This window comes from Mustela putorius, unplaced genomic scaffold (assembly GCF_011764305.1).
Source record: "Mustela putorius furo isolate JIRA1106 unplaced genomic scaffold, ASM1176430v1.1 tig00003898_pilon_pilon_pilon, whole genome shotgun sequence".
Lineage (NCBI taxonomy): Eukaryota > Metazoa > Chordata > Mammalia > Carnivora > Mustelidae > Mustela > Mustela putorius.
Window position 1 is genome coordinate 21,746,409 of NW_025422047.1, and position 130,917 is coordinate 21,877,325.

Genomic DNA, 130,917 nt, shown 5'->3' on the forward strand with positions numbered 1-130,917 from the left:
ACGCTTTGATTGGACATCTCCACCTGGCCGAACACATCCTTGGCGGGTAGGGAGGTAATACGTGTGCTTTCACTGATTGGACGTTTCCACCTGGCCGAACACATCCTTGTATCTGGGCTCCGTTATTTTTGCCCAGCCTGACATGTCCTGGTATCTGTGCTCCGTTATTGGGGCTATTTGGCCGTATTTCTCCAGTTCTGTTTCTAAGCGTTTTCCTCTTGGGGGGAAGGGGCAGGTTCAATCTAAGTTTACTGCATAAACAACAAAATGGCTTGCTCTGGCTAAGTAGGCCCTTACAGTTGAAGCTAGACTCTTATTGTAAAGACTTGCAGCTTGGACAAGGACTTCAACTTTCCTGAGCCTCAGTTTTCAGAGCTGTAAGAGAGTACTTACCTCATGTGGCTGATGTGAAAAGATTAAGTAAGACCTCGGAGGACTGCTCAGGTCATTGCAGGTGCTCGATAGATGCTAATTCCCTCAGCTTTTACCATAATACAAGTCTCTGGCTGGCTCAGCTGTGTTCAAGTGATGGTCGAAGTCCAACGCCGAGTCACCTTTGTTCCCTCCTGTACGAGCCCCTCTGGGGATGCCAGGCATTGTCTGTTTGTGGAGTTCAGGCTTTGTTTATTTCTTCTGGAACCACCTCTGCAAGGAGTGGGGAGCCAAGATCTGCTTGCTGGAGAACAGGTGCATATGTGTCTGTATCTGCTAACAGAGATTACACCAAGCTGACCCTTTATCCTTCCTCTGCCTCTTTCCTAGCATATCTCACAGGCTCCTCTATTTCCAAGGGCCTAGAAAGGGGTTCTTTCCCCTCCTAGTTTCTCTTATTACCGAGTTAAGCACAAGCAGCTTCCAGTTCCTCTGGTCTTCCGGCACACAAGCCCAGGCAGGCCTTGGACCCCTTGAACTTGCTGCAAGCAAGCCAGCCCTCTTCTAAGCTCCCTGAGGCACCTCAGCACAGAGGGCTGTGGCATCCACCCTGAGAAGGTCCAGCCTGTGCCTGTCCTTCGCTCCTGCTCGGGGCCGGTTCTATCTCTGCAGCTCAGCGTGAGCTCAGCATGGGCCAGGTTGGCCTGGTTAAACGGGAAGCCCCAGGGCTCTGTGAATGGTCCCTGGGCAGGGGCACCCATGGTTGAGTGTGGGGTGGGGTGGCCGGCCAAGGCGTGTGTCAGGGAGGGATCAGGACAGACCGAGAAGAGCAAGAACTGGACCGAAGTGTGTAGATTCTAAATTTCAGGACAGGTCACCGAGGAGGAGTTCCTATAAGTTCCTGAAGTCCCCTTTGGGTGTTGTGAGTGGGGAGATCCAGGCAAAGGTAAAGAAAAGCCCACATGAGGGCCCCACATGAGCCCAAGCCCAGTGAGCAAATCAAGATGAGGTGGTTGAGCCCCGGCCTATCTTTTTTCCTTTCTCATTCTGGTTCCTACCCATCCACAGTCCTCAGAGGTCTTGACTTCCTCTGAGATCTTTTCGGAGGCCCCTCCTGCAACTTGATCTCCCCATCCCTGGGCACAGTCCCCATAGTGACCTCCGAAGTCACTTTGCTATCACCTCCCCCCATCCCATCTGTCCCCTGGTCTTCATCACCTCTGCTGGTCCACCTCTCCACAAAGCCCCTCTTTCTGGACCCCTCTGCCTGTGCCCTCTCAGGCCCCTCATCCTTCCACTGCTTCTCCTGGCCCCACAGCCCATCCTCCCCTGCCCTTTTCCTGGCCCCAGTGCTGAATATTCCCACTGCCCTTCTGTCTCCCAGTCAGCTGACATCGGTGGCAGCTTCCTCCGTGCCCAGCCCTGGGCAGAGAAAGGTGGACGGGTGAAGAAAGGCCTCGGGAAACAAACGTCTGGCTCTCGAAGTGCTTTCAGTTATCATCATGAGACAATTAGACAACCATGAGGAGATCCAGGGTGGGGACTCAAAGAAGCAGGAGGGGTCAGGGTAGCCAGGCTGCCTCCCGGGTTGCATACAACTCTTGCTCCTTTTGGGTTTCACTTTCCTGGGTGTGTCACAGTATTCTCATCCCTGCCTTTCCCCGCAAAACCTCATCTCCATCTCAGTTTCTACCTCCAGGCATCCAGGGGCACCCTTGCTCATCTTGGTCTGTCCTGATCCCTCCCTGACACACGCCTCAGCCGGCCACCCCAACCCCAAACTCAACCATGGGTGTCCCTGCCCGGGGACCATTCACAGAGCCCTGGGGCTTCCCGTTTGACCAGGCCAACCTGGCCCATGCTGAGCTTACGCTGAGCTGCAGAGACAGAACCGGCCCCGAGCAGGAGCGAAGGACAGGCACAGGCTGGACCTTCTCAGGGTGGATGCCACAGCCCTCTGTGCTGAGGTGCCTCAGGGAGCTTAGAAGAGGGCCGGCTTGCTTGCAGCAAGTTCAAGGGGTCCAGGGCCTGCCTGGGCTTGTGTGCGGGAAGACCAGAGGAACTGGAAGCTGTTTGTGCTTAACTTGGTAATGAGGAAAACTAGGAGGGAAAAGGACCCATTTTGTGCCTCAGGATGTGCCTTTTATTATTTTTTTAAGATTTTATTTATTTATTTGACAGAGAGTGAGAGATCACAAACAGGCAGAGAGGCAGGCAGAGAGAGAGAGTGGGGGGGAAGCAGGCTCCCCGCTGAGCAGAGAACCCACCACAGGGCTCGATCCCAGGACCCTGGGATCATGACCTGAGCCGAAAGTAGAGGCCTAACCCACTGAGCCACCCAGGTGCCCCTGCCCTTTATTTTCTTAATTAGAAATAATTAAACCTTCCCACTCTTCCTCTCTCCCTATTTTTTAAGTCTTTGACCAGTTCTCTAATGAAGCTAGTTGCTCCCACCTGTATTCTCAGAGTACTCTGTGTAAACTTGGCTATGGCACCCATCTCACAAACGTAACTAGTCTTCCTTGGGCCTGACATGGTGCTGTGTGTAGGCATAAACAAACATTTTTTGGGGATGAATTTTGGAATCGATCCCCTGGACCAAAGTCCTGTGACTCTGCTATTGGGCTTCTCAGATCTTGATTCTCTTCCACCTCCAATCAAAACCCACTGTCCATGTTTCATTCCCTCTGAGCTGTTACTCTATTACTTGTTCTGAAGAGTGACTGACACTTGTTTGAGGGAAGCAACGTGGGGTGCTGGGAAGAACATTGCCCCTCTGGTTTCTTGGGATACCAGTACTGAGGTCTCTCTCCATGTCCTGTAGACCCTGGGGGCCTCAGTTCACACCCTTCCTCATCAGCGGAAAGTCAAGATGGCTTCCAAGTTCTTCCAGGGCTGAAGTGGAAACCCTCTGTGGGCCAGGGCCTGGTTTGTCTTGTGCTTTGTGTTCCAAAAGCCGAGAATGGTGACTGGTACAGGGCATATTCTTAAATATTTGTCAGGAGAAGGAACTGACAGCTTTGAAGGCTGCATATCGCCTGGGGTTTTATACATGTTACTTCATTTCATTCTCAAAGTGTTTGAGCCAAAATTTTTATGTAGATTTGCATGAATCTGAAACCCACATTCTTCCAAATCTTCCTTGTGGCCTTTAGGCAGCAATGCCATCACGCAAGGATTTGTTCTAATGACGGCTGTGGAAGGCTGCAGGTCAAGAGGTCCTTATTGGTATTGTAGCATATAGGCAATGCTTCTGCCCCTCACCAACCTTAGGAAATAACAGGAACTGAGAGGGGGTGAGTGAGATGGGGCGAGACAGTGCTGAGGACATCTGATCACTGCGATCTACATGGGGAGCTTGGCCAAAAGGTGGATTTAGGTATATGGCTCTAATCACATGCTAAGCCCGCTCTAAATAAATAAATAAATAGAAGTCCTGATTAGTAGCTTTTCTTGGTTTTTGTGGCATGCATACCATCGCTGAGGCTAAAGTCAAGCCTCAGATGTTGAAGTCACCATGGACTGCAGAGGTAGAAGAGCACAGTCAGTGCTCATGAGACAGGGAGCTGCCCTCGCGCACATTGCTGGCACGAAAAGCGGTGGGTAAGCAGTGCTGTCCCCAGAAGCCACAGGAAGCCCAGTTTCTGCTCAGGCTATGGCAGCTTTGAGAAGCCTTAGCTCTCACTCTGCCTTTTGCAAAGAGGAGACATGGTCTTTGTGCCTCTGATGGACAGTGGCTGTCCCATTACGTTGATGGCCATCTAGGCTGTTGCTAGGCAGGCTCCCTCACAGTGGCCCTGGGCTCCCCTTGGCCACACACCCCAGGTGGCCTTGCCTCAGGCTGGGACAGCTCTCAGAGCAGGCCAGGCAGCGCTACAGGCCTCTTGCTGCCAATTCCTCGGGAAGCAATTCGGGTAGTATTGTCCCGAGAGGAAAGTGTCTGCAGCTCTTCCTTCGCCTCTCGCTACGATATGGACAGTACTTTCCCCCCAAATGCCAGGAAATCATAAAACCAAGGAATCTGCCCTTGGCGCCCTGAGATCAGACCCAGCTAGAAGGCAGCGGGCATCCCTGAGGAGATGGTGGACTGTGGGGGTGGGAAAGGACTGCAAGACAGGGATGTGCCTGCTTCAGGTTGCAAAGGGACCCTGTTCCCCAGGGAGGCGCGGAAACAGGCCTTGTGGCCTGAGATGGGCAGCTCCTCAGGAAAGAGCAGGAACACATCTGGAGGAAAGGGGCTTTGTCCTGGCAAAGGACCTTGGAGTTTTTCTCTCAAGCTCTTAACACTTTGCTGAGCACACAATCAATAGTCAAAACTTGCTGAAAGAGAAATGAGACTTTTTTTTTTTTAAGATTTTATTTATTTATTTGACAGAGAGAGAGATCAATCACAAGTAGGCAGAGAGGCAGGCAGAGAGAGACTGCTAGGCAGAGAGCCCTATGTGGGGCTTGATTCCAGGACCCTGAGATCATGACCTGAGCCGAAGGCAGAGGCTTAACCCATGAGCCATCCAGGCACCCCAAGAAATGAGACTTATTAGTCCCCAGAGTGTTTTCCAATACTAAGGCAAGAAGTAATATGTAGGAGCAGGTACAATTAAGGCATAAAGGAGGATCCATAAAGTCCCCAGGATTCACGCAAGACACACAGAGGAGGCCTTCTCTCCCTAGCAAGGGTATGAGGTAGGCAGGAGGGGCTGCCTTGTCACACCAAGAGGCCCTATCGCGTAGCCGAGGGAGAGCAGAGTTATGACGTCAGGCCAGGAGGTTTAGAACTTGCTAGCGTAGAGGGTCATAATCCACTTAGGCATACGGAGGAAGCCCGGCAAGTAGGAGGCCAGCCAGCCCAGGCTGGAGCCATGGGAGAGGACGGACCTCAAAGACAAATAGTCTTGTACGGGGCGGCCTGTGGACCACAGGAAGAGGAGGAGGGTTAGATCCTCATTTCCCACTCCTTAGACACCTCCGCCTTGGCTGAAACCCTGAGTGGGATGTGAGGGAAGAAGGAACTGGAAGAGAGTGTGGGAGGAGGAGTGAGCAGGCAACAGAGGATGGGAGGCCTGAGCTCTTACCATCCACATCCTGAAGGCTGTAGCGTTGTGCAAGGTCACAAGATGGCAGCACCTTCCCACTCAGGCTCAGGATATTCGGGTCTGTGAGCACAGATACAGCTGAGGAGGCATGGAAGTGACGCAGTGTGACAAGGTTTGGGCCCAATGGGACAGGGCACCACTGAAACAGGCTAAGGTGCCCAGAATTGTTTCGGTTCCTAGGAAGCTTCTTAGACCTCTGGCTCCTGGCTACACTTCCTATAAGCCAGTTCCTGAGGTTCCCAAAACCTCAGACTGGGCTGTTTTGGGTCTCCAGAAGCCAGAGAAAAGAAGGGCCTGTTCCTCTACCGCCTCCTGAGCCAGGACTCAGGACTGGATACCAGCTCCCTGCAGATTCTCCAGGCCTGCCCTCCCTCCCTTCCTTCCTTCCTTTCTTCTTCTTCTTTTTTTTAGGTTTATTTGAGAGAGAGAGAAAGAGAGAGAGAGCACACAGAAGGAGAGGGAGAAACAGTTTCCCCCTGAGCAGGGAGCCCGATGCTGGCTCAATCCCAGGACCCTGGGATCACAACCAGAGCTGAAGGCAGGCACTTAACCGACTGAGCCTCATGAGTGTCCCATCTCCAGCCCCCTCCTTGTTACCACCTGCCCCAACCTCTTTACCTGTTGCCAGAGCCACCACACATTTGCCACTCATTTCGGTGGTCTCCGCGGAGGAGAAATTAGATCTGAGCTGAAACACAGGGGCAGAGAAGGAGAGGGCTAATCTCCAAGAGAACTGCCCACATTTCTTCCCCACTTTCAGCTCCTATTCCAGGAGACACAGGCCCTCATCACTGCACCTGCAGGACTCAGAATCCCGGAAGGTGCTGGAGCAACTCTTCCCTACATCCAGGTGAAGCCTGGACCCACTGCCTCTCCTAAGTGGAAGCATCTTGGGATGCCAACTATGTCTGGACCACCTAGGCTAGTTCAGTGCAGGGGTCAAGAGCATGGGCTTCAGGGCACGAAGCCTTTCCACTTATGATATGCATGACCTTGAGCTAGTTTCTAACATTTTGGTTTTGCCATCTGGAAAATGGAGATAGTATCTCCCTTACAGGATGAAAGGGCATAACGTGTGTCCAGTGCTCAGCCCTGCTCCTGCCACAGTAGGCACCAGGGGATTGGCTGTTGGTGTTACTGTCTTATCACTGGGGATGGAGAGGCTGAGTCCTCTGCCTCCTCTGCCTCCCTCACCCTCCCCTTGCCTACCTCCTTCAACAGGGGGTCGTCAGTATCGTTGTTTTTCATCACCGCCTCCTTCACTAGTTCTGTCTGCACCAACCCTGGCCACAGAGACACGTAGCTGACCCCATGGCGCCGCAGCTCCCGGGCACAGTCCGTAGCCAGCCTGTCGCACTGTAGGACAGAAGGCAGGGTAAGAGCCAGGGCATGGGGCTACATCCCCTTCCTCCCCTGCCTTCCCTGCTTCTGCTGGGGACGCCCAGCCCCCTTACCCTTCCCAGAGCCCTGTCTCAGCTGTCTACCTCCCCAGTGTGCTGCCTATTCTGGCCATGTAGGAGGAGCCCGGGCAGAGGAGCTGTCTATGGAGGGGCATGGGGTGGAGGAGAGGGCCAGTCGGCCTTACTACTCTGACCACTGGGACTTGTAGCTCCTGAGCTAGAGGTACCGTCACAGTCTGAGGCTTCCCTAATCCCCGTGCTATTGGATCCTCACCGCAGCTTTGCCCACGCCATAGGGGACATTGAAGAGATACTGTAGCCCCCCAAGGGAGGAGATGACCACGATGAGCCCCCGGCCAGCTGGAACCATGAGCCGCGCTCCGTACACCGAGCACAAGTAGTGGCCTCTGGGGGGGGGGGCAAGGAAGGAGAAGGAATAAATGATGTCCACCCCTGGCCTGGCTGCAGTAGCCCTGGCAGCTTCCTCTGCCCTCTGGTGGCTATGACAGCTGACAGAAGGCCACATGGGGCAGCCACGGACCTGGGGAATCGGGGGCTAGGGGCCACTTTCTGAGACGAACACTGGTAAAATGAACCACCAATGGATGAGTGTAGAGAAAAAACTTAGTTTTCCACTTTTCTATGTAGGGAAAACCCAGTGTACACATACTTGGTAACCAGAAAAACATTTCATTTGCATGGAAAACAGGTCCCTCCAAGTGGAAACAAAAAGAGAGAATTATAGTTTCAAAAGGAAAGCCCAATGTAAGATAATACAGAGGAAAGGCACGATCAATGTGTACATGAATGTGTGTGTGGGGGTGGTGAAGACATGTTGCTGGGCTTCAAGAAGCTCACCAAATGGCCTTTATTTTGGAAAATTCATCAGGGCTCAGGGGCCAAGGTCTGGACCTCTCTGCCTTATAGGCTCATAACCCTGACTCAAAAAAGATGAGAGAGAGTGTGGAGGGCCTTTCCCTTTGGAGGGCTAAGCATGTGGGCATTGCCAGTACCAGTCTTTGGGTTTTCTTTTCTTGCCTCTTAGCTGACCACCCCTCCCTGTCCTCATCATCTTTCTTCTACCTTGGAAATCACAACTGGATTCTAATCCTGCTTCCCTGGGATTGCCACTAGTAGCTGTGAGTGTTCCTAAATGCCTTAGTCACAGATTTTCAGATAATCTCTTAGTTACTCCCACAGGTGGCTGATCACGCCCACGGAGAGCAGTTTCCAAAAGGGCACCATCGTTCCAATACTAAAAAAAGAGACACAACTGGTGTATCACGCTAGGGGAACTCTGCTTGCTGTGTTTCATCTCGCTCCCATGCCAGAAGTATGTGTAACTCTGACGTGGGAGTGTCCCTGCCTGTGGATCTGGAGTGAAGATATGGAGGCTAAAACAGCAGGCACTCACTCTCAATGACTGTCTCTTGATCTAAAACAAAAGAACTTCTTCCTATAAGCATTTTTGTCAAGATCAACTATAGGTTGTGTGCCTGACTGAGGAAAGGAGGCTCCCTTCTGGGCCATGCATTTGGATGTGCAGAATAAGGCAGGAGAGAGGCCAAGAGAAGTTCAGATGAAATTACTGACAGAAACAAGGTAAAACTCAATGTTCCCAGGTACAGAGCCACCTGGATGGAAATTCTCCAGGGGTATAAAATGAGTGGGACAAGGAGAAGAGATGGGGAGGTCAGAAGGACAAGGAGAGGGCACATAGGAAGAGGTCCAAGCATACCCAGCCCTTGTGGTGGGAGAAAGGGAACACTCACCTGAGTCCAACATTGTTGATATCATCCCAGATGGAGGCAGGGGCTTCCCAGAATGGCTTCTTAATGTTCTTCATAAGTGCCTGGAAGGCACAGGAGATGTGGTGAGTTGGACAATTTGAAGGCAGGAAAGCATGAGGGGCTGGATAATGAAAGGAACGGTGAGTGGGAATGAGCATTCCAGGGTCAGAGGGGGAGGTTAGGAATGTGGAGCTTGAATCTAAGTTTAAAGAGTACTGGGACTCCGGCATAGGCGTTGTTGACCAGCACATCCAGACGCCCTTGCTGTTCCCGATCGACTTGCTCAAACAAGCTTTGCACTTCACTCTCCTGGCTTGAATCACACACCACAGGAACACACTGGCCCCCTCGAGATTGTGCCTGGTGAGGGACAGAGGGGATATGAGTTTATAGTTGCACATGAATGTGTGACATGAGGCAACTCTCTTCAACTCCCAGCTTGGGGGACAGAGAGGGCAAGAGGAGGAATCAAAGCCAGCACTGAGGGAAGCCAATGAGCAATATCGCCCTCTGGTGTCTGTTTGAGGAGCTTCAGGAATGCTAGGTCCTTTTCCTACAGACCCCAAAGTACTGGGATTTCAGGTTTAAAATCTACATTTACTGAGGCCTACCACCGGCAAGGCATTGTACTCTGCTAGTGGAAGGCAAGGCACAAATAAGGCAGGGGGGCTGCTCCTGAGAAAGGAGTATTTCTCGCTCTCTTTTTAAAGATTTTATTTATTTATTTATTTGACAGAGAGAGATCACAAGTAGGCAGAGAAGCAGGGGGCGGGAAGCAGGTTCCCTGCTGAGCAGAGAGCCCAATGTGGGGCTCAATCCCAGGACCCTGGGATCACTACCTGAGCCAAAGGCAGAGGCTTAACCCACTGAGCCACTCAGGTGCCCCGGAGTATTTCTCTTTTTCCTTCTTCTCAGTCATTCCCATCTCTCCTGCTCTGAGCTCCCACCCTTCACCACTCACTTGCAACCCCTACTCAGTCCCCGCTCTCTGACAGTCACCTCACCAGTGCTCCCACCTAGCAACTGAAAAACCAAAACTCTCAGCTATGAACTATTTCTACCTTCCGTTCTATCTTACCTTCCATAAATGTGTCCCAATCCTCCAACTTCACAGGAAGAAAAACACTTTATTCAAGATCAATCCTATTCTCCTGATCCATGCTCTGGGTCCCACCCTCTTACCTCTTTGCTTCCTAACTGCTCGCCCAATCTCCCAGAGCATTCTGAGCCTCTGATTTCCTGCTAAGGCCCTATCTTTTAAAAGTAGAAGTGACATCTCACTAGTCTTGGTTAACCTCAGTGCTTCAGGCAATGTCTGGCAAACCAAATATTTACTTAACCGAAATCCAGTAGAAAAGTCAAGTGAAAGTGCACAGCTCAATAAAGTCTTGCCTAAAATAAAGGAAACCACAGGTCCACAACCCTTCAGTTGCAATTCCTAAAGGTCTTAAACAGAAAGTTTCTTCATAAAACTCAGTGGCAAACTTTGACCTGATCTGAAGTTATTTATCGGCTTTATTTATTCTAATTTGAATAAATATTGACACTGTGTTGAGGGATATTATGGCTTCAGTAAGGGATTAGTGGACAGAGTGATTAATGGGAAGGGCTTCCTCAGTGGTTTCTGCTCCTGTGGTCCCAGGGGAAGCACCCACCTCCTCAGCAGTGGCCCGTAGGGTGTCCATATGGCGGCCAGTGATGTAAACTGTGGCACCTGCTTGGCAGAGTTGCAAGGCGATGCCACGGCCAATACCCCTGGAAGCACCGGTCACCACGCACACTTGGCCTTTCATAGGCGCTGCCATGACTCAGAAGCAAAAGGGGGAAATCTGTGGAAGCGAAGACTTGCTCTAGGGAGGCCTGCAAACTGTGAATGAGCAAGGGTGATCCTGATAGTGGTAGGAGGGAGAGGTAAGATTAGAATCCTTTGAGCAGAGAGAAGTTTCAGAGCGGGATAACAGCGCAGGGTACAGGGCAAGACTGTTAGTCCTTTCTGGGAGGTGAACGAGTTGGCCTTTGCCGCTGGCTAGGAGCCGTCAAGGCACTATATGACCCCAAGGGCTGAGTAGGACTGTCCAGGGCTAGACACCTACCGGGACTCTGAAAGCGGCTGACAAAGTGGGGTTCTGGCGCAGCTGCCCCACACTGCGGGTCCACGCAGGCTGCTGGGCTATCAGGAGCTCTGGGCTCTGGCCTGGCCCTGTCAGGCCTAGCACGGAGGCGCGGCTTCCAGGTCCGGGGTAAGCGCAAACGAAGCCCAGGGACCCTGAGTCCTAAGTAGTGGGAGCTCGCACTCTACCTGCTACTGGTGCGGTCTTGGGAGTCTCGGCGCCGTCTGGCTCGCAGAGTCCTTGGTCTTCGAGAACTTCAGTTCCAGCCGCGGAGGTAGGAAGGGGTGACTGAAACCGAGTCACAGTATGAGGCTGCGGAGCCAGTTTGCGTTCCGGTCGAGGATCAGCTGGGGGCGTGGAGGAGAGGGTGGGTCTGGGCTGATTCTCAGGAGGGACAGGGCTGGACGAACGGAGGCGGGGCGACCTGGGAGCACGCCCACTGCCGCCGGGGAAGGGGCTGTCGCGGGACTATGACGTATACGCGGCTCCCTGAGCGCGACCGCGTTTCTAAACTCCGTGCGCTCCAGTCCCTGCACGCGCCTGGCTGCTTGAGGTCCCCTTTTCGCTGGGAAAGCTTTGGCGGACGGACACTGGCTTTAGCACCCATGGGGCTGGGTCCGCGCTCCCCCAACAAGGCGGGGCGCCGGTTCCCAGCAGGTGGCAAACGAGGGCGCGGGGCCAAGGGATCGGGGCGCCCCCGACCAGGCCGCCAGCGGCCATCCAGTTCGCCTCCGGACGGGAGCTCGGAGCCGGCACTCGATGCGCACTCTCACCTGAGTTCCGAAGCTCTCGGGTATTTCCGCCGGGCGCTGTCCGCGCTGAAAGAAGCTCCCGAGACCGGAGAAGAACGAGGTGGGGAGCAACTGCAGGGTGGGACTAGGAGGGTTTCGTTGGGCATAAATTCCAGGACAGGAAGGGAAATTTTCATGGGTCCCCAGGGCGAAGGGACTTAGTCTCACCTCCCATACCCTCTTTAGCGCCCCCCCCCCTCACTCGGTTAACTGATGGAACATAAACTCTTTTCCTCTCAGTCTCTAAAATATTTCTTTTCTTGTCTATCCAGAACTGATGGTGCACAATGTTTTGAAGGAAGTGGAGGCTCAGGCCCTAGCCTTGGCCACACACAGGACTGGCAGTGAGATTATGCAGGAACTGTTGGGATTCAGTCCCCTGAAACCGCTCTGTCGAGTCTGGGCTGCTTTGCGCTCCAGCTTGCGCTCTGTGGCTTGTCATCGATGCGGGGTGCATGTATTGCAGAGTGCTTTGCTGCAGCTGCCTCGATTGCTGGGGAGCCCGGCACAGGAGGAGGAGGAGGACTTGGAGGAGGAGGAGAATGGCAAGGATGGTCCCTTGGAGACCCTGGAGGAGCTGGTTTTGGGACTAGCCTCTGAAGTGTGTGATGATTTTCCTTTTTACTGTGGAGACATACATGCCAGCTTCGTGGTTAGAACTCTGCTGCAGGTGTTGGGAGGGACTCTTCTGGAGTCTGAGAGAACCAGACACCGTGGCTCTCAGTCACCTGGTAAGTATTACAAGAGAGGAAAGTGGACCTAGAGGAGAGTTTAGGAAGTCCAAAAGGAGAGAGTAAGCAGAGGAGTAATTCCTCATGACTTTGAAGAATTAGCAGAGAAATGAGAACAAAGCTTAACAAACCAAAAATTAGTGTGAACAAAGGCCCAGAGGTGAGGCTGCATCTGTGTGTTTGAGGGACAGCTAGTGGAATGGGGTAATTCATTCAGGCAATGGATGTCAATTTCTTTTTGACCACAACTTATGTAATTTTTTTTTTTTAAACATCACCGAACTGCCTATGTGTATGTATATAGATACTGGACTCAAACCAGAACTTTGAGAAACAATATTATTAATTGATATTTTTCCTCTGGTTTTATTTATTTATTTGATAGAGACGCAGCAAGAGAGGGAACACGAGCAGGGTCAGAGGGAGAGGGAGAAGCAGGCTTCCCGCCAACCAGGGAGCCCATTGCACGGCTCAGTCCTAGGAACCTGGGATCATGACCTGAGTTGAAGGCAGGCAGACACTTAATGACTGAACCACCCAGGCACCCCTTCTCTGTTTTATTTTATTCTGTTTTGTTCCATTGAAAAAGACCTGGTTAAGATCCACTAAAGTGATTTCATGATGCAGTCATAGGCAGTGCCCTACATTTTAAAAAACTCTGGGAAATAAGGTTAGAATTTAAAGGAGGCCTGATTTCTGAACAGCTTGAATTCCTGATTGAGAGTTTGGCCTATCTCTTGTGGACCACTGGAGAGCTGGTTGAAATTTAGAAAAATTAAAACAGAAACATGGTCTCAGTTCAGTCATCCAGATGAGAAGACAGATTCATACATATGCTGCATCTCCAAGCCAAATCTTTGATCACCTATGGACTCATTCTCCCTCCTGTTGGTCCTTTTTGATCCCAGAACTGCACAGGTTTTTGTTCTTCTTTCAGATGCACAAAGGGTCCCGGCTCGGGAATGTAAGCGAACTGATTTTGAGGTCCCTGAAACTTTCTTGAATTGCCTTCAGGACCTGAGCTCTTGCTTCCTGAAGGACATTGCTGGTAAGGAGGCTAAGAGAAGGAGGGTCTAGGACCCATTTTTCTGGAGGTGATTGTCATCATGCAAAGCCCTAACTTAGATCAGTCATATTTCTCTTCGAATCTGATCTGGTTTATATTGCAGACTTTGTATAGAGCCTTTATGTCTATAGTCCCTGGTACCTTACTGTTTGAGGTTTGAGATTGTACACGTTGTCTGGATTTTGGAAGAGCTGTTTTGATTATTTCTGCTCTCTCCATAGTATTTATCACTGACAAGATCTCCAGCTTCTGCCTTCAAGTGGCCTTACAAGTCTTACACCGCAAACTGCCCCAGTTTTGTGCTCATGTCTGCAGTGCTGTGATCAGCTATCTGAGTAGCCGCAACCCCTCAGCAGATGGCAGGTATGCTCAGACTGTGTGAAGTGAATGGAGTGACGCGGGTATTTTAGGTGAAGTAGAGTAAGGCTGCCTGATCACCTTCTCCTTGTCCCTAGCCCCTTGCTGCTATTTCTGCGGGATCAGACAAGCTCCAGACTCCTGGAGCAGGTCCTGCTGGTATTGGAGCCCCTGAGGCTCCAGAGCCTCTTTGAAGATCACTTCCAAGGGCAGCTACAGGCCCTGGCTGCACACCCAATTGCCAACTTCCCTTTGCAGCGTTTACTGGATGCTGTTACTACCCCTGAGCTGGTGAGTTGAGAATGGGGCTGGATCTCTTTCTGTACCCTGTTGTTTCTGCTAGTTCTTGTTCATTGGGCTTTATTTTATCGTGTGCCTACCTCGGTGTCTCTGACTGTGTGCTGGCCGTTCCCTTGGAAAGGTTATTCCTGGGGTTTTCTCAGAGCTTAGGACAAAAGTACCTTCTTCCCAGAAAGGATTTGCGTTAGCTTCTCAAGTGCCTGGCAGGAGACTGGCTTAATCCAGATTTGCAGCTTGAGGTTCCATGGTCCATTCAGACCCTGGCTACTTAGCGACAGATCTGTATGAGTGCTGGAGCTGTGGCCACAGCTTCTTTTTGCTTTTGCTGCTTAGCACCAATGCATGCTTGCCTGTGACCTCATGGGTTGGGGTTGGAATAAGAAGGGCATATTTAATTCCACTATTCTCTTATCTGAGAGGGTGGCTATTTAAAGTACCCTGCTCCCCCCAAGTGAGGGGGTACCTCGAAGACTGCATCCTGGTCCTGGACTTTGTGTGACCAAACCAAAATGCTGCTATTGGCAATGTTTATCTAATGTTTTTAGTTTTCAGTAGGATTTCTCTGAATAACTTAGTCCACTGGTACAAAATGCCAAATATTCTTCTTTCTGTGTCTCTCCTCAGCTGTCACCTGTGTTTGAGGAGCTGAGCCCTGCCCTGGAAGCTGTGCTGGCTCAAGGTCACCCAGGGGTGGTCATTGCCCTTGTGGGGGCCTGTCGCAGAGTTGGGGCCCACCAAGCCCAGGTCCTGCAGCTGTTGCTGGAGGTGATGTTACTCCCCACCTGTTTATGCCCTCCATTCAAATTCTTATCTTTGGTGGTTGTATCGCTGGTCTCAGAAGGTCTCATTCCTGAGGAGTTCACAGATATGGAGCAAAATGAAGCCAAACCCATCTCATAGCCATGGCATGAAAATTGTCTCCTAGGACTAAGCAACTTAAAGACTAAATGTTTGTTCAGCCTTGTCATGTGCATAGAGGCTGGGGATACAGCAAGGCAGATGAGATCCTGCCCTTTCCCACAGTTTATACTCCTACGTCTCTTGAATGCTTTCCCCTGTCTACAGAGTCGGGGTTAGGGATGGAGTTGTTCTCAGATTCATCATGTTTTGTCTTCCCCTCTAGGCCTTCCACTGTGCAGAGCCCTCTTCCCGGCAAGTGGCCTGTGTGCCTCTCTTCGCCACTCTGATGGCTTATGAGGTGTACTATGGACTGCTGGAGGAGGAGGGGGCGGTGCCTGCAGAGCACCAGGTGAGGTAGGAGCGGGGCCAAGCCAGTGACTAACTGGGGGCCAGGGTTTAAAAAGTCCTTCACCCTTGTGGTGAGGGTGTTGAGGTCTCTGGCTTCATCCAGGCAGAGATGGCAGTTCAGTGGCTGTCTCCTAATGCCCTCTCTCTGTCCTTCCAGGTGGACGTGGCCACAGCCAGGGCCCTGGGGGACGTGACAGTCCTGGGGTCCCTCCTGCTCCAGCATCTGTTGCATTTCTCTAGTCCTGGTATCATACTTCAAAGTCTGTGTGCCTTGACGGGACCACAGCTTCTGACTCTAGCCCAGAGCCCTGCTGGCTCACACGTGCTTGATGCTGTCTTGAGCAGCCCCTCTGTGACACGCAAGCAGCGCCGCCGTGTGCTGAAGACCCTAAAGGTTCTGTGCCCCCACCAGCATCCATTTATGAGAACATGAGCTTGCCCCAGTACTGCCCTTCAGAGTCAGAGAGAGAATATGTAGTTCTCAGATTCTCTTGACTCTACCTGTAGACTTCGGAAACTTCACTTCCCCCTTGCCCTCCCCAGCACACCTTTGTGGACTGCCCTAAGGGGACCTACCTTGCTTGTCTCACTGCAGGGACAATATGTGGCTCTGGCCTGTAGTCGCCATGGCAGCCGTGTACTAGATGCCATCTGGAGTGGAGCAGCTTTGGGAGCCCGGAAGGAAATTGCTACTGAGCTGGGTGAGTACTGGCCCCTTTCTCTGACCTTTCCAAACTTTCTTACTTCAGATGGCTGGGTAGCTAGAGAAGGGACTTAAATTTAGCAAAGACTTTATTTCTAAAGGGTGATGATGGCCATGAGTTCTTAGCAGTTTGCTCTCCTCCCCTTCTCCTCTGTTGATTATGCAGCCCTGTGCACCCATGCCTCCCCTGGCTTCTCTTTAGAGAGTGAGATATTAGTTATCCTGAGACCATCCCAGGGCCTAGGAAACGTGGAGGGGCCTTCACTCAGGGAGAGTCCCTTTGAGCATGGTGGGTGATGGCATGACGATACTGAACACGAGTGGTTCCATTTGCAGGTGAGCGGAACCAGGAGCTGATGAGAGACCCTTTTGGCCACCATGTGGCTCGAAATGTAGCCCTGACTACTTTCCTGAAGCGCCGAGAGGCTTGGGAACAGCAGCAGGGGGCAGTGGCCAAGCGGAGGCGGGCTTTGAACTCAATACTTGAAGACTGAGGCCTTTGGATATCGGACTGAGTGGTAATGGGGGAGTGGTAAAGGGCATATCTGTCCTGTCCCCTTTGTAGTTTAAGTTGGAGTCAAAAGCCTTTATAATAAATACTTTTTTATATTTTTATTGGAACTGTTTTGTTATTTGGGAAAGAAGGGTATAAAGAAATCAAGGCCTCAGAGGCAGAGAGAGCTGAATTCAGTGCATTGGGAAGCTGAGGGGCAGGAGGAGGTGCAAAGAATCGAGATGTAGCAATGATCAAGGTGGAATCGAAATGCATGCCGATGGGCCTTTGGTCCTTCAGGGTAAGTGGGAGGCCTGAAAGATGGCTAGGAAGGAAAGAGCATTCTTCAGGACAGGGTATAGGCTAGGACTAGAAGGCCTTAACAATGGTATGCCATAACAATGGGCTTAGAAGACAGCGGGGAAATCAGGTGAGTCATCTCATCTGCACTGTCCTCACATCTCCAAAGCCAATGCTGTCACAGTCCTCACAGTGTGTCTCTTGGAACGAGTCTAGGGGTAGAAAGCTCAGAGCCTCTTCTCAATAGGGATGGAGGCGACCCTGCCGCTGCCAGTGCCACTGCTCTGTCCCTTCTACTACATGGCGGAGGCTGGAGGCAATTCCCAGCAGCATATGGCCTAGGCCTTGCAGCAGTGCAGAGGTCCAACGGAGGAGCTCCCTGAAGGGCAGAGACAAGATGGAGTCAGATGGGTGGGAGGAGGCCATCGAGGGGGTTTTCCACGAGGGAGAGCTAATGGGGTAGGTGAGTGCAGAAGGAATTAGGGGGCTGCAACTGTAGGGGGATGGGGAGACATGACCTGTTGGTCTCTGACCTGAGTACTTTCTTTGGGCCGAGTCCTTGAAAGTCACAGCTCATGGAGTAGAGCCCATAGAATGTAGCTTTGATATTGAGGCTGCCAAAGAGGTCTCGAGGGTTTTGCTTGTATACGTCGAAGGTGATGCGGGCGATGTCCTTGCTGTGCTTGGGCTTCTCCCGGCCCAGGCCATATGACCGCATCCCACTCTGTAGGGCACCTCCATCAGTGCAATGCACCCCCCACACAGGGAGCCACCACTATGCCCCAGCAGCACTGGGTCAGACCCACCCTTGCCTGGACTGTTTGTCCCCTATAAGGGGTCGTTGGCAAACTCCTTGCCTCTCCCAGTGCCTCTGCCCAAGATCATGGTTGGGCTAGAGAAGCTAGGAGAGAGCCAGAAAGGACTGGTGGCCAACAACAGCCCCACTGTGGGCTTCTCACCCTGCTGGGGCTCCAGTTCTGCCCACACTCCAGCACCATCAGGCATGTGTCATCCTCTAAAAGCTGGAAGAAGTCTTCACTCTCCACAGCGGTCCCATCCTCCTCCAGCACCAGTGTTAGCATCCCGCTCAGGAGCAGGGCCTCCAATGCCTGCCCGGCCACCGGAAGCAGGAGGGAAAGGGCAGAGCTTAGTCATGCCCTTCCCCCTCCAGCGACCCTGCATCCATTGGTTGGTCCTAGATACTGGCTGATATGCCAACTCTACTTCTGGGAAAACTGCTATCCCTTCAAATGTCTCCCACGCTCAGTGTTCTCGGTGTTGCTGGTGGGCCCTCACTAAGGGTTGACTTCTTTTCCTAATTGTTCCTATGTCATTCTCCACGCCATTGTCTTCTCCTGCTCCTCCCCTCTGAGCCACTCCTACTGGCTTGGAATTGAGAAAGCTCGCTTGCTTCTGTTGAGGTCCATCCTTCGGTCTTATCTCCAGTGTCCTACCTCACTGTCCCGAACCCCTCAGAGAGTCCTCCAGAGCTGTTTTCAATAATAATGACCTTTAACCTTTTTGAGTCTTAGTGTCACACATCTATGTAGCACTTTACATACATTGTCCTCTTTGACTCCTTTCAGTAACTCTCTAGAAGGAAGGTGTATCCTTATTTCCTTTTTGTAGATGAAGAAACTGAAGTTTTGATAGATTGAACAACTTCCTACAGTTTGACATTAGCAAACCAGCCAGTCCTGATGGAATCACAAATCAGTGATTTGGCATACAAATCACTCCACACTGACTTCTGAATGCCCTCCCTTTCTACTCCTTCCTCTACCCCCTGGAAAAGAAATGAATTGATCCAAGTACAGCATTGGTCATTGGGCTGACCCTCTCCCCCCACCCCCTTTTAGTCCTCAGAGGGAGGGGCAGCCTTTCTGCTCACTCCAAGTTCTTACTCTTCTCTAGCCCTCTGGCTGCCGCTGCAATACAAACTTCGCGATTTGGCTCACTTACCTTGTCTAGCAGCTCCTGGCGGGTGGCAGCTGTTAGACCTTTCCGCGTGGTCCGCTTGTGATCACAGACTCGGAAAGGTCGCTGGGGTGGTGAAGCTGAAGTCCAGACTTTCCGGCCAAACTCAGAGCCCATACTGGATACCGACCTGGTAGTTGGGAAGAAAGGTCTAGAACGAGGAGTTGGGTGACTGCAGTGGGGATGATTGAGGGTGGGAGAGAGCCAGAAAGGACTGGTGGCCAACACCAGTTAGGGAGGGATCTAGGTTTGGAGATCAGAGCAGCCTAGGGAGAGAGGGAGAGACCATGGAGTGGGGGTGGTGAGTGGTGGTTCCATAGCTGGACAAGCCCGCTGTGGAAAGTGGTGGGGAGGGGAGACGGGAAGGGGTACATGAGTCTCTGAGTCTCCTAGGGGCTGAATGGAATTTGGTTGCCAAGCACTATCCTCAGAATTGGAGGGTAGAGAGGAGGGTTAGAAATCACCTGAGCAGGCCACTGGGGTTCAGGGCTGAGAGGTACTCCATGGTGGAGGGAAGGAGCAGGAGTGTTGCCTCTCCCAGTGACTTCTGGGCTCCGTGGTTCTTTGCTGTGCTGGGGCTGAAGTGGTGGTGTTTTCTGTTAGATCTCAGTCCCAGTGAGATGGAGGATGAGTCACCCCAGACTCTGGCCTCCCCCGCTAGGCCAGTAATAAGGGCAAAGTCTAAGGGGAGGGAAAGGGGAGGGAGAAAAGAAGGAGGTTCCTGGCGTTCCTCATGGAGGAGGGATTGAGGTCCAGAGTTCCCTGCAAAAGTCACTGAAGCTTGTGTGTGTGTGTGTGTGTGTGTGTGTGTGTGTGTGTGTGTGTTGGCAGCGTGTGCTGAGGATAAATGGGAATGATGTAAGAGGACAGGAAATGATCTCTGGTCTTTTTCTTTCTATGGAGAGAATTTCTAGGGATTGTCTGGCTCCCAGCCCTCAGTGGTGTTCTGTGATTTGTGCTGGACTTGCTGCCACCTACTGTGAGAGCCACAAACTGCAGCTTTGTTGGAAAAGGGAGGCCCGGCTGAGGGTGGGATGGTGGGCAGGGCTTGGGCACTGGTGTCCTGGCTCCTTGGGAGGCCCCAGTTCCAGCTGTTGACTGGGCAGGTATCTTCCCCCTTACTTCCATTTTTATCAGTGTACCAGGTCCGCCTGAATTTTCTGCATTTCCAGGCTTTGCCTGACCTCTTCACCCAGAGAAGTTTCTTGTCGGCATGGTTCTACCAATGCACCATTTCTTTTCTTCCTAGCTTGTATCCTGGTGGAACCTGGTAGCAGGGTGTCTTGGAGGTTGTATGTTGTGATTCCTCAAGGAGGTTATAAGCCCCTCCATGAGTCCTCCAGAACTCAGCACCATGACTGGAAGTTGTCACTGATAGCCCAGTGAGAGACCCTGGTGGGGGCTGGGGGAGGACAGGAGCAGGGCCTGAGGTTAGAGATGAGAGGAGTAGGTAGGAAACTGAGGAAAAACGAGGGCTCAGCAGGATCAGAAGTCTGGAAATGGGCCAAGACAGAGCAGCCAGGGGAATGAGTAATCTGGGTCACCTTTTCTGCTAAGTGCAGGCCCGGGAAGGCTGAGAGCATGTAACAGGCGGGCAGCAGGACTGGGACAACTGGGGCCAGAAGTGGGGGAGGAATGAATGCAGAGGCAGGACCCCAACTCAGGACTCAGCAGTGTCCCTACTCACCTACATGATCTGGGAACCTAATCTGTACCCTGCAGCTTATCCTGTTTCCTAGGGAGGCGGACTCTCACACGCCTGGACGTGTTAGTGATGGGAAAGAGGAGAGTGCCGGAGGGGCCCCAGTGAAAGGCCGGAGAAGAGCTCCACCTTGTCCCTCCCCATTCTCATCTCACAGGGCAAACCTGACAGGCGTCGGACAGGAGCAGGCACATCACCCACTGTGGCTGTGGCTTTCAGCTTCCCCAGGCTCCTCATGTGCCCAGGATCCTACTAGCTCCCGACTGGGTAAGTCGATCTGCTCATGCACTTGGGACTTCCCACCACTCACCTTCGCTGAGGTAGAAGGAATGGGGCTGGGCAAAGGAGGGCCCAGCTACAAGGGTGGAGGTGGAGGTAGTGAGAGCCCGGGAATCAGACTGGGAGGTGGGGGGTGGTCAGCAGACTGACAGCAGGGATTTGGGTCCCAAGAAGCAGTGTTTGAACTGGGCCTAGGGTCCACCTGGAAGTAAAGTCAAGGCTCCTAGACGGAAGACAGGGAGGGCGGGGGAGACACAGTCCCTTCTCCCCTGGCAGAAGGAGCCTTTGCCCCACCCCCTCAATGCCTTCTATGGCCCTTTCCGTGCCCACCCCCCCAGGCGTGGAAGAATGCTGGCCTGTTACCGACCCCCAGGGAACGAGACACTGCTGAGCTGGAAGGCCTCGAGGGTCACGGGCACGGCCCTCCTGCTGCTGGCGGCGCTGCTGGGGCTGCCCGGCAACGGCTTCGTCGTGTGGAGCTTGGTGGGCTGGCGGCCCGCACGGGGGCGACCGCTGGCGGCCACGCTCGTGCTGCACCTGGCGCTGGCCGACGGCGCGGTGCTGCTGCTCACGCCTCTCTTCGTGGCCTTCCTGGCGGGCCAGGCGTGGCCGCTGGGCCAGGCGGGCTGCAAGGCGGTGTACTACGCGTGCGCGCTCAGCATGTACGCCAGCGTGCTGCTCACCAGCCTGCTCAGCCTGCAACGCTGCCTGGCCGTCACCCGGCCGTTCCTGGCGCCCCGGCTGCGCAGCCCAGCCCTGGCCCGCCGCCTGCTCCTGGCCGTCTGGCTGGCCGCGCTGCTGCTCGCCGCGCCGGCCGCCGTCTACCGCCACCTGTGGGGAGACCGCGTGTGCCAGCTGTGCCACCCGTCGCCGGCCCATGCCGCCGCCCACCTGAGCCTGGAGACGCTCACAGCCTTCGTGCTCCCCTTCGGGCTGGTGCTCGGTTGCTACGGCCTGACGCTGGCGCGGCTGCGGGGCGCCCGCTGGGGCGCTGGGCAGCATGGGACTCGGGTGGGCCGGCTGGTCGGCGCCATAGTGCTCGCCTTCGGCTTGCTGTGGGCCCCTTACCATGCCGTCAACCTCCTGCAGGTGGCGGCCGCGCTGGCTCCGCCCGGCGGGGCCCTTGCGAGACTGGGCGGGGCGGGCCAGGCGGCGCGAGCCGGGACTACCGCTCTGGCCTTCTTCAGTTCCAGCATCAACCCTGTGCTCTACGTCTTCACCGCCGGGGATCTGCTGCCCCGGGCCGGCCCCCGCTTCCTCACGCGGCTCTTTGAGGGCTCGGGAGAGGCTCGAGGGGGCGGCCACTCTAGGGAGGGGACCATGGAGCTCCGAGCTACCCCTCGGCTTAAAGTGGTGGGGCAGGGCCGGGGCGATGGAGACCCCTGGGACAGAGTGGAAAGGGACAGTCAGGGATGGGATCCTTGACACCAAAGCCCATGACCTGGCCTGCCTCTTCCCTGTCCCCTTCCATCACCCCTCCCCCAGAACTCAAGGAACCACTCTGGAGGGTTTGGGGACCCTTCTCTGGCCACAGTTTGGATCTTTCTGGACAGGCCCAGCTCCCTCCAAACAGAGTGACTGCAAGTGGTGATGGTGTTGCCTGCTTGCAGGTTGTCCTGGGCCCCTGTGCCAAAGCTGCTGACTTGCTGTCAAAAGCTACTGTGAAATAAAGGGGGGGGGCATCACGTGATGGTGTAAGCATGCCCCCACTGGTGGTTCATCATGCCTGACTTGTACCCAAGCCACCTGGTTCTCTGCTGGGTCAGCCCAAGGCTGGGCACTGCCAGCCTTCAGTGGCATCTTGACTTGTCCTCCCCAGCCCAGGTGGCCTCGTTCCCCCAGGCCAACCCATTGAACCACTCTGGAAATAAAGGGAGAAAAAAAGGAAAGCTATGGGTAGTTGAATGACACATGGGGACGGCATCCATTCTCTGGGGTCTGAAAGAGTTGAGGGGAGAAAAACCTGGCTCTGGAAGAAGAAAGACCATCCGTGGGGCTTGGAAGGAAAGTTTTCCCGTCTTGTGGCTAATACAGTGGGGAAGGAGTCCTGGGTGTCATATTTGTCTTCCCCTCTGAATCTGACTCTTCCCCCAAAGGTCGCCTGACTCAAAAAGGACCCCAGGAGCCTACACATGCTCACCCTGGGGACGTTTGGGGCCTGGGGTTGAGCAGGTATGGGGAATGGTGTGGATGGCTGGAGGACAGGAAGAATTTTTCAAGGAGGCACCCCCCTCCTTTGTCTCCTTTTTCTCTCTGCTAAATCTTGACTCCCCCAAGAACTCAGCACTCTCCAATACTTCTTGGCCCCCATCTTTGGGAGTCTTTCCATCTCTAGGTCCTGAAGCTATTTTGGATCCAGACGCTTTGGGGTTTGGGGAGGTAGGATAGGATTCATTTTTAGAGGGTGTCCACGTGCACACACATGTGGTCACTAGATTGACCATCTCATCTGGTTAGCCCAAGACTTTCCCAGTTTTAGTGTTGAAAGCCTCTTGTCCCAGTCCCCTCAGTCCCTGGCAAACATCACTGGCCGGTTACCTAAGTGCTGCCTCGGACCGTCACCCCAGGTTCTGATTTAGTGACTGTTTGTTTACACCACCCAGGCAGAGGCCAAGAAATAGCTAAGGAAATTCAGTCCTCAGGGTCGTGCCAGGGCCACCCAAACTGGGGCAGGGTGGAGCTCTGGATTTGGGGGTCAGGAAGTACGCTTAGAAAAACTAGTCTGGGGTGGAGAAAGAAAGGCCATTGAGAGACATGGAGGTGGGGAGTAATGTGGGACAGGAAGCAAAGACAGCCCAGCTTCTATCAGATGGAGCCTCTGGTTGACCCTGGAGCCCTGAGTCAGAACCTCCCCAGACACGGATGGCAGGGGCTTCTTCTGGCTCTCATGTGCAGAGGCAGAGGCTCCCTAACTTCCTCTCTTCCAAAGTCCCCGTTTCACAACTGTGGTCAGAAGGCCCTTCCTCAACCCTGCCTTCCTGCTGCGGTTTCAGCCCATTTCTTTGCATCACATCCTCTGCCTCACAGCTACTGGGTCGGCTCTGCACTGGGCTTTCCTCAAAGCAGAGAAAGTGGGCATGCTGCGAAGGGTAAGGACCTCCATGACAACCATCACAGGCCGCATCTTTCCTGACAAGTGACAGAGTTGGCAGGGAAGCAGGAAGTCTCACAGTCAGATTGAAGGAAAGATGTTTCGGATATTAGCCCCTGCAGGAGAGGTCAAAGCGGGAGACTGCTTTCCCTCCAGGAAGGGAGAAGAGTGACCATTTGGGGGGGCTTTTCTTCCTTGCACATTCCTGGTTTCCCGTCCTGGCAGGGCAGGTATGAGGCATCACTGCCACTACCTCCTCTCCTTGTGCTCAGCCTCTACTTTTTCTGTGTGTCTAAGGTGGGACCTGACAGCCAACTATGGGAAGGTAGGAAAGAGGTGCTGCTGACCTCTTTGACCAGTGCCCAGATCTTAAATCCAGATTCATGTGGCAGGGAAGCCACATGGGCAAGTGCAAGGCAAGTGGCTGGGGAAGGGGGCAGAAACTGAAATTCTGTGGGATACTAAGGAGATACTTTGGACTTCAGCTTTTGCCAAAGGGAAGGGAGAACTGACTGACCTAGAGCTGAAGCAACCGCTTTAAATGAGGGAACAGATGCAGGTGCTGGAGGAGGGCCCTCCCCCTCCAACTTGAACCCAAGCCAAAGACAGGATGCCGTCCTCTTTAAGCCCTGATGTTACCTAAACCCTAACCTATAACTTAGCCAAAGGTCTAACCTACACTTCCTATTAATCTAAAAATCTACATTATTTACACAGTGGTATAAAGATACCCATAGGGGCACCTGGGTGGCTCAGTGGGTTAAAACCTCTGCCTTCAGCTCAGGTCATGGTCTCAGGGTCCTGGATAAAGCCCCACATCAGGCTCTCTGCTCAGCGGGGAGCCTGCTTCCTCCTGCCTGCCTCTCTTACTACTTGTAATCTCTACCAAATAAATAAATAAAATCTTTAATAAATAAATAAATAAATAAAGATAACCATATTCTGGCCTCTCAATCTGAGCCCATTTCCCTTCTTTGGCATCCCTCCCTCCTTCTCCTGTATGACAGTTTAGTACTCTATCCAACTCTCCAGTCTAGACCTGCATCTGAGGCCACACCCCAGCCTACTCACTCCCCTCACTCCTTTCCTCTCACTGCACCTTCCTGGGCTCTTCTCATCTGGTCCCACCCCTGAGGAGTCTTCCTCCCTGCTAGGCTCTTCTGGAACACAAAGACTATTCTCCCCCACCCCAGAGTGAAGGGAGGGCTAGGACTTTCAGCCCCACCCTCAGCATGATGTGTCTTCCCCCTCCTCTGCTTCTTGGTACTTCCTCTCTGGCGGACTTAGACGACAGCAACCAGACCTGGGGCTGGGGACCCTGGAACAGGGGCAGGTCTGGGAATAGACTACACCACTCTGCCCTGGTCTTCAGATTGGCACCAGCTTCCCACCGGTACCCGGCAAAGCCTGGAAGTAAGTATCCTAGGAGTAGGGGAGGTATGAGGCAGGATACAACCGTGAGAGAAGGTGCAAAGGAATTTCCAAAGAAGGCCTGAGCAGTGGTTAAAAGGACAGGGGAGGACTTGTTCTTGTCTTGTAGCCTCAGACTCCTCCCCATCGTTGTTCTTCCTGGTGGGCCCTGGGCAGCTCCGGAGAGAGCTGGTCAGTGACTGGAGGAAGTCAGTGGGACTGAGAGGGCCTGGCACGTGACAGAGAAATTGGGCTTTTGAGGGGTGCAGCTTTGGTAAGGAAGGTCCCCCTCCCCCATGTGGTTCTGGGTCTCGGAAAGGAAGGACGCAGAAAGGGTATGAAAGTACTGCCGCTGCTGTTGTTCCATATTTTGCAATTGGGTCTGTGGGCAGGAAGGAGCCCCATGATCCAGTTAGAAAACCAGTCTTTGTGCTCTGCCAGGTCCCCTGAAGACAGGTCCACTGATGAAGTGCTGAAGGCAATATATCGCAGAGGTGCATCTGCCAATGCTGATCTTGGAGATGGACTAGAGTACTCAGGCTAGGCGTCAGGAAACGTTGGTCCCCTACCCTCATGCCTGTGTTCACCCTCACCCTCCAGGTCCTTGCAGTGGCCACAGACCCTACATCTTGGGCAGTACCTCTTCATTAGGGGTCATGTTCATCGTTCCGTTGACTATCATCCTACTGTCAGTGGCGCTGGCTGTGGGGCTTCCCGGCAACAGCTTTGTGGTGTGGAGCATCCTGGTAAAGATGCGGAAGCGCTCTGTCACTGCCTTGTTGGTGCTGAACCTGGCCTTGGCAGACTTGGCTGTATTGCTTACCGCCCCCTTTTTCCTCTACTCTGTGGCCCAGGGCGCCTGGGGTTTTGGACTGTTTGGCTGCCGCCTGTTTCACTATACCTGTGGAGTCAGCATGTATGCCAGTGTCCTGCTGATCACCGCTATGAGTCTGGACCGCTCGCTGGCAGTCGCCCTCCCCTTCGTGTCCCAAAAGTTTCGTACCAAGGCCGTTGCCTGGTGGGTGCTAGCAAGCATCTGGGTGATGTCCTTTCTGCTGGCCATACCTGTCATCGTGTACCGCAACGTGGACTTGAGACAGGACAACCAGACCGGCTGCCTCCTAACGTACTCCAGCAAGCGAGCCAAAGCATTCCATCTGCTCTTTGAGGCCCTCACCGGCTTCCTGCTGCCCTTCCTGGTGGTGGTGGCCAGCTACTCGGACATCAGGCGCCGGCTGCAGGCCCGGCGCTTCCGCCGCAGCCGCCGCACTGGCCGCCTGGTGGTGCTCATCATCCTGGCCTTCGCCGCCTTCTGGCTGCCCTATCACCTGGTGAACCTAGTCGACGCGGGCAGGGTGCTGGCCGGCAGGGGCGCTGCGCCCATGGGAGACCCGCTGTTACTGGCGCGCCACGTGTTCATCGCGCTGGCTTTCCTGAGCAGTAGCGTGAACCCCGTGCTGTACGCGTGCGCCGGCGGCGGCCTTCTGCGCTCGGCCGGCGTGGGCTTCGTCGCCAAGCTGTTGGAGGGCACCGGCTCCGAGGCGTCCAGCACCCGCCGCGGGGGCACCCTCGGCCAGACGGTGAGGGGCGCCCCCGCGCCTTCCGAGGCTGGCCCCTCCGGGAGCCTCGCCGACTCCATCGACGCTCTCCAGTGAAACGAACTGAACTAGCCCTGGGGGTTGCTGGTGGTGGTGGTGCTACTGCTGGTAGAAGGACGCTGGCGGTCCTCGTGGCAGAATGTTCCCCACATTGGCCTGACCCAGTTTACCTCGTGGAGGAGGAGGAGGAGGAGGAGGAGTAGAACAGGAGTGGGGTGGAGCGGAAGAGGAGGGAGGGGCGGGGCGGGGCGGGGCAGGGCAGGTAAGGGCAAAGTGATAGCCTGGAGCAGCTTTGCGATTAAAACTGGTATCACGTTGGGTCAGCCCTGTGTGGGGCACGTGCATTAGGGGCAAGAGGGATGCTCCTGGCACTCTTAGCGGAGGGGGTCCTTCTCAACAGGTAAGAGGCACATCCTTTAGTTTCCCATGATTTTCAGTTTGGAAAGGGACACAAAGGTACAGAAACCAGAATCCCCTCTCCTCCCCCATTCTGAAGCGCTGCAGATCATACTTAGAACGAGACAGGGCTACAGACCCCTGAAGGAGCTGACCAAGGAAGACCACCCATGAGTGCCTATCACTCCAGACTCCTTGAATCAGCGGATGTTCTAAGTACACTTAGCACTGCTGTGGGACTTCTCCCCTGAAGCTTGTGATGGGTATCACTGTTACCATGACTCCAACTTCCTGCTACTCATCTTTGTCCTTTCAGTGTGCAATGTTCTAAGGGACTTTCCTCCATTTTCCAAAGAGGTTTCACTTGAAAACAAACTCATCAGATCTCAGTCCGTGGAATTCTGCACATCAGCTTTCTGCCAGTACCCAAAATACACTCTGATGCCCTCTGTAACCCTGGTCATTCTTAGGAAATTAAGATTCCTGTAAGTGAAAGAGTTAAGTCTTTCTTTCTGAGGGATGACTGTTGTTTTAGAGAGCCTGAGACTGGTTCTGGTCCAACTGCATTTTAGGAAGATGGTAGAAGAAGTGGCAGCAGTGTACTTTCGTAATCTCTCCTGTAAAGAGCAAGCAACTAGGAGAAAAACCAAGAATCCACGTGTAACAAACCTAGGGTGTCAAGATATTGCTCACAGACTCCAAATATGAGCAAGGAGCAATGAACCAGGGATGCTCCAGGACCCATCTAAATCAGCACCTGCTGAAGGAAGCAAGAGGGTATCTGAGGGACCTGAGAACAAGAGAAGCCCCGAACTGTCTACAGGTCTTGGCTGGAAAGCATGGGTCAATTTGACAACAGGGAGGGACCCAACAGATCATTTCCCAGGCCTCTAGTGCCCATGCTGCCTTGGAAGCACAGAATAGATGCTTATTTAGTGTTTATTGAATGAATAAAGGTCAAATGACATTTTCCTAGCCAATATTTGTGGATGGGAAACAGGAATAGTCAAATCCTTATTTTGAACCATGTGGCTAAAATTCTTTATGCTTCCGAGGTGTACAAAATTCTGGAATCAGGCTGGGAGGCTGAGGCAGTCCTCTTCCTGAGCTTGCGAAGAATTACTCCTTTCTAATACACTCATGATCATACTTGTGTATGGACACTCAGTTTAGCTTGGGAAGCAGCATCCTGCTGAGAGGCAAGGAGGTGTTCTGTAGCTATACCAGGAGCTGCTGCTGCTGCTGCTGCTGCTGCTGCTTTTTTAATAGATAGAGGAGAGAAAGAAGGGGCAGAGGGAGAGGGAGAGAGAATCTTAAACAGGATCCATACTCAGTGCTGAGCCCAATGTGGGGCTCAGTCTCACCACCTTGAGATAGACCTGAGCCGAGATCAAGAGTCGGGCACTCAACCCCCTGAGCCAGCCAGGTGCCCCCGGAGTCTTTTTATTGAAGATTTTAGAATAGAGAGGATGGGTGGGGGTCTTAGGCTAGGGTGGCTGAAGGAGGGCCAGTTCGTGTCAAATCTGTGTTCAGGAAGTAGGTGCAGAGCTGCCCTTTGCCTTTGACCTTGATGATGCCCCGGCTGTAGCAGGTATAGCCTAAGGACTGCAACACCCGGGCTGTCTCTTCAGTCACCTGTGATTGAAAGGGTGTGAGCCTGGAGTATGGGGGTGGCCCTATCCCCTTCCCCAACCCCGTGCCTCCTCACTTGGATCTTGCCCAGGACTCCTGTACTCTCCATTCGGCTCGCAACGTTCACCGTGTTGCCCCAGATGTCATACTGAGGCTTCTGGGCCCCAATCACTCCAGCAACTACAGGTCCATGGTTCAACCCTGACAAGAGGTATGGTAAAGAGGGGCCCTGGGAGGTGGTGGGGGGAAGATTTGAGGAGGGAGAGAGGAGGAGGAAGCTCCAGGACTTATGGTGAAGGACCTGGAGATCTTAGAAGAAAGAAAGAAAGGAGAATGGGTCTGGAGGGGTGTGGCTTAGGGAAGGGGTAGCTGAGCCCCAGAGATCCTGGCCCAGCAGCTTCATGCTCTGCCTCCAGGGATGAGGCTGGAGGGGGTCCAGGGAGGAGCTGGAGAGTAGCTAACAAACGACTTGGGGGAGGAAGAGCCTAAGAAGGTGAAGAGGAAGTTCCAGACTGGCCCAGCAAGAGAGGGCCCTCACCCACACGCAGGCGGAAGTTGTTGAATGAGTGCTTATTGATGACATCCAGCTTTGATCCAAGGGCCACTGCAAACTCCACCATGGTGCCCAGGTGGCTGCAGCTTCGCTCAGCATCCTAGCAATGGGCCGGTCCACCAGGATGGGGCAGTGAGGGCCCAGCAGTGCAAGCCCAGAGGGGGGCTGGTAGGCGAGGAAGGGAGGTTGTACCTGCTGTGTGTCCTGTCCAGAGGTGGCATTTAAGCCTGTGGCTGCCATGTAGGTGCTGCCGATGGTTTTGATCTTCTCCACCCCACTAAACTTGGGCTTTGAGAGCAGCTGTACAGAAAGGAGGTTGTCTTTCTTACTCCCTCCCTTCCATCTCAGAAGCCCAGCCCCAGGCCTTTAGAGACAAAGGACCAGGTTGTGGGGTTAGGGAGTGTGGCAGGAGGGAGACTGAATCATGGGAAGAGTTGCTGGAGAGCTGGGGATCAGAGGAGGAGCGGCAGAGCCAGGGAGAGGAGGAGCATGGGCCCCTGGCCGGAGAGCAAGTGAGCAGGAGGGACTGGTGGGAAATTCTAGCATCCAGGACAAAGGGCCTGGGGGACCCTTGGAGCTGTCACCTCATCAAAATCTGCAATGATCTCATTGAGCAGCCGCAGACACTCTAGACCCTCGTGGTTGATGTTGGATTCAGAGTAAAATTCCTTAAAGTCTGGAACGGAGGCGAACAGGACACAGACACACTCGTAGGATTGGTGGTAGAGGTCCTGGAGGGTGGGAGGCTGGGATGAGGGAGCAAGCCACGTTCTTTCCCCCGTGGGTCTGCATGGGCCACCTTCCCTGTGTCCATACTCTTACTCCTCTATTCAAGAAGGATTGGAAAGGAGGGAGAGGGTAGGGCCAGGTTACCTGGATGTGTGACTCGGTAGTCAAAGATTGGGTCTCATTATGATTCCAGGAGAGATAGGGGTTTGGAGCCAGGGTCACCTCATAGCAATGTGAGAGGCGTCTCTTCAAGAACTGGGATCATATTAGTGGGAACTGTCTTTCTGTCCTATCTTACTGCTAATGGGTGTTAAGCCAGTTAACTCAGTTTACAAAGATAGCTTCAATATGGAAGATAAAATAATAGGGGAAATGTGACAAAAGGAAAAATAAAAGTAAGACAGGAAAGATGGAATCCTATTTGAAGTTGGTTCATAAAAGGGGTGACACAAAGTCCTTGTCAGTCCTAGGTTCTGGCTCTGGGCTTTCTAGCAGCCCATGTGAAGACAGAAACAGGAAGAATTACAAGAGTCCCAGTATAAATAAGAGTAGAAACCAGCGGAAGTAGATCTACTGCCAACCTTGAGCGCAGAGAGCAACTGGTGGGGACATAAAGCTGTGAATAGACCCTGACCTGCTTCTTTTAACATTCCTCAAGACAGGCCAACAGTATCTCCATAGCAGACAGGGATAAGTTCAGGCAGTACAGACAAAATGGCACTAATATGTGGGTGACCTTCTCTGATGGTCTGACCAGAGAGCATTTGAGGATGAAGATTAACATCTACCAATGGAAAATCCTGTGGTTGGAAAGTTCTGAGTATGTGATGTCTGATATGGTTGCCACTGGGCATAAGCAGCTCTTAGACACTTGAAATGTGTCCAGTGAGACTGAGACCCTGAATGTTCCATTTTAATTAATTTAAATGTAAATGGCCCCACATGGCTACTGGCTACCATCCTGGATAGTGCAGGTCCAGAGGGCTGGGTGTATGTTCTCCATACATCTCCCATCAACACTCGAAGAAGCTTCTGGAAGGTATGGAGTGGCCATGAGTTGGAGAAGCACCCTTCTAAGTAAGTACTTGGAATGCAGAAGTTATGTGCTCAGCAGACTAAGCCTAAGAGCTTATGAAAACGGAGGCATCTACCTGATAGGGACAGGGACTGGGCGGCCACCCAACCCAATATGGAGGAGTCCAGAGATGATGGGCTGAGGGCCAAGATATTCATCCAAAATTAGTCCCTGTGGCATCTGGGGCTCAGGAGTCAGGGGTGGGAGTCACCTCATTGCGCCGGTTCTGGCCGATGAACTGGGGGGCCACGTGTGCGGGGAGCACATTCTCCAGCAGGAGCCGAGTCAGGTTCTCCATTGTCTCTGTCTCCTCCTGCTCCTGCCGCAGCTTCTTCTTCCACAGAAAGTCCAGGCGGCAGTAATACTCATTCTGGCAAGGTCACCAGGGGCCCAAGTGGAGAGACAGTGCAGGGGGAGCCTCAGCTCCTGAGTGTTCACCCCCCACCCACTCCATGATGCCTCAAACCATACCACTCCCCAGTCTAGAGAGAAGGCCTAAGGGCCAACTACCCTGGGGAGGCTACCTTGGAACTAGATTCAAACCAGACAGACTTGGCAGATTTTTTCTCATGGGTGGTTTTCCTGGACTTGGGGTGGGAGGGGCGAGGGAGGGAGAATTTGAGGGCACCTCCCTTGGGGAGTGAAGGAGAAAGAAAGGGAGCAGGAAGGTTCACTTAGAAGCTTCCGGTGGACACACTATTTGGGCTCAGCCCTGAAGATGTTAAGATTGAGGGCAAGGGTGAGAGAGACCAAGTCACAAATATGGGGACCCCGCTTCCCCCTTTAAAGGGAAGCTCTGGTGGGTTGAGCTGGGTGACTTACCTGCCGAGCCAGGACAAGGAGGGTGAAGAAGAAGATGAAGAAGGAGATAGCTCCCATGAGTTTGGGCTCCTTCAGCACCCCTGGCCTGAGGAGGCCATGGATCAGGGTTGCCCCTTGCCCTGCCCCTTCCCGATGGCCTCCTCCCTACCCCCAGTGCCCATGTAACCCTTAGCCACCCTCCCCCTTTCAGCTCAGTGAGGCGAGGACAGCTCTGGGCACCTCTGTCCCATGGCGATGCGCACCTGGAGTCCAAGGGATCTGGATAGAGGCAGGCGATAAGGCAGTCAGACAGCCAGGCATGGGAGTGCAGGAAGAGGGAGCAGGAGGCTCCCAGCCACAGCAGGAGCAGCAGCAACTTCAGCTCAAAGCTCATGTGCAGAAAGAGGGAGCAGGACAGGAACCCCAGCACGCAACAGTGCATAGAATACTGTGGGGTGGGGTGGGGCTGTCAAGGGGCGGGGCATATGCCACATGCCGGGGTGGGAGAATATCACAGGGCTCCTGTCCCACCCCTCCCAGGGCCCAGGTCCTATCTAGGGACAAGGAGTGTCATACACACAAACACACACATGTGTGTTTTATATCCATCCCAATTCACAGGATGGAATGTTTTTTAACTAAAGGGGTAGCAGACGGGCAAAGGCAGGCTCTGGATAAAGTGATTCAGGGCTGTGAGGAACACTCACCGGGACGCTGATGAGAGGCAGGGACCCAGGGAGCTCCCAGGAGAGGTTGAAAGCCACGGAGGACACATTGGGAGCCCGGGAAGGGCAGTTTGATGCTGCCGGTAAGAAGAACTGCAGAAGGAGGTGAAGAGCTGAGGTGGGCAGGCAGCTCCTGGGGCCCAGTGGTGGCTTGTGCTGGGTTTCGGCTGACCTAGGGATGAGGGCCAGACTCCTCCAAAGGGGTAGATCCTGCCATTTCTGGCTGGTGAGGGAGCCTTAGCGCTGGGGTCCTTGCTGGACAGTCAGGGATGGGAGGAGAGGGTGCCCTGAGTGCTAGTCTGCCAGTGGAGCCACTGTGTGATCTCTTGCCAGCCACTTAACCTCTCTGGGCCTCAGCTTCCTCTTCTGTGACTTGGCTAGGGCATGATTCCTAAGGTGTCTTTCAGGGATAGAATTCTAGGAGTGACTGTATGTTCTGAAAAATCCGCCAGACTCGGCTACAATAAATATCACAGTGAGTGAGCTAAACAACGAATATCTGCCTACACAGAAAAGATGGGAAGGAGGTCTACCAGAGAGTTATGAACAATTATACAGGTATCAGATTAATTTTTTTCTTTATACTGCATCCAACATTGCCAGAATCCCCTGGCCTCAGTGCAGCTGCTCTCCCAAATCCAGGGGTCCCCACTCAGCCTCTTATGGGTTCAAAAGGCCCTGATGGGGCTGCCTGGGGCCCCCTCTTGCCCTCACCAGACTGGTAATAGCCATGACAAAAACGAGGAGGATGGTGGCAGTGCCCAGGGCAACTCGCAGTCCGGGCCGTGTGGCCACCAAGCCAGACAGTGTGGGAAGCCAGTGTAGCATCTTGGGGCCTTTCAAGACACACTTCTGTGGAAGGAGCACAAGAACCTTAGCCATGTGGCTGGGGTACCCCACCTCAGGCCAGGTCATGGTAAGGGCCCAGCTCACCACTTCCACCCCCCAAGCCCACCTCACCGTCAGGTGCTCTGAGAAGCAGACGAAGAGGAGGAGGAGGAAGAGAAGGAAGGTGATGCTATAGGTGATGGCCAGAGCTGGGGGCCTAAAGGGAGACAAGAGTGAGTGAGGCCTTGAAGGGTCAGAAGATGCTCTGTGTGCTGGGAGGGTGCTGTGCACCCTGGTTGGGAGATGTGGGGAGGAACAGTCCTGGGGATCTGAACTGGCCCCCACTGGGGTCTGCGCTGATAAAAGGCATTGCATGCCAACGATCCAGGAAAGCCAGGAAAGCCGAGGGAGTGTAGGGCGGTGGTGGGGTGGGGGCAGGAACAGTACTGAAGGCGGCAGGGGGCTCACGAGGGGCTGAGGCTGCATTAAGCCAGTCTCTGAGCCTTCAGGCCAGAGCTCTTCCACCTGGCTGCGTTTCGGACGAGTCCTTGCAGACCCTCCCAGCCATGGGGTAAAAATGAGGACCTGCTTCCTAGGCTCATCTGCTATGAGATTTGGGCTTCTCAATGAAACAGAACCTGTTTCATGGAAAAGTGATCAGGACCCAGAGATAGGCATGTGAAAGTGCTCAGATTCCGTAGACAGTCCACAGGATGTGTGGTAGTCAAAATGAAGGCTGTGATTATCACTGCTTCCCCAGAACACATACTTCCTCTGTGGCTCAGCGTCTGAAGCCAAGGGGAAGTGGGTAAAGGAAGAAAGTGTGGGTCAAGGATCAGCAGGAGCCTGGCGGTCCGTGGCTGAGACTCAGGGCCACCCTTGCCTGGGGCTCTCACCTGTTGGTCACCAGCATCTGGATGATGAAATTGGAGAGGAAGACCAGGAAGGTGCAGGCTGCATAGTATTTGAAGGCGGGGAGGGCAGAGAGTCGATACTGGAAGGACAGGGGTCAGTGTGGCGGCAGGAGCGACCAGGGCTGCCGGTAACCTTGGCAGTGTCCACTGCAGGCAAGGAGCAGGTATCCCAGCCTCCCATTCAGTCTCAGGTAGTTGCTACGGCTCTCCCAGGAGCCGGCCTCCTCCCTCCCATCCCCACCTAGTAATCCAATCTATAGGGTTACCTCCATTTGGAGAGAGGCACAAGTCCCTCAACCTAGAATCACAAACTGAGCAGAGCTGAGGGGTGAGGTATGACCATGGGGCTTGCCAGCTCTCCAAGGCCACAAAGGCCTTGGAACTAAGGCTAGAAAATTCTCCCCTGCCACCCCCCACACCTACCTCTTTCTCCAACTCCTTCTCTCTGAAGTACAGTGTCAGTGGGCTGAAGTCCTTTGACTGCTTCCATTGTCTGGCGGGAGGTGGGGGGCAGTGAGCCCCAAAGAGGAAAGGGCAGGGCAAGGCAGGTGGGGGGCCGTGGTGGCCAGATGTGTGTTTTCCTGGGCTGGAGCAGAGAAGCTGCTCCCTTCCTGCTGGGTCATCAGGGGAACACACCCGTTTGCTACCTGGGGGCCCAGCCCCACACCCCTCCCAGCTGCCTTCTGTTCTCCATACTTCTGAGAGTTGAGCTGTTCGATGACTTGGAAGAACTTGGCATCCCCAGTATCCAGGTCTTCATCTAGTCCTCGGGGGGTACGGCTCCTGCACAGTGAGAGCCCAGTCTGTCACCACAGGAGACCTTCCACAGCATGTGGGCAAAGCAGGAGCAGCCCCCCTAGGGAGGATGGAGGCAGGTCACTCAGACAGAGATGCTGGGGCCTCCTCACCGGTCCAGGCTCCACTGGGGGCTGAAGGAGGCAAGGGCCTTCTCCTGTTGGGAGAACACAGGGAAGGGGGGAGACGAGGCAATGCTGAGCATCCCTGAAGCCTCTCTAGGGTGAGGCATTCCGTATCTATACACGTCCTTGGCCTTGAGCATCTGTTGTGTTTCCCCTGCTTCTGATGACTTCCTCTTTCCATCAAATCCCACCTGCCCTTAAGGGAAGGGTCAAACCACATTGATTCCTTAAAGGTTCTTCCGGACTCTTCAGACACCCAGGGTTCTTATGCTCTTATTTCCCCAGTTTCTACCACTTAATGAGACAACCCTGTAAGTTTGAGGAGTGGTCATCTTTCCTAGGGACTAACCAAATCCCAAAGGCGGAGACTTGCCTATCCCCTCAGCATGCCCAAAGATCCTTGTTGGTTTAAATTGAGGGACAATGCCAAACATTCTGACTCCCTTGTGGTCAGGCTGAGCTGGGGCGTGGTGGGAGCAGAAAACAAAAAACCTAGAAGGAAGGGAAGGAGGAAGGAAAAAACCAAACCTGGTCACAGTCATTTTTTTCTGCAGTAAAAGGAAGGCATGCTGTGTGCAAAGAATCAAAAGCAAGCAGACAAGTAAAGCCCCAAGAAAGAGAGTGAAGCACAGCGGCCGCTGCACAGGGCCAGGTGTCTGGGGACTATGCTTTCCTGCTCCCCTGGCTTAAGTGAAGGCAGCAGGGTCACAGGGGGCCACATCACATAGTCCCCACAGACCCAAACTTGGCATATAGGAGAGGGAGAGGGGAGGAGAAGGGAGATTAAAAGGGATGTTCTAGGTAGGAGCCCGTCTATGCATCTCGGTCTGAGCCTAACTTTTTCCAACTACCCACTTGCCTCTCTACCTTGCTCAATGCCTATATGTTATTCGAAGGCAGGGAAAACGTTTTATTCATTTCTGTCTTCTCAAGAACTAGCTTAGCGCCTGCCATATGGTAAGTGGTTTAAGACTGTGGAAGAATGGAAGGATGAATGGATGGATAGATGGTTGGATGGATGGATGGTATATACTAGTATCAACCATGCGCCAACACCCCAGAGGTCCCCATTGTAGGGGTAAGCTGATGTGATTCTCAGGTTTTCTAACATCTGACTGAGGGCTTGGCACTTCAGGGGGTGGGAAGTGAACTTCTGGGCTGGTGAAGCCCTGACTTGGGAGATACCCTTGAATTAGGGGTTCCTAACTCTCTACCCTGACACTTCCTAGCCTGCACACACTAGTGGGGTCTTGGGGAGATGTGGCGTGGGTTCCTGGGGGCATCTCACCACAGGTATTGCACCCAACACTGTCTCACAGTTCCTGGGCTCCCATCAAAGCCCGCCCTCTACTCTATCTCCCCCTGGGGGGCTTCATCCTACAGGGGTCAGAAGGGTCTTGGATTCTTTCTTCCTCTCCCTCCTGCCCACTAAGCCCTTCTGGCCCTTCCCCTACTCTATGTTAAGGCTCAGTATTAGGTATTCTCCTGAACCACTGCTGCCAAGGATCCCCTCGCCCTTGCCCCACTCTACAGTGCTCACTGATCTCTGGCCGGCTTTCCTGCTGGGTGGGTGGGGTGGAGAGATAGAACACAGAAAGTGTACTCTGAAGTCATCCCACATACTCAACTGGGTCTACCCAGTAGAGAAGATTCTGAGCAGAAGATCTGCAGAAAGGTGGCTGGGAAAGTTTGGGGAAGAGGTGAAGTGGAGGAGAGCAGGCTGAGGAAACTACTCCTGGGGCAAGCCTTTGGGGACACGGCCTCAGTCCCTGCAAGAGAGGGTTCTGGCACTTGTTACCAAGCACCAACCCTGAGAGCCAGCTAGTTGGGGAGATAAAGCTTCCTGCATCAGCTAGTGGGTCACCGATGAGCTGAGGGTCACTGATGAGTTGATCCTGATGACAAGCACAGGATCAACCAGGAATCTACCGTGCTCTGGTGTCCTCTCTTCCCTCTCTTCCTGACCCCTGCCTGCTCAGGATGACTTCCTTCAAGGCCATGTGAGATTTTCACTGTCACCTCATTTTATCCTCACACCAATGCTGGAGAGTGGGACAAGGACCGATTTGCCCCCACCTTCCTAGTCCTAGTGGGGATAAAAAGAGAGGGTCTAATCTCAGGAATGGAGTTGGACAGAGACATTTCCCAGTGGGAATGGCTGTAAGCCCTGGCTTCAGACCCAGGATGAGTGTGGGCTATACCTCTGTGGTACTGATGGAAGGGGGTTCCCGAGTGGAGGCTGGGGAACAATGGACATAGATAGTGTCTATAGGATTTTGTATCTCAGGTGAGCTCAGAGGGCAGTGATCTTTGCCCTTTCTTTGGAAGGAAGGGCAAGGAAAGGCCTGAACCAGGGACTGGGGCAACCAGACAGTTCAGGGCCTCGGGATGTCATCAAGTGACTCACTGGTGGTGAGGACAGGGAAGTCGGGAGGGGCGGTGAGGGTGGGGTTATTAAGTACTTGGGCTCAGATGGAGGTGCACTTACTGGGAGAGGGGTAGAGGTGGACACAGGGCTCTCTAGGTGGCTCAGGTGAGCAAAAGGCTTGGCTGCGCCCCAGGACTCCAGGTAGCGCGTCATTAGCAGTGATGGACGCATCTTGGGGCCCTCGAGAGAGGACAGCAGCCCTCCTGCAGTGCCCTTCTCATCCTCCTCCTCAGCCTGGGGCATATGAGAGCTGAGAGTCAAGATCACAAATGCATTCTACATTTTCCCCACACCCCTTAGAAGGTTGGCCCTCCACCCCCCTGATGCACACACTGGAATCCAGGAATTCAATGTTTGGCATAGGAGAAGAGATCAGGCCTGTCAGCTGTGGGTGGTTAGTACGGGCCAGCCCATGGGGTCCAGACTGGGCCTTTACCCGGGGATCGATGACGAGGTAGGTGGGCTCCCCTAGCTCCCGAAGGTATGGGTCCCGGTGTTCCATGGATACATCCTCCACAGCGTAGGCCCCTGCTAGCAAGGCCAGGGTAGCCCCTGTAATATGCACTCGTCTGGAAAGAGGGGTCAGTGAGAGTCAGGAGGGAGGGCCTGCAAACCTCTCATTTTTTCCCAGGGTCCTTCCTGGAGGTCTGACTTTAAACAAGGCCCTGTGCTCCCAGAGGTGTCTCCCAGCACTCCTCCCTGCACATCAGGATCTCCCTGAGCCCCAGGTAGGATTGTGCTCATTTTAGGGAACTATGAATAGGGTGGCAGCACGTGTGAGGCCCGGGTGGCTACTTCCCGTGGCCTCCTACAGCCCCACATCTCACCCTGGCACGCCACCCGCCTCCATGTGGTTGGCCAGTGTGACATCATGGGACCAGACGTCATACTGCCACTTCTGCAGCCCGATGACTCCGCAGAGCACGCTGCCCGAATGCACGCCCACACGCATGTTGATGTCCACGCCAGTGGCTGCGCGGAGTTTCCTGAGCAGGGTATTCAGGGGACAGTCTGAACGCTGCCATACACCTCCCTCTCTCCAAGAGGTCCTCCAGTACCCTGCCTGCTCCTCCCCCACATCCATCCTTGGGTAGCCCTCCTGCCCGCCCACCTGAGCTGACCTGATGGCCCGGCACATGTCCAGCCCCATGCGCACGCAGTTGATGGCATGGTCAGGCAGAGAAAGTGGGAGCCCAGAGACACAGTAGTAACAGTCTCCCAGAATCTTGATCCGCATGCATTCATGCTCCTGGAGTGTGTGTGTGTGCAGAGGGGGGGGGGCACCTGGTTAGAGGTCAGAGGAGGCACGAGGGGGCTGGGACAGGTGGGAGCAAATGGTATTCCTGAACAAATTCTGAGGTTGGAAGTCTCTGGGTCAGATCTAGGGATTCCCTTAACTTGATATGGGGCTGGCTGAGGTTGGTGGCTGTCCCCCAGCTTTGGCACGTGTAGGGTGTATTCAAATTTGAGCATATGAGTGTGGCCTCAAAACTGCAGTTTTCTGGGGGAGACCCAAGATTAGGTTTGTTGGGGGGCATCCCTGGGGTCTGAACAGGAGGCAGTATTGGCCTGGACTGATGTTGCATGAGGCAGAGACTTCCCTTGGAAAATCTAAGATTAAAACATCTGAAAACCTCTCTAGATTTGGTTGTAGTGTCCAGAGATCCCCTACACTGAGGACTTGAGCATGTTTGGGGGTGTTGTCATTGGGGCATTTGTGGGGCATTGTTGAGAAGTCTCTCCAGGTTTGAGGTGTGTGGTGAGCAGCTCCATACCTGGGGTTGTTTGAAAGGATTTCCTAGTTCCATTGGGATATCTTCCATTAGAATACATGGGCTCTGAAATGGGACTGGGATCATAGGTGGCAGGAGTTTCCCTTGTAAAGGGTTCTCCAGGGTGGGCATTTGAAGGTCCCTGGGTAGGGAGGAAGGTCCCCTCTGACCTTGGCAATCTGGTCGAACTTGCCAAAGAGCTCGTTGAGCATGAGCACCAACTCCTTAGGGGAGCATTCACTGGCCAGCCGTGTGAAGCCCACGATGTCAGCATACAGCACGCTGGGGAGGGCAGAAGGTGTCAGTGGGGCCAAGATCTTGGCCCATCCCCCCTTCCCCTCTGGCCATCCTCTCTCATACCTGACTCCCTGGTGCCTCTTGACATAGAGGCTGTGGAAGTTGTTGGTGCTTTCTGGCCGTGACCCCTGTCCAGCTTGAAGCCGTGCCATGATCTCTGCCTTCATCTCTCGGGCCAAGTAGGCAGGAAGGATGGATAAGAGTAGGTGTTCCTAGAGGAGATCACTATGAACAACCAGCTTCTTGCAACCTAAAGCCAGCCTCCCAACAATCTAGGAGCTCACCCACTTCCCCAGCCCCACTAGTGTGCCCCAGAGTACTCCCCCAGGTCCTCCCCATCACATAGAGCTGGGCTTCAGCACCCATCCTGCACTATACACCTTTAGGGACTGAACTCCCAGCACCAATGCCAGAATTAAAGTTTTTCATTTAGTATCATAAAAGTGCTTTTACAGGGTGCCTGGATGGCTCAGTGGGTTAAGCCTCTGCCTTCGGCTCAGGTCATGTTCTGAGGGTCCTGGGAACGAGACCCGGCATCCAGCTTTCTGCTCAGAAGGGAACCTGCTTCCCTGTCCCCTGCCTGCTCTCTGCCTACTTGTGATCTTTCTCTCTCTGTCAAATAAATAAAATCTTAAAAAAAAAAAAAGGAGTAATGTTAAAAAGAAAAACTGCTTTTACAAGCTTCAGGGTTTTTGAGACTTAACTCCCCAAGGTGGGTGGTAGCCACGTTTTACAAAGGAGGAGAGAAAAGGGCAAGTAGCTTGCCCAAAGTCATTCGCCTTGCAAAGGAGCCCCCTTGTGTGATATAAACAACTCCTTTCTCAAACCCTGGTCCCGCCTAGCCTCCCAGGCCCAGCATACCTGGTGCTTCTTCTCAGTGTCCAGCCTCCGGCGCGAGTGCAGGGACCGAAGGGCCTCCCGGAACGTGGCGCGCAGCGCACGCTCCATCAGTGCCTTGTGATAGGCTCCAGCCACGTTCCCGCACAAGAACAGCACGGCGTTTGCTGCCAGCTGCGGGAGAGGATCAGCCTTAGAGGGTGCTGGCCGCAGGTGGTGGGGCAGCGGTGACGCATGCAGCTGGAGTTTCTCCGAGAGGATTGAGTAGGACTCCACAGTTAGAGACCTAAGTATTTCCAGGCAATCGGTGCCACACTGCCGTGCCCGTAGGGGGCGCTTTCCCGGCCCCAGTATCCCTGCTCTAGACTCAGTTGTGCACCAAAGAGGCCTCCTAGGTCTAGAAACCCTTGCACTCACGTTTCCTCTGCCTGGAATACCACCCCACCATCTAAGCCCCTCCGCGGCCCGCGAGCCCAAAACCACTCAAGCTCCAATTTTTACATTCTCTGTGAAGGTTCTGTCATTCAAATCTGTCCCCACAACTCTGGTCCCCTGGTGAAGTCCCTTCCCCGTGGGCCCAGAGGCGTCTTCTAGTGTCTGCAGCTTCTGGCTGCAGTGATGTACCAGCTCCCTGAGGGCACCGTCTGGGGCTATGGGTCTGTATCCTGTGCTTAGTGTGGCGCCCTGCCGTGGAGTCGCAGCCGGGCGAGAGATCAGCACATGCTCAGAGTAACCAATAGCGGCCAGTAGAACCAGTCCTGCGCGCCGCCGGGCCCCTGGGCGCATCCTGTGCTACGCGCATTCTCACCTGTGGCAGCAGCGGTGGCCGGGAGTCAGGCTGAGGCCCAAGGTACAGCCCAAGGACCAGCAGGTGGGACAGTGATGAGGCAAGGCCCGCAGCTGCGGCATCCCACATGCCCAAGGGCAACATGGCATACACAGTGAAGATGATGAAGAGAAAAAAGGACACCTGGGGAAGCAGAGGCACCGGAAGCTGCTGGCTGCTCTTGGCCTGGGTGTGCTCCTGCTCCCCGCTCCACCTGCTGCTCCTCTTACCTGGTCCCAGGCGCTCACCAGGCCCCCAGTGAACAGGAAGCCATGGCCTAGCCCAAGTAGCGCTGCCCACACGAGGACCGACAGGGGACGTGTCCAGCGCTGCAGTCGTTGCTCACGGGAAGCCAAGCCCAGGAGAAGCGAGAAGCCACCCAGTGCACACAGCACAGTGGTCAGGAAGCCCGGATCTGAAACTAGATCCTGTGGGGACGGGGTGCTTGTGGCAAGACTGGAGTGTGGAGGTTGGGGAGCTCCTCCAAGCTGAAGAGCAGGGAGCCCCCCAGGCTGCTTCTGGAAAGTGTCTTTAACTCAAGACAGAAAAGGAGACAGGGCATTTGGGCCGGCCATTCAGATTAGGCTGAACCATAGGAAGTTGCCAAGAATCTGTTTTTAATCTACAGAGCCTGCTGTCTCATATGATTCAACCTAATATCTCACTGGCAGCCGGGATGGGGGAGGCTTGGGCCATCTACCCAGAGTCTACCCCTATGGCGCATTTGTGAATCCAGGACCTTTCTGAGCCTGCTTTCTTATCTGTCAGGTCGGAATTAGAATACTATCCTCGGGTCCCCATGCAAGTGAAAAATCCTACCTCATGGAACACTTAGGAATGAGTGTATCCAAATCTGGCCAATTTGCTTAAGGAGATTTCCTGCCCTGGGCACAGGTCTGGGAGCAGCCCCTCCCAGCCCCAAGAAGTGCTCTAGCAGCAAGGGGCACCTGGAACCTCCCTCCCGGCAAGGTGGGGAGTGGGGTGGGGGAGCCCTACACTTTCACCACCCACCTCTGGACGTGGACCTCCTGCCCCTGTCCCTGTCCTGTGTCTCCACCTCTTTCTGGACTTCCAGGTGGCCCAGCAAGAACTGGTCAGTTTAGTGGCTTCCCCAACTTGCCTCCGAAAAGTGAAAAGAAAACTTGGAGGAAGATATTTCCAGAAATGAAATTGAAGACCCCCTTTCTAAAAAAAAAAAAAAAAAAAAAAAAAAAAAAAGAAAAAAGAAAGAAAGAAAGAAAAAAGAAAAGAAAAGAAAAAAGAAAGAAACTGGAAATGGCTTTATTTGGGGACTAAATGTGAGTGGGATGTAGGATGCCTTCTGAGAGTCTATGGGTACAGCTGCCCCACAGCCCCTCTGAGAGAAAGAAAACCAGGAAACGGATTCCCACGGGGCCCAGTGTAATTTCCCTTCTGGAAAATGGGAAAACCCGGTGTTGAATTCACTCTAGAACCAGTAGATCACAGAAGCTCAAAAGGTCTGTCAGTACCCTGAGAAAAATTAAAAGCACCCAGGGCTCAGCTTTCTCCCAGCGGCCCAGCAACTACGGACCAGAGAGGTGCAGTGACTTGTCCAGGGTCACTACATTTCCTAGCAAGGCTCGGTCCTTCCCTCCTGGATTCCAGCAAAGACCCCGCCCTAAGTCCCTACCCAGAAAACGCCCTCTAGGCGGTGACCCTCCCACCACCGTGGGGAGGGAGCCCCGCACCACCAGAAGCAACCCCGCTCACCCTGCCGCTGGCTGACGCGACAGCCAGCATCGCCAGGAGCGCGCAGAGCACGATCACCAGCAGCAGCAGCAGCAGTGGGTACTGCTGGCTCAGGCTGTAGTAGGTCTCGTAGAAGAGATCTTCGCTGGGGGGCGGCCGGGGACTGAAGAGGCGAGCCATGGTCCTCCCTGCCCCGGTGCCTAGCCGGGGTAGAGGGCGGACTCCGGGGCTGAAGAGGGCCAGGTGTAGCGTTACTGCCTGTGGCCGGTCCGGACCCCAGTTGTGCCTCTCTCACTAGGTCCAAGCCACTTCCACCCCGTTTCCCCAGCCTCGCGGCAGTCCCATCCGCCAGGCACTCCTGTAGCCTCCCAGCCTTTTCTCAGTTGGCTGTGAGAAGACTGCCCCATCTTTCGCTCCTCCCCCCTCAAACCCAGACCGCAGAGATGCCCTAGCAAAAGCCTCGTCTCCGGGAGAAGCAGGATTTGGGATTGAAGAAAAGGAGCCTCGAGGTCCTCCCTCCGCCCCCCAAACTCACTGCCCGCGATTCTACCGCGGCTTGAATGGACCAGGCCCGAGGAGGGAGCCCAGGACAGCTGGTGGTGGAGTCCCGATCGACCGCCGAGAAGCTAGTGGAGTGGCTCAAAGCCCCGGGCAGCAGGCGCTTCCCGCCCGGCGCCGGGAGGGGGGCCCCCCTCCCACTTCCCCGACGGGACTGCCCGGCCCTTTCCCGTGCCGAGGCGGACTCCCCAGGCCTCCTCCCTCCCTCATTGTCTCCCCTAACACCGTCGTAGCCTTCGTCTTTCAGCTCCCTCCAGAAAGGCGACTGCAACCTTGGGAGAGGTGAGGGGTTGGGCCAGGCTGAGCAGCAAGTGTCAAAATGGGGGTGGAGCCCTTGGGCACCGGGAGAATGGAGTGCTAGAGTGAAGGCTAGCCAGAATGTAGGGAAGAATTTTGGGCAGAATGGGGCTAGGATTTAGGTTGGAATGGAGGGTTGGGGTGCGCCTGTTCCCCTCCCCTCCTGACTGGATGCAGCTGCTGTGGAACCTTAGCTTTACATTCCAGACCCCAGCTGAGAGTCAAAGGACTCCGCCTGGAAAACAAGGAGCCTGGGAGTGTAGGTAGTGAGTGCTTGTGGTGGAGGGAAATAAATATGCCGGCTGACCTCTGAGAGGCTGGGGGCACTGCGAGGCAAAGATGTGCCGCTGTCTTCCAATGCCCGGGGAGAGCCCCCTCCCCAGAACCCCACTGTGGCCTCTCTGTAGCCCAGAGGAAAAGCGTGGCAGTGAGGCTATCCCCAGGTTTTGGGTTTAGGGTGAGGTCTCACCCGATCCAGAGGAAGTGCTCCGCCCAGAGATTATAGTGGCCCCAGGAGCCAGGCCTCCCAGATTCCTTCCTGCCACCAGCTGGGCCCTGACCTGGTGTGCCACGCCTGCCCACCCCCAGCCCTGAGCATCCCGCTTCCGGCCTCAGCTAGACTGCAGGGCCTCTGCCTCCCTCCGTATCAGTTCTGCGGTCTCCCATACAGGTCTCCACCGCCCGCCCCTGGCCTAAGCCTTAGCCTCCCAAGAGTGGCGCTTTGGTTAAAAATCCATCAGGTTTGGGGCTCCTGGGTGGCTTAGTCGGTTAAGTGGGTTAAGTGGCTGCCTTCAGCTCAGGTCACGATCCCAGAGCCCTAGGATTGAGTCCGACATCAGGCTCCTTGCTCAGAGGGGGCTCTGCTTCTCCCCGGCCTACCATTCCCCCCACTTGTCCTTGCTCTCTCTCTCTCTCTCTCTGTGTGTCAAATAAATAAATAAAAACTTAAAAAAAAATCCATCATGTTTATTGACTTCTGTGTGCACAAATCAGTTGGCCTTCAAAGAAAGTCTCAGCTAATTACCTCACATCCAAGAGGTAGCTCAGAAGTTGCATCATACTGGCCCTGCCACCAGTCTGCTCCAGGCTTCTTGGTTCTTGTGGCTCTCCTTTCCAACCTACTTGTGTGGGGCACGCGGCCAGCCTCGACCCATGCCCCAGGGCTCCAGGCCTTGCGTTGGCAAAGCAGTTCCTTCTTGTATAACCAAGTAGTTGTTGTCTCCCACCTGCACCGCGTGGCTGTCATGTATGGTAACAGGGTTACCTTTAAGAGAAATTGTGGTGTTGGTGGGATGGTTAACTCAAAATTAGGAGGAGCAGCGGGGTGGAGAGGCAGCGGCACCTTGTGTCCACCCTGGGGAAATGCAAGTATTGGGTCTCTAGGGCAGCCTGTGCCTGCGTCAAATGTGCCTTGGGCATTCATTCACCTTTGTGCTGCCCCTTCGAAACCGCGTTTGCAGAAGCTCAGGAGTGGCAATACCTGAGACCCTGATATTTGGGTTTTTTCTTCTAGGAGCCTCTCTGGACCAACATAGCAATGGCAGAAATTAGGGATTCACAGAGCTGGTTCTGGGGAAAGTCGGAAGGCCCAGGGCAAATCCAGACTTTGTTGTGTGGCCCCAGCAGGACCCAGTCCCAGCGGGTGTCAGTTTCTTCATTTATGACATCAGAAGCTTGAGGTAGGTGGCCACTAGCCCTTTCTCCCTCCTGCTACCTAAGGTACCCCTGATCTATAGATGGTCTTGAGGAAGAAGACACTGGAAGAATTGAGCAGGAGAAAGGAGGAGTGAGGAGCAGGTACCTGGTATTGGATTGGGCTGTGGTGCCCTGGGAGACCAGTTGGTGCTACGTCTCTCAGCCCCCTGCGAACAACACAGCTCTCTTAGGTTCCCTGTCCTGGGACTAGTTCCCATGCTGCATTCCCCTCAGGCCCAAGTCTTCCCTGGCAAGGGGAACAGGATTCATGGGAGTCCTAGTGCATCCCCTAGTCCTGCCAGTGTCTCACCTGATTCCCTGCAGGTCCAGAACCTGGGGTCCAAGCCAACTTGGTGCTGGGTACCCAATTTCTTAAAGGTGAGGTCTCTGGAGTCTGGGGAGATGGGGCTGTTGAATCGAAAGGCATTCCTGCTATCTTGGCAGGCTGAACCTTGTCTCCCTGTGCCCTGATCCCCTTGGGAAGGTTTGTACATTTTTTAGGAACAGAGCTGGGGAACTCCTTCAGATTTAGTTTGTTTAGCATCTCCGTGGCTATGATGTCATGGCTTCCTGTGGTTCCCCTAGGGCCTTCCGTTTCTGTCCCTTCTGGGCCTGGCTTAGGCGAAGACGACATCCTGTTGCTGCCCTGGTTTTCATGCAGGAATTGCTTCACCTGTAAGGACATAAGAAGCTTTCTGGGCAGGGAGGTGGGAGAAGCAGCCTAAACCCAAGAGAGGAGTGTCTTGGTCCATAATCTATTACCTGGGAACTCAGTGCTGAGGTGGGGAGAGTGAGGACAAAGAATAAGGCACAAAGAACAGTGGCCAGTGAGGAGGCATCGTGTGGCCAAGGGAGCCATGTCACGCCATCCTTGCCCAGCTCCTGGGTTGGGGGGGGGCGGTGGCATTGGACACTCACTGTGGAGACTGCGGCATCTATCTCCTTGTTTACCAGGTTGAAAGCTTCCTCGGTGTTTGGTCGGCATTCTGGAGACAAGGCAGAGTGGGTGGCAGGCATATGAGCCAGACTTTCCCAAGGAGAAGCCCCCTGCTGACAGATCCAGGCCTACGCTGGCTGCCAGCTAACTGGCAGTTCACCTTGAAGTTCACTTGAACTGCCAGTTCACCTTGGAAGGAGGGCCTGTCCTTGGGCTCCTGGCTCCAACAGTGTTGCATTAGCTCCTTCAGTCCTGCCAAGCCAGGAGTCTCAGCGCTGGGTTGGGGTAGCTTGGTCAGCGGGGGCCGAATCTGCCTCTCACACCCTGCTTCCTGCTCAAGTGATGTCCCAGACACTGCTAGAGTAGGGGTGGGGGATGCAAAGAGAAGACATTCAGGGTAGGAGGGGCCACTTGCTCCAAGGTGGAAGCTGGAAAGGAATATAGTCCAAGGGGAGGTGAGGAGAAAGTCAGGCAGTCTGAGTGGGTAAGCTGGAAGAAGAGGGTTTTGGAGAGTTACAGGAGGAGGGCACCCAGAGTTAAGGATCCCAGTGTCTGCCTGGAGTCTTACTTTCAGCTTCTCTTCCAGCTAGCACTGCCCACATTAGGATCCCGAAGCTGCAGGAGACACAAAGCTGAGGCCTGGCCCAACTGCTGGCAGAGATTCCTTTCCAACACATGGCCCCCTAGAAGGGCCCAGAGTGGTACAGAAATGTGGAATGTGTGTTTGGAGTTGGTACCTTACCTGTAGACATCACTAGCCATGGAGGCCTTTCGGTTTACATCAGACAACAGTTCAGGGGCCAAGTAGGCTGGCTCTGGGGAGTCAGCCCCTGACCTTGAGCCTCTCTGAAATGTGGACAGGCCAAAATCTGCCAGCTGTAAAAAGAGGAAAGAGGGAGAAGGTTGGGGATGGACAGGGCCAGTCAGCTTCCATAATCCCTTCTCTGACCACAAGGTACAGGTCCAGCCTTATAAAGGGGGTTTTGAGGGTTAGGGGAATGGTAGGACCAGTGGGACCCTTGGGTTGGACGTCTGGGTCCCCTCTTCGGGGATTTAGGTCAAGGTCTAAGTCTCCCAGGCAAGGTCAGCCATGGGTCTTTGGATGGAATGGTGGATGGGCCTGTGGAACTGACCATATGGATCAGGGTTGCTCACACCTGGCAGGGTAGGGGCTAAAGCTCCTGGTTGGGCTTTGACCCTCAGCAGCCCTGTGTCCAGAGGGAGATGCTGGGGGTATGGAGTCGAGAAGTTCTGTGCCCAGAGGCTGTTCTGGTATATGGATAGGCTGACCTTGGCGTGCAGGTCTGAGTCCAGCAGGACGTTGGAGGGCTTGAGGTCCCGGTGTAGGAGCACGGGGTTCTGGCTGTGCAGATAACACATCCCCAGTACCAACTCCTGCAGCAGGCGGCAGAGGAAAGGCCAGGGCCGAGGAAAGTGGGGCTGCAGCAGCCCTGCCACGGAACCATTTTCCATGAACTGAGTCACCAGAGCTGGCCCACAGGTGGATTCCCACTGGAGCTCCTGGGTGACCCCCAGCAGGAGCAGTATGTGCTGGTTACGCAGACTTGCCATGGCTTTCATCTCCTTGGATATCGCCTTCCTACACTCCAGGAAAAGGGTTGGAGTCCCGCCCCTTATGCCTGGAAAATCCCTCCCCTCCCCATGCATGCATGCAGCGCCTCACCCCTCCTCCTTGGGCAGACCCTGGGAGGCCCACGGCTCAGGTCACTTACCCCTTCAAGATCTTGACAGCCACATCTAAACCCCACGTCCTGTGTCGCGCCCGGAACACCAGCCCGAACCTGCCTGCACCGATGAACTTTGGGTTCTCCAATTCTTCCACAGACACCAGAGAGGCTGGGGTACTGCTGGGCCTGAAAGAGGAGGCCTGGTCTTCCAGCTGCTCCCTATACTGGCCCCACCTCTGTGACCCCAGTGACTCCACCTGCTCAGTTCTGACATCCGTGACTCCATGTGGTCAGTTAAAGTCTAGTTCCCGCCCCCGCCCCCCCTCCTATCGCCCCACGGGGCAGGGTCCCCACTGTGCATATATCCCCGCCCTCCACTAACCATAACTTGCCGCTAGACATCGGGCTGGAAAGTGCAAGTCCACAGGGAAGGAGTGACTTCTGGGAGCGGGGTTTGTGGCGGAGAGGGGCAGGGGGTCTTCAGAGGGGTCAATCTCTATGTCACTGCAGGGCTTCTGACTTCCGACTGCCTAGTTGCTCTCCTACCCAGTCACTAAACCACTTCCTTCTTGGGCGGGTGCAGCTAGGTGCCGCCCCATCAGGGAGGGAGACAGAAGGGAAGCCTTGGCTCAGCCCAGAGCATCTGACAACACGGTGGACACTGGGGGCAGTCCGGAAGCGAGAGCTTTTCTGAGCATCTGCTACGGATCTCAGTCAGCTTAGCTGTCCCTGGACATTTAGAGGGCCACAGAAGGCAGAAGGAGTCCTCATCTTTCAGGAGCCCACAGTCCACTCCTGCAGCTGGAGGGATTCCTGGGCTCCACCACCTACCCAGCCTGGGGTGGGGAGGGAGTGGTGTTGAGGAGGGTTTTATGTTGCTTTTGCGCTCAGCAATCCCCTAAATGCCCCTACGATCATGGTTAACAATTCTGTAAAGTTCCAATGTGTTAGGTACCTGTATTAGCTTACCAGCTGCTCGCATCAACCCGAAGCGGATTGGTCCTACTTTTATTCTTTATGAATGAGGGAAAAAGTACTGAGGTACTTAAAGTAGCTTAAGTACCGTACTCAAGTCAGTGTGGAGCTGACTTTAAGCCTGCCTCAGAACCATCACGTGTTCCTATTTTCAGACAGGCTTCTGGGCTCTACCTCCCAGCAGGCTAAATGTGGCTAAAGAAGGTGTGAATAGTATTGTGAAGGATCCCTGACAGGTGTTCTTGCTGAAGCAAGACCTTGGCCTTGGTAGTAACTTGACTCCTAGGGCATGGTGGTCAGCTAGATGAACTGGCCTAGCCAAGGGCACTTGGCATTGTGGTGGACACGGGAGGGGAAATGCATCCCTGCCCTCTCCCCCCATACCAACTCTTCCATGCAAATTCCCTGCTTAACATGTGTTCCCAACAAGCATATACTCTGGACAAGGGGCTTTGGGAACTCAGGAGCTTGGGAATCCTTAAGGATTTAGGGTAGACAAAAAGTGTCTGTGTTTTACCCACTCCCTACTCTCCATCCTTGGGCTGGATATCCAAGCCTGACCGTGGCTAGACGTTGTGGAAACTCTTTGTGGCCAGTCCTAGGCGTTCAGTCCTTCATGGGGAGACCGGACTCTTACGTACTTTCCATTCCATCCAGTAGTCCATGGGCTCTGCTGGAAGGAGCGAGAGGGGCCAGCAGTTAACTGTGGTTTCTAGAGCGGTTGGGAACTCCAGTTTGGGGCATCAGTTTGTCCTATATTGGCACCCAGTAAATATTGGTTGAATTGAATTAACACATAAACAACTGAGACTGGGGGCTTCCTTACAACTTTGATCACTCCAGCTGAAGCTCCATACTTATAGGGAGGAAAAAAGGAGGTTGAGCTTCTCTACGGTTTGGGGGCTTTCTCTTGTATCTGCATGGTTGACAGAAGCCACCTGAAGTCAACTTTATTGCAGAGACACGGTGGTATCTTGACGAATCATCAAGGCAAGTGCAGAAGGTCCTCAAGTCTAGTCGGGAGTCAAGAGCCACCAGAGAGGGCAGCCATCTTTTTCAAGATTCTTTTTTGGGAGAAGACCCTGGGCTCCCCTTGAGGGGGAACAGGCAGAAAGGCATGAGAAGGGTGCTTACCAACCTTTTTATTGTTAAATAGCTTCCAATTGGGATAAGGCCCTGAGCAACAGGGGTCAGCAGCTATAAAGCGTGGGGCTGGGGAGAGTGTCAGAGCCTCTACTCCTTTTTGACTCAAAATAAACCAAACCCATTTACAAGAAAGAGGGGCAGCGAGAGGAGCCTGGAGTGAGTGCCTGAGGAGACCCTCAGCTTCTCGGCTTCTCAGTGGAGGGAACCTAGTGAAACAGAGTTGATCCCTAGGTTTGGGAACCATGGCCTTTCCTGAGGCCTTGTGCCACTGACCCCCTACCAGAGCCTCTGCCCCGTCCCTGTCCCAGGTTTTTGGAATCTTTTTAGGTGTCTCTCATCCCTTCAGTTCTTTGCTCCTGATTGTCTTTGGTTACCTTCGGCCCATCCTTTGTAACTGCTCTGGTTCCCTATCCTTAGTGGTGGGGGTGAGAGGGCAAAGGATGTATTTCTTTTCTTACATATTCTAGCCCTAACTAATTCTCCTCTGTCATTTGGTTAAGAGATTCCAATTATAGATCAAATGGTATAAACTGAGGTGATGGTAAAAACGATTATGGGGAATTTTCATTTTCCTTAGTGTTTGAATAGTTTCTATTAGCATATATTACTTTTATAAGCTGTTAAGGAAGGAAGAAGACCATATGTATGCAGTAATTTAGCTGTAAAGATATTCACTGAAGTGTTGTTTAGCACAGTGAAAAAAATAGAACCCTAAATATCCAATGATAGGAAAAGATTGTACATAAATAAATATATATAAAGATTATAAATAAATTATGCAGTGGATGACCATGTAGCCTTTAAAATGATGCTCTAAACCTATGTGGTTTTTTAAAAAAGATTTTATTTATTTATTGGACAGAGAGATCACAAGTAGGCAGAGAGGCAGGCAGAGAGAGAGGGGGAAGCAGGCTCCCTGATGAGCAGAGAGCCTGATGCGGGGGCTCGATTCCAGGACCCTGAGATCATGACCCGAACTGAAGGCAGAGGCTTAACCCACTGAGCCACCCAGGTGCCCCTAAACCTATGTTTATTAATATGACAGGTATTTATCATAAATCAAATGGGGAGAAAAAAGCAAGTTATAAAGCAGTATGTATCATATAATCACATTTTTGTTTGTTTGTTTCAAAAATTCTCTTCCAATACTATGTCAGAGCTCTCAAAAACCTATAGCAGGATACCTGAATACTACACTTTTTTTTTTTAAGATTTTATTTATTTATTTGACAGGCAGACATCACAAGTAGGCAGAGAGGCAGGCAGAGGGAGAGGGGGAAGCAGGCTCCCTGCTGAGCAGAGAGCTTGATCCCAGGACTCTGAGATCACGACCTGAGCCAAAAGCAGAGGCTTTAACCCACTGAGCCACCCAGGTGCCCCCTGAATACTACACAAAACATAACCAACAAAAAAATTCTTTAGTGAGCTCCCAAGATAAGAAAGGTAATCTAGGGACAGGGAAAGGGATATGGAAGGTTGGGGGAGAACCACTGAGGGACTCTGTCATAGGGCTTAGGAAGATGGAAGAACTAATTGTGAGACACCCTATTCCCCAAAGAGCTGGACCCTCAAAAGTGCTACATTCTCAGTGGAAAGGAAAAAGTCCAGCTGCTTACCAAGGGAACTTACAAGGAAGCCTGTCTAGGCTGCAGCATTAGATGTTAAAATTAATAAAAAATGTTCATTTCCGGGGTGCCTGGGTGGCTCAGTGGGTTAAGCCTCTGCCTTTAGCTCAGGTCATGATCTCAGGGTCCTGGGATCTAGCTCCCCTACCTCCATCGGGCTCTCTGCTCAGCAGGGAGCCTGCTTCCCCCTCTCTCTGCCTGCCTCTCTGCCTAATTGTGACCTCTCTCTGTCAAATTAAAAAAAAAAAAAAAAAAGTTGGTTTCCACATGAGATCTGCTCTCACAAGGATCTGTGGTTGGAATTTTTACTCTTCCTTTGATCAATAAATCATAAACTGAAAAATGTAAGTGACCCCGGATTATTAATGGCCTCTGGAATCTGGCAGAAGCAAACTGAATCCTCCTTAGAGGAAAGCATGCTCAACCCCAGCTCAATCCAAGCTTCTGGATTAAATTCTGCCATATATAGGCTCACACACAAAATATTCTAAATATGTAAGAAGCCCCATGAGGGAGTATCAGCAAGATAAAAAATCAACAGGTTTGGAAATTGAAGGACTTCAGAATTTGGAGTAATCAGATGAAGAATCTAAAGCTTCTGGGAAATGTTTAAAAAGATAAAAGATGGAATAGAAAAAAAAAATGAGGGGCGTCCAGTGGGCTCAGGTAGTGATCATAGGGTTCTGGGATGAAGCCCCACATCAGGCACTCTGCTCAGCAGGGAGCCTGCTTCCTCCTCTCTCTGCCTGCTCTCTGCCTCCTTATGGTCTCTCTCTCTGTCAAATAAATAAAATTTTTAAAAATGAGCAAGGAATAAGAGATAATAAAAAATGCCCCCCCCCAAATGCCCTGATAGATTTAGGGGGAAAAAAAAAAAAGAACATCAAGAAATTTTTAAAAAGTATGTAACACTAAAATTGAAGTTGCAATGCTTGGTTAAATCGAAAACCCAGCTGAAGAGAGAAAGAGCATACCAAAAGATAGATTTGAAGAAATTCCTCAAAATGCAGCAGAAAGAGACAATTAGATAGAAAAATTGAGGAACCAAGAATGAGGAGGCCTCACAGTAATCTGACTGGATTCCCATGAGGAGAGAAAGGGGAAAAAAAATGGGGGCAAGGCAGTATTTGAGGGGATAATGGCTGAGATTTTTCAAGATTTGATGAAAGACAAGAATCACAAATCTGGAAAGCACGGTTTATGTTAAGAAGGATTACTCTAAAGAAATCCACGTCTAGTGACGCCTGGGTGGCTCAACTGCCTTCTGCTCAGGTCATGATCCCGGAGTCCTGGATGGAGTCCCGCATCGGGCTCCCAGCTCCATGGGGAGTCTGTTTCTCCCTCTGACCTTCTCCTCGCTCATGCTCTCTCTCACTGTCTCTCTCTCTCAAATAAATAAATAAAATCTTAAAAAAAAAAAAGAAAGAAAGAAAGAAAAGAAATCCACATCTAGATACACTTCAGCAAAACTGCAGAATCATTAAGACCAGGGAACAATCTCACAGCTGGAGAGAAGACAGAGCTTCTATAAAAGAACACGACGGAACCAATAGCACACTTCGCAGGAGCCGCAGTGGAAGCCAGAAGACACTGGAATGACTGAAAGTGGTAAAAGAGAGGGGGGGGGGAAAGTCTGTCAACACAGAATTGGATACCCAGAAAAATGATTTCTTTCAAGAACAAAGGCTTAAAAAAAAGATATTTTCAAATAAATGAAAACTGAGTTTAACACCATCAGACCCAACCCTGAAGAAATTCTAATGGATGTGAACCAAGAAGGTAAGGAAAACTTATATGTCAGACAGAACCTGTGAAAGGCAAGAAAGCAGAGCAGTTTTCCCAAAAATTTAATCAGGAAACCAATCAGCATCCCATCAGACCCATCGAAATGGGAGAGGTCCGCTCATTGATTTAAAAAAAGACCTTCTGAGGTGCCTGGGTGGCTCAGTGGGTTAAAGCCTCTGCCTTCAGCTCAGGTCATGATCCCAGGGTCTTGGGATCGAGCCCCGCATAAGGCTCTCTGCTCAGCGGGGAGCCTGCTTCCCTTCCTCTCTCTCTGCCTGCCTCTCTGCCTACTTGTGATCTCTGTCTGTCAAATAAATAAATAAAATCTTAAAAATAAATAAATAAATAAATAAAAATTTTAAGAAATTAAAAAAGACCTTCTACCTGGGCCCCTGGCTGGCTCAGTGGGGGGAGCATGGGACTCTTGTTAGATCCCCATACTGGGTGCAGAGCTGACTTAAAAATCAATATCTTGGGGCACCTGGGTGGCTCAGTCATTGGGCGTCTCCCTTCAGCTTAGGTCATGCATGATCCCAGGGTCCTGGGATGGAGCACCGCATTAGGATCCCTGCTCCGTGGGAAGCCTGCTTCTCCCTCTCCTACTCCCCCTGCTTGTGTTCCCTCTCTTGCTGTGTTTCTCCCTGTCAAATAAATGAATAAAATCTTTTTAAAAATCTTTAAAAAAATAAAAATAAAGATTAAAATAAATAATAAAAACCTCCACCGACAACTCCACTTCAAGGTATATACCCAAAGGAACTGAAAGCAGGGACTCAGATATTTGTACACCAATGTCTATCACAGCATTATTCACAGCGGCCAAAAGGTAGAAACAACCCAAATGCTCATCAATGGATGAATGGGTATACAGATATTATATATATATATATATATATATATATATACACATATATATACATATCTATATATGTATGTATATATATATAAAGATGATATTATTCAGCCTTAGAAAGGAATACAATTCTTTTTATTTTTTTAAGATTTTATTTATTTGACAAAGAGAGAGAGAGAGATCACAAGTAGGCAGAGAGGCAGGCAGAGAGAGACGGGGAAGCAGGCTCCCCGCTGAACCGAGAGCCTGAGGGGGTTCCATCCCAGGACCCTGACTGAGACCATGGCCTGAGCCAAAGGCAGAGGCTCAACCCTCTGAGCCATATCCTAAAAGGAATACACTTCTAACATATGTACAATGTGGATGAACCTTGAAGCTATTATGCTAAGTAAAATAACCCAGTCACAGACTCCGCTTACAGGAGACACCTAGAATAATTAAATTCTAGTCATTAGAGACAGAGGAAGAACAGTGGTTGCCAGGGGTGAGGGTGGGGAGGAAATGAGGAGTTACTGTTTAATGAGTACAGAGTATTAGTTTGGAAAGAAAGATGAAAAGTGGGAAGATGAAAGGAGGGGAAATTTCTGGAAGTGGTGATGGTTTTGGAATAATGTAAACGTACTTAATGCCACTGGAATTATATTTAAACATCATTAAAGTGGTACATTTTATGTATGTTTTCATCAAGATTTTGTTTATTTATTTGAAAGGGAGAGAGAGAGAGAGAGTAAGAGCGGAGAGAGGAGTGGAGGTGCTGAATAGGGAGGCAGTCTCAGAGCTCAATCCCAGGACCCTGAGATCATGACCTGAGCTGCAGGCAGCACTTAACCGACTGAGCCACCCAGGTCTCCCAATTTTGTGTGGGTTTTACCAAAACAAACACCTCCTAAAATGATGGCTCCATGTTTTAGATAGTGAGATGTGAAGATTTATGTTAATAAACATTAAGTTATTTGACTTATTTAGTTATTTGATTTAAACATTAAATTTTACTGGGGAAAAAGCAAAAGTATGTATTTATATATAATATATGATGTAGGAAAGATGTTAGATTCAAAGCTGATGGTCAAGAAAGAATTCTTGAGACATCTTTGGTGATAAAGGTGGTTTTATTAAAGCACAAGGACAGGACCTGTGGGCAGAAATAGCTGCACTGGGGTCATCAAGAGTGGCCCATGATATACTTTCAAGTTGGGTGTTAGAGATAGCACAGGTCTCTAAGGAATTTTGGAAGCAAAGTTTCCAGGACCTTGAGGGGGCTAGCTAATGTTGGGAAAATGTCATTTATTACTGTCTAATAAACCCTTAGTCATGAGACCCCTCAGATGTATATCAGTGGGTCATATGCTTAGAGGATGACTGCCAACATGTATCTTGGGGGACAGAGTTAAGGAAGTGTCCAAAGGCATTTTTATATATTAAAGTAGACTTACAGGATCCTGGGGGTCTGGCTAAGATTGCCTTTTGCCTTTAGCAACATATTAACATCGAGGCAGCTGAGTTCCTAGAAGAATATCACTCTGCCTGTTTCAAGGACTTGTCAAAGGACTGTAAGTCAAAAGTAAGTTTAATTTTTCTTTTTCCTTTGTTACCCACATCAATTTATATATTTTGAAAAATATGATAATATGTATACATTTTTTATATTGTAATGTATAATACATATTTAGAAAAATATCTAAGTGGACAAATAGAGAAATTTTAAAGTTATGGTGGGTGAGTTTACAGGTGATCTTGATTTTATGTGTTACATTTGTATTTTTTTATTTGCATTTCCTAACTCTCCTAAAATGAATTCACAGATACTACTGTTATGCCCCAATAATGGGTCCGTGATTAAAGGAGCAAGACTGATACAAAGCGAAGTTCAAGCAAAGCTTTAATTCGCGCCAAGCATCAAGAATCTAACTGAACATTGGGGGCCGCACCTCTTAGAAGAGAGGTTGGCCCTTCTCTGTTTCACAGACTAGCTTTTAAGGGCAAAGGCCACGCGGTCGGGCCTGGCCACGCACAGGTGGCCAGTGAGATTGTAACACACACAGGAAACTCCACAGTGATGCTAGGTGACCAACTGAGTTACAATTTACCCTAGCAGACATTTGAACCAGCCTATTACACCTTGATTGGAATTGGTGCCCGAAAGGCGGGGCCCATACTCCTTGGTAACGAGGGAGACAGTATGCACCCCCCCCATTGGTTGTCTCCACCTGGCCTGACCCACCTTTGTATCTGGGCTTTGTTACCGGGAGCTGGTTTCCCGGACAGGTCTCCAAGTAAATCCCCTGGGGGAAGGGGAGCAGGGACAGTTTCTAAATAGGTCCTTACACTACATTTCAGCCTCTTCTTTCCCCTCAAGACACCTACCAGAGTTGTAGACGCTTTGCTTGCGGGGAGGGGGGGAGGGCCTGCCACCTGCCAAAACCTGGAAATGTGGGCTCTTGGTTTCCTGCAGCTGTTAAGGACTACTGGCATCATCTTGGATACTTAGTTGAATTTAGCCCTTGTTAGTCCAATGATGAGTAGCATTCTGACAGGCAAACCCCGGAGAGGTGATTACAGTCAGAGAGGATGTTGTGAGCAAAGGTGCAAAGTTCACATAAATAAAGTCTTTTTTAAAAAAGGTGTGTGTGTGGGCACCTGGGTGGCTCAGTGGGTTAAAGCCTCTGCTTTCATCTCAGGTCATGATCTCAGGGTCCTGGGATCAAGCCCCGAAACAGCCTCTCTGCTCAGCAAGGAGCCTGCATCTTCCTCTCTCTCTGCCTGCTTCTCTGCCTACTTGTGATCTCTGTCCTACTTGTGATCTCTGTCTGTCAAATAAATAAATAAAATCTTAAAAAAAAAAGTGTGGTGGTGGGGCTGCCTGGGCGGCTCAGTCACTGGGCGTCTGCCTTTAGCTCAGGTCATGATCCTGGGGTCCTGAGATCAAGCCTCCCCCCCACCCCAATCAGGCTCCCTGCTCAGTGGAGAGTCTGCTTCTCCCTCTGCTCCTCCCTCTCCCTACTCGTGTAACAAATAAATAAAATCTTTAAAAAAAACAAAAAACGTGCAAAGTTCACAACATGAACTTTGGAAAAGGCAGGAGTTCAGACTGGCTGAGTGACTTTTTTCTCCCCCAAGCACTGTTCTCTTCATCTCCGTCATTAAGGATGACAAAAGCTGGTCTTTTTTACACTTGATAGTTCTCAAAGCACTTAGGGAAAGTCACCTCAGTTCTTTGGGTTTGAACCTCCCATCAGGTTCTGTAGATAAGGAAGCACAGAGTCCTCCTTCTTTTGTCTGGATGTGAAAAACAAACAGAAAGTGATCAGGAAGCTATTTAGGGCTGCAGTGCAGACTGCTCCCCCCACCCCATGCAAAGCTGCTCCTGCTCCTTGGGGGGGCACCCTTATCTCTGCTCCCAGCTGCTGAAAAACAATCCCTCATCAGAGGGGCAAGGGCGAATGGTAGACAAATGAGCTGTCACTTTGGGGGACTGGACTGCACAAGACTTGGAAAAGTCACAAAACAAACGCCAGGGTTTGTTCCACTCAGAATGAGATCCGTGATATTGCGATTTACAATAAGAAATAGATATTTGACCCCCATTCCTGGAACAGTGTTCCGAAACCCTTGGAATTTCCTGTGAGGAAAGCGGAAAGAGGTGTCTTCTGTTATGTTAATGAGATGACCTTCGGAAAGCGGGGGAGATAACCTAAGGGAGGGGGCCGGTTGTCGGTTGTCGGGGTTGGTTGCCACTCCTGTAACTGGAGGGCTGAAACTTTCAGTTCCAGCCTGATCTCGGTGGGAAGGGACATGAGTTGGAGGTTGAATCCATCCCCAGGGGCTGATGATTTGGTCGTTCAAGACTGTGTGACCAAGCCCCATAAAACCCCAAAAGGATGACCTCTGGAGAGCTTCTGGGTTGGTGAACAGGAGGTGCTGGGACAGTGGGCTCTTATGGTGCAGGGAATCTCCGTGCCCTTTTCCACACACCGTGCTCCATGTGTCCCTTCCATCTGGCTGTTCTGGAGTTAAATCCTTTATAATAAACCAGGAGTTTGGGGTGCCTGGGTGGCTCAGGGGGTTAAGCTTCTGCCTTCAGCTCAGATCATGATCTCAGGGTCCTGGGATTGAGTCCCAAATCAGGCTCTCTGCTCAGCGGGGAGCCTGCTTCTCCCTCTTTCTCTGTTTGCCTGCCTACTTGTGATCTCTCTCTCTGTCAAATAAACAAATAAAATCTTAAAAAAACCAAACAAACAGAAATCTAAAATGTTTCTGCCCCAATGTGTGTGCAGCCTGCATGACTAGCCTCTAGATCATGCATCATGGCTCCTTCTCTCTTCACTGTCAAGAAGCAAGAAGAACACCCCCTGGACCTAACACACCCCCCACTCCAGATCCTCCCACCAGTGTCTCAGGTAAACATTGAAAGTGGAGGGGCACCTGGGTGGCTCAGTGGGTTAAGCTGCTGCCTTCGGCTCGGGTCATGATCTAAGGGTCCTGGGATCGAGTCCCACATCGGGCTCTCTGCTCAGCAGGGAACCTGCTTCCCTCTCTCTCTCTCTCTCTCTCTGCCTGCCTCTCTGCCTACTTGTGATCTCTCTCTGTCGAATAAATAAATAAAATCTTTAAAAAAAAAAAAAGTGGACTGGGCCCAGGTGGAACGTAAATCCGTATTTGAACTAAGTTAAGTTTGTTGGTTTAATTAAGATATACATGTCTTTTAAGTTATTAGCAGTAAATGTGAAACTTCAAAGTTTACTGAAAGTCAAATAAGCTCATGTTATTTGTTAACATCTGTTAGCAAAGAAATGACTAAACTGATGGTTAATTGTCTGTCTCAAAGTTTTAATGGGTAATTGTTGAGATAGCTTTCAAAGTCTTTGGTAACCTGAAAGTTTAAAGTTTTGCTTGGATGACAAATGGAATTAAATTTGTTGGACATTTAGGTCCTTTCCAAAGAGGATAAAATGTTAAGTCATTGATTACTGAACACAGGTTTGTGCTTTTGACTTCCTACAGCAAAGAAAATAAGAATATTTAAATCTGTTAGTAAGCATGGTTTGTGCTTAACTGATTCATAAATTGGCATCTAAAGAATTCTGTTATAACCATTCACAATTGATTAATAACTGGCTAGAGGTTAATAACTAAAGGTGTTTCTAAGAGTACAAAATTCTGCTAACTGTAAGACTGATGGAAATAAAGGAAGCAATTCTGTATGTAGGAAAGTAGAAGATATGTAAGAAAGATTTAAGGAATGGGAGTAGATTTTGTTGAAAGTAAAAGAAGGTAATTTTGTCCTAAATGAGATGGTTGTTTGGAAGGAAATGACTTGGGACAAAACCTGAATGCAAAGAAAGTTGTAGGTTTGAGAAGGGAAATCTTTGGAATGGAATTTAGAATGGTCAGGACGGACTAAGACTGAAATGAATGGGTTTTAAAGGTACATTGGTATAAGACTGAAATTCTCTTGCTGTTTATTTTTATTATTTTTTTTAAGATTTTTTATTTATTTATTTGACAGACAGAGATCACAAGTAGGCAGAGAGGCAGGCAGAGAGAGAGAGAGGGAAGCAGGCCCCCTGCGGAGCAGAGAGCCCAATGCGGGGCTCGATCCCAGATCCCTGGGATCATGACCGGAGCCAGCCTAAGGCAGTGGCTTAAGCCACTGAGCCACCCAGGCGCCCCTCTCTTGCTGTTTAAAAAGACAAAGTTTTCTTAGATTAATTGATCTGCTGTTAAGAAAATGTAAATGGTTTTCTCTTTGCCTGCCCAGAAAAACCAGTTTCTATGTTTTGTTTTATCAGATCTTTAACATCCCTAATCCTATCTAAGCAGGTGCTTTAAAAGGTTTTAACAAACTTCCCCAAGATTTAAATCTAGAACTAAGTCTTGATTCTCTTGTAAAAGTTTTATCTTCAAGGAGATTCATAAAAAGAATTTCAGGACAGACCAGGTATTCAATATCTTTAAGATCAGAACTGAAATGGGTAAGAATTTCCAGAAGTAAAGGCTACATTCAGACTAAACCAGAATTAGCAACATGAGACTAGATAAACTGAAGGAAATTGTAACGTCATGTCTCTTAATGTTTTGTCTTATTTTAAACATGACTGGTTCTGTAATGTTTGCTCTTCCAGACTAGGGAAACTTTTCTTAAGTTATCTGTAAACTTACAGAGCTGTAAAAGTATTCATTTATAAATGAATCAAGGCATTCAACTTTTCTCTATCTGAACCCTCTGAAACCAAAAGGTCTCAGCAAGTATTCTTTCTTCCATGGCAATCAGTCATTTGCATAAATTCAATAAGAATCTGTTCTCCTTGTAACAGGACACCATTGGAAACACTGGTTATTTTACCAAGGCTTTGACTGGAATGTCATATTTGAAAAGACTCAGATATGATCGGACAGCTTTAAGGAACTAAGGTTGACTTTATAAAACCTGGAGCCATAAAGCCCTTTGGAACTGTTGGCCTGATAACCTTGCTTGCAGAGTTCCCAGCAGCCTCCCCAGTCACTGCAGGTATCACAGTCTGTCTAGCCCACGCAGAGATCCTAACTGCCCACACTGAGACAGAGACGGAGCTGGAACCACAGCCTTATCAACCCGGGGACTTGGTTTGGATGCGCTGCCGCCAAGTGGAAAACTTGGAGCCTCTCTGGAAGGGACCCTACATCGTGATCCTGACCACTCCCACCACTCTCAAGGTCGACAGGATTACTCCCTGGATCCACTACACTCACGTCCGGCCAGCTGACCCACAAGCCGTTCTCAAGGACTTTGTTCCAGAATGAAAGAGCCAGCCAGGCAAGGACAATCCCTAAAGCTGAGACTGCACCGCTCTTACGTACCCCACTAATGTTACTTATACTATTCCCTCTTTTTACACCAGTGCGGGGAGTAAAAAGTAACCCTCATTATCCTCCTTCTCCTCCTTACCTTCGAGTCCTACATAGTCAATAGATTAGTATCTTTTGTCAAAGACAGAGACAGTACAGTTCAGCTCAGACAGTACTCAGACAGTAATACCAACCACTGAACCTTATTGCTGAGACCAGCCTAGACCCATGATTGGGTCCTTCCTTAGGTTCCTCTGAGAGGGGGTAATGTGGAGGCCGAGAAAAATTAAGACCATCCCACCTCAGGTTTAGCCTTAGCATAAGTACAGCCATTTTAGCTCCAGCAGCCATCTCAGACCCCTGTGCCCAAGGGCTGAACTTTCCCCTACTTTACTTTAGTAACAAGAACCCCCACCCTGCTTTAGTAACAGGAACCCATAAATACCCCTGCCTTAATTAAGCTCGGGGTTTAAGTCCCTACTCCGCTGTGTCGGATATACTTGTGCCCAAGCTTAAGCTTGTCAAATAAACCCTTGTGTGATTGCATCAGTGTTGGCTCCTTGGTGGTCTCTTGGATGCAAAAACTCGGATATAACATTCCCTGCTACTCTCGGCCCTTGGGGTTGATGTTTTGGGAGCCCTTTCTGGAGCCTAGGATCCTTTAGCAGTCCAAGCAGATCAAAGGCCCTTTTTAACTTGTCTTTCCTTAGCAAAGGTGAGAGAATGATGATTTCACAAAGAACCATGCTGCCCCTAGGGCCATCTGCCCCTGCAAAATGGAATCCCTGCTCATTTGTCATCTATTTCCTCACAGCAAATGTGGGCATGATGTCCTGTGGGCAGTTTGTAAATTGCCCATCAGGCATCCTCAAGGCAGGGGAGGCTGAAAAGGGTAATCTTTTTTTTTTTTTTTTTTAACTGTACCTTAGTGAGATGGGACTAAAAGGATTTTGAACAGCCATCAGTGATCCGCACACATATGACAATCAGAATGTACTTTCTATCTATATGGAGTCCTCCTCTCTTTGCTCACTGTGTCTAGTTAATGCTGAAGATCTAATTTTGATAATCTCCCAGGCCCTCTCATCACAGGATCTCATCCCTCTCATCCCTGCTGGGGATGAGGTGGAGGGCAGGTCACTGTTTCAAATTGATTTTCCAGCTGGAGTATGTATGTAAGTAAGTAGGTAGATAGGTAGGAACAAAGGGAATTGAATGCAGCCTGATGGTCAAAGGTCCAGGCTCTGAGGTCAGACTAGGTGGGATTGAATTGTGGCTTTGCAAGTTACTAGCTGTTTGACATTTCCTCTCTGAGCTTCAGTTAATTATAGTCCTTACTGGATTGGATTGTTGTGGGGCTGATGTGAAAGAAGGCATGGAAGAACGTGGGGCATTTCCAGGCACAAATTATGTGCTTCATTAGTGATAGGCACTCATGCAATAAACATTGTTGTGTTTTCAACCTGATGAACACTTCTAGTTCACAGAGTTATCTGTAGACCAGAGACCAGTGATTGAACTACTGCTCAGTGAAATAGCTCTTCCTTCTTCTGGTAAATTCCCAGCCCCACCCTTTCCGCCCAGGGCCCCTTCAGTGACTCACATCTCTTGTATTCTCTCCTCTCTCTCCCAGACAAATGTCCTGAGGGAGGGATTAAGGAAGTCACTTGTGTCCCTTCCTGGAGTCTTGGGGAGAGAGGACTTTAATCCCGGGTTTCTAGCTTCTCAGCTAAAAGGTACTTACTTGAGTTGTGTGCCTGGTGTGGAGGTACTCCATGTCGTTGACTGCAGCATGGGCTTTGGGCCTGAGGCAGCTACTTTTGGGGCCCCACACCACACGTCCTCTGGCCACCTTTGATTTGAGCTGAGGTTGTGTGGACGGTCCCATGACCCTGCCAGTGCCTCAGGCAGCAGGCCTGTCTCTGCCTCAGTTAACAGAAGTGTGGTGAGACATGAGGAGCTAATACTGAGGGCCACACTCATGCCATGGAGGACACGGGCCAATGCCCCAGCCTCCAGTCCTTCAAGGGTCCATTCTGAAGTGCGTTCTACAATTCCGCAGAGGGTCTCTGACTGCTGAGCTCCATATTAGTGGCTAGTTCAAGATGCACCTGTCAGTTGGCCTTTTCTCTTTTCCTGACTCACATTTTTCTGCAACCCCCCCCCCCCCCAACGCTGCCCCCTGTCCCTGGGACCACCCTCCAGGAAGTCTAGAGTTCTGGTCTCAGGCACTGTTTTCAGGGGAACACAATCCAAGCCCTTTGCCCTGTTTCCTCCTCATTGTTTCTCCTCTGATTGTCTTTGTGACTAGGATCCCTCCCTGTCTGGAAGGAGAGGGGAGAGGAAGGGAACAGAAAGGAGTCTAACTGCCTCAGAGATGGGACCTAATTGTATTCTGGAGTCTAGGATGTGCTAGGGATTCTCTGTTATTGCCCTCAAATTTTAGCAACAAACCTGTGAGGCATATTACTATTAACCCCATCTTATGGATGAGGAAGCTATTTGGAGGCTGTGAGAATTTAAGTAACCAGCTCAAGGTCATACAACGGCATTATGGCAGAGCGGGTTTTAAACTCAGATCTTTGCTCTTTTAGCTACTTGCCTTTATGAGTGAGGTCCTTTGATAGAATCTGGAAGCAGGTCTTTGAATCACTTGAGACTATTGGGTTTTTTAAGATATTTTAACAGCTTTATCGATGTAGAATTGGTATTCAATAAAGTGCATGTACAACGTGATGAATTTTGACATATGTTTATGCCCATAAAACCATCACCATGATTATGATGGGGAATGTATTTATCATACCACAAAGCTTCCTTTTCTTTTTTTTTCTTTTTTTAAGATTTTATTTATTTATTTGACAGAGATCACAAGTAGGCAGAGAGACCGACAGAGGAAGGGAAGCAGGCTCCCTGCTGAGCAGAGAGCCTGATGTGGGGCTCGATTCCAGGACCCCAAGACCATGACCCAAGCCGAAGGCAGAGGCCCAACCCACTGAGCCACCCAGGCACCCCCACCTTTTCTCTTTTAAAGATTTTATTCATTTTAGAGAGAGGGAGAGAGCATGATGGGGATGGGCAGAGGCAGAGAGAAACTCAACCAGACTCTGCACTAATCCCAGAGCCTGATGTGGGGCACGATCTCACAACCCAGAGATCACAACCTGAGCTGAAATCAAGAGTTGGATGCTTGGCCAACCACACCACCCAGGTGCCCCAGAGCATTTTCTATTTTATATAAATGAATCACATAATTTGTACTCTTTTTTTGTCTGGCCTGTCACTCAATGTGCTTATTTTGAGATCCACCCATATTATTGGGTCTACCAATAATTCATTCTTTTTTATTGTTTTGTAGTATTCCATTATACCACAATTTCTTTATATGTTTACCTGTTCCTGGACAGAATTTCTGGCTATGACAAATAAAGCCCCTATGAATATTCATATACAAGCCTTTGTATGGGCATATACTTTCACTTCTCTTGGGTTAATAACAAAGAGAACCCAGCGTAATCAAGGTCAGGCCAACAGAAGGGAAACCAGTGAGAGAAACAGGTCAGCAAGGCAGGAGCACAATCAGGAGACAATCATCAGAGTCAACCGCTACTGAGAAGGCATCTAAGTTTGAGGTTCCCCAAAGAGGAACCTCAGCATAGTTTTAGGTGCAAGGAAGACTTCTGGGGAGAGATTGCAGGAAGCAGGAGAAGGAGGGAAGGAGGAAATGGAAGGAGGGAAAGCCAACAGAAGGGTGTTTTATCGAGATTGCAGTGCTCTGCAAGAGAAGCTCTCTTCCAGCAGAACTTCCAAATTTAGAGACTGCCTCCCAAGATCATCCACAGGAAAGATGGGAGGCTGGACTATTCTTTCCCCAGGTCTGTATACCTTGCTCAAGGATCGCTCCTGGGGCACTAGAATGGGCAAAGAGACGGGTAGGGAGCAAGCTCCCATTGTGTGGAAAAATGACCCGTGATGGTTAATTTTATGTGTCAACTTGGAGGGTATTTTTGGATGAGATTAACATTTAAATCAGTGAACTTCCGGGTAAGGCAGCCTTCATTAATAGGGGTAGAGGTCATCTAATCAGTTGAAAGAATTATCCAGCGGAAGACGTTCAGACTCCACCTGTACCATCAGTGCTCTTGGATCTCCCGTCTGCCTGCCTTTGGCCTGGAATTAGGATCTCAGCTCTCCCCGATTTTAAGGCTGCAGGCTCACCCTGCAGATTTTGGACTTGGCAGCCTCCATATTTGTGTGAACAACTTCTTTGTAATACATCTCCAAAATATATGTTTGGGGACATCTGGGTGGCTCAGTCGTTAAGCATATGCCTTGGACTCAGGTCATTATGGGGTCCTGAGATCGAGCCCTGCATCAGGCTCCCTGCTCATCAGGAAGCCTGCTTCTCCCTCTCCCACTCCCCCTGCTTGTGTTCCTTCTCTCGCTGGATTTTTCTCTGTCAAATAAGTTTAAAAAATAATAATAATAAATAAAATACACACACACACACACACACACACACACACACACACCATATTGGCTCTGTTTCTCTAGAGAACCCTGACTCATACAGCTGTAAAGCAGAATGTAGGTCAAGGAGCAGACTTGGGGATCCTAGCCATGCAAGGTGAGTGTGGCCTCATGCACAGGGCACATGGGGCACCACAACTGTGGCTGAACCCAGAGATGGGATGAGCACACCACAGGCATCTGCTAGAATGATGAACAAGGTGAAGACAGCCTGTGGGGTTTGCCAGCAAAGAGGACTTTGGTGACCTTTGTGAGGGAAAGTTTTATGTCTCACTTTGAGTGTGTAGGATCTGAAGAAGTAGAAGCAGAGAGCAGAGATTACTCTTGAGAGTTTGGTAGTAAAGGAAGGAAAAGAGGAACAGATGTTAAATGAAGCAAGAAGAAGGATCAAGGGATTCTTTTTTTTAAAGGGGATGACTTGGGGCAGTGGAGAGGAAGGGGGAGTGGCAGTGTAGAAGGAAGAGTCACAGGCCTAAGGGAGGGAGTAAAGACCCTGAATAGTGGCTAAGGGTGGGTTTCAGGGGCATCTGTAGAAGGAATAGGCTTGCACGAAAATAAGGATATAATTTTATAAAAATTAAAAAAAAAAGGTGGGGGGAATAGGTGAAGATACTACATTGTGCTAAAGAGATAGGAAGGAAAGTAGTTTCCATCTGCTCAGACAAGTAGGGAGGAGACATCTAGTGTAGAGCAGTGGGAAGAACACAGATCTGGAGTCAGACTGGTAGACCTGGGTGGGGATTTAAGCCCCACCATTTCAGAGTTGTATGTCTTTGGGAAAACTCCTTAATCTGTGTCAGTGTTCTTATGTATTAAATGGGGAAACTAGTATTTGCGTAAGGTCAACAGGTGGATAGAAGTATATGATGCATATATTACTGTACCTGGTGTATAATGGGCTGTCAAGGATAATTATTATTAAATAAAGCAATTTCCTGAATGGGAAAAATTAAGTGGGACTTGGGCATGGATCAACTCCTATGAAAAGTGGGAAATAAAGACAATTGGATTTTTTCAATTCTAGGTTTTACATTTGGTTAATAGATTTTATTTCTTAGCTGAAAATTTTGCATCTTGTGATTTGTTTTCTCAAACTTGTTGATTGTAGTTATTTCAAAATCCATGTCTTATAATTCTAATAATTGGTTCGGCTGTGGGTCTGTTTCTATGGAGTATTTTTTTTTTCCTGCTTGGTTTTCAGCCATTTAATGATTTCTTCTGATATGCCTGGTAATTTTTGATTGAATGACAGATATTTTGTATGAAAAATCATAGAGATAGTTGTGTCTCTGGATAATACTAGGTTTCTTCAGAGATAATTCTTCTATTTCTGGTAGGCAATTAGAATAGAAGAATATCACTTTCCTCCAGTATGGGGTCAAGCTGATTTGAAGCTGCATTTCAGTCTTAGTCTGGGCTCTCCTCTTTCTGAATTGTCTTTTGTGCCAATTGTCAATTAACTCTCTGCTCTGAACCCACCCTCTGCTTCCTGCTTTGCAATATTGGAGCTGGATCCTCTATTTCTCTTTTGCCAGCTGGCACAAGGTAAAGCATTGTCAGTAGAGGGTGCTGGAGGAACACTGGAGGAGGAGGAGTTCTCTTCCTAGTTCTGGTGTTCTTTGGCCAGGCTCCAGTGGCATGTACAACTTGTTCAGTGCTGACTCCTACAGAACAAGGCAATCAGCAGTGCCCGAGGACCAACAGCTTCACCTAGCACCTTCTTGGGTGGCTTCCCAGTGAATTGCAGCGGATGAAGCACCTTCCCCTAAATAACTGGACCGGTTTGCAGTGAGTTCTGAGGGGCAGCATCTCGGCATCTCAGTGATGCCTCTGCCCCCCTAGTGAGTCACAGTTCTCTTAAGTTCTCTAGGTTAGGTCTGGATGTCAGCCCTGGGAGTTTGGGCAGGGTGGGTGGTCTTCCCAGACATTTTATTCCAGCTTTAGAGGTAGTGGCTCTTTCTTGTATCTGTTACCCCTGTCTTTAGAATTTCTTTTCTTCTTACTAGCCAACCTCTCAGTACTCTAATACCCTATTAGAGTTGAAATTTTATATTAAATTTCCCTGGTTCAAATTCTTGTGTGATTTATAGAACCCTACTCATACAACTTTTGTCTGAGGGTATAAGTTCTCCAGGGGCCCTAACTGAAATCCTGGGGTGTTAACCAGGGTCCTCCTTCTTGACAGGTCTTGAACTCCAGTTTTTGTTTTCTCAGTACCGTAAGACTGCTGAAATTTTTTCCTCAGACTCTTACCTAATATTTGAGGACTGTTATTTTTTCTTTAAGATTTTATTTATTTATCTGACAGAGAGTAAGAGATCATAACTAGGCAGAGCAGCAGGCAGAGATAGAGGGGGAAGCAGGCTCCCCACTGAGCTGGATCCCAGGACCTTGAGATCATGACCTGAGCCAAAGGTGAAGGCTTAACACACTGAGCCACTCAGGCACCCTTAGGGACCTTATTCTGTCCACCACATCTTGTTTCTCATGAACCATCTATTCCGGTATTGAATAAACAATACCTTGTATTAGTCACAAGACAATTGGCTGTACCATATACAATATGAATACCATCTGAATCAAGCTTCTTTGCAGCATGGCAAACATTGAGAGAGAGAGAGAAAGAGCACGGGAGAACGCACAAGTCACTAAGTATTTGACTTAGGTCAAAGTACAAAGAGCACTTAACCTCAATATGTTCTCTCCGTGATGGTGAATTAAATGATTGCTCAATAAGCCTTCCCACTAATCTATAGGTAGGACTGTATGTAGAGAATATGCAGGACATATGGACTTGGGTATGGAGTAAAGATTGAGCAAAAGGAAATGAGACTCCTTCCATATTCTAGCAAAGCAAGCTAGATGAGATTCTAAGGGACCAGGTAGCAGTTCCTATAGAAAAAGTTAAAAATGGTGAGGGATGTGGGATTTTAGGGTTTGATTTTTCTTCCAATAGTATTGGATAGCTAAAGCTAGAAGAATAAAAATCTTAGAACACAGAATATCAATCTGCAAGTGCAGAAGAAAATATGGCACAGTTGCGAGCATCTTTCTCTGTAGATGTCAGATAGAAACTAAATGCTGAAACTGATCTCGCACGTTGTTGAATTGCAGATAAATTTGCAACCCAATCAAGACTCTGCAGTGATTGGGGTGTCAGTCAGTCGAGGGTCCAAATCTTGATCTCTGCTCAGATCTTGATCTCACGGTTGTGAGTTGGAGCCCCACGTTGGGTGTAGAGATTACTTAAAAATAAAAAAATTAGGGGCGTCTGCATGGCTCAGTTGGTTGAGCAACTGCCTCTGGCTCAGGTCATGATCCTGGAGTCCCAGGGGTTGCGTCCCACATTGGGACTCTGCTCAATAGGGAGTCGGCTTCTCCCGCTGAACTCTCTCCTCTCATGCATTCTCTCTCTCTCTCTTCCTAATAAATAAATAAGATCTTCAGAAAAAAAAATTTAAAACCCCCACAAATATGGACACAAGAAAAGAACTAGTTATTTTGGGAAAACCCAGTCCCATAGTCTTCTTCGAAATGTTTTTTCATTGTGTCCCTCTTGCAGAAGGGGGTGTGCTTTACCATTTTGTACCCCATATCTCACTTCCTTTCCTGTGATCAGGATGACCCAGAGGGTGAGAAATAACAATAACAAATAACAATAACAAAATAACACTAACATGTCAAAGTAAATGAAAAGAATACTCAGAAGGAGCTGCAGGAAATTTCTAAGGGGAATTCTATGTGATCATGAAATTTAATGTGTGTTATCATGAATTTATTAAAAATGGCAGAACATAATTTTATTAAAAATCCTTTTATGGTAACAAGAGTTTTGCATTTATTTACTTATTTATTTAGTCTCCAAGACTTGATTGATTGATTGATTTTTGTGAGTAAAGCGAAAGAAGTTTATTAAGTGAGGATATAGAAAAAGCTCTCGAGAGTGAGGTGGTTTTGTTTTGTTTTTTTTTTTAAAGATTTTATTTATTTATTCAACAGAGAGATAGAGAGCACAAGTAGGCACAGCAGCAGAGGCAGAGGGAGAAGCATGCTCTGCTGAGCAGAGAGCCCAATGAGTGGCTCGATCCCAGGACCCTGAGATCATGACTCCAGCCACTGAAGGCAGCTGTTTAACCCACTGAGCCACCCAGGCACCCCAGCATATACCATTTGAAATGTCTCTATGGTTTTGCCTTTTGCATGATAATTCAGGAGAAGTGTAGGTCTTGCTGAGACCTGAGAGAATAGTGTCCCTGGTTACAGAGCGAGGACTCTTGCTTTAGACAACATCATGGACTGAATCCCTAAAATAGGAGAGCCATAAATCTCATAAAACTGTTTCTTCTTGGGCGCCTGGGTGGCTCAGTGGGTTAAGCCACTGCCTTAGGCTCAGGTCATGATCTCAGAGTCTCGGGATCGAGTCCCACATCGGGCTCTCTGCTCAGCAGGGAGCCTGCTTCCCCCCACCTCTCTCTCTGCCTGCCTCTCTGCCTGCTTGTGATTTCTTTCTCTGTCAAATAAATAAATTAAATTAAATTAAAAAACAACAAAAAACTGTTTTTTCTTGGATATAAAATAAACTTGATTTGTTCTGTATAATATGTAATGAGGATAATTATGTAGTAAGTCAAGAAAATACCCTGTATTAGAGGAAAGAGACTATATATGTAATTGGAATTTATGGATAATCCCCAAATCCCCTTTCTCTAGTTTGCAGAGGCTGCTAATTGGCTCCCAGAGTCTTTCTCCCCATTTTCCTTAATAATAGAACATGACATTTTTAGCTAGATGTATGCCCACTTGGAATAAACACATTTCCCAGCCTCCCTTACAGCTATGTGTGGTCATATGACTAAATTCTGGCCAAATGGAGGTAAATAAAAATGGTGCGGGGGAAGGAGAGGGTGTGTATTCCTCTGCGCTTCTTTGTTCTTCTTGGTTTAGATATGGTCACGATGGCTGGACCTTGAGCTGGATCCTTTATGTGTCTTCCATGAAGTGGAATGCTAGGAAAGGTGGAACAGCAAAGTAGAAGGAGCTTGGAAGCCAGAGAGTTGTGGAGCTGTCATATATGTAGTGCTTTTATATGAGTGCCTACATGTAGAGCTTTTATATGAGAGAAAAATAAAACTTCTGTCTTGCTTAAGCTGCTAATAGGTCAGGTTTTTATATATACATAGGAAACCTAATTCTAATGGATGCAACTAGTTATTTAAATATCATCTCTTACTGACTCTTTAATTGGTCAACTATCTTCTATGAATCTCTGCATCCCAGAGCCTAGCACATTAACAGATGTTGATAAAGGCTCCCATCTATCTGCTCCACAATGCCTGGTGGGGGACTTGAAGGCTGGAAGCTAGAATCATCACATGCATAGCAGTTGATGTTGATGGTTGGCTGAGACTATAGCGAGGACAATTGGCTGTACCACATACATGTGACTTCTCCATCTGAATCGAGCTTCTTTGCAACATGGCAAGCATTGAGAGAGAGAGAGAGAAAGTACAAGCAAGCCTTCAAGTTCCAGACATATACTTTTTATGACCTAGTCTTGAAAGTTATTGTCTGCCATTGGTCAAGGCAGTTACAAGCTCCTGGTCAGAATCAAGGGGGAGAATATAGACCTCTCATCTCTGGGTGGAAGGCTAGGAGTTACACTGCAAGAAGGGCGTGTTGAATGGGAAAAACACATACATCTCCGGAAAATAAAGTCTGTCACATTCTGCCTGTTGGCCATAGCAATTCACATCCCTCTCATAGTCATCCCTCCCCTTAAAATCTTAAAGTCTAATCCATCATGGCACCAAGCTCAGGTGGAGAGGCCCAGACCTCATCACCTAGCTCCTGGACCTCAAACTTGAGAAAAAATTGTAACAAATCACCCCAAAACTTAGTAGCTCCTTCCAGGTATATATTATCTAATTGGGAGATAAGATGTAAACATGTGAAAAGTTATATACTAATAGAAGGATTTAATAATAACCAATGCAACAGTTTTTTTCTAACTATTTATATATCTGTTGCTTTGTGTAAAGAAAAATTTCAAAATTAAAATTAATAGCCTTAAAAAGGAATGATGACATACTGATACCTACAGCATGGGCGAGCCTTGAAAACATTATGATAAGTGTAAGAAGACAGGCACAAAAGTTGTATGTCTATATGAAATGTCCAGGGACATCTGGGTGGCTCAGTTAAGCATCCGACTTCTTCAGGTCATGATCCTAGGGTCCTGGGGTCAAGGCCTGCATCAGGCTCCTAGCTCAGTGGAGGAATCTTCTTCTCCCTCTGCTTATGGTCTCTTTCTCTCTCTCTGACAAATAAATAAATAAAATCTTAAAAAATAAATGTCCAGAATAGGCAAATCTATGGATACAGAGAGTTGATTAGTGGTTTCCAGCAGTTAAGGAACAGGAGAATGGAGAATGATTACTAATCACCCTTTTTGGGGTGATGAAAATATCCTGAATTAGATATATATAGTGAGGGTTGTTCAACATTGTGAATATACTAAAATCTACTGAGTTGTATGCCTTCAAAGGATGAGTTTTATAGTATATGGGTTATATCTTGAAAACATTTTAAATTATTACTAAAATTTTTTTAAGATTTTATTTTTATTTATTTGAGAGATAGAAAGCGCACGCAGTAGGGGGGAGAAGTAGAGGAAAAGGAGGCTCCCTTCCAGGCCTCCCATCCACAGGCTCCCTACGGAGCAAGGAGCCATCATGACCTAAGCTTGAGGCAGAGGCTTAACCAACTGATCCACACAGGCTCCCCAACACTTAAAATTATTAAAAAGTTTACTTTGGGGGTGCCTGGGTGGCTCAGTCGTTAAGCATCTGCCTTCAGCTCAGGTCGTGATCCCGGGTTCCTGGGTTGGAGCGAGCCCTGTATCCCATTGCATTGGACTTCCTGCTCAGCAGGAAGCCTGCTTCTCTCTCTCCCGCTCCTCCTGCTTGTGTTCTCCCTCTTGGCATCTCTCTCTCTGTCAAATAAATAAATATATTTTTTTAAAGTTTCCTTTGATCAACCATTGAGTGAGATAGATGAATAAATCTGGCTCTAGGGGTGCCTGGGTGGCTCAGTGGGTTAAGCCACTGCCTTCGGCTCAGGTCATGATCTCAGGGTCCTGGGATCGAGCCCCGCATTGGGCTCTCTGCTCAGCAGGGAGCCTGCTTCCCTCTCTCTCTCTCTGCCTGCCTCTCTGTCTACTGTGATCTCTCTCTGTCAAATAAATAAATAAAATCTTTAAAAAAAAATAAATAAATCTGGCTCTATTGTCTATATGGGAAGGTCAGTTTTTACAAAATCATTGACAAATTTACAAAAATTAAGATCTGGAAAATAAATTGTAATGTTATAATATATTCCTATGACAAACCAATATGAAAATATGTTTCTCCTTTTTATTTATAAAATATACATATATAATTACAATTAACCCATTCTTTTTTTCCTTTCTTGTACTGTAACACACATATATGTATATGTACATACATACGTGTGTGTGATATATATGCATGTGTGTTAGATATATACATATATATGCATTACTGACATATAGTACTGACATTACTATGAACAAATTAGGTAAATGAAAGAAAATTTGTACTCTCTATATTCTTTTCTGGTCATGATTATGTTTCAGATTATGACTAATCTGAAAATAATTTTTTAAACGATTTTATTTATTTATTTGACAGATCACAAGTAGGCAGAGAGGCAGGCAGGGCGGGGGCGGGGGAAGCAGGCTCCTCGCTGAGCAGGGAGCCTGATGCAGGACTCAGTCCCAGGACCCTGGGACCAGGACCCAAGCCGAAGCAGAGGCTCAACCCACTGAGACACCCAGGCACCCCTGAAAATAATTTTTTGTTACAGAAGAGATGGGCTTTAAAAATGATATATAAACTTCAGTTGTCAAATGTGTGAGGTTGACATTAGATGCTGTTATTGTGAGTCTAAGTCAGAAAAAGAATCAGGGTCTAAATTGGGATGGCAATGAAGGGAATAGAAAGGAAGTAGATAGATACTGCATGAATAAAACTGATACTTTTCTACAGTTACAGGGGCAAAGAGGCAGATGTCAAGTAAGAAATAGATTTCCAGCTTGGTAATAACTGGCAATTCTTGGGGGCTTGGTTTGTAAGTATAGGTACCCCATGCCTAGAACTGCTTCAGAACATAGAGGTGCTTCAGTACATATTTTTTGTCTGAATGAATGAATGATCTTGTACAGGACACATCCTATTCGCCTCATGCACTCTCCATCCATCTTTTTACTCTAGCTGTTACCTTGGCAACCAACTGCTTGCAGGTGTCACCTGACAGTATCTGCTCCCAACTACAGCTCCTATCTTTGCCTTTCCCCAGGGACTCCTTTGCTGCAGCCTTTTGCGGCATCTACCATTCCTGACACTTGTGTAAATCTTGAAGAGTGAGGGAATTAACACTCAAGGGGCACCTTTTGGCCACTGGGGGTTAAGAGTGAGTGGATAAATATACCTGTCTCTTTATATAAATATTTAAAAAATTTTTAAAAATCATTTATTTGAGAGAGTGAGAGAGAAAGGAGGAGCAGGGGGAGGGGCAGAGGGAGAGGGGAAAGCAGACTCCCCGAGGAGCAGGGAGCCTGATGCCTGTGACAGCAATGAGAAGACAAGATGATGACAATGACAATGTGGGGCTCAATCAGGGGACCCCAGGATCATGACCTGAGGTGAAGCCAGATACTTAACTGACTGAGCCACCCAGGCACCCCTCCTATGTATCTTTTTTTTTTTAAAGATTATTTATTTATTTATTTGACAGAGATCACAAGTAGGCAGAGAGGCAGGCAGAGAGAGGAGAGGAGGAAGCAGGCTCCCTGCTGAGCAGAGAGCTCAATGCGGGACTGGATCCCAGGACCCTGAGATCATGACCTGAGCCAAAGGCAGCGGCTTAACCCACTGAGCCACCCAGGCGCCCCCCTCCTATGTATCTTGAATCACAGTCTATATGGTTCTACAGAAGGTTCCAGCTGGACAATGTTCCAGTTTTCCAGACAGCAACCAACTCAGTATCACATCCTTGGGCCTGCCTTCCTAGCTTCCCTCTTCCTATGCTCCACCAGGCTTGTCTCTGGGGATTGTTTTCCACAATAAACTGCCCACATGTCACTCTTGTCTCAGGCTTACCTTTCTGGGGGTGCCCAGGCCAAGACTGATTCCTATGTAAAATGTGGCATGGAGGAGTTAGCACTGGTAAAAGACCCACAGACCTAGCTGTTCACTAAACTCCCTTGAAGAGATGGACACTTTTATTACCATTTTGAGATGCACGTGTATTGACAAGAAAAGATATCCAAGCCATTTGTTAACGGAAAAAAACAAAATAAAAAATAGGTCAAGAAAAAATGCTTGTAGCAAGGGTCTCATGTTCCTGAAAAGAGCAAGTGTGTGTACATATATGCTAATAAATGTATACAAAATATTGGACTACCACGGTTTGCTATATAGTTTTATATGGCTTGAATAGTTTACAAGGAGAATGTATCTGTGTAATTATATAAAAAAAGAAAAACCCAATATTGTCCATCTCCAAGGCCATTGAATCAAGCCAGTGGAAGTGCAGAGCCAAAAGTAAAGCGCTCCACCAGCACAAGATGACACAGCCGAGCTGTGATCAGGTTTGACCGCTAGGGGGCAGCAGAGCGAGAACAAAGGTTAGGCAGGCGAGAAACCTGGGACCCGACGGGAGGGCGGCTGGGTCTTTGTGGTCGCCGGGGAGCAGAAGTGTAGGGGAACCTAAACCTACAAATACCCGCTCTTCTACAGGCAGACATTGCAGAAGTCATAAATTCCGTCCCTCTGCCGCACCCCAGACGGATCGAGGATTTTCAGACTCCAGGGGACACCCCCCTCCACTTCCCCGGAGAGAAGCTTGGCTCTCTGAGCAGTCTTCAGGCTCGTTCGTACCACTTGGGCACTCAACAACTCTCCCCTCTGTTCCCCACCCTCCCCCTGAAACCCGCAGAGGGGAAATTGAGTCACTGGGCGGCGAGGCCCGAGTCGCCGGGGGAATGTGCGCCGACGCCAGCCCTCAGGGCCTTCCAGATGCTTGGAGGAGGGGAGAGTTCTCCAGGAAAATATACAAAGCGGGGTGAGAGGAGGAGGTGGCTGGCTGGGCAGGAGCTGAGCCAGACACATGGAGAAACGCTGCCCAGGATCAAAGGAAATATGACATTTGAAAAGAATGTGCGCGTCTGCTTGTGCAGCGGAGGGGGGCGTGTGGGTGGCGTGTGGGGAAGCAGGGGCTGGATTGGGGTCTCTACCCGTGCCCGTCCAGCCTCCGCTTCCCTCCTCCCTCTGCACACCCCCCCCCCGCCTTAGGGGGAGAATTGTCGCGGGTCTCAGGGTGTTCCTCGCTCTCCCTCCCCATGGGTCTCTCCTTCCTTTATTTCCGAGATGAAGCTGGAAGGGAAATGTAACCTGAGGAGACCAACCAAAGGGGGGGAAAGAAAAAGAAAGAAAAATCAAACCAAGTCGCCTCCCCGCTCTGCCTCGGAACATTCTTCTCTCCCCGCCGGCCTGGCCTCTTATCCCCGCCCCTCCAGCGTCGCGGTCCTGGGCTCGGAGCCGGAGCCGCTCCGCACGTCACTGGGGTCCCCGGGGGCTGGGGGGGTCCCCAGGGCGGGCCAGCGGGAGGACGCGAGGACGGGAGGGAAGGGAGGGGAGCAGCCTCTGCCGATGCGGAGCTCCGGCCCTCCGAGCCAGCCCTCCCCTCTTCCCTTCTGCCCCGCAGAGCCTGTTTCTCATTAGAGTAACGGGCGCGGTCCCCGCCCGGCTCCCGAGTGTTTGTAAACGTCTGACCCGAGGGCCCTAACTTAACCCTTTAGGTGCGGGGTTGGGGCGCCCCAGGGGGCGCAGCCCTGAGCTGGAAGGATACAGGTTAAAGGTCGCTGCGGCCTGTTAAAGAGGTTTGAAGTACAACTTCAGTGTTGGTCGGGGGTGGGGGATGGTACCTCCCACACCCCGGTCCGCCTTTCGAGTCAAGAATCTCCATTCTAATTCCCGCTTACCCCAACAGGCCCCACCTGCCTGCCCTTCCGGGAACTCCAGCCCGAATCTTCCTTCCTCCCCCCCGCCCAGGTGACAGGTGTCCAACCCTGGGGCCCACAAGGACGTCGGGCTTCGGGCTCCTAGAAAACCTGGCTAGGATTTGTCAGGCTAGTCGGAGCGGGATGCTATCGGATCAGAGAGTCATTCCAGACTACGGTTCTGGGAGGGGGGGGGGAGCCGACTTCCCGTGGAGGCTAATTAATGGCCCCTCTGGGTGGCTGGGACTCGGGCAGCGGTAAAGCCCGGCCTGGATCACCGCCCAGTCAGGGGCTATGGACCTTTGAACAGTTCCCTCAAACGCCTAAACGTTCTTCACCTTTGAGGGTTTGGGAGAGACGGTGCCTGAGTGGGCAGACTCGGCAGGGCTTCCAGAAGGCCCAGGCAGGGCGGCTTCAAGGGAACGATGACCTTTTCCTTTTCAGAGCAGCCTGTAGCTACTCTGAACCCCAGAGCCTCCTGGGCCTCAAGGTTTGGAGGGAAAGGGGAGGAGAGGTGTCCTTCCTTGAGAGTAGCTGACCGCACAACTCTTTAGAACTTAGGAAAGGATCTCCCTGGGCTCTCCGCACTATAGGCCCAGGATGCAGCCGCCCTAAGGCGCTCGGACCCGGAGCCCTCAACTTAGACTAAGTTGGGTGTGTGTGTGTGTGTGGTGGTAGTGCTCCCTGCTGGGTATGATTGTCATAAGTGAGGGCCAATAAGCTTTAGTAAGGTCGCACCACGCTTGAAGGACAGTTTTCCAATTCAGTTTTGTTCCTTTTTTTTTTTTTTTTTTTTTTTGAGGGGGAGGGACTGGAGAGAGGACAGAGGGAGGGAGGGTGGGGGAGGACGAGGGGCGCGTGGTTTTCTCATCTCATCCCTGGAGGAGGGGCTGGAGCATCCCGGGCAGCCAATCAGGGACAGGCTGGGGGGGTTGCTTTGAAGAAGTTTGGGGGAAAAAAGTTTGGAAAAGTTTCTATAATAACGAGGGGGCGTCCGGAGGGAGGAGGCAGCGGCGGAGGAGGGGGCGTCTCAAAGAAGGGGAGGGAGGGAGCCACGGGTGAGGATACGGCAGCCTCCTGAGCTCCCCCCTCCCACCCAGACCGGGACCTGGGGGCTCTGGCCGGCTCCATGGGGGCCGCAAGCTGCGAGGATGAGGAGCTGGAATTTAAGCTGGTGTTCGGGGAGGAAAAGGAGACCCCCCCGCTGGGCGCGGGGGGGTCGGGGGAAGGTTAGTGCGGGGCTGGGAAGGGGTCTCGGGGTCAGTGAGGGAAAGGGCCCGGAGATCCCGAGTATGGGAATTTTAGGGCGGGGAACCTGGGGTGGAGGATGAGGGGCTTAGAGGTGGCGGGGAGTCGCGGGGCACCGGGGTCTGCGGAGGTGAGGCTGGGGGCCCGGCACCACTTTCTCCTTTTTAGGTCGTGACTGGGGTGGGGGTGGGGGTGCCGTTGGCTGCGCGCCGCCTCTCGGCTGGGCCGTCTGTCACTGGGATGGGGGGCGGGCGGGAAGAGCGGCCCCGAGAGTCCCGGGCGCCGCCAGGGGAAGGGGAATGGGGTAGGGGAGAGTCTATGGAGCGTGTGGCTGGCTGACCCGGCCCTGGGCCCGCGGACCTGACGCCGGTGGCTGGGGGAGTTCTCGGGCCCCGCCAGGGCGCCCCTCCCCCTCCCCCGCCGGCTGCAATGAGAGGCAGATGGCGGGGACTGAGGCGGGGGCGGCGGCCGCCGCTCTCACGGAATCGGCGCTGCCCGCGCCCCCCTCCCCGGAGCCAGGCCCGGGGCCCGCATGCAGCATCCCCTTCGCTGCACCCCCCGCCCACAGATGGGGGGAGTGAAGGAGGAGCCACCTCCCCTTGTCGCCACAGCCCCGGCGCCCCTCCACCCCTTGGCCACCGTTGCGATGGCAACTGGGGCTCCTGCCAGCACCGTTTCGGGGTTTGGGAACCGCTGCTAATTGGGTTCATGTGTGAGTCGCCCCCAGCCCAGCCCAGCGCCTCCCTAAACACGCCTCCAGGCCGAGCTCCAGCCCCTCTCCAGTCACCTCCCTCACCTTAAGACCCGCCCCGTCTGGTACCCCAGGTCCCAGGGCCAGGGGCTCAAGAGTGTCAGGTTCTCTGAGTGAGAAAAGGCCTGGGACGTCTGGATCTATGTACTTCACCTTCTGAGGTCCAACTTTGCTTTTGTCTTTGTGGCTCTTAAGGGCATCTCAGGGATCCCCCCGCTTATGCTGAGGAGGGGGTGGCATACAGGATTTGGAGGGCTGGAGGCTCAAGGAACCCAGACATCTCACCTGCTTCTCTTTGTCCCCATCTCCTGTGGCATCCCTCTCTCTGTCCCCCTCCCTTCCCATTTTGACAGAACTGGACTCAGAGGACGCCCCGCCATGCTGCCGTCTGGCCCTGGGGGAGCCCCCTCCCTATGGCGCTGCCCCTATTGGCATTCCCCGGCCTCCACCCCCTCGGCCTGGCATGCATTCGCCACCACCCCGCCCAGCCCCCTCACCTGGCACTTGGGAGAGCCAGCCCGCCCGGTCAGTGAGGCTGGGGGGCCCGGGAGGGGCTTCCGGGGGGACTGGGGGAGGTCGTGTTCTTGAATGCCCCAGCATCCGCATCACTTCCATCTCTCCCACCCCTGATCCGCCGGCCACGCTGGAGGACAACCCCGATGCCTGGGGGGACGGCTCCCCCAGGGATTACCCACCACCAGAAGGCTTTGGGGGCTACCGAGAGACGGGGGGCCAGGGCGGGGGTCCCTTCTTCAGCCCCAGCCCTGGCAGCAGCAGCCTGTCCTCGTGGAGCTTCTTCTCCGACGCTTCAGATGAGGCAGCCCTGTACGCAGCCTGCGATGAGGTGGAGTCCGAGCTGAATGAGGCAGCCTCGCGCTTTGGCCTGGGCTCCCCCTTGCCCTCGCCCCGGGCCTCCCCCAGGCCGTGGACCCCCGACGATCCCTGGAACCTGTATGGTCCGAGCCCTGGAGGCCGGGGGCCAGAGGATAGCTGGCTACTCCTCAGCGCTCCTGGGCCCACCCCAGCCTCCCCACGGCCGGCCTCTCCATGTGGCAAGCGGCGCTATTCCAGCTCGGGAACCCCATCTTCGGCCTCCCCAGCTCTGTCCCGCCGCGGGAGCCTGGGGGAGGAGGGCCCCGAGCCACCTCCACCACCACCATTGCCTCTGGCCCGGGACCCTGGCTCCCCTGGCCCTTTTGACTACGTGGGAGCCCCGCCGGCGGAGAGCATCCCTCAGAAGACCCGGCGGACTTCAAGCGAGCAGGCGGTGGCCCTGCCTCGGTCTGAGGAGCCTGCCCCATGCAATGGGAAGCTGCAGTCAGGGGCTGAGGAGACTGCGGCGCCCCCCGGAGGGCCTCGAAAGGAGGTGGCCGGCATGGACTATCTGGCAGTGCCTTCCCCCCTGGCTTGGTCCAAGGCCCGGATTGGGGGACACAGCCCCATCTTCAGGTGAGGATTGTGGCTAGCCCCACCTGTGTCTCCAGCCATCCCCCAGAGGGAGCAGAAGGTCAAGGAATGGGTTAGAAGGATGGTCCTGGTTCTATGCCCTTGGCATTTCAAAAGAGAATCTTCGACCTTACTCAATTTTGGGGAGAATTAAACTAAACCAAACCAAACCCAAACCCCACCTCCTCCAAACATAATTTGCAAAAGGACAATCCCTCCCTGTGGACCAATAAGGAAAAACCTCCCTACCTCCCAGGAGGACCACTTAGGTAAAGAAGTAGTGCCTGGCCTCTAGCATGTCCCCCGCCCCCAGCTCTGCACTGGGCGTGAGCCTGGCTAGATTTAAGCCCTGGGCTGGGTAGCAGGAAATCTCTCTTCTCTCACTTAATTTCTAGGGCCATGACTTACTGATTAAAAGTGTAGCTGCTAATTTGAATAAAACAGCTTGCAAGTCAAAGAATTCCTATGAAAACAAGCGGTGCTTAGAGTTCTTCCACCCCTTTCACTCTCAAAGAACCCTGCCCGCTTCAATCATCCTGAATCTTGGGATGTCTCATTGAGCTGGCTCCATCCAGAAAAGTTTCCTGGGGAAAGAAATCTTAACGTCTGTTGCCTTGGGCTTCTGTAGAGCAGGGTCCTATGGGGCTGTGGCGAGCACTGTAGGGTGACTTAACGGCATCCGTGGCCTCTATCTGCTAGGTGCTAGGTACTGTCCCCTAGTTGGTTTTACTCAGTGTCTCCAGACATTGCCAGCAACCTGGAGGATATCTTCCTGCTCAATACAGGAAAATTGCCCATCTGTAACCCCTGGCTTTCTGGAACTGACCTGTCCAGCCCCAGCTAGTGGAAACGGTGCTTGAAACAGTCCTGGCTTCTGTCAGTCACCGTCTTGCTTGGCCTGCTGGATTCTACTCCCTAGGGCCTCAATTTCTTTATTTGAAAAACAAAGGGTGAACCTCTGAGGACTTTTCTGGTCCGAAGTGGTCTTTCTTTCTTTTTTTTAAAGATTCATTCATTCATTCATTCATTTATTTATTTATATGACAGAGATCACAAGTAGGCAGAGAGGCAGGGAGACAGAGAGAGGGAGAAACAGGCTTCCTGCTGAGCAGAGAGCCCCATGCAGGGCTAGATCCCAGGACCCTGGGATCATAACCCGAGGGGAAGGCAGAGGCTTTAACCCACCAAGCCACCCAGGCGCCCCTTGAAGTGATATTTCTTTACTTAACTCTTCCTGTCCAGGTCTGGGGATTAGGATTAGGTCTAGGTTGACCACTGTATCCTGGTGAATGAACCCTCGCCACCCCAAACCCTGTGCTCAGAGCTGGAAAGAAAGGAGTCTCAGGCCTGGTGCCATCTTCCACACCCCTCATCTCAAGGGGTTCTGAGAGGGTTGTCTCCTATCTCCCCCTGCTTCTGGGCTTTCCAACTGTTTTATTTCTACTGTGGTTTCCTTTCTCCCACACCCAACACGCCCTCCTGCCTCACATCGCAGGGAGCTGGGCCTAGTGCTTCCCTGACGGGTCTGAGGCTACAGATGGTCAGTGCTCTTCTCTCCTCTCCAGGACCTCCGCCCTACCCCCACTGGACTGGCCGCTGCCCAGCCAGTATGAGCAGCTGGAGCTGAGGATCGAGGTGCAGCCCAGAGCCCACCACCGGGCCCACTATGAAACTGAGGGCAGTCGAGGAGCTGTCAAAGCTGCCCCTGGTGGTCACCCTGTAGTCAAGGTAAGGGGCAGAGGGCAGGCCTGATAGACTTCCTCTCCTCCAGTCCCAGATCCCTGCAGATGGGCTCCAGCTGTGCCGACCCATGGCACTGCCCTTTCCCACACTCCCTCAGCAATGACCCTGGAGGCAGCCTGGGGGAGGGGCAGGAGTTAGAGGAGGAAGGGTGCACTTCAAGGACCCGGATATACTTTCTACTTCTCTGTCCCTCCACCCCCGCTCCACTCTTCCCATGGGACACCAGTCTCATGTCTACTCTGGAAAATGGTGGCGTGCCAGATGTGGGGGATGGGGTGAGGCTGGGGCCAAAGTTCACTGGGAGTTAGGTTGTCTCTTGAGTTGGGCCAGTCTCTCTTGGAAGATTTTCCCCTTTGCCCAACCCAGTTTGGGCCTTATTCCAAGAATAGCACTGTGAACTCCAGGCCATGTTTTCTCCACAGCTGATGCCCAATTCCCCCTGGGAGTCCCTTCCAGGATATCCTTTATCTTTCACCATCCTCATCCCCAGGGTTGACTGAAAACCCAGGGATGGATGAAGGATGAGACAGTGGGGATTTCAACTGGGTGGCTGCTCTCTCCTTCTGCCAGCTCCTGGGCTACAGTGAGAAGCCACTGACCCTACAGATGTTCATTGGCACTGCAGATGAACGGAACCTACGGCCTCATGCCTTCTATCAGGTGCACCGTATCACGGGCAAGATGGTGGCCACAGCTAGCTATGAAGCTGTCGTCAGTGGTACCAAAGTGTTGGAGATGACCCTGCTTCCTGAGAACAACATGGCAGCCAAGTAGGTCCCCGTTTCACTTCCCCTCAGTCTTCAGACTTTAGGACTGACCTTTTCCATGAGGTCTTCCTCTTCCCAAAAGAGCTAGACATCACCCCTAGGAGAGGTTTCAGGCTTCTCACGATCTAGAAGAGGACTTGGGGGGTTAGGGGGCACCTTGGAGAGACCACCTTTGATTAGAAAATCACCCCCTCCCAGGCTCCCAGAGGAAATCATTCAGGGCTTTGGATGAAGGGTGGGGGTTTCCTTCTTGTGGGGTCATCACTGTTCACCTGGGCTGGTGTGGCGGGGGCTTGCCTTCCATTCTCTGCCTTCAGCATTGACTGTGCTGGAATCCTGAAGCTCCGGAATTCAGACATCGAACTACGGAAGGGAGAGACAGACATCGGGCGCAAGAACACGCGAGTGCGGCTCGTATTCCGGGTGCACGTGCCCCAGGGCAGTGGGAAGGTCATCTCAGTGCAGACAGCATCAGTGCCCATTGAGTGCTGTGAGCAAAGAGGCCCTGTGCCAGCTCTGTGTCTCCTGCCGCTCCCTCTCTATATGTCTGTCTGGCTTCCCATCTCTTCTGCATCGTATCCTGTGTCCTGTCTGTCCCAGGTAGCCCTGAAAAGGACTCAGCACTTATTTCTTTTATGGAGGGGATGGGGGCAGTGTTCTCAGACTGTCTGGGCTGGTGTAGAGTATCCCTGTGTTGCTCTGTCCTTGTCTGGGTAACTTTCTGGCCTTTGGTGACCTTGTTCATCTCTCTCTCTGCCCAGGCTCCTTACCTGGTCTGTATGACCCCAGGGATACCGTTGGTTTACTGTGTGTCTGCTGCTGAGGAGGACTCCTCCGGGGTCCTGTGGCAGTGATTCCAAGGAGGGTGGGGGCAAGGAGGCCATCCTCTTGTGTGCAGCCCCACCAGCTTCTCTCCTGCCCTGCTCTGCAGCCCAGCGCTCAGCCCAGGAGCTGCCTCAGGTAGAGGCCTACAGCCCCAGTGCCTGCTCCGTGAGAGGAGGAGAGGAATTAGTGCTCACTGGCTCCAACTTCCTGCCAGACTCCAAGGTGGTGTTCATCGAGAGGGGCCCTGGTGAGCATCCACGAGAGCGAGGGGGCAGGCAGGAAGAGTTTGGAACCGGCAGATGAATGATCTCGGGTGCTATCACTAAACTAGCAAATTGAGCTTCCATTTCCCTCTCTGTAAAAGGGAACAGCTACATTGCCCTTCCTATTGTCCTGTCTGCTTCCCGAGGGGAGCAGCAATCTCAAATGTGTGACAGCAATCTCAAATGCTCAAAGGAGGTGGGGGTGGTCCCTGGCTGGCTCAGTCAGTAGAGCATGAGACTCTTGGTGTCGGAGTTGTGAATTCTAGCCCCATATTGGGAGTGGAGATTACTTAAAAATAAAATCTAAAAAAATAAAATAAAATGCTCAAGGTGATGAACAAATGTAGGAAATCCACATTCATTTTATTAAAGAGGAGTCAGCTTTGACATAATTTACTCCCACGTGGATAGGCTATAGAGAAGAAGGGGAGAGGGGATTTAGACCATCACAGCTCCTGAAACCCCCTGAGTTATGGGCTTGGTAGCACAACTGTGATTGCAAAGCTTGTGAGGGGGCCTCAGGTCAGCTGCAGGGCTGGAGAAGGGGAGACCAAGGGGTCCAGGTAAAACCACCACCTCCCCCAACCCTGCTTATCGAGAGCCCCAGCTCCTACACTCAAATTTAGCACCCTGAGACCATGTCAAAACAGGTGCAGAGGTTCTGAGTCTTGAGATTGGGGTTTCATTGACTTCCTGCAAGCGAGGACCCTTTCCTACCCTTGAACTTCCGCCCAGCACTATGACGGGAGGGGATGTTTGGAGCTGGATGGGAGGGTTCACGCCTCTGTCATGAACTCTGTCTGATTCCTGGGCTGGCCCTGCCATTTCTCTTGGTTTCAGTTTGCTGCCTCTTCCATCCAATTGAATAAACGCTCAGTGGGCTCTTCTGTGAGCCAGGCCCCATAGGGGACTTCTGAGTCTGACCTCAGCTCTAGCAGGAAGGGAAATGGCAGGGGGCAGGGCCCCTGGAGTTGGGCTGGAGCTCTCTGTTCCTCCTGCACAGATGGAAAGCTGCAGTGGGAGGAGGAGGCCACAGTGAACCGGCTGCAGAGCAACGAGGTACCAGTGTCACTCGGGCACGTGCCCTGGGCGGGTGGTGGGAGAAGTCAGGAAATTCACAGCTCTGTCTCTTGCCCATGGAATGGAGTCCAGAAGCTACCTTTTCTTTTCTGGAGGAGGCGGTCTGTCTACCATGGAAGCAGGTTCATCTCTAGGGAATGAACTTTGCTGTGAAGCAAATGAACAAACCAGGAGGTGGAGCTTGGGTCCCTGGGAGGGATGGGCTGAGTCTAAATCCCTGAGGGCTGACTGCCTCATCCAGTGCCTTCTCCAGGTGACGCTGACCCTGACTGTCCCTGAGTACAGCAACAAGCGGGTGTCCCGGCCAGTCCAGGTCTACTTTTATGTCTCCAATGGGCGGAGAAAGCGCAGTCCTACCCAGACTTTCAAGTTTCTGCCTGGTACGCTAGAGGACAGCCCATGGTGGGGGTGTGGGAATACAGGGAGCGGGGGTGGGGCAGAGGGCTGTAGTGCCCCCATGGTTGGGGGCCAAGGGTGGCTGAAGCCTGGAGATGGAGAGGTGGTTGGAGGCTGTGTGGTGGGGAGACAGCCCGCCCTCTCACCAGCGTGTTCTCCTGCTGTCCCTTCTACCCAGTGATCTTCAAGGAGGAGCCCTTACCGGACTCATCTCTCCGCGGCTTCCCTTCAGCACCTGGCCCCCCCTTTGGCACTGACATGGACTTCTCACCACCCAGGCCCCCTTACCCCTCCTATCCCCACGAAGACCCTGCTTATGAAACTCCTTACCTGTCAGAAGGCTTCAGCTATGGCACACCCCCTCTCTACCCCCAGACGGGGCCCCCACCATCCTACAGACCTGGCCTGCGGATGTTCCCTGAGACCGGGGGTGCCACAGGTTGTGCCCGCCCCCCTCCAGTCTCCTTCCTTCCCCGGCCCTTCCCCAGTGACCCCTATGGAGGACGGGGCTCCCCATTTCCCTTGGGGCTGCCATTCCCTCCTCCAGCCCCCTTTCGGCCTCCACTGCCTTCATCCCCACCGCTTGAAGGCCCCTTCCCTCCCCAGAGTGGCATTCCCCCCACACCAACTGAGGGATACAATGAGGTAGGGCCGAGCTATGGCCCTGGGGAGGGGGCTCCGGAGCAGGAGAAATCCAGGGGTGGCTACGGCAGCGGCTTCCGAGACAGTGTCCCTATCCAGGGTATCACGCTGGAGGAAGGTGGGTGTGCGCCTGGGGGCTGTGAGTGTGAGTGTGTGTAAGAGGTTGCTCTGCATGTTTGCTGAGGGCTGGAGTTTGGCTTCCGTGATTGGGCATCCTTGGTCCCTTAGGGCCAGTCAGAGGATCTCAGGAGGCACATGCTTGGTGCATGTGACCACCTGAATCCAGTTCCACTTAGTTCCAAAGGGTGCATGGAGTACCGGCCCCAGCCCTTCTGCCTTGGTTCTCTGCCCCAGATCAGTCTCAGGGCTAGAAGCACTTTAAAAGTCATGCAGCCTAGCTTCCTCCATCTGCGGACTCAGGCACTGTATTTCAGAGAGGGATAGGGGCTCTCAGAGGTCCCGCCGGAACATATTGCCTCAGCTTTCCCCTCCACATGGTGACTGTGGTCAGGGTTGGTGGTGACAAGCCTTGGTATTTTGCATCTCCTTCCTCCCACTGGCTACCCCCACCCGCAGCACTGCTGACTGCACTTGCCCTGACATTGCAGGCCAAGCCAGCAGGACAGGGCTGGGATAGGGGCCTGGGAGCCCACATGGATGGAACTGAGCGAGATTGGATTGGGACCAGGTATCCAAACACATTGGGGAAACTGAGGCCCAGTGGAAGAGAAGCCAGTGGAGGAGGAGCCTAGAGGCATCGTAGACTGAGGCCTGCCTGGAATGGATTGGGGGTCTCTGGAGAAGGAGGGGACTAGTTCCTAGCCCAGTCTTTCAACTGCCCCTCCTTTACAGTGAGTGAAATCATTGGCCGAGACCTGAGTGGCTTCCCTGCACCTCCCGGAGAAGAGCCTCCTGCCTGAAGCATCGCCTGGCAAACCCCAGCCCTGCCCAGCCTCGCCCACTTTCCCTTCATCCCGACCTGGCTCCTCTTTCTCCAGCTTGATATGCTTCCTCTCCCCTGCCCCTCGCTGAGGTGTGGCCCTTGGGCCTGGTGCTGCCTTGGAGGGCTAAGATGGGAGTGGGGCCCAAGGCCAGGAGTGAGGACAGACCGGAGTGAAGGCTGTGTCTCGTTGTGTACAAGCCATGGTGCTGGGAGGCTGGGGACAAATTGATGGATAATAAACTGCTCACTGACTAGTGCTTCAGGCTCCAGAAGTCTTTAGAGAAAGAGAGATGGGGCAGCTTACTCTAGCCCTGGTCCAACGAGGCTTATAGGTTGTATCCCAAAGAGTTTCTCAGTGGAGGGGTGCTGGGGAAGGTTTGGAGGGACTCCAGAGGCTCTCCAGCTAGGGTGAGGTTGGGGGCCAGGGCTGGAGGAGGCCTCTCCTCCATGGGCATTCAGATTCTTTGGGAGCTTTGGGATGGGGCCCAGGCACGTGTGTTTTCAAGTTCCTTTCTCTTGCCGCTGCTCAGATCATTCTGATTCATAGTCAAGGTTACAAAACAGTAGTCTAGTCCCTTTCCCCCATTTATAAAGGAGGAATCTTGACTCAGAGAGGAGAAAGGGGCTTGTCTAAGGTTAGACAGCTAATCAACTAGCAGGTTGAAAACACTCCTGGGCTCCTGCTCCCAGCCCCTATTCAGATACCCTCACCCATGGGGCTCAAGCCCCACCGAAGGCTTATCTCCCTAGAGTAGGGTTGGGGATGAGGGAGGGCTGGCATGGATCCATCTACACTGGATTCTCCCACCGCTGGGGACCGTGAAGACGTTCTGGAAAGATCTGTGATTCAGAGGTGAACTAGGAAGCCAAATAGCTCCCTAATGTCTCTGACCACCACTCGCCATGGCTCAGGGCATTGTATGACCTTCTGGCCTACCTTGAGGGTATACCCACTTGTCACCACTGACAGGCCAGGCCTGGAAATCTGGTTTACCCCAGTTCACAGGCTCTGGGACCAACCAGTGGGCTGGGGAGACTCAAATCTTGTCTGCCCTGCTCACTTGGAGCCTGGTAAACAGTAGGCACTGAGTACCACCAGGCTGAGTTGGTGAGGACTGGCTGCAGGGGGCCATACTCAAAAGATATTCAGGGAATTAGTACTTGAGGAATATGCTGATAAGGCTGCTGGGGCCTCTCTATGCCCAGAGGGTCAAATACCTATTTTTTCAGGGGCAGGTGTGACAGAAGCTGGATTGGAGGATTGGAAAACCAGGGTGATACCTTCTTCCCACCCCCTTCCATCTGGGTTGCTGCCCTGAAATCAATTTCCTTTGTCTTCATGAATACAAATTTCTGTGAACCAAACTGACATCAAATGATTAGCTCACTGGGCTTTGGGTGCTTTTTATTTTATTTTATTATTTTATTTTTTTAAGGTTTTATTCATTTATTTGACAGACAGAGATCACAAGTAGGCAGAGAGGCAGGTGCGGGGCGGGGTGGGGGGTGGGGGAGGGAAGCAGGCTCCCTGTAGAGCAGAGAGCCCGATGTGGGGCTCAATCCCAGGATCCTGGGATCATGACCCAAGCCGAAGGTAGAGGCTTTAACCCACTGAGCCACCCAGGTGCCCCTCCGGTAAATATTTCTTGTACAGATAGTATGTCAGGTCTTGAGGGTGGAGGTAGGCAGCGAATAATTTTAATACAGGGTATAAAAGGAGCAGAGATCAGGAACACGTCATCCAGCTGTAGGTTTAAGGGGTTAATTTCAGGATGATGAAATTAAGGGATGGGCAGGTTAGGCCAAGATAGCAGAATGGGCCCAATCCTGGAGGAAGGAGGACTAATAGGTTGAAGGCTTGGCATTCCTGGAGGAGTGGAGAGGTTCTGTCTGGTGGGGGTGCGGTGCAGGCTAAGTTCTGGAAATGGGGGACTCTGAAGGACTGGGGAAGTGAGCAGGGGCTGGATTCTGAGGGGCCTTGTAGCCATGCCAGGGAATTTAGAGTTATCCAGGGATGCTGGGAGAATTCCCTCTAGAGAGCAGGCCTTAAGCTGGGAGGGATCCAATAGATAGGCCATGAGTCTTCCTGAGAGGGGTGGCTGACATCCACCTCCTTGTGACTTGCTGTGCCAGGCCTGTTCTGCCCTCTGGGCCCACACTTTATAGGCTTAACGTCTTTTCCTATTGGAATCCCGTTGTGGGTCAGTCTCTCAAGGTCATTGTTCTTCCAAGGATCCCTACAGGCATCTAGGTCCCTGAGATTGGATTTGAGAGAGAGAGAGAGAGAGAGAGGAGGAGGCCAGATCTTCAGCTGGTGCCGGAAAAGACTTTCTTGGCCATGATTTCTCAAAGTGTGGTCTGAGATTTCTTGCATTTGAATCACTGGGGAGGGTTTTTTGGTTTTGTTTTGTTTTTTAAAGATTTTATTTTATTTATTTTTAAAAATTTTATTTTTATTTATTTGAGAGAGAGCGCAAGCATTCGTGAGAGAGGACAACAGGGGGAGCAGCAGAGGGAGAGGAAGAAGCAAATTCCTCACTGCGCAGGGAATCCATTGCAGGGCTCTGATCCTAGGACCCTCAGATTACGACCCAAGCCCAAGGCCGACACTTAACTACTGTGCCACCCAGGAGCCCCTAAAGATTTTATTTTTAAGTAATTTCTACACCTAAGGTGGGGCTCAAACCCACAACCCCGAGATCAGGAGTTGCAAGTTATGACTGAGCCAACCAGGTGCCTCGTTTTAGTTTTTAATGTAAATTGTTAGGCAACACTTGACCTACTCAATTATAGTCTCTGGGGGCAGGACACAGGTATCTGCATTTTTAAAAAACATTTTATTTATATATTTATTTATTTGAGAGAGAGAGATAGAGAAGCAGAGGGATAGGTACACACAGATTCTACACTGAGCATAGAGCCTGACTCTGGGCTGACTCCATGATGCGGAGATCATGGCCTGAGCTGAAATCAAGTCAGATGCTTAAGGGATTGAGCCACTCTGGTGCACTGGTACCTGCGTTTTAAAGAGTGCCCTAGGGGCACTTGGGTGTCTCAGTGGGTTAAGCCTCTGCTGTTGGCTCAGGTCATGATCTCAGGGTCCTGGGATCAGCCCTGCATCAATCTCTCTGCTCTGCAGAGAGCCTGCTTCTTCCTCTCTCTCTGCCTGCCTCTCTGCCTAATTGTGATCTCTCTCTCTCTCTGTCAAATAAATAAATAAAATCTTAAAAAAAAAAAAAAAGAGTGCCCTAGGTAATCATTTAACACAAGAATTCTTGAGGGCTAGAGTCATTTGTGTGCTCCTTCCCACTCCAGACTCTAATAAAATGGCTCCCTGCCCCCCTTCTCATAGCTCTTGCCTGGGCTGTCCTGGGTGAGGCTCACCCGGAAAGGTGTTCTTAAGAGAGGGGAAGGGCACACACATTCTTGACATTGCAACCCATCTCTCCCCTCACCTGGCTCTGTCTTGCTGCTTGGATAATCTCGGTTGTCTTGAAGAAGGTTGCAGAAAAAATGGCACTTCCTGGAAATTCCAGATGTGGGAAGGGCGAAGAGGTATGGCTGCTTTTTTGGAAGCTAGTTTTAGTGGCCACAGTGTCTCATTGCTCACTTGGCCAACTCCCCACAAAGCCTCCCGGAGCCCCTACTGTGTGCCAAGCCCCGTGCTAGGCACAAGGGCCATGGGCATCACACTGGGGCCTTGCTGTAGATAAACCAGATAAACCAGTCACTTGTAGGGGAGACCTTCCTCCCCGGAGACAAGGCTGAGGTGATTTTATGTGAGCTGCCCAAGAGGCAGAAATGGTCTGTTGCTATGGAAACACTGGGAGCTAAGCTTGAGAAGGAGGGTAAAAGAACATTTTACAAAGGCAGGTGATTTTGAGCTCAGTCTTGAAGGAGAAAGGGGCATTTTCTGGACAAACAAAAGAGATATGAGAGGGGGTCATGACTGAGGGTTAAAACATGAGGTCAAGATAAAACAGGAGGTCCCACACCCTGGGAAGGAATCAGACTTGAGCTGCTTTAACCAGTCATGCAAAAGACCAAAGATTTGGTTAGAGGGTCTACAGGTGTGGACGTGCACATGCGTGATTTAAGATTTAGAAACTATAGGGAGAAATAGTGGTAGGGATTTCAGAAACAGTTTTGCAGTAGTTTAGGCAAGAGAAGTTTGGGCTTTAAATACTGATCAGTTTAGCTAAATAGGTTCAAATAAAGTGGGAGGTCAGGGAATAAAAATGTTCCTGGGCTTGGACACCAACTCAACCATCAACTCTTTGTGTGATCTCTAGAATGTCCCAGACCTAACTGGGTGCTAGCTGCCTCATCTGTAAATGTTTTTCACTGTCCTACTATGCAGCAGCCTGGGGAGAGCTATTGGGGGGATAGAACTCTAAGTGAGACAAACATGGTTCCTTCTCTCATGGAACTCAAGAGTTTATAATAGGCAGTTACAGAACAATGTGTAATGGTGGGGAAGTATGGAGGCTTCTGGATCTTTCAGAAAGCTCACTGAAACTTCTCTTCCCACTATTTGTGTATCTCTTTTAGTAATGGTAGATGACTATGTTTTGAAAGAATCTATTGAACCCATCCCTTTGAGGGATGGGGGAGGGGTGTGGACAAGACATTCCCTGAAAGAAATGGATATTCACAATGTCAGTTATCCTGGATGAAGAGAGTCCAGGGTCAGGAAATGTGGATTTATCATCAGACCTTGTGTAGCATTGGAAGGATCATTGTTCTATTTTTCTCTCTTAGACCTGAACCCTGAGGGGTCTAGTTAGACCTGAGTGCGTCCAAGCGTCCTCTACCACAGTGGGTCAGGATCCTGGCAGGGCAGTAAGTCAGGGGGCCAAGGTTGGATAAGATGATAGTTCCATGTGTAGGTAACATGACATTTTATGTTCATCTGAGTAATTCTTTTTAGCTCTTTTTTTTTTTTTTTTAAGATTTTATTCATTTATTTGACAGAGAGAGACACAGTGAGAGAGGAAACACAAGCAGGGGGATTGGGAGATGGAGAAGCAGGCTTCCCGATGAGGAGGGAGCCCAATGTAGGGCTCTATCCCAGGACTCTGGGATCATGACCTGAGCCAAAGGCAGACACTTAATGACTGAGCCACCCAGGTGCCCCAGCTCTCTTTTTTTAACTCTCTTTTTTTAAACTTTCTTTCTTTCTTTCTCTCTCTCTCTCTCTCTTTCTTTCAACATTTATGTATGTATATATGTAAGTAAATCTCTATACCAAACATGGGGCTCGAACTTTTAACCCCGAGATCAAGGGTCACATCCTCTTCCTACTGAGCCTGCCAGGTGCCCTTCCTTTTTAGCCCTTTTCAAATGTCTTAGTTTCCTTGGGCTGCCATAACAAAGCACCATGAACTAGGTGGCTTAAAGCAATAGACATTTTTCTCTCATAATTCAGGAGGCCAGAAGTCTGAAATCAAGTTATTGGCAGAGTTGGTTCCTTCTGGAGGCTCTGAGGGAGGATCTGTTCTAGTCTCTTCTCCAACTTCTCCTGGTTGTTGGCAATCTCTGGTGTTCCTTGGCTTGCAGAAACATCATTCCAATCTCTGCCTCTATTATTACATGTAATTCTTCCTTGTGTCTCCTCTGTGTCTCTATGTCCAAATTTCTCTTAGAAAGACAGCAGTCACTGAATTTAGAGCCTACCCTCATCCAGTATGACTATATCTTAACTTGAATACATCTGCAAAGACCCTATTTCCAAATAAGATCATATTCAAAAGTACCAGAGGTTGGGACTGGAACATATCTCTTTTGGTGACCCAATTCAATCTACCACACTGAATTTCACATAAAGTTTTGTCCATCTTTATGATCTCAGCTGTGTTATGGCAAGTTAAGCAAGGGTGCCCATGTTTGGACCCAAACAGTGCAAGGGAGAGCAGTGGCTTTTGATGCTGGCTGGGTGGATGCAGCCATGAGGCATGAAATTCCCAAATGAAAGGTGATTTTGAAGTAGCTACTTGAAGTAGTGACGAATAGGAATTTTAAGGCCAACTCTCTCAATCCTCAGGAGATTCTCCTTTTCCTGCTGTTTTTGGACAATCTCCATTTTATTTGGAATGCTGGGAGATTGTAGGTTTATTTACAACGGACATCTCCAAACTGGAAAGGTAGCAAGATGAACAAGGAGTTAACAGTTAAATGAGAATGGGCATTCTCAATGAGCAGTTAGCATATTAAAAGCTCTGAAGATTCCTCCAGTAAATAAATCCTTTTACCTATATAATCCAATGTTTCCTAAATGCAGTTTGTCATGAAGTTCTTTTATTTAGGACAATACACAATTAGTTATCTGTTCTGAGATACCATATTATTCCAAAACTTAGTGGTCTAAAACAACAATAAAAAGTTATCTTTCACTGTTTCCAAGGATCAGAGATTTGGCTGAGCAATTTGGCTTGGAGTCTTTCCTGAGGCTGCAGTCATCTCAAAGCTTTGCTGGAATCAGAGAATGCATTTTTGAGATTGTTCAGTTAGGCTGGAAAGTTGATGGTGGCTATTGGTAGAAGGTCTCCGTTCATTTCGTGGGCCTCTCCACTGGGCTGCTGGAGAGTTCTCATGACACGGCAGATGGCTTTCCCTAGCACTAGCCATCCAAGAAGCCAAGGCGGAAACTTTACAAGCTAGCTTTGGTCATCTCCATTATACTTTGTTAGTTACAGAGCGTAGCCCTGATTTACTCGGGGAACAGCAGGAAGTGAGGGTCATATGAACTATCTGGGAGGCTGGTACCACAAATATGAATCTTCACTTATTCATTCATTCAGCAAATATTTACTGGTGTCAGCTATATGCCAAGCACTGTTCTAGACACCAATGACACAACTTCAAACACAACAGAGACATCCCTATCCTTCTGGGGCTCACATTCTAGTGACATTACTCACTCAACATCTGCTTGAGACAATTTGGGATATACTTCTTCACAAGGACATAGAAGGGTGAGAAGTGTGAATACAGAAAGTTTAATGCCAAGACAGGGGAAACTCATAATACTGTGGAAACTGGGGCTCCTGACCTAGGCTTGACATTTTGGAAGAGGCAAAATGATAGGGAAAGGAAACACCAGTGATTGTCTGGGGGAATGATTAGAAAACAAGGAATGGTTGACTGTAAAAGGACAGCACACAGGGATTTTTAGTGCCATGGAACTGTTCTGTATGATAGGTTGGTGAGTACATGACTATGCCATTATCAAAATCCATAGACCTCTACGGAGACTAAACTTCATTGTGTCCAAACAACAAAAAAAATCATCAGTCCCAGGATGTCACATATGAATGTAACTGTATTACAAATATATATGAAAAAGGTAGTGGGAGTGGGGGAAAAGCTAAAATAAGTAAATTTGGAAAACAATCTTTTGACTGGATTCAGTAAGGCTATAGACAAAAGGAACCATACATTAAAAAAAAAAAAAGGAATCATATATAAACATTAGAGTTGGTAAATTTGTTACAGGTAAACAATTCTGAAATGATTTAACATATGTATTAGTTTTGAATAAATAAGGAGATAAACAATAGCTAATGGGACATAAGTTTCTTACAGTCAGAGAAAGAGGTGGTAGTTGGGGAGAAAGGCTAGAATAAGTCTTGTGGGACTGGATTTGAGTTGGATATACCAGTAAGAGCTCATGCTTGTTTTCTTTCTTTCTTTTTTTTTTTTTTAATATTTTGTTTATTTTATTTATTTGACAAAGAGATCACAAGTAGGCAGAGAGGCAGGCAGAGAGACGGGGGGAGGCAGTCTCCCTGCTGAGCAGAGAGCCCGATGTGGGGCTCAATCCCAGGACCTTGAGATCATCACCCGAGCCCGAAGGCAGAGGCTTAACCCACTGAGCCACCCAGGCACCCCTCCTGATTGTTTTATATACATATACACATAGTATTAGAGACTATATGTGACAGATTTATATAGATAGATGTCACTCTATATAGATCCATAAACCACAGATATCTGTATAATATATACATACTTATTATATGTATTATATATCTGTATAATAGTTTATATAACATATAAAACCTTGTTAATATATAAAATAATATATTTATAATTATATTATAAATAATTATATATTATATATCTGTATTATATATATAGACATACAAACAATATAGAGATAAATGGTGTGTATATGTGAGTAAATATACATACATATATTTGCTAGTTCTGTCTGCTAAGAAGTCTCAAAAGAAGGGGCACCACGTTAACAATGAGCACAGCTAACATCCAGATGTTGGTTTCTGAATACCATTCTTCAATAAAAAGAACAAGGGTTCCTTGGGAAAATGACTAATTCTAGGGCTGGACTATCTAATGCAAGATAAACCTGGAGCAACTTGAATTTCTAGAAAATTAGGGCTAAAAAATCAAGCTGTGGGATGGATAGCAAAAGGATGCAGGAACCAACTCAAAGATGTCCTAATAGCCAAGGCTGAAACAATTTGAGCAATGTAATAAATAACAATGATATTAGATTATAACACAAATTATAAAATAAATCTATATAAGTCCGTACAGACACAAATAAACGACTGAATAGATAACTCACTGGTGGAGAAGGGACAAGTTTCCTTTAAAGAATTCCAGTTAATAAATGTAGAAGGAGGGCGCCTGGGTGGCTCAGTGGTTGAGCCGGGCTTGGGTCATGATCTCAGGGTCCTGGGATCGAGTCCCACATTGGGCTCTCTGCTCAGCGGGGAGCCTGCTTCCCTCTCTCTCTCTCTGCCTGCCTCTCTGCCTACTGGTGATCTCTCTCTGTCAAATAAATAAATAAAATCTTTAAAAAAAATAAATGTAGAAGGAATAGGTGAAATAGAAAATCACAATTAGGGGCGGCTGGGTGGCTCAGTTGGTTAGGGGTCTGCCTTCCACTCAGTTCATGATCCCAGGGTCCTGGGTTTGAGGCCCACATTGGGCTCCCCAGCTCATCCAGGAGGCCCTCTCCCTCCGCTCCTCCCCTCTTCTGTGCTCTCTCTCTTTGTCAAATAAATAAATCTTTTAAAAAAATCATCATTAGATCATCACATTAATAATTCTACAGGCAAGATCCATCGATGGATGCTAACTAAAATCAGTAGGTATAACTTTAAGGAAGAACAAGATATTTGCAGGCTGCAAAATATCTGTTCCAAAATACACTAATTACTGTGATGGTTTTAAAATACAATCCCAGAGGGGCGCCTGGGTGGCTCAGTGGGTTGGGCCTCTGCCTTCTGCTAGGGTCATGATCCCAGGGTTCTCATTGGGCATTCTGCTCAGCGGGGAGCCTGCTTCCCTCTCTCTCTCTGCCTGCCTCTCTGCCTACTTGTGATCTTTGTCTGTCAATAAATAAAAATCTTTAAAAAAAAATACAATCCCAGATTCTTTAATATGCCTTGCTTTAAGAGGCAGGGCTTACTTAATTCCTCTTCGTTTGAACATGGTATGGACTTAGCAACTTGTTCTAACACATAGAGTATGGAAAGGAAAAAAGAGCAACTTTACAGCACAGAAACCAAGCAAACACCACCTTAACCGAGCAATCAAGGTTAACATCATCAGCAATAATTCAGGTTGATCTCAGACGCCCCTGATGTGATGCATTGAGAAGCACACATCACCTCTGTGAAATTCTTTCCCAAATCCCATAACCTCAGTCTAACCTAAATTGGGCAACGTCCTACAAAAGATCTACCCACAAATCCTGAAAGAGGTTGAGGTTTCAATGTTCTCATTTCGAGGAAAATCACACGCAGATTTATATACTGATGCCGGAAGGGAGGGAAGCTGAAGTTCTTGTAGAGGGAGGGGCCGCGCCATCCAAAGCTTTGTGATTCTGTAACCTTGGAAGATGCAGCCCCCGTATGTGAAACACTTGGACCCTGCCTCCATCCCCCTTCCCTTCACCTAGGCAGTTGCTGTTTGTGTCCTTGTCCAGGCTGGAGAACTGAAGCAGAGAGACCTCCTTTCTTCCCGGGGCGGGGGACCCAGCTCAGCTTCAAGTCCTGCCCACATGTGCGGTGGGTAAGTGGCCACCTCCCCTTCCAGACTGCCCCGGGGTGAACACTGTCCGGATTATCACCCAGGAGTGCTGGGAAGGTGACTGACACCAGGGGGCAGCAGTAACCAAGGGGAAGGAAGGGTGGGCTGGCGAGAAGGAGGAGAAAGGTCAGAAAAACAACGCCCCTGTGCCTACGTGAACTTCACATCGCATTCTCTGGCGCGTTTTCTCCGACCGCCCTTCACAGACCGGCTCCCACTTCTCAGAATCACCGGTCGTTTGGCGCTTGGCAATCATAAATTTGCCTCATTAACTGTACTTCTAGGGAGCTTCCCCTGTTTCCCCTGCCAGACCGTGAGGTCCTAAAGAGCAGAGCCAGTGTTTACGTTTATAATTCTTTGTGCCTCCTTCTACAGTGAATAATAAAAGCTGCCATTTTGTGTGCATATTAGGGAGTGCTTTCTGTGTTTTAACTCCAGATTTGCTGTAATCCCAAATTAATGCTCGGAGACACTCACTGAGGATAGCCACGACAAAAATAGGTAACGGGGTGCTCACTCTGCTCCCAGGACCTCTTCAAGCCCTTTACATAGCTCATCCCATTTAATCCTCTCCCAACAATCCTGGCACGGTTCCTATAATTATCCCTGTTTTGTGGATGAGGAAACGGAGGCACAGAAGACTTAAGAAATGTCCAGAGTCACAGCTCCCCAGAGACAGTGCTGGGATTGGAAGGCTAGCTCCCAACTGTAGGTCCAGTGATCTTTCCCACTATCCTGTAACTGATTCCTTATACATGGGTGAAATCAGATTCAAAGTAAACATCCAAAGGGGTGCCTGGGTGGCTGTCAGGGTCCTGGGATCTAGCCCTGCGTTGGGCTCCCCATTCAAGGGGGAGTTTGCTTGTCCCTCTCTGCCGACCCCCCGCCCAGCCTCGTACTCTCTCTCTCCCCCTCTCTCAAATAAAATCTTAAGAAAAACCCCACAAATATCAAGGGTTCCCTTTGAATGAGGTATCCAGACAGCCCAGAGATTGAACTTCAGACTTTTTTTTTAAGATTTTATTAATTTGACAGAGTGTGGCAAAGCGCACAAGCAGGGGAGCAGTGGAGGGAAAGGGAGAAGCAGACTCCACTGAGCAGGAAGACCAACATAGGGCTGGATCTCAGAACCCTGAGTTTTGACCTGAGGACCTGAGCTGCTGGTAGACGCCTAACTGACTGAGCCACCCAGTCGCCCCGGAACTTTAAACTTTTAATCAAAGTTTTTAGGATTCATGCACTTGTCTGGCTATCATTCACTTCTTAAGGAAAAAAATACAGAAGTTGGGCTGGTTCAAACAGTGCCTGAAATCTCTTCCAACTCTAACACTCCAGGAGTTGATGTCGCAAATGGCAGTAGACAGAGGAACCTGCAGAAACCTTCAGGGTCCCTAAATAAATAAACAATAGGATGTCCTCATCTCCTCTGAGGGTGTGGGGTGGGGAAGGGGTACACAGGCTGGGTGTATGTAGAGATGAGGGGAAGATCCTGTTTTGAGCGCCCCCCCTAAGCTCTTTTCCCTCCATTCTTTTAAGTCCTTTAAGGACGTTGCTCAGCCTCAGAGAGAGGTCTTTTTCATTTTTTGTCCCCTGGTGGCAAAGGGCAGAAGAAGAAAGTGGGTCGGGGCACCTGTGTGGCTTGGTGGGTTGGGCCTCTACCTTCGGTCAGGTTGTGGTCTTGGGGTCCTGGGATCGGGGTCCTGGGATAGAGCCCCTCATTGGGCTCTCTGCTCGGCAAGGAGCCTGCTTCCCCCTCTCTCTTCCTGCCTCTTTGCTTACTTGTGATCTCTTTCTCTATCAAGTAAGTGAATAGAATCTTTAAAAAAAAAAAAAAAAGAAAGAAAGTGGGCCAATACCTTGGCCTGCCTTGGTACCTGGCCAGCTGCCACACCCTGGCTGTGCAGATAAAGCCATGGTCCTTAAATTCAACCAAATGTTGGAATGCTTTATGACCCCTAACAGGAATGATGCTGCAGAGCATTAAAGCTTTCTCCAAGGTAGGGAGATTACATTTCAGTTCCATTTTGGATTGTTTTTGGATTATTTTCTCCATCCTGAAAATCCCAACGCTTCCTAATTTACCACCCCATTGGCCACCGACTGTCACTGTGCCTGGTTTTGGAACTTCCCAGGTTCAGGTGGCCTGGCTCCACTCTGTTTCCTGCCTCCATCAAGACTCCCCGTGGTTTCTTCGAGGTTGTAGTTGGTCAGAGTGATCTTCTCTAGCTCTCCCAAGATGTAACACATTGTCACCAAAATTCTTGTTGACTTAGCTGTTCATTCTAGTGTTCAGTTTACCCTACTAATCCATTATTTCTTTCTATTTATTTATTTATTTATTTGAGAGAGAGAGAGAGAGAGCACAAGCAGGGGGAGTGGCAGAGAGAGAGAGAAGCCAACTCCTCGATGAGCAGGGAACCCAATGTGGGGCTTGATCCCAGTACCGTGGGATCATGACCTGAGCTGAAGGTGGACACTTAACGACTGAGCCACCCAGGCACCCTCTTCACAAAGGATTTATTAAGTAGGAAGTATCAGGCAACGGTATGTACTAGGGATGCTATAATCAGTAAGATTTGGTTCCAGTCCTCCAGGGATTCACATTGAAGAGATTGCTAATGGTGACTTGGAATTTGGTTAATGTGGTGTTTTAATAATTTCTGCCTCTTTTCTTTTGCTCTGTAACAAACCAGCCCAATTTAGTAGCTTATAACTATAATGATTTACTTTCCCTCACCATTCTGTTGTTTACTCTGGTGGTTCTTCTGCTGGTCTCACTTGGGCACACACAGGTGGCTGCATTCAGAGGACAGTTTAGCTAGTGGGTCCTAGATGGCCTCACCCCCACGTTTCCCCAGATGGGACAGCTAGAATGGCTGGGATTAATTTGCTTCTCTCTGGCCCTATGGCCTCTCTCCCTGTGGTGTCTCATCCTCCTTTAGGTGATCCTGGGCCACTCAGCAATTTAAAAGGGCAAAAGAGGGGTGCCTGGGTGGCTCAGTGGGTTAAAGCCTCTGCCTTCAGCTCAGGTCATGATCCCAGGGTCCTGGGATCGAGCCCCGCATCGGGATCTCTGCTCCGCAGGGAGCCTGCTTTCTCCTCTCTCTCTGCTTGCCTCTCTGCCTACTTGTGATCTCTGTCTGTCAAATAAATAAATAAAATCTTTAAAATAAATAAAAGGACAAAAGACACAGTCACAAGGCCTCTTGAGGTTTTGGCTCATTGTTGCCTGTGTCACTCCCACTGCATCCTTTCAGTCAACAACAGACACAGGCCAGTCCAGAATTAGTGGGGAGCAGAGAAGCAGACTCTACTGCTGTTGGGCAGAACAGCAAGGTCCCATTGCCAAGGGTGCGCATATAGGGATGGGAGGAATTTGTGGCCATGGTTGGCAGTCTACCACAGTTGGTGATGTAAAAACAAAATGAGACTTTACATAAAGATTGGATTTACTATTTTTTCTAGAAAAATGAGGAGATTTGGCAACAAGCTGCTGGAACTGAGCGACGACTTGTCCATTTTACACTGCACAGTCCATCTCCAATATTTGCAGTCCCCACCACTCCCTATTGCTTATCCGAGGCTCAACTCACCCAGCAGGTCTTCCACCAACAAGCTTCCCTTTTGGGGAGACAAACAGGAGAGACATATAGGCTACTGGGACTCATGAGGTCCAGGCCAACAGGAGGGGTATTCTTGACAATGGCTTTTTTTTTTTAATTAAAGACAGAAGTTAGCAAGATATTTTGCATTTATTTTTAATTTTTTGGTACAAAACTTAGAAAACTCAAACTAAATCACAAATTTGATTTTATTTTTTAAGATTTTAAATATTTGCTTGAGAGGGAGAGAGAGTGAGGGAGAGCGCATGAGACGGGAGAGGATCAGAGGGAGAAGCAGATTCCCCGCTGAGCATGGAGCCCCATGAGTTGATACCATGACTCTAGGATCCTGACCTGAGCTGAAGGCAGTTGCTTAACCAACTGAGTCACCCAGGCACCCCTAAATCACACATTTTATTTTATTAATCACACATTTTATTTTATTTTTAAGATTTTTATTTATTTATTTGACAGAGAGAGAGATCACAAATAGGCATAGAGGCAGGTGGGGGATGGGGGAGTAGCCTCCCCGCCGAACAGAGAGCCCGATGTGGGGTTCGATCCCAGGACCCTGAGATCATGACCCGAGCCAAAGGCAGAGGCTTTAACCCACTGAGACACCCCGTGCCCCTAAATCACACATTTTAAAAAGCTGATAAATACCACAAACACCCCCAGATCCAGAAAAATAGCATGGTAGTAAAAAATTATTTAACTGGGCTCCTGGGTGGCTCAGTCAGTTGAGTGTCTGCCTTTGACTCAGGTCATGATCCTGGGGTCTTGGGATCAAGCAATACATTGGGTTCCCTGTTCAACCAGGAGTCTGCTTTTCCCTCTCCCTCTGCCTCTCCACCCTGCTCATGTTCTCTCTCTTTCTCAAATATTTGGATAAAATTTAAAAAAAAAGCAACAAAACTGCCTGATGTGAGTTGCGTGACTTCAATCTTTGTGTGGCCATCCGAGGTCAGGCAAAAGGCATATTTCTTTCTTTTTTTTTTTTTTTTAAAGATTTTATTTATTTGTTTGAGAGAGTCAGTGAGAGAGAGCATGAGCGAGGAGAAGGTCAGAGAGTGAAGCAGACTCCCCATGGAGCTGGGAGCCTGATGTGGGACTCCGGGATCATGACCTGAGCCGAAGGCAGTTGTCCAACCAACTGAGCCACCCAGGCGTCCCAAAAGGCATATTTCTCAAAGCCATTTCAGCACAGGGCTGGCGAGCAATAACCTAACTCTGTGTGGAAGTTATCACAAGTCCCATAAATCTATCTCACTAAACTTACAATTAATGTATCTCATCTCACCTGCCCTTTTGCCAGATCCCAAAACTGCCCTTGGGTAAGTGTGGCAGAGGGAAGTCTGAAGGGAAAGACACAGTAGTCTTATACAATGGGGTTAAAATATCTTTTGCACATTTCACAAAAATATAAGACTGTGTGAGCACATGACAGAGGCCTGTGCTGGGGGGGGGCCTTCAGCCTCAGCTTCCTTAGCACACAGTACTGGTGGGTGCGCTGGGGCAATCAGCAATTGGGTGGTTTCTCCCCAGCCCTCCTTCTCTTGCACTGGGCTTTATAAAATTCACTTGTATAGGTCTTGGACCTAGTTCCATACTAGGACATATTAGGTGCCTGCTTTTTTTTTTTTTTTTTTTTTTAAGATTTTATGTATTTATTTGACAGAGACTACAAGTAGGCAGAGAGGCAGGCAGCGGGGGCGGGGGGAGGGGGGATAAGCAGGCTCCCTACTGAGCAGAGAGCCTGATGCGGGGCTCGATCCCAGGACCCTGAGATCATGACCTGAGCCAAAGGTCATGATCTCAGGGTCCTGGGATGCTGAGCCACCCAGGCGCCCCAGGTGCCAACTTAAAAAAAAATTTTTTTTTTAAAGATTTTATTTACTTATTTGACACAGAAAGAGAGCACAAGTAGGCAGAGCAACAGGCAGAAGGAGAGGGAGAAGCAGGTTACCCTCTGATCAGGGAGCCCGATGTAGGGCTTGATCTTAGGACCCCAGGACCGTGACCAGAGCAGAAGGCAGCCGCCCAACCAACTGGGCCACCCAGGGGGCCCTACCCCCGACTTTTTTTGAATGATAGTATCCCATTGCATGAATGGACATCCACATTTTGCCACGGCAATGCTGCAAAGAATATCCTTGCTTCTATTTTTTTTAAGCGTGTGTGAGAATATATTTGTAAAATACATTCTTAGAGTGTGATCACTGGGCTCTGCTAACTGCTGTCCTTGGAGGGTGTGAGGACCTGCCAGCAGGGTCTGAGCGTGGCTAACGCTTTGCTAGCAAACATTGCGGATTTTTGCCATTCTGTAGGTGAAAAGTCTTGCCATAGTTTTGATCTGGATTTCTCTTATCAAGAATGAAAGGGAGCATCTTTTCATATGTTTAAGAACCATTTATATCTCCTCCTTTGTGAACTGTTTATATCCTTTGTCCATTTTTCTATTGAGTTAGTCTGTTTCTTATTTATTTGTAGGAGCTGTTGAAATATCAAGGAAATCAGCTCTTGGTCTGGATATAATTGGCAAATCAGTTTTCTTGGCTTTCATTTGTCTATTGACTCTGCTTGTGGGGTTTATTTTCCTGTGGGGGGAAAATGCATTTATGTAACTGAATGTATTTTTTTAAAAGATTATTTCTTTGACAGAGAAAGTACAAGCAGGGGTAGCAGAAGAGGGAGAGGGAGAAGCAGATTCCCGGCTGAGCAGGGAGCCCTATGCAGGGCTCAGTCCCAGCACCCTGAGATCATGACTTGAGCAGAAGGCGGACGCTTAACCGACTCAGCCACCCAAGAGCCCCTGTTTTTTTCTTTCTTTCTTTTTTTTTTTTTTCCCTAAGATTTTATTTTCAGATAATCTCTACATCCAGCTTGGGACTCAAACTCACAAGCTAGAGTTCAAGAGTCACTTGCCCTGTGGACTGAGCCAGCCAGGCGCCCCTACATAACCGGATGTATTAAGCATGTTTTTGATGACTTCTGATCTGGTGTCATTCTTAGAAAAGCATGCTTCTCCCAAATATAATAATAAAAAAATTTTCCCATGGTTATAGTATTGTTATGATTTCTTTTTCAATATTTAAATAGGTGATTTTTCAGGAACTTGTTTTGGTGGATGAGGTGAGGTGTGGATATTTTATTTTAGCTCAGAAGGCTACCCCATTGTCCCAAGATCTTTATGGAAAATTCATCTTATCTTCACCGACTGAAAGGCTATCCTTGTCACACACTAAATTTCAGTGTGCAGTTCCTCTTCTTTTCTACATTGTTGGTCTGTTCCACTCAGTTTGTCTATTCATGCACTCAGTTGCTAATGGTGGTTTTACGTGTTGTGTTTTTTTTTTTTTTTTTTTAAGATTTTATTTATTTATTTGACAGACAGAGATCACAAGTAGGCAGAGAGGCAGGCAGAGAGAGAGGAGGAAGCAGGCTCCCTGCTGAGCAGAGAGCCCGATGTGGGACTCGATCCCAGGACCCTGAGATCATGACCTGAGCCGAAGGCAGCGGCTTAACCCACTGAGCCACCCAGGCGCCCGACGTGTTGTGTTTTGATTTCAGACTTTTAGCTTCCTGAACTGCGAGAGAATACATTTTCATTGTTTTAAGCCACCCCCCTGGTTTGTGGCAGCTTGCAATGCTCATAGAGAGACAGAGCTGGGATTTGAAGGCGAGTCTGAGTGTGAGCCTGAGCCCCTGTTCTCAGGGGGAGCGTGGGGACATTCATCCCTATTGCTGAGAGGGTGTGTGAGGGGAAGAGCACGAGAAATTAGCGCATCCCCAGTTTCCTTGGGCCTCATCATCTTACGGGTGTTACAGACAAAGGGGTATGCTGGCCATTCTGTGTCCCTTCTATTTCTCCTCTTTGCTCTCCAACGCCCTGCCCAGTGTCTAGCAGGTTGACCTCAATGGCCTTGCCGCCACCCTACTTCTTTGCCCTTTGGCTTCCGTCCGAGTTTGGCCAATGCATCACTGGCAGCAAGTTGGAAGTCTGCTCCCTCCATGTTGGGTCACAGCTTGTCAGTGGCTGTTGGTCTTTACCTAAGGCCCACAGCTCTGTCTTGTGGCCCTCTACAGCTCTGGCTCTGGTCCATTAGTTGGTGCCAATAACCACTTCTTCCCCTTTCCCTTTCAGGCCTATGGTGGTAACAGCTTCCCCCACACTAGCCCTAGAACCTTTTACTGGTTTTCCCTCACCCTGCCCATATCCCCATAAAGATCCATTCTGTAAACTTCCTTCAGCCATTCCTTTTGAGGGGACCATGTGTTTCATGACCAATATGGGGAGCCATCACTCTCCCCTTGAGTAAATCCCGTTTCTTTGGCTCTTGCCTCTGCTTGGTTATTTGGAGCAACCTTACGTCCTGACCATTCTTTGTGCTTCTGGGAAGCCACTTCTGTTCCACTGGGAGAGGGCAAGCTGCTCAGGATTCTGGCAAAGTCAGGGAGAAGCCTGTCTCTGCTCTGGGTTACTCCCACACCAAGGTCCCAGTCAGGCTGCCTGGATCCCAGGGCACCCCACCCCCACCTCCAGCAACTGGAAAAAGCCTATCTGTCAGGCTCCTGGGGAGGCCCCTCCTTTAATCTCTATCTTTTTCTGGAGGCTTCTCATTCCTTTTCAAACAGGCTCCTGGCAGGGTGTGCTTTCCTGTTGCCAGACATGCCCAGACAGATCAAATTCTCCTTAGCTTGAGCTGGGAGCCTTCCATGCAAGGTTGGGAAGGTAGATTTGGCCAGGGCAAGGAAAGCCTCTTAACACAATTGAGCAAGTCTTAACCTATGTTGGAATCACTAAAAAGATTCATGCTGGGGGAGGCTTGGATCAAAAATTGTTAAGAGCTTTGTACATTATCATCTCAGTGCCCATTTCTGCTCTCCCTCTAGCTGAACTTTCCTCTTCACCAGAGAGGCCCCATCTGGCCCTTCATCAGCACAACTTACTTTCTTTCCTCTAGAATACTTACCATCCCCTGAAATCACAGCTGTTTTCTTCTTCTTTCTTCTTCTGGTCCATGAGTGCCAGGAGTTAATTTAGTCAATGCTATACTCCAAGGACCTGGCTTAGAGTAAACAATAAAGATGTACTGAATTTGTTGAATGAGTGAATGGATTTGGCCCAGTGAATGAATTTAGATGAAGAAGCCCAGAGAGGTCAAGGACTCAGCTACCTGCTTAATCGTGCACAACTCATCACTGGCGAATTCAGGACTGGATCCAGGCTATTTAATTAAATTGACTATATCCAGGAGGAGAAGCAGAAGGAGGGATGGGTTAGCAGGAAGGGTGAGGAAAGCCCCATCCAGGAGCTAGGCTGCTGACAGTGGGAAAGAGGGGATCTCTGGGAAGCTATGGTGACATATGGGCCAGAGGTGAGGTGGGGACAAGAGACAAGATCTAGGGAGGGAAAATTAAAATGTATTGGGTATCTACTCTGTGCCAGAAAATGTGCCAGGTGTGGTCCCTGTACGGTCAGATCTATAGCCTGTGCTGTAGGGATTATTATCCCCATTTTTATGAGTTGAAGAAATTCAGTCACAAGAGTTTACGTAAATTACCCTCTTTGATCCATTTATCAAGTACCTGACTCTTAAACCTGACCTCTTTCCATCCTCCACATGGCCCCTTGAACCTAGGATTAAACCTGCCAGTTTTCCTTGAAGATGCCACTGTGCGTGGGGTCCACAGTCAGCTGGAAAAGGTCAACAAGAGTTTTGTATTTATTCAGGGATGAGTGAGGACCAGGGGTAGGTGGCTCTCACCTTGCTTCCGAGGAGAAGAGGCAGGAGTCTCTTCTGATCAAGGGAGAGCAGACAGAGGTAGGAAGAGAGCGGAGAGGACCTGACATCCCCCCTGGGGGTCTGCTTCCAGGTGCTCTAAAAGGGCAGGACAGGGACATCAGATGGGGCCTGAACAGAAGGCTGTGGAGCCAGAGGCAGCACATCACCTCCTCCTTTTCTGGATTCCAGTCTAGGGAGAAGCAGCAGGAGTGGGGATGGGCTGGGACAGGATGGGCTGTGTCCAGTCCAGACTAGGAGTGGTATGAGCCCCCTCCTCTCCCCAGCTGGGCCCTTTCCTTGCAGTGGGGTGCTCTCCGCCCCTCATCTTCATGCACACAGTCATGTCATGGCCCAGGCTGGCCAGATGTTCCAGGGCCGGCCTAAAATTAAAGTCCACTGCCCTTCCCCATAGGTACACTTGTGCCTGTTGGAATACTGGTCTCATTTGGGGTTTGTAAAATAAAGGTCACCGAAGCCCAGGACCCAGACTGTGCCCTTCCACAGAGCTAGGTTGTTCAGGCTGCAGGGCTGCATAAGGTGTTCTTTGTGCCGGTGATGCCTCTGGCGCGGGGTGTTGGAGGCTGGCCTCCCCCAGCCCAGAGCTGCTCCCTGACCGCGGATGCCAAACGGTTGGCTGTGGGTCAAGGGTTGAGGGAACCCTCAAAGGCAGCGTTCCAGGCCAGACCCTCACTCCCATCCTGGAGCCTCCCCTCCCGGCATTACTGAAACTCGCTAAAAGGGGCTTTCATAAACAACGCGAGTCTGAAAACTCGGGCGGCTCTCCCGCCCCTCCAGCCCTGGGGGCTTCAGGAGGGTCTGGGCTGTCTGCCAGCCCCGGCTGGCAGTCCCCAGACTTGGGGGTGGGGTGGGGAGGCGGGGCCTTTTCTCTCAGCTTCCTGCTAGGTTTCCAGCCCGGAGTTTCCTCAGGCCCCAGCCTCCCCAGCTCCCCACCCTGCTCTCCCTTAACCCTTTCCTTGAGGGGGTGGGGGTGGGCGGGGTAGTGGTGCAGGGGGAGGAGTGGCACCGGTTAGCTACTCCAGGGAGGGCTGGGAGGGGCGCGGTGGGAGGAGCTGGGAGAAAGTCCCAGAAACCAAGCCCCCTCTCCCGCACCGAACGCCCCTCCTTCCCCTTCCTCTTCCTTCCACCCAGGAAAGGGGAACGTGGAAGGAAATTAACTTTGACCCCTGATTCTGGCTCGCGGCCTAAAACTTGGGTGGAAGGCGGAGGTTTCGAGGACCCTCCCGTCCCTTCCCCCCACCTCGTCGCCCCCTCCCCCGGCCTTCCGCGCCCCTTCTAACCACCCGGGGGGCGGAGAGAGGGTTCATCTTGCGGGGGCTGACGCAGTGGTGAAGGGGAAAGGCTGGGGGCGGAGGGAAGGGCGGCGGGAGCCCCAGCGGTCCCACCCCCAGCTGCAGCCCCCGGCAGGAAGAGGTTGTCGCGGGAGCCGCCGCCGAAAGAGACGCAGCTCGGGCGGACCGGCGCCCGGGCGGTGGCGGGAGGGTACGAGAGCCGGGTGGACCGCTGCCCCGGCGGGGGGGGGGCGCGCCCCTCGCAGGAGGGGGCGTGGCCTGGGCTCCTCGGGCACTCGGCTGGGGTGCCTCCCGCGCTGGGAGCCCGGTGACACTGTCGGCGCCCTCTTTCCAGGGACGGGCGGGGCAGCCATGCTCCTGTCCGGGGGCGACCCTCCGGCGCAGGAATGGTTCATGGTGCAGACCAAATCAAAGCCCCGGGTGCAGCGGCAGCGGCTGCAAGTGCAGCGCATCTTCAGGGTCAAGCTGAACGCCTTCCAGAGCCGCCCAGACACCCCCTACTTCTGGCTGCAGCTCGAGGGGCCCAAGGAGAACATGAGCAAAGCCAAGGTAAACAGCTCGTCCCTACCCCACCCGCCCCTTCCAGCCAGACTCCTCTCGCGCTCCCCTGCCCAGGAGAGGCGGGGGTCCCCAGAGGTCCCTCGACCTGGATTAGGCACTATGGCGGTCAGGTAGTGGGCCAGTCTCCTGTCTTTCCAGATCTGCAGCCTTGGTTCCTTCCCTCTCGTTCCCTTTTTCTTTTCGGCTCTCTCCTGCATGTTACTTCTGTCTCTCAAGTGCGCTGAGAGAACCTCCATGGTGTGTGTTCCCCCATGAGCCTTACATGGCCAGGACCCCAGCATCCATAGCCTGCTCCCTCATCTGGGGAACAACTTAAGGCCCAGCATTTCTTTCTTTCCTTCTTTTTTAAAAGATTTTATTTATTTATTTGACAGAGAGATCACAGGTAGGCAGAGAGGCAGGCGGGAGGTGGGTGGGGTGGGGAACAGGCACCCCACCGAGCAGAGATCCTGATGCGGGGCTCGATCTCAGGACCGTGGCATCCTGACCTGACCCGAAGGCATAGGCTTTAACCCACTGAGTCACCCAGGCGCCCAGGTTTAGCATTTCTATGGCCTCGGCAGTATCTCTTTGTTCTCTACCAAGAAGCTGGAAGGCGCAGGTCCTTCTGTCTCCTTTTAAGTCTCCGTAAATCCTGAGCTGCCCCCTTGGAGCCTCTCAGAGTGCTGGACAGGAGGTGCCCTTAGAGACCCTTCTAGAGCAATGCTGGCATTTTACAGATGTGGTATTGGGGATTGGAGAGGGTAAGGGTCTTGCTTGACATCACAGTGTCAGGTGGGGATGGGGGAGGGTGGCAAGTGCTGGAATTAGAACCCAGGGCTTTGGGTTCCCTGCCCCACACTCTTGATGCCCTAGGCAGCCTCTTGCAGGGGCTGGGTGTGTGTGTGTGTGTGTGTGTGTGTGTGTGCGCGCGCGCGCGCGCGCGCATGCAGATGCTCTGGAAGACAGCGGTCCTTGGGGATGGGTGGGAATCTTGGAGGAGGGCTATGGGCTTTCAGATGAAAGGGGTTGCTGTGTGGGGCTGGGTGCTGGACAGGCTAGGTCACAGTGCACCTCTCTTGCATTCTCTCTGGCTTCTCTCACAAGCTTCTCCACTTGGGCCTCTCGGGTTCCCTCTGACTCCCAGTCATGGCCAAGGTCTCCCTCTTCCTCTAGATTCCCTTATCTTTTCCTGGTAGGAATGCTGCAGCTTCCCTGGGTCCCAGGTCACCCACTTCCTTTGCACTTCTCACCCCCCATCCCCCCAACACACACCCCTTCTCCAGCTGGGTCCATGCCAATATCCTAATTGGTCAAGGCCATGGGTGGTGGAGCCCAGAATACACTGGCCAGTGGCAGGCAGGCAGGCTGGAAAGTTCCTCCCTCAGCCCCTCCACTGAGCTGCTTGGTCAGCGGTTTTTCCAGTTCTGACAGAGGTGTAGGGGGAGGGGAGGGGTGCCTGCCCAGAGAATGGATGGGCTGGAGCCCCTGAGATTCAGACTTTTCCGTAGCTAGAATAGGGTGGGCTAATAAGAGGAGCCTTTGGGGTTGTTTTGGGTTCTTAATCTTTATTATTTTATTTTATTTTTTGTTTTAAAGATTGTATTTATTTGTTTGACAGAGAGAGAGAGTACAAGCAGGCGGAATGGCAGGGAGAGGGAGAAGCAGGCTCCCGCGGAGCAGGAAGCCCCACTCGGGGCTAGAGGCTCTCAGGGCTCGATCCCAGGACTCGGGGGGAAAATGACCTGAGCCAAAAGCAGATGCTTAACCAACTGTGCTACTTAGGCGCCCCAATTCTTAATCTTTTTATTAATTTGAAATAGAACAACTCACCCTTTTGATTTGTATTTTCAGAGATGCCTAGCACTCCTGCCCCTTGCTTTTAATCCTGGATCAGCTTCTCCAGACCTGCCTGCTCCTACTACTGTCTCAGGGTTCCGTGGGCCACTCCCTCCCTCACACCCCAGGCCCAAGAAACCAGTGGCTTTCTTGATTCCCCTACCTGTCCCCTCCTTCCCCTCTGTCTTCCCTCGGGGAAAGGCCCTGTTTAAGATGGAAATATAACATGAGGGTCTTCTAGGTTAGTTCCTCTCTTATTGCACAAAATGAGCAGAGAGAAGACACGGTTGGAGGTTTGGAGCAGGAGAGCAGGGAGGGTGGGAGGATAAGGCTTTGTCCCAGGACTCAGGAGATCTGGGCTCACCCTGTTGTCACCAAGCTGTGTCTGGGACTGAGGGATGTGGCAGAGAGAATTCAAGATCAGGGTTTTCTAGCCTCTAACTGGGTGACCTGGGTCAAATAATTGACTCTCTCTGGAGCCTATTTCTTCATCTATAAAATAATAATATAACACCCATATCATGGAGGGGTTGTGAGTCTGCTGAAATAACGCAGGCTTAAGAATGTTCGCAAATGTGGGGACACCTGGGTGGCTCAGTGGGTTAAGCCTCTGCCTTCAGCTCAGGTCATGATCCCAGCATCTTGGGATTGAGTCCCGAATTGGGCTCTCTGCTCAGCAGGGAGCCTGCTTCTCTCTCTCTCTCTGCCTGCCTCTCTGCCTACTTGTGATCTCTGTCAAAGAAATAAATAAAATCTTTAAAAGAAAAAAAAGAATGTTCGCGAATGTGGAGAGCTATGTGATATAGATGTCAGTTATTGTTACTCTTTTTTAAAGATTTATTTATTTATTTATTTAAAAGATTTTATTTATTTGACAGAGAGAGATTACAAGTAGGCAGAGAGGCAGGCAGAGAGAGAGAGGAGGAAGCAGGCTCCCTGCTGAGCAGAGAGCCCATGCGGGACTCGATCCCAGGACCCTGAGATCACGACCCGAGCCGAAGGCAGCGGCTTAACCCACTGAGCCACCCAGGCGCCCCTAAAGATTTATTTATTTTGAGGGGAGGGGCAGAGGAAGAGGAAGAGAATCCTCAAGCAGACTCCATGGGGGTGGGGGAGGTGCCTCCATCCTAGGACCCTGAGCTGGTGGCCTGAGCTAAAACCAAGAGCCGGGCGCTGAACCTACCGACCCAGCCACCACAGATGTCAGTTATTACTGTACAACTTTGAATGACTGCTTTTGTCTCTGATTCTCAGTCTCCTTGTTTGTAAAATGAAAAGCTGAAATTAAAGTAAGATGAAATGCTCCCCAGGGTCGAGCAATCTGATCCGTGACAATTTCTCAAGTCTGATGATGTCTTGTGGCTTCCATGTGGAGGTGCTGGGGCTGACTCTAATCCCAGCTGTGGGGACACCGAAGCCTGCACTTTGATAACGTGCTGTGATACTCAGGCCAACGGGCAGAGAGGACTAGTGAGACCAGAGGCTGACGGTTGGGAGAGGGGTGAGCATGGGGGGGGCTGGATGGGGAGGGGAGGAGGGGTGAAGGAGACCGGCTCATCTGGAGGAGGGCCTGAGTATGCTTCTGAATTCTACTCACTGGCTTTCCAGGAAAATGTCCCTAGAACTCGAGTGCCTTTAAATTGTTCTCTTGTGGTGGGATTTAAGAAATAATGAAGTCATTTGCCAGAAATCACCTTCCCAGGTGGCAAGAAACAAACACTGGGGGGGGCCTGGCCTCTCTGAGGTGAGATCAGCAAGTGGAAAGGAGGGGTTTATTTATTTATTTAATTAGATTTTATTTATTTGTTAGAGAGAGCGAGAGAGCACGCACAAGCAGGGGAAGCGGCAGGCAGGGGGCGAAGCAGGCTTCCCACCAAGCGGGGAGTCCAGTGCCGGACTGGGTCCCAGGACCCTGGGATCATGACCTGAGCCAAAGGCAGACACTTCACTGTCTGAGGCACCCAGGTGTCCCTGAAAGGAGAGTTTTAATAGTGATCAGAGTTTCCCAGGGACAAGCCCTGCTCAGCGCACTGTCTTTGACAATGGCAATGAAGCATTGAGCACAGAGAGGAGAGGGGACATTTCACTTTCCTCCTTTCTGGAGATGCCTCCTTTCTGGAGATACCTCCTTTGTGGAGATACCTCCTTTCTGGAGATGATGGAGGGAGGGGAGGGGGAACCAGAGACTGGGTTCAGAGAGCTGTGGGGCAGGGCGTGGTTTGCTGACTTTGGGCTTGGCTTGTCAGATGGAAGCTGATAGGTCCCTTGATCCACTTCGTAAGCAAGTCACATGGAAGTTGGTGGTCAGGGATTTGCTGGAGCTGGGTGCTACTAATCCCTACTGTTTCAGGAAGTTTGCAAACCAGTGGTGCCCCACTGGTAGTTTGAAATCAGCCATTGTGGGAGTAGTTATGCCATAGAAATTGTCAAATGCTACAAATCAGGGCTATCATCGCGCCACCCCCCACCCCACCGCCCCCAGGGGCTGATTGTCAGTCTCTTACCTAATTGTGTTTTGGGCAACTAATCTCTCTCTCTTTTTTTAAACTTAATTTTTCTTCTATAAAGGTAATGCACAATTAAAAAGTCCAATACTTTTCAAAAAGCAGACAGTAGGACACCATGATTCCCTGCTGTGTTCCTCCCAACTGCCTCTTCTGTGCTATTCCTCCTAGACAGTACTCCCTGTGGCATTTCCTCATCTCCACATTCCTAAAAAAAAAAGTATATGTATATATATACACATATATATGTGTGTGTATATATATGTATATATGTATATTATCTTTTGATTAATTGGTTTTATTTTTTTCATGTATTTTTCTCTTTTTAAAATTTAAATTCAATTTTTTTTTAAGATTTTATTTATTTATTTGAGAGAGAGAGAGAGAGAGCATGAGAGGAGAGAGGTCAGTGGGAGAAGCAGACTCCTTGCCGAGCAGGGAGCCTGATGTGGGACTCGATCCTATGACTCCAGGATCATGACCTGAGCCAAAGGCAGTTGCTTAATCAACTGAGCCACGCAGGTGTCCCTAAAATTTAAATTCAATTAAATAACAGATAGTGTACTATTAGTTTTTTTAGTCCCTTACATCGTCATCCTTTTTTCCCAATAGAGTTATATATTTCAGTTTTCTGTCAAACCTGTGTCACTCACATCTGGGCATTGCCCTGTATTCTGCTTATGTTTTCTTTCTGACTTGTGCTTCACTAAGGCTAAGAACCCCTTATTTTTCAATTTGCTGGTTTTCCTTTGTACCTGTAGTCAACTCTTACAATTTCAGTAGCCTCTCACTACAGTTTTCTAGAAGGTCAATCTATGTGCTCAGGGTGTTGTTCACCCTGAGGACATCTTTCTGTCTAGCCAGGACTGCACAGCTGGCATCTGAGACTTCAGTTTGCTGTCCTTGGCATCATTTGCCTGTTTTTTTTTGTTAAATGCCTTGTTTCCTGGACTGAATGTCTTTTTCTTTCTTGGGTTGGTGGAGCACATCCATCGGTGGTGTCATCAAGTGAGAAAGATGGTACAGTGCTGAAGGGTATGCTGGTGACTGCTCTCAACGAGCTTGTCTCTGGAGTCTGACCCTCTAGACCAAACTAGCTGTCCCCCTTGCCTGCGGATGCCTGTGTTCTTAGAACAGTGGCTGGCACCTAGTAGGTGCTCAGTGATGATTTGTTGAATGGGTGGATCCATTCAGAGATCTGTCTTTGTCATCATCCTGGAGATTCTTTGCTTTCTTCCCATGTCCTTTCTTGGTTTCCTTTGTTGATTAGCTGGAAGATATTCCTTAGTAGCTTCCCGAGAAACCCCCTCCCGCAACCCAAAGGTGTTTTTTTGTTTTGTTTTGTTTTTTAATTTATTTAACAGACAGAGATCACAAGTAGGCAGAGAGAGTAGGCAGAGAGAGAGGAGGAAGCAGGCTCCCTGCTGAGGAGAGAGCCTGAGATCATGACCTGAGCTGAAGGCAGAGGCTTGAATCCACTGAGCCAGCCAGGCAGAGACCTTACACCATTGACTTCTTGCTCTTGGGACATCTGAAGCTCTTCCAGGACCTCGGTCCTTTGTGTGTGAAATGTCTTCCCTCTGGAAGTTTGTAGTTTTCCCTCTGTTTTGAGGTTTCTCAGTAGGAACCCGTTGTTTGGGTCTGTCTCATCCATCTTCAGATGTGCTCTGTGGCACAGGTGCTCTGTGGGCTTGTCTGTCTGGACATTCATGTTCTTCAGATCTAGAAAATTTTCAGAAACTATTTCGTTGATGATTCTCCCCTGTGTTTCTTAACCTCTCTGGAACTCCTCTTCAGACATTGAGCTTTCTGGCCTGGTGTACTTATTCTTATTTTTTCTCCTGTTCTCCAATTCTGACTTTTTGCTCTGTTTTCTGGAGTTTTCATGAAGTTTATCTTCCAACCTTTTTATTTTTTAATTTTCTAAAAGATCTTATATATTTATTTGGGAGAGGGTAGGAGCAGAGTGAGAGGGAGAGAATCTCAAGCAGACTCCTCACTGGGTATGGAGCCTGACCTGGAGCTCAGTCCCATGACCCCGAGATCATGATCTGAGCTGAAATCAAGAGTCAGGTGCTCCACTGCCATCATATTTTTTAATATTTTAAAGTCATTTATGGGGGTGCCTGAGTGGCTCAGTTGGTGGAGCATGTGACTCTTGATCTCAGGTTGTAGGTTTGAGCCCCATCTTGGGTATAGAGATTACTTAAAAATAAAATCTTAAAAAAAAAGTCACTTATGTTTCTCTGAATTCTCTTTTCAAAGGGGTGTCTGGGTGGTTCAATAAGTTAAGCGGCTGACTCTTGGTTATGGCTCAGGTTGTGGTTTCAGGGTCTTGGGATCAAGCCCTGCCTCGGGCTCCACACTAACCAGGGTCTGCCTGAAGATTCTCCCTCTCCCTCTGCCAGCCCTCCCCGCTTGCACACACACTCTTCCTCAAAAAAATAAATCTTGGAAAAAAAAAATAGTATCCTATTCTTGTTTAATGTGCCAGTGTTGTATATTATCCCCCTGAGAGAGCAATGATAGTAAATGTTTTGGAGTTTTCTTCTCTCTGCCTTGTTTCTCTTCCTTCAAATTGTTCCCTGCCCCTTTCTGTATGTTTTCTTTTTTTTTTCCCTTCCATCTTTACTTTTTTTTTTTTTTTTTTGACCCTGAGATCAAGACCTGAGCTAAGATCAAGAGTCAGATGCTTAAGGGACTGGGCCACCCAGGCGCCCCTGTGTGTTTATTTCACATTAGAAGTTTTTCCCATGTGTCATGGTAATCCTTGCACGAGGCTGACTCTGGTTGGTTTTGAACTTGTTTGTGCAGAGACCTGAGGGTGCTGTCTATCAGGGAGCCTGTTTGGTGATCTTTAGGTCTTTGCTCTCTGGCTGGCCAGATTTCCAGAATGTATTTCTCTGTTCTGTCCTGGAGGGTCACGGTCTGGCTGCTGAGTTGCTGAATGGGAAGAATGAGTTGCTCTGCGTTCAGCTTTCATTGCAGACTTCATCATTTGGCCCTCTTCCCTTCCTTCATGTTTTTTTGTATGGTCTCCACACCCTCAAGTATGGTGATGAACCTCTAATCCCAGGACCTTGTTTCCCGCCTGCTAGTTTGTCTAGAGAGCAAACCTCACGGTATGTGAAGGTACTTGCCCAGCCTTCATGTGAGGGGGGGCTGGTTGATCTCCCCAGCTCTAACTACTCCTCAAACAACTTTGCCTCAGTCTACCTTTTTATTTATTTGTTTTTACTTTTACATTTTACTTATTATTTATTTTATTTTATTTTTAAGTAATCTGTATACCCAACGTGGGGCTCAAGCTTACAACTCTGTTGTTTCTTTACCTTTTTTTGCTGAATGGTATAGACAGCCCCATGGCTAAGGCCCCAGACTTTGGAGTCAGGGTGCCTGAGTATCCCAGCCCACTATCTGTGTAACCTTGGACTTGTGCCCTTCCTTGCTCATCTAAAATGGGGATTGTAGCCATTTCCTTCTAGGGCTGAGAGAGGAAATCTCATGAGATGATGTGTATATAAGCCTGATACACAGTAAGTATTCAATGAATATTAGTTCACATTTATTATTTGGAAAATGGTCTTATTTTTTAATCTGTCTTTTAAAAAATATTGAACAGTTAATGGAACAATAAGTATTTTAAGCTCTTTGCACAAAGAGAAGAAACCACCCACAGTCTTCTTCTCTAGCATGTTTCTTCATTTTTACATATTGTTTTTCAAGTAATTGGAATGTAGGGTGCTGGGGTGGGGATTGGTTAAGGTCTGTGACAGTTATCCCGCTCCTGGTCAGATTCACCCTGCTGGGCAGTGGGACCTGCTAAGGTTATGGGTGGGAGGGGTTGGCTTTGGATGTCTTTCAGGTTTTGAGCTGGTTTTGGACTGATCTCGAAGAGGTTAGACCTGGGCCTAAGTGCCTAGGTGTATTTTAGGCCCTTTGGGGAAGGGGTTGGAGGCCTGTGGCCCAGCGCAGGTAGAAGAGGTAAGCACAGTTCTGAGCGGGGGGCTGGAGTGGTCTTTAGAACAGCTGCTGGAGATCTAAAATGCAGCCTTTGCACCCTAATGGAACTGTTAGGGGAAAATAGGAAGAGGGATGACAATCGGGATGTGGGGATGTGGAGGAACAGGAGGGACATGAGGGCGAGTGTTATCGACATGGGTTGGCTGATGAAGTGGGAGTGTCCATGCTCCCATGGAACTCATGGGGCCATGCTGGTATAGCTTAGCCGCGCAGGGGAGAGCTCCAACCTGTCCCCTCCCAGCGGCTGCTGAAGCCTGAGTGTGTGAGGCCTGTAAACATGAGGAGATGGTCTGCCCAGAGAGCCAGAGGCCTTCGTTCTGGTTCAGCCATCATGCATATCTGTGGGGCTCCCCTGGATGCTGGCCCAGTGACTTACCTCCTCCTCTCTTCCCTCTGGGCAACAGAGTTACCATGGTTATAGGTATGGGTTGTGCTAGAGACCTTCTGTAGGGGGATTAAGCCAGAATCCCACAGGATTACCCTGCGGTCACTGTGTAGTCTGAGGAGGTGGAAAGAGCCCTGGTTTCAGAGTCAGACAGAGGTGGATTGTGTTCCTGGCCCGTCAGCCTGTAGCTGTGTGTCATCGGGCAAGCGAGGTGTCCCTTCTGAGCATGCAGAATGGGAATAGGCTGAGCCAGACTTTAGGCTAAGCACTTCTTTGTATTAATGCATTGAAGCTCCATATTAGCCTCATGAGGGAGGACTGTTATCCCCATTTTACAGATGAGGAATCGCAGGCACAGGGAGGGTAGATCACTTGCCCCAGGTCGCATAGGTTCCTGGCACGGGGAGGATACTCAGTAGTGTACAATTCCCCTTCTAGCTGGCTCCTGTTTCTAGAATTGCAGGTTAGGACTGGGGTATCTCACTTAACCTGCCATCTTACAGGCAAAGGGACAGAGGTCTCAGGAAACAGGTAAAGTTCCACAGTTAACCTGCCTCACCTGGTGCAGCCGAGTTGGAACTAGAGCAAGGGCCCTGACTCCAAGTCTAGGTGTTTTCCCCTTCCCCTGGGTGCCTCCCTCATCTCTTGGGAGAGTTCCCTGGGAAGAAATGAGTGTGTGAGGGGGCAGGACCAGGAGAGAGGGGCTGGCCATGGGGGCAGCATTGGATTATGGTAGGACAAGTCCCTGGGGAGGGGCAGGCCTTGGGGTGGGGAGTGCAAGCCAGTGAGTGCAAGCCCATAAAAGGATGACTTCCTTTGTGCTTCCTCTCCCCACTGTGGCTTCAGGAATATCTGAAGGGCCTGTGCAGCCCGGAGCTGTGGAAGGAGGTTCGCTACCCACAGGCCCTGCACTGCGCCTTCCTTGGGGCCCAGGGCCTCTTTCTCGACTGTCTCTGCTGGAGCACTCTGGCCTACCTGGTGCCTGGCCCCCCTGGCTCCCTGATGGTGGGGGGGCTGACTGAGTCTTTCATCATGACCCAGAACTGGCTGGAGGAGCTGGTGGGGCGGCTGCGCTGGGGCCCTGCCGCTCTGCTTACCCCTCGGGGGATCTGGGAGGCCGAGGTGACCAGGGCCTTCGGGGCCCTGGTCTGGATCCGCGGTGACCAGTATGCAGGGGATCTGCTGCAGCTGCCCCCAGCGGTCCAAGAGCTGCTGCTGAGCCTGGTGCGGGACGCTGCAGGCAAGGAGGACATCATCGAGTGGCTCGGCCGCATCGGCACTTCCGAGTCCCGCTCTGACCCCGAGGTCCTGATCTGCCCTCCTCACCAGCAGAAGGAAGGCCCGGCCATGGTGTCTGTGGGAGACGGTCCTGGGCCCTTCCTGGAGGTGGGGACCCTCCAGAACAGGAATCAAGAACATTCCAAGAGGTTAACCAGCCTGGGAGCCACCAGGGCCCTGGTCTTGGGTGCGCCGGGCCAGAACACACAACAGGAAACAGCAAACCAGCTGGTACGGTAAGTTCTGCTGAAGAAGCTCTCTGCTTCTCTGATCCTCTCCCTGCTCCCCCACCCCAAGGAAGTTGTGGGGGACTTTTGTGGTTTAACCACCCTTCCAATAAACGTGGGCTTTTTCTAGGGTCAATTCCAACAGCCATGGTGGCGCAGACAGCGGTCGAGAGGAAGGGCCAGCGCGAGCCACCAGCAGCCAGGACTCTGCACCCCATGCACAGGCCCTGTCCCAGGAGAAGCCAGGCCAGAGAGCGGAAGACAAAGTCCCCTTCCAGCCCCCAGTGTCAGCCCTGGGCTTGTGCCCGCCCTGGAAGGCCTGGACCCCTGGGCCTGCCTTTGGGCCCTTGTGGCCCGGGGCTATCGCCGCCACCTTCTGGAGGATCAATGAGCTGCACTCCCTCCACCTGGCCTGGCTCCTGTCCCAGGCGTGCTTCAGTTTCCCCTTCTGGCAGAGGCCCCTAGGCCCCATTCAGTTCAAGCTACCAGGGCAGAATCCTTTGCCCTTGAATCTCGAGTGGAAGCAGAAGGAGCTGGTTCCTTTGTCCAGCATGGAAAGCCCCGAGTGCAGACCAGAGGCGGGACCAGGAGGAGAGGCAGCCCTACAGAACTGCCCGAGGCCGGAGACCCCCCCGAAAGTCATGAGTGTATTGGTAGTCTCAGGGGGCTCAGGTGTAAAGGACAAGACTAGCCCCGGACTTCCCCAGATAGGACCACCCTTGACCTCTGTACCGCCACTGCAAACTGGAAGCGAGCCAGGGGATCAAGGAAGCGGGCAGTGGGACAGTAAGGGGCCAGAAGAGGGGCCCTTTCCGGCGCTGCTGCCAGGGCAAGGAGTGTCTACAGCTCAGGGGGGGCCCGTGGCTCAAGGGGGGCTGACCGCGCCATCAGTACCTGATGCTCAAACAGTGCCTGAAACTCTTGAAGTGCCCATGGCTGCAGCAGTGGCCACAGCTCAAACCCCACCTGCGGATCAAGGGCTGCCTGCTGTCCCCAAAGTGCCTACAGCCCAGACGACGCTGGCAGTCCCTGCGGAACCTGCAGCTCTCGAAGTGCCTTCGGCCCCCACGAAGCCAGCAGCTCCAGGGGTGCCCTCGGCTCAGAAGACAGCCGTGGCCCCGCCGGCATCAGCAACTCCAGGGGCACCTGCAAATCCAAAAGCTCCCGCAGCTCAGAAAACGCCTTCGGCAAAATCGTCACCTGCAGGGCCCAAAGCTCCCAAAGCCCAAACTGGGCCTCTAGCCAAAACAGGGTCTGCTGGCCCCAAAGCCCCCAGAGCTCCCAAAACTGCGGCTCAGAAGACACTCGCAGATTCGGGACCGGTCTTGGGTGCGGCCAAACTCCCGAGCGAGGGCCAGTCTTCGTCAAGGGGTGACGCCTCCTTCCCAAAGGGCAAGGCGGAGGCCGAAAGGCAGGGCCCCCAGTCCGGCAGCACCTCGGCTCCCAGTCGTAAGCACCAAGCTCAGACAGAGGGGTTCCTGGGGGCGCGGGAGGGAGCCCCGAGGCAGCCGCCTCGCCATCCACAGGCAAACAGCACGGTGACCAGCTTCCAGAGGTACCACGAGGCCCTGAACACCCCTTTTGAGCTGAACCTGTCGGGGGAACCCGGGAACCAGGGTCTGCGGCGAGTGGTCATCGATGGGAGCAGTGTGGCCATGGTGTGAGTACCCATGGGTGTGGGGTGGCCCAGGGGGACAGAGTGTGGCATCCCCTCTTGACCTCTGCGGGTGGGGCCACAGGGTTCAAATGGGGAAACGGCAGTGTGCACGGAAAGGTTAAGACAGCCCCGAGAAGGGAGATTTCTCTTCTTCCGCTTTGATGGAAGCAGAACCAGGCCCAAAGAGGTGATGAATCTTGCCCCAGATTCCAGAGCCTAGTAAGGGGCCAGGCTGGCCTTGGCTTCCCATCTGTCCCCTGCCAAGGCCTGTGCTCCCACTGTGGCCTGTCACACGTGGTACGGTGTTTGTCAACCCCAGGCCAGCGGTCAGTGTTGAGCCGGAGCCTGGCGGCCCAGCCCAGGTGTCCTTTATGTGGCCTTTCCTGCCTCCGCTAACCAACCCTTAGAGACCATCCTGCTTGCCCAGAGTTTACTGCTGTACATGTGTTCGCCCAGGTGTGTGAGAGACCTGTGGTCTTTCCCCACAGAAGATGGGAGTTACTGTGCTGAACGTACTCCCAGCAGACACGTAGTGGCAATGGCTGCTCTTTTGCTTCTAGCCCTGAATTGAGTTCTTTGGGTGTAGAGGTTGCCTTCTTTTTCCTTTTGCCCTGGAGGGCCCTATTCATGTGCATGCACACGCACGTGCACGTACTCACACATACGCAGGTGTGCAACATACCCCCCACCCAAGCATGCGAACACACACTTACTGAGTGGGTCTTTCCAGAATGTTCGATGATGGATGAAAGGGACAAGGGCATTGTCGGCGCAGATGTGGGTGCGTGGCATTGCCTGGCTCTGAGGGAGGGCTGAGGGGCAGGGCCATGTTCCTCAGGAGGAACTTGTTCATCTCCTGCCCGCTCCCCCGCCCCTCCAGGCATGGCCTCCAGCACTTCTTCTCCTGCCGTGGCATTGCCATGGCGGTGCAGTATTTCTGGAACCGGGGCCACCGAGAGGTCACTGTGTTCGTACCTACCTGGCAGCTGAAGAAGAACCGGAGGGTGAGAGGTGAGCTGCCCGCTGCCTCTCTGTCCCGACTGTGGCCTCTGCCTGGTGGCCTGTCCTCTGAGCATATCTGTCTTCTGCCTTTCGCCTCCAGAGAGCCACTTCCTGACGAAGCTGCACTCCCTCAAGATGCTTTCAATCACCCCCTCCCAGCTTGAGAATGGCAAGAAGATCACCACCTACGACTACAGGTGTGCCAGTCCCAGGCCTACCTTCTGTAGGGCTCAGGGGGCGGGCTTGGGTGGTGGCGGAGGGGGGCTGGGCAGTTGTGTCAGGCGGGGTCCTGCCTCCTCTGCTCTGGGGAGATGGAGGCCGGCATTCCTGAGGGGCATGAGGGGCACCTTGGAGAGGATGGCCTGGGGCATGGGGCCCTCTGGAGGCAGAGGGAGGGATGCCATGAGGAGAGGGCTCCAAGATTGGCCCTACCCAAGGCCAAGGGTGAGTCCGATTTTGGGACTCTGCAGCTGCATTCCCTTAGTCAACAGGCTTTCTTCTCCTGTGACCTACCAGCTGAGACCCACCACTTTGGGTAGACTAGCCCAGGGGACTTCCGGTGTTTCTAGTGAGCTGCTTCCCCAAGTGACTAATTCAGGGCTCCAGTTTGGGCTAAAGTTCATGTCTCAAGGAACTGCCTCAGTCTTTTCCTTCCTCCAGCCCTGGCACCTGGAGGAGGCATGTGTGTGACTGTATGTGCTTGGAGCCCTGGCTGGGCTCTGAAAATGGAGTTTGACTGGCCCTGTCTCCTTGATAAAGCCCTAGGACCTCTCTACTTGTCAGTCCTAAACACCTAGTCCCCAGCGTGGCTGAAGGACAGTATGCCCCGGGCGGGGGTAGGGGTAGGGGGTGGTGCGGGTGAGGGTTGTGATGCTGCCTCTGTGGGGGTAGGGACTGTCCTGCCCTGGTCACTGGTCCTAGGCTGGAGCCGATGCCGGGCACACGCAGGTCTTGGCTGCCCTTAGGCACCTCCTGTGCTGGGCACTGAGAAGTTCGGCTTCTGCCCACTTTTCCCAAGACCTGGCCTCTACCCAGGCTGGGAAGGGCTGGGCATGATAGCCCAGGCATCCCTCCTTCAAGGGCTAGGCCCTTTGATAAGGTCTTGAAGTGCCTCCAATTTCGGGGCTGGCTTTGAGGGAAGGTGGCTTTTCTGCAGAGGCCCCTCTGCTGGGCACTTGTGGAATAGCATGTTTGCGGCCACCAGAATGGCCGCTTCCGGGGAATGCCGAGAAGTAGGTGGCCTTTGCTTTCTTTCCTGGTCACAGCCCTCTTTCAAGGAGAGGTGATCCTTGGAAAAGTGGATTTGTTTATTCAGGTATGTGTTTTTATATATGGTTATATGTATATACATACATACATACAGGTGTATATATGTAGCGTGTATACGTACAAAGAGACGTATGTATATCTGTCTTGGCACGTATGGGAATGTTGTGCACTGGTGAAGAGGAATAATGGAATATTTGTGTGCATGCTGTGTGGGAGGCACTGAGGCAGGCACTTCAGTATCCCATCTCACTTAGTTTAATCCTCACAGTCATACAGGGTAGGTATTTTTTGTCCATTTTGTCTATGTGGAAACAGTAGCGGTAAAAAACGCATGTGTGAATGCGGGCGAGTGTGCGGGTTCCCGTGTGCGTGTCTGTGCATGTGTCTGTGAATGTGTGTCTCTTCAGTAGGGGTCTGTGCTTGTATGTACAGACCCCTGTATGGTTGGGGGTGTGCATCCAACCTCCCCCTCTCAGGGGCTAGTGGTGACCCCGGATGGCTGCATAGACAAGGGCATGGGCTCCCGAGCCCTGGCTCCCCGACCACTGGGGCAGCCTCTTTGGTCAGCACACCTCCGCGTGCACTGCGAGTTCATTTTCCCCAAAGGCCTGGCAAGGGAGGGTTTCTTGGTGGTGAGCAGCAGCCCCTCTCCCTGCAGGTTCATGGTGAAGCTCGCAGAGGAGACAGACGGCATCATCGTTACCAACGAGCAGCTCCACATCCTGATGAATAATTCCAAGAAACTGATGGTCAAAGATCGGTGAGGTGATCCCCAGGGCTGGAGCTATTTCTTGCTTGGGGATGTCAGGCAGCCCCTGGCAGTGGGTGTTGGGCCCGGGAGAGGGGCCTTGGACCTCTGCCCACCAGCACCTGCCTGCAAGAGGAGATGGGGGTCTCAACCCCTGTACGGACACCCGGGAGGGCAATGGGGCCATGGGTGGGTCAAGGCCTCCCCTATGACCACGTCTCTTCTTTCCCGGGTCCAGCCTGCTACCCTTCACCTTTGCGGGGAATCTCTTCATGGTGCCAGATGACCCCCTGGGCCGTGATGGTCCCACCCTGGACGAGTTTCTGAAGAAGCCAAACAGGTAATGGGCTGGGCCTCTGCTGCTTCCCAGCCCCTGCCTCCCCCACCCCGGGACCGACCAGAAACGCCTCAGTGCTAGCCAACGTTTGTCTAGTGCTTAACGATGAGCAGAGTAGTTAGATTTTTCAGGTCTTCACACTTCTCCTGCATTGATGCCTCCATAAACCAACCGTAGTGTGGTTTTCAGTTTTCCAGTTTTGCCTACATGCTTTCATACTGCACACACCCTGCCACAGCTGGCATTTGTACTCAAAGTCTTACTGTTTTTTTTCCCCAGATCCATGCCACGTGAATTCACGTGGTTCATTTTAATGGCTGTGTGGCATTCCATTCCACAAGTACCTAGCAGATGTAGCGAATCTTTCTTTGAGGCTCATTTGACATTTTCCATGTTATGCTATCACACCAGTGCTGCTGTGGACAGCCTCGTTCTTGTTTCCTGGTGAACGAGGCCAGCTGTGCTAGAGTCCATTCTGATGGATTTTTCCCTCTGTATATTGTCTTTGATTCTCACAGCTGGGGTTAGACACATATGACCGTCATCCTGGGCCAGGTTTGCAGTAACTCAGATGCCCTGGTATCCGCTCCCTTTGAGCTACCTTACTGCCCACCTCCCAGTTGCTGGGGCCCCGTGGGGAACTCTGGTCAGGACCTTATGGACAGTGATTGTTCCCAGGGCCAGCTCGCTCAGTTTCATCTCCCTGCGTTTGTCTGCTGTTCCCTCCCGATCCCTCATCGGGCCCTGTTCCCTCTCTTGTTCTTCCCCTGGCTTGCTCGTTCTTGGGGCCAGTTGGAAGTGCCAGTCGCCTCACTCTTACCAAGTCATCAGCTTAGATCTGGTTGAAAATGTTGCTTGGTTAATGAGGATTTGGTTGGATGAAGCTTCAGGGGGCAGCTGCATCTCTGAAATGGAGGCCCAGCCCAGCCTGGAGGTAGAGGGGGTGCCGGTGGGCGGGGTCCTGACAGAGGCTCTGCTGTGTCCCTGGCTGGCACTTGGCCCGGCCACAGGGACACTTGGCCATGAGGCAAGGCTCTGCAGATGTGGTTTTCTGCTGCGGGGCCCCTCTGTCCTCCACGAGGCCCTTTAGCGCCTCCACTCTGCTCTTCTGGTGTAGGCTGGACACTGATGTGGGCAACTTCCTGAAGGTGTGGAAGACCCTTCCTCCCAGCTCAGCCAGCACCTCTGAGCCTAGTGACGGTGTCGACCTTGTGCCTCCCGAGAGTCTGCCGAATATAGAGGACGTCCAGGAGGAGAAGGAGGGGCAGGATGAGGAGCAGAGGGAGGGGCAGGGGGCGCAGGAGCTGCCTGAAGAAGACGCCCCAGACTCCTCCCTGGCCTCAGTGTTCATGGCTGAGTGCTCTTCCCTTTCTGAGGAAATCCTCCGGTGCCTCAGCCTCCACGACCCCCCAGACGGGGCCCTAGACGTTGATCTCCTCCCTGCGCCAGCTTCTCCTTACCTGGGCATCCCCTGGGACGGGAAGGCACCCTGCCAGCAGGTCCTGGCCCAGCTGGCTCAGCTGACCATTCCTAGCAACTTCACTGCCCTGTCCTTCTTCGTGGGGTTCATGGACTCCCACCGTGATGTCATCCCCGACTATGAAGCTCTCGTGGGCCCCCTGCACAGCCTCCTCAAGCAGAAGCCGGACTGGCAGTGGGACTGGGAGCACGAGAAGGCCTTCCTGGCTCTGAAGCGAGCCCTGGTGTCTGCCCTCTGTCTGACGGCCCCCAATGCCCAGCTGCCCTTCCGTCTGGAGGTGACAGTGAGCCAGGTGGCCCTGACGGCCGTCGTCTATCAGGAGCACTCAGGGAGGAAGCACCCCATAGCCTATACCTCAAAACCTCTCCTCCCCGACGAGGAGAGTGAGGGCCCCCAGTCAGGGGGAGACAGCCCCTATGCTGTGGCCTGGGCCCTCAAACATTTTTCCCGCTGCATTGGAGACACCCCAGTGGTCCTGGACCTTTCTTACGCCTCCCGGACCACTGTGGGCCCCGAGACCCAGGAGGGCCGCAGGGTTTCCAAAGCATGGTTGATCCGATGGTCCCTCCTGGTACAGGACAAAGGCAAGAGGGCCCTGGAATTGACCCTTCTCCAAGGCCTGCTGGGAGAAAACCGGCTGCTGACGCCTGCATCCTCGATGCCTCGCTTTTTCCAGGTCCTGCCTCCTTTTTCCGACCTGTCCACTTTCGTCTGCATCCACATGTCGGGCTATTGCTTTTACCGTGAGGACGAGTGGTGTGCCGGCTTTGGTCTCTATGTCCTGTCTCCCACCAGCGCCCCGGTCTCCCTTTCCTTCTCTTGTTCCCCTTACACACCAACCTATGCCCACCTGGCAGCCGTGGCCTGTGGCCTGGAGCGCTTCGGCCAGTCCCGCCTCCCAGTGGTTTTCCTCACGCACTGCAACTGGATTTTCAGCCTCCTCTGGGAGCTTCTGCCCCTGTGGAGGGCTCGAGGCTTCCTCTCCTCAGACGGGGCCCCGCTACCTCACCCAAGCCTGCTCTCATACATCATCTCACTCACCTCTGGCCTCTCCTCCCTCCCATTTATCTACCGAACCTCCTACAGGGGCTCCCTGTTTGCCGTGACAGTGGACACCCTGGCCAAACAGGGCGCACAGGGGGGTGGGCAGTGGTGGGACCTGCCCAAGGACGTGCCGGTTCCCGTCGTGTCCCCCCACACCATGGGCAAGAGGCCTGACTTGCTGGCATTGCAGCAGAGTGACAGCACCTTGGCTGAGGTCATTGCCAAACTGCGGGTCGGGCAGAAACTGCCCGGCTCCTCCCCCTTCAGTTCTGTCTTTAACTCCCTCAGCCTCGACCAGGAGAGCGGCCTGCTCATGTTTAAGGCGGATAAGAGGCCCAGGGTCTGGGTGGTCCCGAGGCAACTCCGGAGGGACCTGATTTTCTGTGTGCATGACCCACCCTTGGGTGGCCACCAGCGGCCCGAGGAGACCTACAAGAAGTTGCGGTTGCTGGGGTGGTGGCCTGGGATGCAGGAGCATGTGAGGGACTACTGCCGGAGCTGCCTGTTCTGTATCCCACGAAACCTCACCGGCAGTGACTTGAAGGTCATTGAGTCCCCGTGGCCTCTCCGGTCCACTGCCCCCTGGTCCACCTTGCAGATCGAGGTGGTGGGCCCCATCACCATCAGCGAGGAGGGCCACAAGCATGTGCTGATCGTGGCTGACCCCAACACCAGGTGGGTGGAGGCCTTCCCGCTGAAGCCCTACACACACACGGCGGTGGCCCAGGTGCTGCTGCAGCATGTGTTTGCCAGGTGGGGCGTCCCCGTGAGGCTGGAGGCTGCCCAGGGCCCCCAGTTTGCTCGGCACGTCCTGGTGAGCTGTGGGCTGGCGCTGGGAGCCCAGGCAGCCTCCCTGAGCCGGGACCTCCAGTTCCCCTGCCTGACCAGCTCCGACGCCTACTGGGAATTCAAGAGGGCCCTCAAGGAGTTCATCTTCCTGCATGGCAAGAAGTGGGCAGCCTCCCTGCCCTTGCTGCACCTGGCCTTCAGGGCCTCCTCCACCCAGGCCACGCCTGTCCAGATCCTGACAGGAGACGAAGTGAGGCTTGGCAAGCCCCTGTGGTGGGAGATGAGCAGTGCCAATATCGAAGGCCTCAAGATGGATGTCTTTCTGCTGCAGCTCATTGGGGAGCTGCTGGAGCTGCACTGGCGGGTGGCCGACAAGGCTAGTGAAAAGGCAGAGAACAGGCGTTTCAAGCGGGAGAGTCAGGAGAAGGAGTGGAATGTGGGCGACCAAGTCCTTTTGCTGTCCCTCCCCAGGAATGGCAGCAGTGCCAAATGGGTGGGCCCCTTCTATATTGGGGATCGCCTGAGCCTGTCCCTCTACAGGGTTTGGGGCTTCCCAACTCCAGAGAAGCTTGGCTGCATCTATCCTAGCAGTCTGATGAAGGCCTTTGCCAAGAGTGGCACACCCCTGTCCTTCAAGGTTTTGGAGCAATGACCGGGGCGGTGGGAGAGCCCCCCACTCCAAGGTCCTGGGCTTTTGCTGCTAGGCCTCCCCCAGCCCCGGGGAGTGGTCTCACAGCCCCCTGGGGGCCTCGGTTGTGCCTTTTGTGGAGAAGTTAATTCACAAAGCTTTGCTGAATTGCCTTGAACTGGGGACAAGTGTCCCTATGGAAACATCCCCAGTTTGGGGTATTGGGAGAATGTGTCAAAGGCTGTGAGATATGGGCCTCTGGTGATTTCACCCTGGGGGAAGGATAGGCCAGGCTCAATGTCTTTCCCCGAGTATTCCCATCATCCTGTCACACACAGGCAGGTATATACACATGTCCCCCAGAGTTTTGCTTCTGGTGTGATTCTGGGCCTCAGAATCGGAACTACATTCCCTTCTGTAATGTGGACTTCCCCTGAACTGTTCATTTGGGGACCCTTTGCCCTTCGAGTTATCACAGCTGACACAAATCCATGAGGTTGTCACAGCCCATTCCCAGTCTCATGGCCACCTTCCTCAGGCTAGGCTAGGTCTGCCCAGCTGTCAAGGAGGGGCTGGCCGTCCTGAGCCCGGGGCTCGGAGCCAGGGTAGGAGTATGGCCAGCCACAGAGAGCATCCCACTTGTCACGGGAATGTTAAGGGGAGACAGTCAGCCTACCTCAGTTGGCTCCAGACAATGGAGACAAGTCCCTATTCCCTGCTTCAATGGCGTCAACATACAGAAATCAAGGATCTCGATGCCAAGTGTGGCATCTCAATCTGACAAGCTACTTCAGCTAGACCTAGGGGCCCAGGCCTCTGTTTCAAGGTGAGCAGGGCATCTGAAATGAGCAGTCTGGCACATGGTGACGTGCTGGCATGGCTCTCCCTCCCAACCGCATCCCAAAGCCCACAGCCCTCTCCTTCCATGTCTACTGTGCCGTGTGTCCCCCAGACCCTGCACCATGTGCGGCTGCTTTGGTTGGATCACCTGTCCCTGGCACCTGCCTTATGTGTACAGCAAACCTCGGCTCCCTCCGAGCCACTCTGTAGAGATATCTTGTAGGGAGAGTGAATTTCTCCTAGGTGTGTATGCTTAACACTGACCCCTCTGAGTGGCTGCTAGTTCCACCAACAGAGTAGTTCCGGGTGAAGGCCAGCACCGTGTCACTCTGGCAGGGCCTCTGAGTGGTTCTATTTCTCCAAAGTGGAGCCAGTCTCCTGGCCCGGCCCAGATTGCCAAAGCACTTGGCACTGCTAGAGCTAGGCATTGCCTACTGTCGTGTCCAATCTGCTGGTTTTACCAAGAGGCCCAGAGGGGGAAGCCGTGTTCCCAAAGTCACACAGCTAGTTGGTGGCTGAGTTGCTTCCCAACTCTCAGTTCGCTTTAAACAGTGGTGGCGACAGGTTCAAGGGAGGAAATCCCTGAATCCTCTCCAAGACCCCATCTCCCAGCTCTTATAGACAAACTGCTTCGATGTTACTCTTAAATCATTTCCAGCTGTCCATTCTGTCCAGGAGAGGATGGGTGACAGCTGAGAAATGAAAGGTGAGCTGTTTTCCCTCCCCTTCCGCTTCTCTGCCTCCTCCCTCTGATGGTATGCCAACCTCCTGTTCATCCATGGTGGACCCACATACATCTCCCCCCACCCCTGCTGTTAACCACATTTATGATCTTATATCCTTTTATATGATTTTTCATTTGATTTGTCAATAAATGGATCCAAATGGAGCTGGTGTCTATTCTTAGCTGCGGACTCAGTTCTGGGAGTGGGGAGGGTGGGAGGCAGTCCCAGGCTGACATGCGGAGCTGAAGGCCTGGGCATCATCCACCGGAGCTCCTCTGACCCACACTCTTATTTCACAGGTGAGACCAGTACCCAGCAGCGACAGGTGGCAGGCCCCACAGCCGTTTCTGTGGCAGGGCTGGGAGGGGGCCGGGGCCGGGCGCTTCCTTGGGGACGCTCTTTTCCAGCTCTTTTTATTTTTTTACGATTTTATTTATTTATTTGACAGATAGAGATTACAAGCAGGCAGAGAGGCAGGCAGAGAGAGAGAGAGAGAGAGAGAGGGAAGCAGGCCTCCCGCGGAGCAGAGAGCCCGATGCGGGGCTCAATCCCAGGACCCTGAGATCATAACCTGAGCCAAAGGCAGCAGCCCAAACCACTGAGCCACCCAGGCGCCCCTCTTTTCCAGCTCTTGGAAGAGCTGGATTAAGGCTGGTGTGAGAGAATGGCCACAGAGCTGGCCCCGCTTTGTGGGATTGGAGACAGGATAGACTTCGGCTTGGAGCTTGACTCTGTTTCCTCTACCTGTATGATCTGTTTCCTGAGGCCTTGGGTTCCCCATCTGTCTGATGCAGGGTAGCGATTCCCAAGTTATGGGATGGTGTGAGGGTTACATGAAATTATCTGTGCAAAGAGGCTACTGGGGTGCTGAGTATGGCGTAAACATTCACCTGTTATAGACTGCCTGTTTGAGTCTCCCCAGATTCGTATGTTGAAACCCTAACCCCTAGTAGGATGCTATTAGTAGGTGTTCGATATTGGAGGTATTAGAAGGTATCAAAAGGGCCCTCCAGAGGTATTCAGATTTAGATGAGGTCGTCAGGGTGGAGCCTCCATGGTGGGATTCGTGCCCTTCTAAGCGGAGAAAGAGGCTAGAGGTTGCTCTGTTTCCACATGTGGGGTAAAGTGAGGAGACGGCCATCTGCGAGCCAGGAAGCAGATCTGTCAATACCTTGATCATCAATGTCCAGCCTCCAGAACCAGGAAAGATCAATGCCTATGGTGTGAGCCCCCTGACTATGGCATTTTGTTCTAGTAGCCAGAGCTGACTATGCCAACTGCATGCCAGCTAACATTTCTTTTCTCCCTGCTCCTGGACTCTTCAGGCTCAGAGACCTTCCCAATGGTGGCCAAGCTTCCCAAAGTTGGGCCTCTGCTCCTTGCTGCCCTTTTCACCTACCCAAACTTACATCTTTCCTTCTTTCTTTCTTTCAGATTTTATTTATTTTTAGAGAGAGAAAGAGAGAGACAGAAACAGAAACAGAGATAG

At 51.2% G+C, this 130,917-nt stretch overlaps 8 protein-coding genes across 25 annotated transcripts; 4 read left to right on the plus strand and 4 right to left on the minus strand.

Moving 5' to 3' along the window:
* Window positions 1–4,773: 4,773 nt before the first annotated feature.
* Window positions 4,774–11,186, minus strand: DHRS1 (dehydrogenase/reductase 1). 4 transcript variants are annotated; one of them, XM_004755210.3, is made up of 9 exons: window positions 10,955–11,185; window positions 10,311–10,484; window positions 8,872–9,015; window positions 8,638–8,717; window positions 7,140–7,272; window positions 6,675–6,821; window positions 6,084–6,153; window positions 5,445–5,543; window positions 4,774–5,278 (listed from the first exon to the last, which is right to left on the minus strand). In XM_004755210.3, the coding sequence occupies exons 2-9, from the start codon at window positions 10,458–10,460 to the stop codon at window positions 5,142–5,144; spliced, it is 960 nt and encodes a 319-aa protein (XP_004755267.1). In that variant the 5' UTR covers window positions 10,461–10,484; window positions 10,955–11,185; the 3' UTR covers window positions 4,774–5,141. The 4 variants fall into 4 exon arrangements, with proteins under 4 accessions (XP_004755267.1, XP_012913062.1, XP_004755268.1 ...); XM_013057608.2 differs by having other exon boundaries at window positions 5,445–5,525; window positions 10,955–11,183; XM_004755211.3 differs by lacking the exon at window positions 10,955–11,185 and adding an exon at window positions 10,749–10,948.
* A 47-nt stretch (window positions 11,187–11,233) lies between these two features.
* On the plus strand, window positions 11,234–16,577 carry NOP9 (NOP9 nucleolar protein). Of its 2 annotated transcripts, XM_004755204.3 has the most exons (10): window positions 11,234–11,618; window positions 11,830–12,288; window positions 13,226–13,336; window positions 13,576–13,717; window positions 13,810–14,002; window positions 14,636–14,776; window positions 15,135–15,260; window positions 15,417–15,653; window positions 15,855–15,960; window positions 16,299–16,577. In XM_004755204.3, the coding sequence occupies exons 1-10, from the start codon at window positions 11,237–11,239 to the stop codon at window positions 16,454–16,456; spliced, it is 2,055 nt and encodes a 684-aa protein (XP_004755261.2). In that variant the 5' UTR covers window positions 11,234–11,236; the 3' UTR covers window positions 16,457–16,577. The 2 variants fall into 2 exon arrangements, with proteins under 2 accessions (XP_004755261.2, XP_004755263.2); XM_004755206.3 differs by lacking the exon at window positions 15,417–15,653.
* On the minus strand, window positions 16,560–21,790 carry CIDEB (cell death inducing DFFA like effector b). Of its 2 annotated transcripts, none has more exons than XM_004755208.3 (6): window positions 21,605–21,790; window positions 19,197–19,310; window positions 18,718–18,862; window positions 17,715–17,864; window positions 17,289–17,479; window positions 16,560–17,134 (listed from the first exon to the last, which is right to left on the minus strand). In XM_004755208.3, exons 2-6 carry the CDS (start codon window positions 19,235–19,237, stop codon window positions 16,996–16,998), a joined length of 666 nt encoding a protein of 221 aa, XP_004755265.1. In that variant the 5' UTR covers window positions 19,238–19,310; window positions 21,605–21,790; the 3' UTR covers window positions 16,560–16,995. The 2 variants fall into 2 exon arrangements, with proteins under 2 accessions (XP_004755265.1, XP_004755264.2); XM_004755207.3 differs by lacking the exon at window positions 21,605–21,790 and adding an exon at window positions 21,081–21,596.
* A 603-nt stretch (window positions 21,791–22,393) lies between these two features.
* LTB4R (leukotriene B4 receptor) lies at window positions 22,394–28,175 on the plus strand. 2 transcript variants are annotated; one of them, XM_013057606.2, is made up of 3 exons: window positions 22,394–23,802; window positions 25,092–25,217; window positions 25,815–28,175. In XM_013057606.2, the coding sequence occupies exons 1-3, from the start codon at window positions 23,484–23,486 to the stop codon at window positions 26,867–26,869; spliced, it is 1,500 nt and encodes a 499-aa protein (XP_012913060.1). In that variant the 5' UTR covers window positions 22,394–23,483; the 3' UTR covers window positions 26,870–28,175. The 2 variants fall into 2 exon arrangements, with proteins under 2 accessions (XP_012913060.1, XP_004755260.1); XM_004755203.3 differs by lacking the exon at window positions 22,394–23,802 and having other exon boundaries at window positions 24,900–25,217.
* A 460-nt stretch (window positions 28,176–28,635) lies between these two features.
* ADCY4 (adenylate cyclase 4) lies at window positions 28,636–44,053 on the minus strand. Of its 6 annotated transcripts, none has more exons than XM_004755198.3 (25): window positions 43,806–44,045; window positions 43,277–43,484; window positions 41,776–41,973; window positions 41,528–41,689; window positions 40,744–40,893; window positions 39,946–40,094; window positions 39,756–39,867; window positions 38,935–39,062; window positions 38,641–38,799; window positions 38,250–38,382; window positions 37,874–38,047; window positions 35,374–35,417; window positions 35,162–35,248; window positions 34,889–34,958; window positions 34,448–34,545; window positions 33,438–33,768; window positions 32,706–32,816; window positions 32,262–32,446; window positions 32,020–32,104; window positions 31,409–31,567; window positions 29,978–30,124; window positions 29,586–29,693; window positions 29,379–29,493; window positions 28,917–29,041; window positions 28,636–28,843 (listed from the first exon to the last, which is right to left on the minus strand). In XM_004755198.3, exons 2-25 carry the CDS (start codon window positions 43,433–43,435, stop codon window positions 28,691–28,693), a joined length of 3,342 nt encoding a protein of 1,113 aa, XP_004755255.1. In that variant the 5' UTR covers window positions 43,436–43,484; window positions 43,806–44,045; the 3' UTR covers window positions 28,636–28,690. The 6 variants fall into 6 exon arrangements, with proteins under 6 accessions (XP_004755255.1, XP_004755256.1, XP_004755257.1 ...); XM_004755199.3 differs by having other exon boundaries at window positions 43,791–44,045; XM_004755200.3 differs by having other exon boundaries at window positions 33,438–33,575; window positions 33,684–33,768; window positions 43,277–44,043.
* Window positions 44,054–45,055: 1,002 nt separating this feature from the next.
* Window positions 45,056–48,977, minus strand: RIPK3 (receptor interacting serine/threonine kinase 3). Of its 3 annotated transcripts, none has more exons than XM_004755194.3 (10): window positions 48,813–48,977; window positions 48,476–48,616; window positions 48,033–48,137; window positions 47,485–47,618; window positions 47,311–47,357; window positions 46,932–47,099; window positions 46,724–46,791; window positions 46,116–46,478; window positions 45,912–45,972; window positions 45,056–45,374 (listed from the first exon to the last, which is right to left on the minus strand). In XM_004755194.3, the coding sequence occupies exons 1-10, from the start codon at window positions 48,813–48,815 to the stop codon at window positions 45,229–45,231; spliced, it is 1,236 nt and encodes a 411-aa protein (XP_004755251.1). In that variant the 5' UTR covers window positions 48,816–48,977; the 3' UTR covers window positions 45,056–45,228. The 3 variants fall into 3 exon arrangements, with proteins under 3 accessions (XP_004755251.1, XP_004755250.1, XP_004755249.1); XM_004755193.3 differs by having other exon boundaries at window positions 46,932–47,096; window positions 48,033–48,342; XM_004755192.3 differs by having other exon boundaries at window positions 48,033–48,342.
* Window positions 48,978–77,507: 28,530 nt separating this feature from the next.
* On the plus strand, window positions 77,508–87,610 carry NFATC4 (nuclear factor of activated T cells 4). Of its 2 annotated transcripts, XM_045067777.1 has the most exons (11): window positions 77,508–77,739; window positions 78,350–78,478; window positions 79,602–80,697; window positions 82,260–82,422; window positions 83,008–83,207; window positions 83,522–83,694; window positions 84,136–84,276; window positions 85,296–85,351; window positions 85,626–85,752; window positions 85,947–86,528; window positions 87,263–87,610. In XM_045067777.1, exons 2-11 carry the CDS (start codon window positions 78,379–78,381, stop codon window positions 87,328–87,330), a joined length of 2,706 nt encoding a protein of 901 aa, XP_044923712.1. In that variant the 5' UTR covers window positions 77,508–77,739; window positions 78,350–78,378; the 3' UTR covers window positions 87,331–87,610. The 2 variants fall into 2 exon arrangements, with proteins under 2 accessions (XP_044923712.1, XP_004755246.1); XM_004755189.3 differs by lacking the exon at window positions 78,350–78,478 and having other exon boundaries at window positions 77,513–77,739.
* A 20,120-nt stretch (window positions 87,611–107,730) lies between these two features.
* Window positions 107,731–128,506, plus strand: NYNRIN (NYN domain and retroviral integrase containing). Of its 4 annotated transcripts, XM_004755185.3 has the most exons (9): window positions 107,731–108,303; window positions 108,448–108,662; window positions 118,251–118,918; window positions 119,040–120,569; window positions 121,447–121,577; window positions 121,669–121,765; window positions 123,496–123,597; window positions 123,824–123,925; window positions 125,040–128,506. In XM_004755185.3, the coding sequence occupies exons 2-9, from the start codon at window positions 108,465–108,467 to the stop codon at window positions 127,885–127,887; spliced, it is 5,676 nt and encodes a 1,891-aa protein (XP_004755242.1). In that variant the 5' UTR covers window positions 107,731–108,303; window positions 108,448–108,464; the 3' UTR covers window positions 127,888–128,506. The 4 variants fall into 4 exon arrangements, with proteins under 4 accessions (XP_004755242.1, XP_044923573.1, XP_012913057.1 ...); XM_045067638.1 differs by having other exon boundaries at window positions 107,731–108,662; XM_013057603.2 differs by having other exon boundaries at window positions 107,732–108,662; window positions 118,734–118,918.
* Window positions 128,507–130,917: the final 2,411 nt, after the last annotated feature.

Coding starts and splice junctions, on each gene's coding strand:
- CIDEB (XM_004755207.3), bottom strand. CDS start 21,592: ATGGGCCGGCGACGGGTGGCACAGCTGGCACACGCGGTCTCCCCACAG. Junction 19,311..21,080: donor CAGTGTCTCGTTCCCTGGGG/GTCGGTAACAGG, acceptor CCACCACTTCAG/CCCCAGCACAGCAAAGAACC. Junction 17,865..18,717: donor GCCAGGAGCTGCTAGACAAG/GTAAGTGAGCCA, acceptor GTGGCCGGGCAG/GCATTGGAGGCCCTGCTCCT.
- ADCY4 (XM_004755198.3), bottom strand. CDS start 43,435: ATGGCTCGCCTCTTCAGTCCCCGGCCGCCCCCCAGCGAAGATCTCTTC. Junction 38,383..38,640: donor GAGGCGGGTGGCGTGCCAGG/GTGAGATGTGGG, acceptor CCCTCTTTCCAG/ACGAGTGCATATTACAGGGG. Junction 33,769..34,447: donor CAGATGCTGGTGACCAACAG/GTGAGAGCCCCA, acceptor GTCTCCCTTTAG/GCCCCCAGCTCTGGCCATCA.
- NYNRIN (XM_045067638.1), top strand. CDS start 108,465: ATGCTCCTGTCCGGGGGCGACCCTCCGGCGCAGGAATGGTTCATGGTG. Junction 118,919..119,039: donor ACAGCAAACCAGCTGGTACG/GTAAGTTCTGCT, acceptor GGCTTTTTCTAG/GGTCAATTCCAACAGCCATG. Junction 123,926..125,039: donor TTTCTGAAGAAGCCAAACAG/GTAATGGGCTGG, acceptor CTTCTGGTGTAG/GCTGGACACTGATGTGGGCA.
- NOP9 (XM_004755204.3), top strand. CDS start 11,237: ATGACGTATACGCGGCTCCCTGAGCGCGACCGCGTTTCTAAACTCCGT. Junction 11,619..11,829: donor CGAGACCGGAGAAGAACGAG/GTGGGGAGCAAC, acceptor TTGTCTATCCAG/AACTGATGGTGCACAATGTT. Junction 13,718..13,809: donor AACCCCTCAGCAGATGGCAG/GTATGCTCAGAC, acceptor CCTTGTCCCTAG/CCCCTTGCTGCTATTTCTGC.
- RIPK3 (XM_004755192.3), bottom strand. CDS start 48,832: ATGTCTAGCGGCAAGTTATG. Junction 47,619..48,032: donor ACTCAGACCTGCACGCCAAG/GTCAGCCTATCC, acceptor CTCTTTTTACAG/CTGGCAGATTTTGGCCTGTC. Junction 46,792..46,931: donor GGACAGGCCCTCCTTCCAAG/GTGAACTGGCAG, acceptor CCTTGTCTCCAG/AATGCCGACCAAACACCGAG.
- NFATC4 (XM_045067777.1), top strand. CDS start 78,379: ATGGGGGCCGCAAGCTGCGAGGATGAGGAGCTGGAATTTAAGCTGGTG. Junction 80,698..82,259: donor GGACACAGCCCCATCTTCAG/GTGAGGATTGTG, acceptor TCTCCTCTCCAG/GACCTCCGCCCTACCCCCAC. Junction 83,695..84,135: donor ATCAGTGCCCATTGAGTGCT/GTGAGCAAAGAG, acceptor CCTGCTCTGCAG/CCCAGCGCTCAGCCCAGGAG.
- DHRS1 (XM_004755210.3), bottom strand. CDS start 10,460: ATGGCAGCGCCTATGAAAGGCCAAGTGTGCGTGGTGACCGGTGCTTCC. Junction 6,154..6,674: donor ACGACCCCCTGTTGAAGGAG/GTAGGCAAGGGG, acceptor CCTGTGTTTCAG/CTCAGATCTAATTTCTCCTC. Junction 5,544..6,083: donor TGTGGTGGCTCTGGCAACAG/GTAAAGAGGTTG, acceptor ATGCCTCCTCAG/CTGTATCTGTGCTCACAGAC.
- LTB4R (XM_013057606.2), top strand. CDS start 23,484: ATGTGGGACAGGAAGCAAAGACAGCCCAGCTTCTATCAGATGGAGCCT. Junction 23,803..25,091: donor AAGTGGGCATGCTGCGAAGG/GTAAGGACCTCC, acceptor TGGCGGACTTAG/ACGACAGCAACCAGACCTGG. Junction 25,218..25,814: donor GTACCCGGCAAAGCCTGGAA/GTAAGTATCCTA, acceptor CTCACCCTCCAG/GTCCTTGCAGTGGCCACAGA.